The sequence below is a fragment of the Oncorhynchus mykiss genome, chromosome 8, assembly GCF_057628025.1.
Source record: "Oncorhynchus mykiss isolate SJ-2025 chromosome 8, ASM5762802v1, whole genome shotgun sequence".
Taxonomy (NCBI): domain Eukaryota; kingdom Metazoa; phylum Chordata; class Actinopteri; order Salmoniformes; family Salmonidae; genus Oncorhynchus; species Oncorhynchus mykiss.
This window is the reverse complement of record NC_143029.1, coordinates 1,490,251-1,634,429: the sequence shown is the minus strand read 5'-3', so window position 1 is coordinate 1,634,429 and position 144,179 is coordinate 1,490,251. Positions and strand designations below refer to the sequence as shown.

The following is a 144,179-nucleotide window of genomic DNA, read 5'->3' as shown; positions in this document are numbered from 1 at the left end:
AGCTAACTTAGGGCCAGGAAACCTGTTTATGATGTAGAGCTAACTTAGGGCCAGGAAACCTGTTTATGATGTAGAGCTAACTTAGGGCCAGGAAACCTGTTTATGATGTAGGGCTAACTTAGGGCTAGGGAATTTATTTATGATGTAGAGCTAACTTAGGGCCAGGAAACCTGTTTATAATGTAGAGCTAACTTAGGGCCAGGAAACCTGTTTATGATGTAGGGCTAGCTTAGGGCCAGGAAACCTGTTTATGATGTAGAGCTAACTTAGGGCCAGGGAACCTGTTTATGATGTAGGGCTAACTTAGGGCCAGGAAACCTGTTTATGATGTAGAGCTAACTTAGGGCCAGGAAACCTGTTTATGATGTAGAGCTAACTTAGGGCCAGGGAACCTGTTTATGATGTAGAGCTAACTTACGGCCAGGGAAATGTTTATGATGTAGAGCTAACTTACGGCCAGGGAAATGTTTATGATGTAGAGCTAACTTACGGCCAGGGAAATGTTTATGATGTAGAGCTAACTTAGGGCCAGGAAACCTGTTTATGATGTAGAGCTAACTTAGGGCCAGGAAAACTGTTTATGATGTAGAGCTAACTTAGGGCCAGGAAACCTGTTTATGATGTAGGGCTAACTTAGGGCCAGGAAACCTGTTTATGATGTAGGGCTAACTTAGGGCCAGGGAACCTGTTTATGATGTAGGGCTAACTTAGGGCCAGGAAACCTGTTGATGATGTAGGGCTAACTTAGGGCCAGGAAACCTGTTTATGATGTAGAGCTAACTTAGGGCCAGGAAACCTGTTGATGATGTAGGGCTAACTTAGGGCTAGGGAATTTATTTATGATGTAGAGCTAACTTAGGGCCAGGAAACCTGTTTATGATGTAGGGCTAACTTAGGGCCAGGAAACCTGTTTATGATGTAGGGCTAACTTAGGGCCAGGGAACCTGTTGATGATGTAGAGCTAACTTAGGGCCAGGAAACCTGTTTATGATGTAGGGCTAACTTAGGGCCAGGAAACCTGTTTATGATGTAGAGCTAACTTAGGGCCAGGGAACCTGTTTATGATGTAGGGCTAACTTAGGGCCAGGAAACCTGTTTATGATGTAGAGCTAACTTAGGGCCAGGGAACCTGTTTATGATGTAGGGCTAACTTAGGGCCAGGAAACCTGTTTATGATGTAGGGCTAACTTAGGGCCAGGAAACCTGTTTATGATGTAGAGCTAACTTAGGGCCAGGAAACCTGTTTATGATGTAGGGCTAACTTAGGGCCAGGAAACCTGTTTATGATGTAGAGCTAACTTAGGGCCAGGAAACCTGTTTATAATGTAGGGCTAGCTTAGGGCCAGGAAACCTGTTGATGATGTAGAGCTAACTTAGGGCCAGGAAACCTGTTTATGATGTAGGGCTAACTTAGGGCCAGGACACCTGTTTATGATGTAGAGCTAACTTAGGGCCAGGGAACCTGTTTATGATGTAGGGCTAACTTAGGGCCAGGAAACCTGTTTATGATGTAGGGCTAACTTAGGGCCAGGAAACCTGTTTATAATGTAGGGCTAGCTTAGGGCCAGGAAACCTGTTTATGATGTAGGGCTAACTTAGGGCCAGGAAACCTGTTGATGATGTAGAGCTAACTTAGGGCCAGGGAACCTGTTTATGATGTAGGGCTAACTTAGGGCCAGGGAACCTGTTTATGATGTAGGGCTAACTTAGGGCCAGGAAACCTGTTTATGATGTAGGGCTAACTTAGGGCCAGGGAACCTGTTTATGATGTAGGGCTAACTTAGGGCCAGGAAACCTGTTTATGATGTAGGGCTAACTTAGGGCCAGGAAACCTGTTTATGATGTAGGGCTAACTTAGGGCCAGGGAACCTGTTGATGATGTAGAGCTAACTTAGGGCCAGGAAACCTGTTTATGATGTAGGGCTAACTTAGGGCCAGGGAACCTGTTTATGATGTAGAGCTAACTTAGGGCCAGGAAACCTGTTTATAATGTAGGGCTAGCTTAGGGCCAGGGAACCTGTTTATAATGTAGGGCTAACTTAGGGCCAGGAAACCTGTTTATAATGTAGGGCTAGCTTAGGGCCAGGGAACCTGTTTATGATGTAGAGCTAACTTAGGGCCAGGAAACCTGTTTATGATGTAGAGCTAACTTAGGGCCAGGAAACCTGTTTATGATGTAGAGCTAACTTAGGGCCAGGAAACCTGTTTATGATGTAGGGCTAACTTAGGGCCAGGAAACCTGTTTATGATGTAGGGCTAACTTAGGGCCAGGGAACCTGTTTATGATCTAGGGCTAACTTAGGATCAGGAAACCTGTTTATGATGTAGGGCTAACTTAGGGCCAGGAAACCTGTTTATTATTTCTAGGTGCTCAACTTTGAGAATTTAAAGAAGGCGCCAAAACTGAATGAACTAAGGTTAGCTAGTGTCCAGGCAAAAACATAATTATGTTACGGGGTTATATGCCAATAAATTACTTTCCAGCAGCTATCGTAAAAAAAGTTTTGACATTTTAATTTCAAGGCACACCTGTATTAAACGAACGTTAGCTAGCTACCGTAGCTAGCTATATCATATAAATATATCATATAAATATACTGTAGGCACATCATTACTATACTTGCGAGCCACGACCAGCAGCATATCTGCAACCTTGTCTTTGCAGAGGATAGCTACAATTTAAAATAACTCGAAAGAAAGGTTTATGACACAAGACAACATGTTGTTCAGCAAACAGCCATAGTAAAATATTAATTGTAATGTTGTTGATGTTTCCCGCCTTAACAGCAGAGGTTGTTACATTTAAGTCATTTAGCATTTAGCATTGAGTCATTAATGCTCTTTTGCAGAGTGACTTATATTAACAATAATAGTTAAGTGCCTTGCTCAAGCGCACATCGACAGATGTTTAACCTGTCGCCCATCGTCTGTTGTTAATGCATTTACTTTGGGCATTGAAAAACAGGAAGTTAGTTCCACTCGTGAGAGTGCAGGAAGCACAACATGTATGCTTTAACTGAGTTTTAATAAAGAAGTTAATTAAGTAATAATCACAATTATTTCACAGCTAACCATTGCATTCATGACAGTGAATACGAATCCTTGACGTAAAATGCCCATATGGATATGGTTGACTATTGTCCATGAATAGCCTCCAGAAAATATGTGTAAATAAGCATTTAAGATAATTCAGACCAGACCTTATGGCTACATTTCTTATATTATATATCAACGTGGAATGACGGCTAACCACAGCTCTCTTCTCCTGGGGGTAAACATGGAGCAAATATCGCAGCAAAATTAAACTCTAGCCTGGGATCAGAGATTTGAAATACGTCTGAATAGTAGACAGCGCCAGGTCGTTGGTTGAGGAAGCAGCGAGGGGGGCCCGGTTGGAGGCGGTGGAGGTGGCCACAGCGTGGAGGCAGAAGGACAAGTCTGGTCAGAGATGCTCATACTGTAGTTTCGTGTCTTGGAATTCCCCTTTGCTGGTGAAGCTGATTTCTTGAGTCTTTTCTTCTCTCTGGGAGAAACAAACTCTTTTCCCGAAGAAAGGAACGCCATCGTCTAAGATGCGGAGATAAACTGAGTATGCTACATTCGTCACTGGTTGAGAGGTGCTTACAGCTGAAAATGCCTGGAAACACTGTGTTGCAATTTTTGGCCGAAATTACAAGAAGTTGAGCATCAGATAATGAGCCCACTTTCAAATGGCGATTCTCTTAACTTCTCCTCTGGGAAATTTTGGTTGTGTGTAATTGCCTGAGAGTGGGTGTAGATCGATTCTCAAAATCCTGAAGTATCCCTTTAAACAGACTCTAGACCCAGACTTTTTGGGTTCCAGCTGTCATTTCAATGAAACAAACAGATATCAGTCCTGGTAAAGCCCATAAGAACATAACTGATCACCTACAGCAGCAGAGGTCAGGCCACCGACTATCTGGGTGGTAACAGCCCTGAACAAGAGGGTTTAGCTGGTCTCTGATGTTAACAGCCCTGAACCAGAGGGTTTAACTGGTCTCTGATGGAAACAGCCCTGAACCAGAGGGTTTAACAGCCCTGAACCAGAGGGTTTAACAGCCCTGAACCAGAGGGTTTAGCTGGTCTCTGATGGAAACAGCCCTGAACCAGAGGGTTTAACAGCCCTGAACAAGAGGATTTAGCTGGTCTCTGATGTAAACAGCCCCGAACCAGAGGTTTTAACTGGTCTCTGATGGAAACAGCACTGAACCAGAGGGTTTAACTGGTCTCTGATGGAGACAGCCCTGAACCAGAGGGTTTAGCTGGTCTCTGATGGAAACAGCCCTGAACCAGAGGGTTTAGCTGGTCTCTGATGTAAACAGCCCTGAACCAGAGGGTTTAGCTGGTCTCTGATGTAAACAGCCCTGAACCAGAGGGTTTAACAGCCCTGAACCAGAGGGTTTAACAGCCCTGAACCAGAGGGTTTAACAGCCCTGAACCAGAGGGTTTAACAGCCCTGAACCAGAGGGTTTAACAGCCCTGAACCAGAGGGTTTAACAGCCCTGAACCAGAGGGTTTAACAGCCCTGAACCAGAGGGTTTAACAGCCCTGAACCAGAGGGTTTAACAGCCCTGAACCAGAGGGTTTAACAGCCCTGAACCAGAGGGTTTAACCGCCCTGAACCAGAGGGTTTAACAGCCCTGAACCAGAGGGTTTAACAGCCCTGAACCAGAGGGTTTAACAGCCCTGAACCAGAGGGTTTAACCGCCCTGAACCAGAGGGTTTAACAGCCCTGAACCAGAGGGTTTAACAGCCCTGAACCAGAGGGTTTAACAGCCCTGAACCAGAGGGTTTAACAGCCCTGAACCAGAGGGTTTAACAGCCCTGAACCAGAGGGTTTAACAGCCCTGAACCAGAGGGTTTAACCGCTCTTTATCAGAGGGTTTAACTGGTCTCTGATGGAAACAGCCCTGAACCAGAGGGTTTAATAACATCAACATCCACCATATTTACACAGTGTTGTAAATCCTAGAATACAGGAAGTCAACATCCACCATATTTACACAGTGGTGTAAATCCTAGAATACAGGAAGTCAACATCCACCATATTTACAAAGTGTTGTAAATCCTAGAATACAGGAAGTCAACATCCACCATATTTACACAGTGGTGTAAATCCTAGAATACAGGAAGTCAACATCCACCATATTTACAAAGTGTTGTAAATCCTAGAATACAGGAAGTCAACAGCCACCATATTTACACAGTGTTGTAAATCCTAGAATACAGGAAGTCAACAGCCACCATATTTACACAGTGTTGTAAATCCTAGAATACAGGAAGTCAACAGCCACCATATTTACAAAGTGTTGTAAATCCTAGAATACAGGAAGTCAACATCCACCATATTTACACAGTGTTGTAAATCCTAGAATACAGGAAGTCAACAGCCACCATATTTACACAGTGGTGTAAATGCTAGAATACAGGAAGTCAACAGCCACCATATTTACAAAGTGTTGTAAATCCTAGAATACAGGAAGTCAACATCCACCATATTTACACAGTGTTGTAAATCCTAGAATACAGGAAGTCAACAGCCACCATATTTACACAGTGGTGTAAATGCTAGAATACAGGAAGTCAACAGCCACCATATTTACAAAGTGTTGTAAATCCTAGAATACAGGAAGTCAACAGCCACCATATTTACAAAGTGATGTAAATCCTAGAATACAGGAAGTCAACATCCACCATAATTACACAGTGTGGTAAATAATAGATGACAGGAAGTCAACAGCCACCATATTCAGACAGTGTGGAAAATCCTAGAATACAGGAAGTCAACAGCCACCATATTCAGACAGTGTTGTAAATAACAGAAAACAGGAAATCAATAGCCCCCAACAGTAGTAACAGAAGAGGTCTGGTTAGGGTCTACAACAGTAGTAACAGAAGAGGTCTGGTTAGGGGGGTCTACAACAGTAGTAACAGAAGAGGTCTGGTTAGGGTCTACAACAGTAGTAACAGAAGAGGTCTGGTTAGGGGGGTCTACAACAGTAGTAACAGAACCCACCCAGAAAGCAAGGTCAATACAGGTGCATCAAAGCAGGGACCGAGAGACTGAAAAACAGCTTCTATCTCAAGGCCATCAAACTGTTAATTAGCCATCACTAATTCCATTCCTTTACTTAGATTTTTGTGTATTGGATTGGGTATATGTTGTGTAATTTGTTAGATATTAATTGTTAGATTGTTGTTTGTTATATTGTTATATATATTATATACTGTGATATTACTGCACTGTCAGAGCTAGAAACACAAGCATTTCGCTACACCCACAATAACATCTGCTAAACTCGTGTATGTGACCAATAAAATGTGATTTGACACACACACACACACACACACACACACACACACACACACACACACACACACACACACACACACACACACACACACACACACACACAAACCAGAGGCGAAGCCCTGGCAGGACCAGGCTGTGCCAGATTGAACCAGCAAAAATAGGCCATTCATTGATAGGCCTTTTGTTAATCTTCCTTTCGTTGATCTGCCTTTCATTGATCTGCATGTCCAGCCCGAATACTGGATTTAGGCTCACAAGTGTTTTACCATGTTATTTTCTATACAAAAAGGGATACAAGTAGAACACAATACAATGTGACAAACAGTTTCATTCATGAGAAACATCAATAGAAACCTAATGTCACCCATATCAGAAGCCTGTTAATAAATAATTGATATCGACTTGGAGACTGGGAGACTTGGAGACTGGGGGACTGAGGGACTGAGGGACTTGGAGACTGGGGGCCTGGAAGACTGGGGGACTGAGGGACTTGGAGACTGGGGGACTTGGAGTCTGGGGGACTGAGGGACTGAGGGACTGGGAGATTGAGAGACTGGGAGACTGGGAGACTGAGAGCCTGAGAAGTGTACTGGATGGGATTTTAAAATGTCCTCTCTATTTACGTTGAATAAAAAACCATATTACTGCATTCCTGTCAGACGTCTCTCTCTGTACTCATTGTGTGCCAGGCCAGAAAGGCAACAGACAATTTGCTGCATTTTGCAGATTTTCTGAGACTCCCAATCTACTGTTCAAACAAATGACCTCACAGCGAATCAGAGTGGAGAGAAGACAACAACATCACAACAGATGGCATTCTGGTTAATCACCAATAGTTTACACCCTTCTTCAACAGTTTAAATATTTACTGGACTTACACAAACAGTCAGAGAATTCCCCTAAACCCCTAATCCTCTCACTGTATCATGGAGTGATAGTCTTCAGACAATATTCTCCGGCTAGGTCTGGGGTGGAGGAGAAGGAGGAGACGGAGGAGTATTTTTATTTTCAATTTTTTTTAACCTTTATTTAACTAGGCAAGTCAGTTAAGAACAAATTCTTATTTATAATGACGGCCTACCCAGGCCAAACCCGGATGACGCTGGCCAATTGTGCGCCGCCCTATGGGACTCCCATAGGAGGAGGAAGAGGAGATAGAAATCTCTTTATACATAAACTGTCCGTTGAGTCAGTCTTCCTGTCGGAAGCAGAGATTACAACGATCTCAGAGACAACGATCTCAGACATGTCCAGCGACTCTAGATAAATAAATGTACAGCTGAGGTACTGACTGGCTTTAGTTTCTGAGGCCTGTGTGTTTGAGTTTATTTTATTTTTACAGGGACAGTGCACATGAATCAACGTTTCAGTAAAAGTGCCGGTTTTAGCCAGCCGCAGTCCCTGGGCAGGTTATTAAAAACAATTACAATATAGACAATAGCAACATAGGACAAGCAAGACATAGCATACAGACAGAGCAACATAGAACAAGCAAGACGTAGCATACAGACAGAGCAACATAGGACAAAAAGCAGCAAGACAAAATTCATAAAAGCAACAAAGTGTTTCCACACCTCACAAGCTACAGACAACAGACAACATGGAAAGCAGCAACACACAGCTAGGGATTATATTCACAAATCTGATTGACCTTTAGCCATGTCTTCAAGCATTTTGTGAAAGTGTAATATGTGGTGTGTCTATGAGGTTATGTGTGTTCCTGCCCAGATAAAAAACAAACGTTCCCACAACATTAGAGAACGTTCCTATTAACATTTTCATAGGAATGTTTCTAAGTGACCATTCCCTTAAAGTCTTCAGTAGAATGTGGTTACCTTGTTCTCAAAATGTAAGATATTAATGTTCTAGACACGTTTCATGGGAACGCTGCAAGAACAGTCGTGTGCCCATTGTTCTGTGGGTTCGGAGAACGTTCCCTGAAAGTCACACAAAACATACACAGAACATGATGTTCTCAGAATGTACACTGCGTGGACAAAACATTAAGAACACCTTCTCTTTCCATGACACAACCAGACCAGGTGAATCCAGGTGAAGGAAGAGGAGGAGTTATTCTACACCTAGTAGAAGAAAGGGGAGGAGTTATTCTACACCTTTTAGAATGAAAGGGAGGAGTTATTCCATATCCTTTAGAAGGAAGAGGAGGAGTTAATCTACATCTATTATAAGGAATTGGAGGAGTTATTCTACACCTATAAGAATGAAGGGGAGTAGTTATTCTATATTTATGAGAATGAAGGGGAGGAGTTATTCTATATCTGTGAGAAGAGGGGAGGAGTTATTCTATATCTGTGAGAAGAGGGGAGGAGTAATTCTATATCTATGAGATGGAAGGGGAGGAGTTATTCGACACCTTTTAGAATGAAGGGGAGGAGTTATTCCATATTCTTAAGAAGGAAGGGGAGGGGTTAACCTGCATCTATTAGAAGGAAGGGGAGGAGTTATTATATATATATTAGAGGAAGGGGAGGAGTTATAATGTATATATTAGAGGAAGGGAGGAGTTATTCTGTATATATTAGAGGAAGGGTAGGAGTGTTGAAATCAACCAGTCCCAGCTCCATAACCACAGAGAAATCAACCAGTCCCAGCTCCAGAACCACAGAGAAATCAATGGGTCCCAGCTCCAGAACCACAGAGAAATCAATGGGTCCCAGCTCCAGAACCACAGAGACATCAAAGGGTCCCGGCTCCAGAACCACATTCCAACTGTAGAATTCCAAACAATAAGTTGTATTTTCAGACCAGTGTTGAGTTTTTCAGTACTCCCTCTTCAGTTCTAGACGATGGTAGACATGAGGTATCACAACCCAGACTGATACTGTTATTGAAATGGATGAGTTCAGATAACCAAACAGACAGACAGAAAGAGAGAGCGAGACAGGAACCAGGTAAGAGAGAGAGAACAGACACACACAGATTCAGATTCTCTCTCTCCATGAACTCTGTCTGTCATCCTCTGTCAGCACCCCACCTCTCTCTCTCTCTCTCTCTCTCTCCTATATGTATTGTAATTCTATATGTATTGTGATTCTATATGTAGTATGATTCTATATATGTAGTGTTATTCTATATGTATTGTGATTCGATATGTATTGTAAATTCTATATATGTGAATCTATATGTATTGTGATTCTATATGTATTGTAAATCTATATGTATTGTGACTCTATATGTATTGTAATTCTATATATGTGATTCTATATATGTGATTCTATATGTAGTGAGATTCTAAATATATTGTGATTCTATACGTATAGTTATTCTATATGTATGTATTGTGATTCTATATGTAGTATGGTTCTAGATATGTGATTCTATATGTATTGTGATTCTATATGTAGTATGAGTCTATATGTAGTGTCGTGTCTTTGGCTATGCCAGATTAAGTGATATGACATGCTTTTCTATAAAATAGTTTCTCCGTAATTAATATTACCTGATTTAGCAAATCATTTAAATGTAATTAACTAGAGAGTCGGGGCACCACTAAATAATATTTATAGAGCTGTTATCTTCCGAATAAACTCTTAAAGACCTAGTAATACTTTACATCAATAGCAGTCAATATTAATCGTCACCTTAATTCAGTCTAATCTGAAAGTTGTAAATTCTTGGTTATCTGCACGAACCCTGGCTAACAAGTTGAATCAGCAATACAAAATTGGGTTTCATTATTTATTTACTAAATACCTAACTAATCACACAGAGTTACACATACACATAATCAATCATAACTTGATTACAAATTACGTCATAAAGGTAAACTTCCCTAGCGGGAGGAACAGATATGGTTGCTTGTTACACAAAAGAAAAGGGGCTGTGTTTGAGTGAAAGAGCGGGAAGACTGAGGAACAAAGGGCGAAGCTGTGCTATCGTAAATACAGTATCTTATGCATTCTAAATTACCGCCCATTTGAAAAAGGAAAATGCAATAAATATTTACTCTGAGCTGCGCTTCGGTAGGTTGGTGGTAGATGTGAAGCCATGTTGCCCAACCAAGTCCTTTGTCCTTTGAAGAATGTCTCTGCTGGTAAATTGGATACGTTGTAGTAACGTCGTTTTGTGATAGACGGGGAACTCTGTCTGTTCCTTTCTAACCTCCGTTTGCAGCTGCTGTTGCTAACTCAACGGCTAGGCGGTATCACTTCTGTAGTGAATAAGAGTTCAAAGTTCATACCGAAGCCAAAGCTCACGCTGATGTTGGCTTCGTTCTGTAGTTATTACCCAAATCTCACATTTTAGAAGCTAAAATCACATTTCATCCCATCACGAATAATTTCATATTCAAACATTTAAATTGAACAACAATTCCACGTGAATCCGATAACTCTGATGTGTAGACTTTCCACTGTAGAGTTTATGTAATCTTATCATTGATGAGAATGTCACAGATGACAACCGAACTGACATCATATTCATTAAGTACCACCTCAAATGTTTAATTGGTCGGATTACCAGAATATAGTTACAGTTCCTTGCGAAAGTATTCGGCCCCCTTGAACTTTGCGACCTTTTGCCACATTTCAGGCTTCAAACATAAAGATATAAACTGTATTTTTTTGTGAAGAATCAACAACAAGTGGGACACAATCATGAAGTGGAACGACATTTATTGGATATTTCAAACTTTTTTAACAAATCAAAAACTGAAAAATTGGGCGTGCAAAATTATTCAGCCCCCTTAAGTTAATACTTTGTAGTGCCACCATTTGCTGCGATTACAGCTGTAAGTCGCTTGGGGTATGTCTCTATCAGTTTTGCACATCGAGAGACTGACATTTTTTCCCATTCCTCCTTGCAAAACAGCTCGAGCTCAGTGAGGTTGGATGGAGAGCATTTGTGAACAGCAGTTTTCAGTTCTTTCCACAGATTCTCGATTGGATTCAGGTCTGGACTTTGACTTGGCCATTCTAACACCTGGATATGTTTATTTTTGAACCATTCCATTGTAGATTTTGCTTTATGTTTTGGATCATTGTCTTGTTGGAAGACAAATCTCCGTCCCAGTCTCAGGTCTTTTGCAGACTCCATCAGGTTTTCTTCCAGAATGGTCCTGTATTTGGCTCCATCCATCTTCCCATCAATTTTAACCATCTTCCCTGTCCCTGCTGAAGAAAAGCAGGCCCAAACCATGATGCTGCCACCACCATGTTTGACAGTGTTCAGGGTGATGAGCTGTGTTGCTTTTACGCCAAACATGTTTTGCATTGTTGCCAAAAAGTTCAATTTTGGTTTCATCTGACCAGAGCACCTTCTTCCACATGTTTGGTGTGTCTCCCAGGTGGCTTGTGGCAAACTTTAAACAACACTTTTTATGGATATCTTTAAGAAATGGCTTTCTTCTTGCCACTCTTCCATAAAGGCCAGATTTGTGCAATATACGACTGATTGTTGTCCTATGGACAGAGTCTCCCACCTCAGCTGTAGATCTCTGCAGTTCATCCAGAGTGATCATGGGCCTCTTGGCTGCATCTCTGATCAGTCTTCTCCTTGTATGAGCTGAAAGTTTAGAGGGACGGCCAGGTCTTGGTAGATTTGCAGTGGTCTGATACTCCTTCCATTTCAATATTATCGCTTGCACAGTGCTCCTTGGGATGTTTAAAGCTTGGGAAATCTTTTTGTATCCATATCCGGCTTTAAACTTCTTCACAACAGTATCTCGGACCTGCCTGGTGTGTTCCTTGTTCTTCATGATGCTCTCTGCGCTTTTAACGGACCTCTGAGACTATCACAGTGCAGGTGCATTTATACGGAGACTTGATTACACACAGGTGGATTGTATTTATCATCATTAGTCATTTAGGTCAACATTGGATCATTCAGAGATCCTCACTGAACTTCTGGAGAGAGTTTGCTGCACTGAAAGTAAAGGGGCTGAATTTTGCACGCCCAATTTTTCAGTTTTTGATTTCTTAAAAAAGTTTGAAATATCCAATAAATGTCGTTCCACTTCATGATTGTGTCCCACTTGTTGTTGATTCTTCACAAAAAAATACAGTTTTATATCTTTATGTTTGAAGCCTGAAATGTGGCAAAAGGTCGCAAAGTTCAAGGGGGCCGAATACTTTCGCAAGGCACTGTAATTCCCCCCCAACCAGAATCTCTATGTTAGCCTAAGTGTTGCAAATGTAACAGTAGTATGGTTCTATACATGTGATTCTATATAAATGTCATTCTATATGTTTTGTGATTCTATATTATTGATTATTTATGTATTGTGATTCTATATGTAGTGTGAATTTATACGTATTGTGGTTCTATATGTAGTGTGATTCTATATGTATAGTGATTCTATATTTGTGATTCTATATATTGTATTTCTATATGTATTGTGATTCTATGTATGGTATGATTCTATATATTTGATTCTATATGTAGTATGATTATTTATGTCGAATGATTCTATATATGTGATTCTATATATGTGATTCTATATATATATTGTGATTCTATTTATGTGATTCTATATGTTTTGTGATTCTATATGTATAGTGATTCTATATGTGTTGTGATTCTATATGTAGTATGATTCTATATATGTGATTCTATATGTATTGTAATTCTATGTATGTGGTTCTATATATGTGAATCTATATATGTGATTCTATATGTAGTGTGATTCTATATATGTGATTCTATATGTATTGTGATTCTATATGTATTGTAATTCTATATGTAGTATGATTCTATATGTGTGATTCTATATGTATTGTGATTCTATATGTAGTATGGTTCTATATATGTGATTATATATGTAATATGATTCTATATGTTGTAACGGTTTTCTTGATGAGAAGGAGAGTCGGACCAAAATGCGGCGTGTCTATTGCAATCCATGTTTAATGAAGTAACACACTAAACACAAACACTATCAAAACAATAAACTTAACGAAAACCGAAACAGCCTATACTTGTGTAACCTAACACAGAACAATGACATCAGGACACTAAGGACAATCACCCACGACAAACTCAAAGAATATGGCTGCCTAAATATGGTTCCCAATCAGAGACAACGATAAACACCTGCCTCTGATTGAGAACCACTTCAGACAGCCATAGACTTAGCTAGAACACCCCACTAGCTACAATCCCCATACATACACACCACATACAAAAACCCATGCCACACCCTGGCCTGACCAAATAAATAAAGATAAACATAAAATACTTTGACCAGGGTGTGACAGAACCCCCCCCCCTAAGGTGCGGACTCCCGAACGCACCTCAAAACAATAGGGAGGGTCCGGGTGGGCGTCTGTCCATGGTGGCGGCTCCGGCGCGGGACGTGGACCCCACTCAATCAATGTCTTAGTCCCTTCTCCTCGCGTCCCTGGATAGTCCACCCTCGCCGCCGACCATGGCCTAGTAGTCCTCACCCAGAACCCCACTGGACTGAGGAGCAGATCGGGACTGAGGGGCAGCTCGGGACTGAGGCAGCTCGGAACTGAGGGGAAGCTCAGGAGTGAGAGGAAGCTCAGGAGTGAGAGGAAGCTCAGGAGTGAGAGGAAGCTCAGGCAGGTTGATGAATCTACCAGAACCTGGCTGACTGGCAGATCTGGAAGAGTCTGGTCGACTGGCAGATCTGGAAGAGTCTGGTCGACTGGCAGATCTGGAAGAGTCTGGTCGACTGGCAGATCTGGAAGAGTCTGGTCGACTGGCAGATCTGGAAGAGTCTGGTCGACTGGCAGATCTGGAAGAGTCTGGTCGACTGGCAGCTCCATGCTGACTGGCTGCTCCATGCTGACTGGCAGCTCTGGCTGCTCCATGCTGACTGGCTGCTCCATGCTGACTGGCAGCTCTGGCTGCTCCATGCTGACTGGCTGCTCCATGCTGACTGGCAGCTCCATGATGACTGGCAGCTCTGGCTGCTCCATGCTGACTGGCTGCTCCATGCTGACTGGCAGCTCTGGCTGCTCCATGCTGACTGGCTGCTCCATGCTGACTGGCAGCTCTGGCTGCTCCATGCTGACTGGCTGCTCTGGCTGCTCCATGCTGACTGGTTGCTCCATGCTGACTGGCGGCCCTGGCTGCTCCATGCTGACTGGCGGCCCTGGCTGCTCCATGCTGACTGGCGGCCCTGGCTGCTCCATACTGACTGGCGGCCCTGGCTGCTCCATGCTGACTGGCGGCCCTGGCTGCTCCATGCTGACTGGCGGCCCTGGCTGCTCCATGCTAACTGGCAGCTCTGGCGGCTCCTTGCAGACTGGCAGCTCTGGCGGCTCCTTGCAGACTGGCAGCTTTGGCGGCATCCTGCAGACAGGCAGCTCTGGCGGCTCCTTGCAGACTGGCAGCTCCTTGCAGACTGGCAGCTCTATGCAGACTGGCAGCTCCTTGCAGACTGGCAGCTCCTTGCAGACTGGCAGCTCTATGCAGACTGGCAGCTCTATGCAAACTGGCAGCTCCTTGCAAACTGGCAGCTCTATGCAGACTGGCAGTTCTGAACAGGCGGGAGACTCCGGCAGCGCTGTAGAGAAGGAAGGCTCTAACAGCGCTAAACAGGCGGGAGACTCCGACAGCGCTGGAGAGGAGGAGGGCTCCGACAGCGCTGGACAGGCGAGGCGCACTGTAGGCCTGATGCGTGGTGCTGGCACTGGTGGTACTGGGCCGAGGACACGCACAGGAAGCCTGGTGCGGGGAGCTGCTACCGGAGGGCTGGGGTGTGGAGGTGGCACAGGATGGGTTAGACCGTGAAGGCGTACTGGAGATCTTGAGAGCGGTGCTGGCACAGGACGTGCAAGGCTAGGGAGGTGCACAGGAGGCCTGGTACGTGAGACTGGCACCATCTTCACCAGCCGACTAACACGCACCTCAGGACGAGTATGGAGCGCTGACCCAGGTGCCATCAAATCCCCGACACGCTCCGTCGGGCGAATTCCATGTTTAAAACACCAACACAGCAACTCCCTCATTTCTCTCTCCTCCAATTTCCCCATTAACTCCTTCACAGTCTCTGTTTCGCTCACCTCCAACACCGGCTCTGGTTCTGGTCTCCTCATTGGCTCCTCACGATAAACAGGGAGAGTTGGCTCAGGTCTGGCTCCTGACTCTGCCACACTCTCCCTGAGCCCCCCCCCAAGAAATTTTTGGGGCTGACTATGGGGCCTCCGTCCGCGCCGCCTTGCTTGCTTCGCAAACTCCATTCTCCTATATCCTTCCGCGCACTGCTCCATCGAATCCCAGGCGGGCTCCGGCACTCTCCCTGGGTCGACCGCCCACCTGTCTATCTCCTCCCAAGAAGTATAGTCCATACTGTACTCCACTTTGGGCTGTTCCTGCCTGTTGACACGCTGCTTGGTCACTTTGTGGTGGGTGATTCTGTAACGGTTTTCTTGATGAGAAGGAGAGTCGGACCAAAATGCGGCGTGTCTATTGCAATCCATGTTTAATGAAGTAACACACTAAACACAAACACTATCAAAACAATAAACTTAACGAAAACCGAAACAGCCTATACTTGTGTAACCTAACACAGAACAATGACATCAGGACACTAAGGACAATCACCCACGACAAACTCAAAGAATATGGCTGCCTAAATATGGTTCCCAATCAGAGACAACGATAAACACCTGCCTCTGATTGAGAACCACTTCAGACAGCCATAGACTTAGCTAGAACACCCCACTAGCTACAATCCCCATACATACACACCACATACAAAAACCCATGCCACACCCTGGCCTGACCAAATAAATAAAGATAAACATAAAATACTTTGACCAGGGTGTGACATATGTATTGTGATTCTATGTATATTGTTATTCTATTTGTATAGTGATTCATTATTTATTAATCTACAGTTAATTTCGGTAGTTTACATACACTTAGGTTGGAGTCATTAAATCTAGTTTTTCAACCACTCCACAAATGTATTGTTAGCAAACTATAGTTGTGGCAAGTCGGTTAGGACATCTAAGTAATTTATCCAACAATTGTTTACGCATAGATTTTTTCACTTATAATTCACTGTATCACAATTCCAGTGGGTCAGAAGTTTACATACACTAAGTTGACTGTGCCTTTAAACAGCTTGGAAAATTCCAGACAATTATGTCATGGCTTTAGAAGCGTCTGATAGGCTAATTGACATAATTTGATTCAATTGGAGATGGAACTGTGGATGTATTTCAAGGCCTACCTTCAAACTCAGTGCCTCTTTGCTTGACATTATGGGAAAATCAAATGAAATCAGCCAAGGTCTCAGAAAATAAATTGTATACCTCCACAAGTCTAGTTCATCCTTGGGAGCAATTTCCAAATGCCTGAAGGTACCACGTTCATCTGTACCAACAATAGTATGCAAGTATAAACACCATGGGACCACGCAGCCGTCATACCGCTCAGGAAGGAGACGCGTTCTGTCTCCTAGAGATGAATGTACTTTGGTACGAAAAGTGAAAATCAATCCCAGAACAACAGCAAAGGACCTTGTGAAGATGCTGGAGGAAACAGGCACAAAAGTATCTATATCCACAGTAAAGTGAGTCCTATATCGATATAACCTGAAAGGGCACACAGCAAGGAAGAAGCCACTAACATAGTGGCTGCTGCCAACACACTGACACTGACACTGACTCAACTCCAGCCACTTTAATAATGGGAATTGATGGGAAATGATGTAAAATATATCACTAGCCACTTTAAACAATGCTACCTTATATAATGTTACCTACTCTACATTATTCATCTCATATGCATACGTATATACTGTACTCTATATCATTGACTGCATCCTTATGTAACACATGTATCACTAGCCACTTTAACTATGCCACTTTGTTTACATACTCACCTCATGTATATACTTTACTCGATACCATCTACTGTATCCTGCCTATGCTGCTCTGTACCATCACTCATTCATATATCCTTATGTACATATTCTTTATCCCCTTACACTGTGTATAAGACAGTAGTTTTGGAATTGTTAGTTAGATTACTTGTTGGTTATTACTGCATTGTCGGAACTAGAAGCACAAGCATTTCGCTACACTCGCATTAACATCTGCTAACCATGTGTATGTGACAAATAAAATTTGATTTGATTTGACACTACTACAAAACCGCCATAAAAAAAAACAGACTACGGTTTGCATCTGCACATGGGGACAAAGATCGTAGTTTTTGGAGAAATGTCTTCTGGTCTGATGAAACCAAAATAGAGCTGTTTGGCCATAATGACCATATGTTTGGAGGAAAAAGGGGGAGGTTTGCAAGCCGAAGAACACCATCCCAACCGTGAAGCACGGGGGTGGCAGCATCATATTGTGGGGGTGCTTTGCTGCAGGAGGGACTGGTGCACTTCACAAAATAGATGGCTTCATGAGGCATGAAAATTATGTGGATATATTGAAGCAACATCTGATGTCTCAAGACATCAGTCAGGAAGTTAAAGCTTGGTTGCAAATGGGTCTTCCAAATGGACAATGACCCAAGCATACTTCCAAAGTTGTGGCAAAATGGCTTAAGGACAACAAAGTCAAGGTATTGGAGTGGCCATTACAAAGCCCTGACCACAATCCTATAGAAAATGTGTGGGCACAACTGAAAAAGTGCGAGCAAGGAGGACTACAAACCTGACTCAGTTACACCAGCTCTGTCAGGAGGAATGGGCCAAAATTCACCCAACTTATTGTGGGAAGCTTGTGGAAGGCTACCCAAAATGTTTGACCCAAGTTAAACAATTTAAAGGCAATGCTACCAAATACTAATTGAGTGTGTGTAAACTTCTGACCCACTGGGAATGTGATGAAAGTATTGAAAGCTGAAATAAATTATTCTCTCTACTGTTTTTCTGATATTTTCACATTTTTAAAATAAAATGGTGATCCTAATTGACCTAAGACAGGGAATCTTTACTAGGATAAAATATCAGGAATTAAGTTTAAATGTATTTGGCTAATGTGTATGTCTTTATTATTTTGGAACTTCTGTGAGTGTAATGTTTACTGTTCATTTTTATTGTTTTTTTCTCACTTTTTTATATTATCTACTTCACTTGCTTTGGCAATGTTAACATATATTTTCCATGCCAATAAAGCCCCTTGGATGGATAGATAGATAGATAGATAGATAGATAGATAGATAGATAGATAGATAGATAGATAGATAGATAGATAGATAGATAGATAGATAGATAGATAGATAGATAGATAGATAGATGAGACTGTGTGAATCAGGCCTTCATGGTCAAATTTGTTCCAACCCCTGTGTCTTTGTGAGACACAGAGTAGGTTAACGGATGATCTCCACATGTGTGGTTCCCACCGTGAAGCAGGGAGGAAGAGGTGTGATGGTGTGGGGGTGTTTTGCTGGGGACACTTAACCAGTAAGGAACATTTAACCAGCATGGCTATCCACAGCATTCTGCAGCGATACGCCATCCCCTCTGGAACTGAGATGCACCACTGGGGAGACCTTGATGTCAAAGTGGAATTATGAATTATGTTTTTCAATTATTTTACAAATGAACAAAAAAATGAAATGCTGAAATGTGAGTCAATAAGTATTCAACCCCTTTGTTTTGGCTAGCCTAAATAAGTTCAGGAGTACACGTCACATAATAAGTTGCATAGAATCACTCTGTGTGCAATAATAGTGTAACATGATTTTTGAATAACTAGCTCATCTCTGTACCCCACACATACAATTATATGTAAAGTCCCTCAGTCAAGAACTGAATTTCAAAAACAGAGTCAACCACAATGACCAGGGAGGTTTTCCTATTGGTAGATAGTACTGAGTACCACTCTTCATGTTTCCAAGCATAGTGGAGGCTGCATCATGTTATGGGTATGCTTGTAATCGTTAAAGACTGGGGAGATTTTCAGCACTTTAAAAAATGTACGTAATGGAGCTAAGCACAGGACAAATCCTAGATGAAAACCTGGTTCAGTCTGCTTTCCACCAGACACTGAGATATTAAACTTTCAGCAGTACAATAACCTAAAACACAAGGCCAAATCTACACAAGGCCAAAGCTTACCAAGAAGACAGTAACTGTTCCTGAGTGGCTGAGTTACATAGTTCATTTAAATATGCTTGAACATCTATGGCTAAACCTGTAGATGGTTGTCTAGCAACGATCAACAACCAATTTGACGTATTGTAGCATCGAGAATGTTGAAAAGAATAATGGGCAAATGTTGCACAATTCAGGTATGGAAAGCTCTCAGAGACTTGCCCAGGAAGACTCACAGCTGTAATCACTACAGAAAGTTAATTCTAACATGTAGTGAATCAAGGAGATTAATATTTACGTAATCAAGATATACTATTCTGTGTAAATCATTGACACACAAAAAAAAGACAATTCCATTCCTTTTAAATCTGCTTTGTAACAGCAAAATGTGTAAAAAGCCAAGGGGTGTGGATACTTTCTGAAGGTATATAATGGTATGTAGTCCATGTGGTATTCATTCACATCAGTAGCTGTGCCATACTCCTACAGGAAATATACATCAAACTCCAAGACAAAACATCTCCCCTTTGATAAGATCACGTTAGAAAATATGCAGAAGGAAAACGAATACGTTTAGCTAATAAGGTCTTTCAAAACAATCTGGACAATTAAATCTGTAGTTTGATATGTTTTGATGTTGGTCAGTACTCTCCAGGGCAGGTCTATAACTCTATATAACTATCTGGCCTGTCTGTCCTATCTGGCCTGTCTGTCCTTTCCTCTGTGTGACGTCAGGGCAGGTCTATAACTCTATATAACTATCTGGCCTGTCTGTCCTGTCTGGCCTGTCTGTCCTTTCCTCTGTGTGACGTCAGGACAGGTCTATAACTCTATATAACTATCTGGCCTGTCTGTCCTATCTGGCCTGTCTGTCCTTTCCTCTGTGTGACGTCAGGGCTGGTTTATAACTCTATATAACTATCTGGCCTGTCTGTCCTGTCTGGCCTGTCTGTCCTGTCTGGCCTGTCTGTCCTTTCCTCTGTGTGACGTCAGGGCAGGTCTATAACTCTATATAACTATCTGGCCTGTCTGTCCTGTCTGGCCTGTCTGTCCTTTCCTCTGTGTGACGTCAGGACAGGTCTATAACTCTATATAACTATCTGGCCTGTCTGTCCTATCTGGCCTGTCTGTCCTTTCCTCTGTGTGACGTCAGGGCTGGTTTATAACTCTATATAACTATCTGGCCTGTCTGTCCTGTCTGGCCTGTCTGTCCTGTCTGGCCTGTCTGTCCTTTCCTCTGTGTGACGTCAGGGCAGGTCTATAACTCTATATAACTATCTGGCCTGTCTGTCCTATCTGGTCTGTCTGTCCTTTCCTCTGTGTGACGTCAGGGCTGGTTTATAACTCTATATAACTATCTGGCCTGTCTGTCCTATCTGGCCTGTCTGTCCTTTCCTCTGTGTGACGTCAGGGCTGGTTTATAACTCTATATAACTATCTGGCCTGTCTGTCCTGTCTGGCCTGTCTGTCCTTTCCTCTGTGTGACGTCTGTGCTGGTTTATAACTCTGCATAACTATCTGGCCTGTGTCTGTTCTTTTGTTCTTGTGGTCTTTCATATAAAGCACATTTTTTTGGAGAACAGCAGCCTTCTATGAATAATAACGAGGGCAGAGTTCTGAGCAGAGAGATATCCAATGAGAGCAGAGTTCTGAGGCATAATCAGAGAGATATCCAATGAGAGCAGAGTAGAAACAGAGAGATATCCAATGAGAGCAGAGTAGAAACAGAGAGATATCCAATGAGAGCAGAGTTCTGAGGCATAATCAGAGAGATATCCAATGAGAGCAGAGTAAAAACAGAGAGATGTCCAATGAGAGCAGAGTTCTGAGGCATAATCAGAGAGATATCCAATGAGAGCAGAGTAGAAACAGAGAGATGTCCAATAAGAGCAGATTGCTGAGGCAGAATCGGAAAGTTATCCAATGAGAGCCGAGTTCTGAGGCAGAATGCAACACATTGTGACCAGACCAGGCCAAACAAATCTCATGTCCATTCATAAATATACATATTATCTAGTTGTTATATCTTAACTGAATATAGATACTTACGTGTCTCTGTGTGTGTGTGTGTGTGTGTGTGTGTGTGTGTGTGTGTGTGTGTGTGTGTGTGTGTGTGTGTGTGTGTGTGTGTGTGTGTGTGTGTGTCAGTACAGTGGTTACACAGTGTAGTTCTGGAACAGTTTATCAGCCACTGAGCTGTATTCTGATGCTGATGATAAATACAGTGTGTTTTGATCCGCACTCAGAACGCAGGGATGGAATGACTCCCCAGTGTTGTTCTAGAATGATAAATGTAGTGTTCTGGAACACACAGTGTTCCTAAAGCCTGCCATACAGGGCTGCTTCTGCAAGCTCTGCAACTCTGGTACGCTTGAACCTGAACTGGAGTGGGGTTTTACAGTAGTCGTGGGTTTGTATTGTAGTCCTGTGTCGTGAGTTTTTACAGTAGTCGTGGGTTTGTATTGTAGTCCTGTGTCATGGGTTTTTACAGTAGTCATGGGTTTGTATTGTAGTCCTGTGTCGTGGGTTTTTACAGTAGTCGCGGGTTTGTATTGTAGTCCTGTGTCGTGGGTTTTTACAGTAGTCGTGGGTTTGTAATGTAGTCCTGTGTCGTGGGTTTTTACAGTAGTCGTGGGTTTATAATGTAGTCCTGTGTCGTGGGTTTTTACAGTAGTCGTGGGTTTGTATTGTAGTCCTGTGTCGTGGGTTTTTACAGTAGTCGTGGGTTTGTATTGTAGTCCTGTGTCGTGGGTTTTTACAGTAGTCGTGGGTTTGTATTGTAGTCCTGTGTCGTGGGTTTTTACAGTAGTCGTGGGTTTGTAATGTAGTCCTGTGTCGTGGGTTTTTACAGTAGTCGTGGGTTTGTATTGTAGTCCTGTGTTGTGGGTTTTTACAGTAGTCGTGGGTTTGTATTGTAGTCCTGTGTCGTGGGTTTTTACAGTAGTCGTGGGTTTGTAATGTAGTCCTGTGTCGTGGGTTTTTACAGTAGTCGTGGGTTTGTATTGTAGTCCTGTGTCGTGGGTTTTTACAGTAGTCGTGGGTTTGTAATGTAGTCCTGTGTCGTGGGTTTTTACAGTAGTCGTGGGTTTGTATTGTAGTCCTGTGTCGTGGGTTTTTACAGTAGTCGTGGGTTTGTATTGTAGTCCTGTGTCGTGGGTTTTTACAGTAGTCGTGGGTTTGTAATGTAGTCCTGTGTCGTGGGTTTTTACAGTAGTCGTGGGTTTGTAATGTAGTCCTGTGTCGTGAGTTCCTAAAGTAGAAGGGTGTTTTTAAAGTAGCTGTGTGTTTTTAAAGGAGTTGTGTGTTTCAAAGTAGTTGGTTCCATCTCCATCTCTCTGTCTTGTGTGATGATAAACTTTGTCTGAGACTGAGCAAAGCAAGCAAATGTCCTTTATAGGGTTTAAAGATGTTATTTACGCAAAATCATTCTTCACCACATTATGGTTTAGGAGCAAGAACTTCTAAATAAACCCAAACTAAAGTCAGAGTTTCATTCAAATGCAATAAGCAAATGAACATTTGATCTGAGGGGATGTTTAGAAACAGTTGTTTACGCCGGTGGAAATTATAGACTAGAAGGTTAATTTTAGGCTTGTTAATCTCATTGTTTACTGATGCTGCTCTGCACTGTGTTCAGAGCCCAGACTGCGTATAGTGCACTATGTAGGGAATAGGGTGGTTATGGGCCCTGGTCTAAAGTAGTGCCCTATGTAGGGAATAGGGTGGTTATGGGCCCTGGTCTAAAGTAGTGCCCTATGTAGGGAATAGGGTGGTTATGGGCCCTGGTCTAAAGTAGTGCCCTATATAGGGAATGGGGTGCCATTTGGTGTGCATCCTGTCTTCAGAGTGTGTGATGTGTGGAGCCAGACCCACAACCATTTAGCTGGAGACGACTTTCATCTTCCTGTTGTTCTTTCCCTCTTTCTTTCTCTTCATCTCTCCCTTCATCTCTCCCTCTTTCTCTCCCTTCGTCTCTCCCTCCATCTCTCCCTCCTCTCTCTTCATCTCTCCCTCCATCTCTCCCTCTTTCTCTCCCTTCGTCTCTCCCTCCATCTCTCCCTCTTTCTCTCTCTTCATCTCTCCCTCCATCTCTCCCTCTTTCTCTCCCTTCGTCTCTCCCTCCATCTCTCCCTCTTTCTCTCTCTTCATCTCTCCCTCCATCTCTCCCTCTTTCTCTCCCTTCGTCTCTCCCTCCATCTCTCCCTCCTCTCTCTTCATCTCTTCCTCCATCTCTCCCTCTTTCTCTCCCTTCGTCTCTCCCTACATCTCTCCCTCTTTCTCTCTCTTCATCTCTCCCTCCATCTCTCCCTCTTTCTCTCCCTTCGTCTCTCCCTCCATCTCTCCCTCCTCTCTCTTCATCTCTTCCCCCATCTCTCCCTCTTTCTCTCTCTTCCTCTCTCCCTCCATCTCTCCCTCCTCTCTCTTCGTCTCTCCCTCCGTCTCTCCCTATTTCTCTCTCTTCCTCTCTCCCTCCATCTCTCCCTCCTCTCTCTTCGTCTCTCCCTCCGTCTCTCCCTTCGTCTCTCCCTCCATCTCCCCCTGAAGGAGTGGTGCTCACACATGCCACTGTAATAAATCCATTTTGATATTCAAATGAGTTGGAAAACAATATTCCTACATGTCTAGTTGACGACCAGAATACATCTGACAGCTGGAATGAACATGGCCCCTTATGGTCTCCTTCTATTTATGGTGGAGGAGAAATGGATAGGATGAAGGCAGAGAGGAGAGAGAGAGAAAGGGAAGGGTAGTGGGAAGGAGGGAGGGAAGGAGAAAGGGAAGAAGGGAGGGAAGGAGAGAGAGAAGGAGAGAGGGAAGGAGAGAGGGAAGGGGACACTATGGCCCCAATCACACACCCACCCAACCACCCACTCACAAACCCACTCTCTCACCCCCCCACCCACTCATCCACTCACCCACCCACCGGCCCCCATTAACCCCCCACCCACCCACCCACCCACCCACCCACCCACGCGCCCACCCACCCACCCACCGACTACACACCCACCAACCCACCACCCACCCACCGACTCACCCACCCACCAAACCACTGACCCCCCCAACACCCACCCACCAACCCACCACCCACCCACTGGTCTCTCTAAACACTACAGGTATTAATGAACACACTGGTCTCTCTGAACACTACAGGTATTAATGAACACACTGGTCTCTCTGAACACTACAGGTATTAATGAACACACTGGTCTCTCTGAACACTACAGGTCTCTCTATCTAGGCCCTCCACAAGGTGCTCATCTTGGTCTGGCCTGAGGATACCTACCTGTTTGTGTGTGTATGTGTGTGTGTGTGTGTGTGTGTGTGTGTGTGTGTGTGTGTGTGTGTGTGTGTGTGTGTGTGTGTGTGCGTGTGTGTGTGTATGTGAGTGTGTGTGTGTGTGTGTGTGTGTGTGTGTGTGTGTGTGTGTGTGTGTGTGTGTGTGTGTGTGTGTGTGTGTGTGTGTGTGTGTGTGTGTGTGTTATACATCCCTGTGTAGCTTCAGTATTTATAGCTCACAGAAGGAATTTGTGGTAAGTGCGTGGGGGCCGCCATCTTGCACCTCCACTATTCTAGCTAGCAACATTGCATCATTTTCCAAATTCTGGAGGCAGTGGAAACACATTTCAAGCCCACCAAAGGCCAGGGCACCGCAGGCCAACCCAACAAGGCCACCCCACCAAGGCCAGCCAACCAAGGCCAGGGCACCGCAGGCCAACCCAACAAGGCCACCCCACCAAGGCCAGCCAACCAAGGCCAGCCTACCACAGGTTTACTTCAAAGTGTCAAAAGAAATGAGGCTACAGTGATTTTACAAAGACATAAGAGCTGATCTTTCACTACACCCCCCCCCCAACAGACAGTCCCCCCCCCAACAGACAGTCCCACCCCCCAACAGACAGCCCCCCCCAACAGACAGTCCCACCCCCCAACAGACAGTCCCCCACCCCAACAGACAGTCCCACCCTCCAATAGACAGTCCCCCCCAACAGACAGTCCCCCCCAACAGACAGTCCCCCCCAACAGACAGTCCCCCCCCAACAGACAGTCCCCCCCAACAGACAGTCCCCCCCAACAGAGAGTTCCCCCCCAACAGACATCCCCCCCCAATGGACAGTCTCCCCCCAACAGACAGTCCACCCCCAACAGACATTCCCCCCCCTAACAGACAGTCCCCCCCCAACAGACAGCCCCCCCCCCAACAGACAGTCCCCCCCCCAACAGACAGTCCCCCCCTCAACAGACAGTCCCCCCCAACAGACAGTCCCCCCCAACAGACAGTCCCCCCCCAACAGACAGTCCCCCCCTCCAACAGACATTCTCCCCCCCCTCAACAGACTGTCACTACACCGATTGATATAATGATTCCAAGCTGCACAGCGAAGAATTCATCACTCTGACAGAAATTATTCCTTCCATTAGGAACTATACTGTAGACTCAGGTAGAGGTCTGATCTCCTTTCATTAGGAACTATACTGTAGACTCAGGTAGAGGTCTGATCTCCTTCCATTAGGAACTATACTGTGTGTGGAGCCTCTCACTGCTCCATAAAGCCACTGAATATGTACCAAATGGCACCCTATTCTCTATATAGTGCACTCATTTTGATTAAAACCGTATGGGTAGTGCTCCATTTATGAGTGAGGCGATATAAATCACCCAGAGATCCTCTGAGCTGCTCCATCTCTCTCTCCCTCCCTCTCTCTCTGTCTCTCTCTCTCTCTCGCACTCTCTCTCTGTCTCTCTCTCTCTCTCTCTCTCTCTCCCTCTCTCTCTGTCTCTCTCTCTCTCTCTCTCTCTCTCTGCTTCTCTCTCTCTCTCTCTCTCCGTCTCTCTCTCTCTCTCTCTCTCTCTCTCTCTCTCTCCCTCTCTCCCTCTCTCTCCCTCTCTCACAATCTCTCTGCTGAAGTACCTATTTCCCCTGCTCTGTGTGTCTGTGTTCTGATTTGTAGGCCAGAGCATACAAGCCAACACACACAGGAAGCTCACAGATACTTCCTACAGGCCTAATAGGAAGTGACATTATTCACAGGTCACTGGGGCTAATATGTGACATTTTGACTCCTTAGCGTTTTTATAAAGAGGATATTTTTTCAACACTGTCATATCCGTGTCTGGGGAGCGATGCTTCACTGTGCTCGTGCTGTGCTACTGTTGTGCTACTGCTTATCTACTATTGTGCTATCAATCAATCAATGTATTTATAAAGCCCAGATGTCGCAAAGTGCTGTACAGAAACTCAGCCTAAAACCCCAAACAGCAAGCAATGCAGATGTAGGAGCACAGTGGCTAGGTAAAACTCCCTAGAAAGGCTCTGAACCTAGGAACCTAGGAAGAAACCTAGAGAGGAACCAGGCTCTGAGGGGTGACGAGTCTTCTGGCTGTGCCGGGTGGAGATTATAACAGAACATGGCCAAGATGTTCAAACGTTCATAGATAAATGTCAGTAGGCTTTTCATAGCCGAGCATTCAGAGGATGAGACAGCAGGTACTGTTGTTGTACTAGGTTAGGTCAGCCCCTTGTTACTGTTGAAGTACTAGGGTGTGGAGCTACTCTCTCTCTCTCTCTCTCTCTCTCTCTGTGGGAGCTTCTCTGTCCTGGAGCCATGAGAGGAACCCCACGTAGAGAGAGGAGCTTCATGCCAGGGACAAGGGATAAGAATGAGACTCACCGGAGGTTCCCTGTCACAGACCATGAGTTTTCATGGCTGGCCCAGGGCTCAGGGTATATGACTGGAGAAGAGAGAACTGGGGCCTGGGGATGGGGGTAGGAGGTAGGGGTTCAGGGCCAAGTACAGCCAGACTGAGTTATAGCCTAGGGAGGGGCTGATGGTTGCCTGAACACTGATGCACTTTCCAGGTCACAGCAGGGTAATAACACACTACTATATTGTGACGAGAGTAACACTCTGATACTAGTCTTGGACATAGAATTAGACTAGAGTAACACTCTGATACTAGTCTTCGACATAGAGTTAGACTAGAGTAACACTCTATGATACTAGTCTTGGACATAGAGTTAGACTAGAGTAACACTCTATTAAACTAGTCTGGAACATAGAGTTAGACTAGAGTAACACTCTATTAAACTAGTCTGGAACATAGAGTTAGACTAGAGTAACACTCTATGATACTAGTCTTGGACATAGAGTTAGACTAGAGTAACACTCTATTAAACTAGTCTGGAACATAGAGTTAGACTAGAGTAACACTCTATGATACTAGTCTGGAACATAGAGTTAGACTAGAGTAACAATCCATGTAACTAGTCTGGAACATAGAGTTAGACTAGAGTAACACTCCATGTAACTAGTCTGGAACATAGAGTTAAAGTTTTGACATTAACTGTAGTAAATGCAAAATGTGAAACTTGACGTCGACCAGGATTGAGAGTTCTCATGAGGTCCCATTTGCTATAGAAACATTGTACTGTTTTCTGAAATAACTGAATGAAAGGTCCTGCTTTGACTAGTGGCAGATGGGTTTCCTCTAGCTCTACACCTCTCCAACTAAACTACGGACTGCAGGCTTACGGACCTCGTAGGGCCAGAGCTGAATACCCCTGTTCTGCAGGCTTACGGACCTCGTAGGGCCAGAGCTGAATACCCCTGTTCTGCAGGCTTACGGACCTCGTAGGGCCAGAGCTGAATACCCCTGTTCTGCAGGCTTACGGACCTCGTAGGGCCAGAGCTGAATAACCCTGTTCTGCAGGCTTACGGACCTCGTAGGGCCAGAGCTGAATAACCCTGTTCTGCAGGCTTACGGACCTCGTAGGGCCAGAGCTGAATAACCCTGTTCTGCAGGCTTACGGACCTCGTAGGGCCAGAGCTGAATACCCCTGTTCTGCAGGCTTACGGACCTCGTAGGGCCAGCAACTGTTCTTGCTGTGTGGTGTTTTGGATGTCATGTTACATATTTGGCCATTGTAGGAAAGCTGCGTCGTTTAAAAAACTGGTAAACCTAAGTTCCATCGCTGTCGGGAAACTGGGCCCTGAATGTTAATCCTTCCACAGAATGTGGCGATTGTTTCAGTTAGGTTACTGACGCATCCATGCACCCATAAACCCGTGCCTCAATCTAATTAACATAATCAAATCCCTGTCAAAATCTGTCTGTTTAAGATAGATATTTCTTGTTTTAGTTGAATGGACTGTGTCTCAATCCACCCAATAACCACACTATGTCACATCTGCAGAGGAAGGTGGCCGAGCTACAGTGGTGTTTGTCAGACCATGACACTTCCGGAAAATCGGTCTTCTCACGAAAACTTATTTAGCTCTGAACAAATGCAAACTAACACAATACAGTACAGTCAACAGGCTATATATCCACCAGGTAACAGTACAGTACAGTACAATAGAGTACAGTACAGTACAGCACAGTACAGCACAGTACAGTACAGCACAGTTCAGCACAGTACAGTACAGTCAGCAGGCTATATATCCACCAGGTAGCAGTACAGTACAGTACAGTACAGTACAGTACAGTACAGCACAGTATAGTACAGCACAGTACAGCACAGTACAGTACAGCACAGCACAGTACACTACAGTACAGCACAGTACAGTACAGCACAGTACAGTACAGTACAGTCAGCAGGCTATATATCCACCAGGAAACAGTACAGTACAGTACAGTCAGCAGGCCATATATCCACCAGGTAACAGTACAGTACAGTACAGTACAGTCAGCAGGCTATATATCCACCAGGTAGCAGTACAGTACAGTACAGTACAGTCAGCAGGCTATATATCCACCAGGTAACAGTACAGCACAGTACAGTAGAATACAGTCAACAGGCTATATATCCACCAGGTAGCAGTACAGTACAGTACAGTACAGTACAGTACAGTACAGTCAGCAGGCTATATATCCACCAGGTAAACAGTACAGTACAGTACTGTCCAGTCAACAGGCTATATATCCACCCGGTAACAGTACAGTACAGTACAGTACAGTCAGCAGGCTATATATCCACCAGGTAACAGTACAGCACAGTACAGTACAGTCAGCAGGCTATATATCCACCAGGTAACAGTACAGTCAGACACAGCAGGCTCCAGCCAGGTTCCATCCATACAATTGGTTTGACTCTGCTATCATCTAGTGGCTGTTAACTGCGGGAGATTTCTCTGATTTACACATGGCTCTATGGAAATCTGTCTTTCATTTGTTAAGAACATTACAGGACTAAATGTAAGTCTTATTTTCAGTTAACCGGGTCAAATTATAAATCAAATCAAACTTTGAGCCGAATACATCAAGTTTAGACCTTAACGTGAAATGCTTACTTACAAGCCCTTAACCTGCAGTGCAGTTCAAGAAGAGTTAAGAAAATATTTACCAAACATTAAGAGTTAGGATAGAGGTTACATTATAAAATGACTGGTTTAGGAGTTAGGATAGAGGTTACATTATAAAATGACTGGTTTAGGAGTTAGGATAGAGGTTACATTATAAAATGACTGGTTTAGGAGTTAGGATAGAGGTTAAATTATAAAGTGACTGGTTTAGGAGTTAGGATAGAGGTTACATTATAAAGTGACTGGTTTAGGAGTTATTAGTTAGGATACAGGTTACATTATAAAGTGACTGGTTTAGAAGTTAGGATAGAGGTTACATTATAAAGTGACTGGTTTAGGAGTTATTAGTTAGGATAGAGGTCACATTATAAAATGACTGGTTTAGGAGTTAGGATAGAGGTTACATTATAAAGTGACTGGTTTAGGAGTTAGGATAGAGGTTACATTATAAAGTGACTGGTTTAGGGAGTTAGGATAGAGGTTAAATTATAAAGTGACTTGTTTAGGAGTTAGGATAGAGGTTAAATTATAAAGTGACTGGTTTAGGAGTTATTAGTTAGGATAGAGGTCACATTATAAAATGACTGGTTTAGGAGTTATTAGTTAGGATAGAGGTTAATATTATAAAGTGACTGGTTTAGGAGTTAGGATAGAGATTACATTATAAAATTACTAGTTTAGGAGTTAGGATAGTGGTTAAATTATAAAGTGACTGGTTTAGGAGTTAGGATAGAGGTTAAATTATAAAGTGACTGGTTTAGGAGTTATTAGTTAGGATACAGGTTAAATTATAAAGTGACTGGTTTAGGAGTTAGGATACAGGTTAAATTATAAAGTGACTGGTTTAGGAGTTAGGATAGAGGTTAAATTATAAAGTGACTGGTTTAGGAGTTAGGATAGAGGTTACATTATAAAATGACTGGTTTAGGAGTTAGGATAGAGGTTAAATTATAAAGTGACTGGTTTAGGAGTTATTAGTTAGGATAGAGGTTACATTATAAAATGACTGGTTTAGGAGTTTTTGTTAGGAGATGTTTTTTCCTGCCGAGTTGGACTATCTTTGCTTGCCGGCAAGATTGGTGTACCTGGCGGAAAACAGTACAACGCCGGACACAGAGACAGAGATACACATCTGGGTCAACTATTGAACACATCAACTATTGAATACTATACTGAAACATCTGGGTCAACTATTGAACTGCAGTGCTATACTGAAACACCTGGGTCAACTATTGAACTCCAGTACGATACTGAAACATCTGCGTCAACTATTGAACTGCAGCACTATACTGAAACATCTGGGTCAACTATTGAACTGCAGTGCTATACTGAAACACCTGGGTCAACTATTGAACTGCAGTGCTATACTGAAACACCTGGGTCAACTATTGAACTAGAGTACTATACTGAAACATCTGGGTCAACTATTGAACTGCAGTGCTATACTGAAACACCTGGGTCAACTATTGAACTAGAGTACTATACTGAAACATCTGGGTCAACTATTGAACTGCAGCACTATACTGAAACATCTGGGTCAACTATTGAACTGCAGCACTATACTGAAACACCTGGGTCAACTATTGAACTGCAGTGCTATACTGAAACATCTGGGTCAACTATTGAACTGCAGTACTATACTGAAACATCTGGGTCAACTATTGAACTGCAGTACGATACTGAAACACCTGGGTCAACTATTGAACTGCAGTGCTATACTGAAACATCTGGGTCAACTATTGAACTGCAGTACTATACTGAAATATCTGGGTCAACTATTGAACTGCAGTACGATACTGAAACATCTGCGTCAACTATTGAACTGCAGTACTATACTGAAACATCTGGGTCAACTATTGAACTGCAGTACGATACTGAAACATCTGGGTCAACTATTGAACTGCAGCACTATACTGAAACATCTGGGTCAACTATTGAACTGCAGCACTATACTGAAACACCTGGGTCAACTATTGAACTGCAGTACTATACTGAAACATCTGGGTCAACTATTGAACTGCAGTACGATACTGAAACATCTGGGTCAACTATTGAACTGCAGCACTATACTGAAACATCTGGGTCAACTATTGAACTGCAGTGCTATACTGAAACACCTGGGTCAACTATTGAACTACAGTACTATACTGAAACATCTGGGTCAACTATTGAACTGCAGTACTATTCTGAAACATCTGGGTCAACTATTGAACTGCAGTACTATACTGAAACATCTGCGTCAACTATTGAACTGCAGCACTATATTGAAACATCTGGGTCAACTATTGAACTGCAGCACTGTACTGAAACATCTGGGTCAACTATTGAACTGCAGTACTATTCTGAAACATCTGGGTCAACTATTGAACTACAGTACTATACTGAAACATCTGGGTCAACTATTGAACTGCAGTACTATTCTGAAACATCTGGGTCAACTATTGAACTACAGTACTATACTGAAACATCTGGGTCAACTATTGAATACTACACTGAAACATCTGGGTCAACTATTGAACACATCAACTATTGAATACTATACTGAAACATCTGGGTCAACTATTGAACTGCAGTGCTATACTGAAACACCTGGGTCAACTATTGAACTCCAGTACGATACTGAAACATCTGCGTCAACTATTGAACTGCAGCACTATACTGAAACACCTGGGTCAACTATTGAACTGCAGTGCTATACTGAAACACCTGGGTCAACTATTGAACTGCAGTGCTATACTGAAACACCTGGGTCAACTATTGAACTAGAGTACTATACTGAAACATCTGGGTCAACTATTGAACTGCAGTGCTATACTGAAACACCTGGGTCAACTATTGAACTAGAGTACTATACTGAAACATCTGGGTCAACTATTGAACTGCAGCACTATACTGAAACATCTGGGTCAACTATTGAACTGCAGTGCTATACTGAAACACCTGGGTCAACTATTGAACTAGAGTACTATACTGAAACATCTGGGTCAACTATTGAACTGCAGCACTATACTGAAACATCTGGGTCAACTATTGAACTGCAGCACTATACTGAAACACCTGGGTCAACTATTGAACTGCAGTGCTATACTGAAACATCTGGGTCAACTATTGAACTGCAGTACTATACTGAAACATCTGGGTCAACTATTGAACTGCAGTACGATACTGAAACACCTGGGTCAACTATTGAACTGCAGTGCTATACTGAAACATCTGGGTCAACTATTGAACTGCAGTACTATACTGAAACATCTGGGTCAACTATTGAACTGCAGTACGATACTGAAACATCTGCGTCAACTATTGAACTGCAGTACTATACTGAAACATCTGGGTCAACTATTGAACTGCAGTACGATACTGAAACATCTGGGTCAACTATTGAACTGCAGCACTATACTGAAACATCTGGGTCAACTATTGAACTGCAGCACTATACTGAAACACCTGGGTCAACTATTGAACTGCAGTACTATACTGAAACATCTGGGTCAACTATTGAACTGCAGTACGATACTGAAACATCTGGGTCAACTATTGAACTGCAGCACTATACTGAAACATCTGGGTCAACTATTGAACTGCAGTGCTATACTGAAACACCTGGGTCAACTATTGAACTACAGTACTATACTGAAACATCTGGGTCAACTATTGAACTGCAGTACTATTCTGAAACATCTGGGTCAACTATTGAACTGCAGTACTATACTGAAACATCTGCGTCAACTATTGAACTGCAGCACTATACTGAAACATCTGGGTCAACTATTGAACTGCAGCACTGTACTGAAACATCTGGGTCAACTATTGAACTGCAGTACTATTCTGAAACATCTGGGTCAACTATTGAACTACAGTACTATACTGAAACATCTGGGTCAACTATTGAACTGCAGTACTATTCTGAAACATCTGGGTCAACTATTGAACTACAGTACTATACTGAAACATCTGGGTCAACTATTGAATACTACACTGAAACATCTGGGTCAACTATTGAACACATCAACTATTGAATACTATACTGAAACATCTGGGTCAACTATTGAACTGCAGTGCTATACTGAAACACCTGGGTCAACTATTGAACTCCAGTACGATACTGAAACATCTGCGTCAACTATTGAACTGCAGCACTATACTGAAACACCTGGGTCAACTATTGAACTGCAGTGCTATACTGAAACACCTGGGTCAACTATTGAACTGCAGTGCTATACTGAAACACCTGGGTCAACTATTGAACTAGAGTACTATACTGAAACATCTGGGTCAACTATTGAACTGCAGTGCTATACTGAAACACCTGGGTCAACTATTGAACTAGAGTACTATACTGAAACATCTGGGTCAACTATTGAACTGCAGCACTATACTGAAACATCTGGGTCAACTATTGAACTGCAGCACTATACTGAAACACCTGGGTCAACTATTGAACTGCAGTGCTATACTGAAACATCTGGGTCAACTATTGAACTGCAGTACTATACTGAAACATCTGGGTCAACTATTGAACTGCAGTACTATACTGAAACATCTGGGTCAACTATTGAACTGCAGTACGATACTGAAACATCTGGGTCAACTATTGAACTGCAGCACTATACTGAAACATCTGGGTCAACTATTGAACTGCAGCACTATACTGAAACACCTGGGTCAACTATTGAACTGCAGTACTATACTGAAACATCTGGGTCAACTATTGAACTGCAGTACGATACTGAAACATCTGGGTCAACTATTGAACTGCAGCACTATACTGAAACATCTGGGTCAACTATTGAACTGCAGTGCTATACTGAAACACCTGGGTCAACTATTGAACTACAGTACTATACTGAAACATCTGGGTCAACTATTGAACTGCAGTACTATTCTGAAAAATCTGGGTCAACTATTGAACTGCAGTACTATACTGAAACATCTGCGTCAACTATTGAACTGCAGCACTATACTGAAACATCTGGGTCAACTATTGAACTGCAGCACTGTACTGAAACATCTGGGTCAACTATTGAACTGCAGTACTATTCTGAAACATCTGGGTCAACTATTGAACTACAGTACTATACTGAAACATCTGGGTCAACTATTGAACTGCAGTACTATTCTGAAACATCGGGGTCAACTATTGAACTACAGTACTATACTGAAACATCTGGGTCAACTATTGAATACTACACTGAAACATCTGGGTCAACTATTGAACTTCATTGCAATACTGAAACATCTGGGTCAACTATTGAACTGCAGTACTACACTGAAAAATCTGGGTCAACTATTGAACTGCAGTACTATACTGAACATCTGGGTCAACTATTGAACTGCAGCACTATACTGAAACAAATGGGTCAACTATTTAACTGCAGTGCTTTCCTGAAACATCTGGGTCAACTATTGAACTACAGTGCTATACTGAAACACCTGGGTCAACTATTATACTGCAGTACTATACTGAAACATCGGGGTCAACGATTGAACTGCAGTACTATACTGAAACATCTGGGTCAACTATTGAAATCCAGTACGATACTGAAACATCTGGGTCAGCTATTGAACAGCAGTACTATACTGAAACATCTGGGTCAAGTATTGAACTCCAGTACGATACTGAAACATCTGGGTAAACTATTGAACTGCAGTACTGTACTGAAACATCTGGGTCAACTATTGAACTCCAGTACGATACTGAAACATCTGGGTCAACTATTGAATTGCAGTACTATACTGAAACATCTGGGTCAACTATTGTACTGCAGTACGATACTGAAATATCTGGGTCAACTTTTGAACTGCAGTACAATACTGAAACACCTGGGTCAACTATTGAACTGCAGTGCTATACTGAAACACCTGGGTCAACTATTGAACTACAGTACTATACTAAAACATCTGGGTGAACTATTGAACTGCAGTACTATACTGAAACACCTGGGTCAACTATTGAACTGCAGTGCTATACTGAAACACCTGGGTCAACTATTGAACTGCAGTGCTATACTGAAATATCTGGGTCAACTATTGAACTGCAGTGCTATACTGAAACACATGGGTCAACTATTGAACTACAGTACTATACTGAAACATCTGGGTCAACTATTGAACTGCAGTGCTATACTGAAACACCTGGGTCAACTATTGAACTGCAGTACTATTCTGAAACATCTGGGTCAACTATTGAACTGCAGTGCTATACTGAAACACCTGGGTCAACTATTGAACTGCAGTACTATTCTGAAACATCTGGGTCAACTATTGAACTGCAGTGCTATACTGAAACATCTGGGTCAACTATTGAACTGCAGTACTATTCTGAAACATCTGGGTCAACTATTGAACTGCAGTACTATACTGAAACATCGGGGTCAACTATTGAACTACAGTACTATACTGAAACATCTGGGTCAACTATTGAACTACAGTACTATACTGAAACATCTGGGTCAACTATTGAACTACAGTACTATACTGAAACATCGGGGTCAACTATTGAACTACAGTACTATACTGAAACATCTGGGTCAACTATTGAACTACAGTACTATACTGAAACATCTGGGTCAACTATTGAACTGCAGTGCTATACTGAAACACCTGGGTCAACTATTGAACTGCAGTGCTATACTGAAACATCTGGGTCAACTATTGAACTGCAGTGCTATACTGAAACACCTGGGTCAACTATTGAACTGCAGTGCTATACTGAAACATCTGGGTCAACTATTGAACTGCAGCACTATACTGAAACATCTGGGTCAACTATTGAACTGCAGCACGATACTGAAACACCTGGGTAAACTATTGAACTACAGTACTATACTGAAACATCTGGGTCAACTATTGAACTACAGTACTATACTGAAACATCTGGGTCAACTATTGAACTGCAGTGCTATACTGAAACACCTGGGTCAACTATTGAACTGCAGTGCTATACTGAAACATCTGGGTCAACTATTGAACTGCAGCACTATACTGAAACATCTGGGTCAACTATTGAACTGCAGCACGATACTGAAACACCTGGGTCAACTATTGAACTGCAGCACTATACTGAAACATCTGGGTCAACTATTGAATTGCAGCACGATACTGAAACATCTGGGTCAACTATTGAACTGCAGTACTATTCTGAAACACCTGGGTCTTCTCTAAAATGTATGTATGGGTTGAAGTTGAACGTTTGCTTGACCGTCCAAACCTGTGTTTCAATCCCTCCCCTGAATCAGTCTTTGTTTTCGGAAGTAGTATGATGTCATAGTCGGTCTTAATACTGTTTTACCTGTCCTGACCTATCCTTTCCTGTCCTGTCCTGACCTATCCTTTCCTATCCTGTCCTGACCTGTCCTTTCCGTTCCTGTCCTGACGTGTCCTTTTCTGTCCTTTCCTGTACCTTCCTGTCCTGACCTGTCCTTTCCTATCCTGTCCTTTCCTGTCCTTTCCTTTCCTTTCCTTTCCTGTCCTTTCCTGTCCTTTCCTTTCCTATCCTGTCCTTTCCTGTCCTGTCCTGACCTGTCCTTTCCTGTCCTGTCCTGACGTGTCCTTTTCTGTCCTTTCCTGTACCTTCCTGTCCTGACCTGTCCTTTCCTATCCTGTCCTTTCCTGTCCTTTCCTTTCCTTTCCTTTCCTGTCCTTTCCTGTCCTTTCCTTTCCTATCCTGTCCTTTCCTGTCCTGTCCTGACCTGTCCTTTCCTGTCCTGTCCTGACGTGTCCTTTTCTGTCCTTTCCTGTACCTTCCTGTCCTGACCTGTCCTTTCCTATCCTGTCCTGTCCTGACCTGTCCTTTCCTGTCCTTTCCTTTCCTGTCCTGACCTGTCCTTTCCTGTCCTGACCTGTCCTGTCCTTTCCTGTCCTTTCATTTCCTTTCCTATCCTGTCCTTTCCTGTCCTGTCCTGTCCTGACCAGTCCTTTCCTGTCCTGACTTGCCCTGACCTGTCTTTTCCTGTCCTGACCTGTCCTGACCTGTCCTTTCCTGTCCTGTCCTTTCCTGTTCTGACCTGTCCTGACCTGTCTTTTCCTGTCCAGACCTGTCCTGTCCTGACTTTTCCATCTCTTCATTCATCAGTAGGTCAGACACCTTGGAGTTCAAGATTACATTTGAAATGAGCCAAAGCTTGAAACCCTAAGCCTACATATGTGTTGTTATGTTTAGTTGAACCCTGGGTTGAATTGAAACGATATCTGTTGATAACTTCCCTAATGCTACATACCGTAGTTCTAAATAGTATCACTGATGATACTGTATATGGCTTATAAAGTAAGGTTACATTTCATTCTCCCTTTTAAACCGACCTTTTTGGAATGATTTCAATAGCAACATTGAATATTTTTTGTTATTAATCTCAATAATCATTCTCACCATAGGACATTGGTAGCAGTGAGTGGTAAATATTAAAGCAGGGCTTGGGAGACCATATGTAGATACATCAACTTTCCAGTAGGAGGTGTTGCCTAGCCCGTTTCTTTTTTCTGATAGAAGATATAACGTTGAAGATCTGACATTGTTTAAAAAGGAACAAATTCAACATACAGTATTTCATACAAGGTTAGTGTGTGTCGAACATTTGTTAGAATGATGATAATATTGTGGTTGAAATTCCACCCTCAAAACAACAGCTGAGGTTTGATTACTTTTCTCAAATACAATCTAGACTCCACATCACAATATGTTCACAAATTATATTGAAGAAAAGTTTGTTCAACTAGTTTGTGCCCAGACATACCTCTTTATCCCCTACTCCTAACCCTGACCTCTAACCAGACATACCTCTTTAACCACGACCCCTAACCCTGACCTCTGACCCTGACGTATCTCTTGAGATCAACGGTGGTGACATTGAAGACCACTTCCTTCAGCCACAGGGCCATGAAGAGACGTTGGGAGAAAGGACGGTTACCGATGCTCTCTCCATCACTATCTGCCTGTAGAGAGAGAGAGAGAGAGAGAGAGAGAGAGAGAGAGAGAGAGAGACAGAGAGAGAGAGACAGAGAGACAGAGAGAGAGAGAGAGATTTTTTCCCTGAGTTCCCAGTTGTTTTGAAGACTGAAGACAGAAGTCTGAAATTTACCAGCTACGACTTCCCAGTTGATTTGAACGTGGAGTTAAAAAAGATTATGCCAAAGTCTCCAGTCATGTAAAATGACTAGTATTGCATGACATGCGTTTATGAAAGGCCCAAAATGTCCCGGACCCCAGGCCCATGTGCTTCCCGTCTGTGCAGCTTCTGGAAGTACCTCTACTCTACTGCTCTATGCCACTACGCAAATGTGATGATATGCAATGATTGTTTTTCTCAAGCGCTCCGGTACCTCAAAGCTCCCCAGGTCACCCAACTCTCAAGCTCACTTTTTGTTCCGGCACCTCACAATTTACAAATTAAGCACTGCCAAGTAGTATTTTACTGGGTGACTTTACTCATTTTCTATCAAAGTATCTTTTCTTTTACTCAAGTATGACAATTTAGTACTTTATCAAAAGTGGTACCAATATCTATGCATCAAACCAGGAAGAGGGGAACAATCGGAGAGGTCTCCCGACCCCTCCTGTTTCAGCCTCCAGTATTTATGCTGCAATAGTTCATGTGTTGGAGGGGCTAGGGTCAGTCTGTTATATCTGGAGTATTTCTCCTGTCTTATTTAAGTATGCTCCCTCGAATTCTCGCTCTCTCTCTTTTTCTCTCTCTTCTCTCGGAGGACCTGAGCCATAGGACCATGCCTCAGGACTTTCTGGCCTGATGACTCCTTGCTGTCCCCAGTCCACCTGGCCGTGCTGCTGCTCCAGTTTCAACTGTTCTGCCTGCGGCTATGGAACCCTGACCTGTTCACCGGACGTGCTACCTGTCCCAGACCTGCTATTTTGGACACTCTTTCTACCACACCTGCTGTCTCTAACTCTGAATGATCGGCTATAAAAAGCCAACTGACATTTACTCCTGAGGTGCTGACCTGTTGCACCCTCTACAACCACTGTGATAATTATTATTTGACCCTGCTGGTCATCTATGAATGTTTGAACATCTTGGCTATGTACTGTTATAATCTCCACCTGGCACAGCCAGAAGAGGACTGGCCACCCCTCATAGCCTGGTTCCTCTCTAGGTTTCTTCCTAGGTTCTGGCCTTTCTAGGGAGTTTTTCCTAGCCACCGTGCTTCTACATCTGCATTGCTTGCTGTTTGGGGTTTCAGGCTGGGTTTCTGTACAGCACTTTGAGATATCAGCTGATGTAAAAAAGGGCTTTATAAATACATCTGATTGATTGATTCCAGGGCGCGTTCTCAGAGAATGCGGAGAACATATTCACAGTAATTTTCAATCTCTCCTTGTAATCCCCATATGTTTTAAAATGACCACAATCATCCCTGTTCCTAAGAACTCTGAGGCTAAATGCCACAATGACTACTGCCCTGTAGCACTCACATGCTCACATTAACTCCACCATCCCAGACACCCTGGACCCTAATCTGCATACCGCCCAAACAGATCCATAAATGTCACAATCACTATTGCACTCTGCACCGCCCTCACTCACTCACTCCACAAGAGGAACCCCTACGTGAGAATACTGTGCATTGACTACAGCTCAGCGTTCAAAACCATTATCCACTCCAAGCTCGTCACCAAGCTTCGGACTCTGGGTCTGAACACCACCCTCTGCAACTGGATCCTGGACTTTCTGACGGGCCCAGGTGATAAGGGTAGGCAACATCACTCCCACGCCCGACAGGGGTGCATGCTGAGTCCCCTACTGTTCTCTCTGTTCACCCACGACTGTGTGGCCACGCACGACTCCAATACCATCATCAAGTTTGCTTGATGAGTTTGCCACAACAGTGGTAGGCCTGATCACTCCATTGGAGATGAGACAGCCTTACATGGAGGAGGTCAGAAACTTGGCAGTGCAGTGCCAGGTCAAGAATCTGTCCATGGCCTCCGGGGTGGCGCAGTGGTTAAGGGCGCTGTACTGCAGCGCCAGCTGTGCCATCAGAGTCCCTGGGGTCGCGCCCAGTCTCTGTCGTAACCGGCCGTGACCGGGAGGTCCGGGGGGCGATGCACAATTGGCCTAGCGTCGTCCGGGTTAGGGAGGGATTGGGCGGTAGGGAGGCATGGCTTTGTATCCCCTGGGTTAGGGTTAGATATGGCTTTGTATCCTCAGGGTTAGGGATAGATACGGCTTTGTATCCCCTGGGTTAGGGTTAGACATGGCTTTGTATCCCCTGGGTTAGGGCTAGGGTTAGGCATGGCTTTGTATCCCCTGGGTTAGGGTTAGACATGGCTTTGTATCCTCTGGGTCAGGGTCAGGGTTAGACATGGCTTTGTGTCCCCTGGGTTAGGGTTAGACATGGCTTTGTATCCCATGGGTTAGGGTTAGGGTTAGACATGGCTTTGTATACCCTGGGTTAGGGTTAGACATGGCTTTGTATCCCCTGGGTTAGGGTTAGACATGGCTTTGTAGCCCCTGGGCTAGGGTTATGGTTAGACATGGCTTTGTATCCCCTGGGTTAGGGTTAGGGTTAGACATGGCTTTGTATCCCCTGGGTTAGGGTTAGATATGGCTTTGTATCCTCAGGGTTAGGGTTAGACATGGCTTTGTATCCCCTGGGTTAGGGTTAGATATGGCTTTGTATCCCCTGGGTTAGGGTTAGACATGGATTTGTGTCCCCTGGGTTAGGGTTAGATATGGCTTTGTATCCTCAGGATTAGGGTTAAATATGACTTTGTATCCCCTGGGTTAGGGTTAGATATGGCTTTGTATCCCCTGGGTTAGGGTTAGATATGGCTCTGTATCCCCTGGGTTAGGGTTAGGGTTAGACCTGGCTTTCTATCCCCTGGGTTAGGGTTAGGGTTAGACATGGCTTTGTTTCCCCTGGGTTAGGGTTAGATATGGCTTTGTATCCTCAGGATTAGGGTTAGATATGGATTTGTATCCCAAAGGTTAGGGTTAGATATTGCTTTGTATCCTCAGGGTTAGGGTTAGACATGGCTTTGTATCCTCAGGGTTAGGGTTAGACATGGCTTTGTATCCCCTGGGTTAGGGTTAGGGTTAGACATGGCTTTGTATCCCCTGGGTTAGGGTTCGACATGGCTTTGTATCCCCTGGGTTAGGGCTAGGGTGAGGCATGGCTTTGTATCCCCTGGGTTATTGTTAGATATGGCTTTGTATCCTCAGAGTTAGGGTTAGATATGGCTTTATATCCCCTAGGGTTAGTGCTAGGGTTAGGCATGGCTTTGTATCCCCTGGGTTAGGGTTAGATATGGCTCTGAATCCCCTGGGTTAGGGTTAGGGTTAGACATGGCTTTGTATCCCCTGGGTCAGGGTTAGGGTTAGACATGGCTTTGTGTCCCCTGGGTTAGGGTTAGACATGGCTTTGTATCCCCTGGGTTAGGGTTAGACATGGCTTTGTATCCCCTGGGCTAGGGTTATGGTTAGACATGGCTTTGTATCCCCTGGGTTAGGGTTAGGGTTAGACATGGCTTTGTATCCCCTGGGTTAGGGTTAGATATGGCTTTGTATCCTCAGGATTAGGGTTAAATATGGCTTTGTATCCCCTGGGTTAGGGTTAGATATGGCTTTGTATCCTCAGGGTTAGGGTTAGACATGGCTTTGTATCCTCAGGGTTAGGGTTAGACATGGCTTTGTATCCCCAGGGTTAGGGTTAGGGTTAGACATGGCTTTGTATCCCCTGGGTCAGGGTTAGACATGGCTTTGTAACCCCTGGGTTAGGTTTAGATATGGCTTTGTATCCCCTGGGTTAGGGTTAAGGATAGGCATGGCTTTGTATCCCCTAGGTTAGGTTTAGAAATGGCTTTGTATCCCCTGGGTTAGGGTTAGACATGGCTTTGTATCCCCTGGGTTAGGGTTAGACATGGCTTTGTATCCCCTGGTTTAGGGCTAGGGTGAGGCATGGCTTTCTATCCCCTGGGTTAGGATTAGATATGGCTTTGTATCCTCAGGGTTAGGGTTAGATATGGCTTTGTATCCCCTGGGTTAGGGTTAGACATGGCTTTGTATCCCCTGGGTTAGGGCTAGGGTTAGGCATGGCTTTGTATTCCCTGGGTTAGGGTTAGATATGGTTCTGTATCCCCTGTGTTAGGGTTAGGGTTAGACCTGGCTTTGTATCCCCTGGGTTAGGGTTAGGGTTAGACATGGCTTTGTATCCCCTGGGTTAGGGTTAGGGTTGGACATGGCTTTGTATCCCCTGGGTTAGGGTTAGGGTTAGACATGGCTTTGTATCCCCTGGGTTAGGGTTAGATATGGCTTTGTATCCCAAAGGTTAGGGTTAGATATTGATTTGTATCCTCAGGGTTAGGGTTAGACATGGCTTTGTATCCTCAGGGTAAGGGTTAGACATGGCTTTGTATCCCCTGGGTTAGGGTTAGGGTTAGACATGGCTTTGTATCCCCTGGGTCAGGGTTAGACATGGCTTTGTAACCACTGGGTTAGGTTTAGATATGGCTTTGTATCCCCTGGGTTAGGGTTAGGGATAGGCATGGCTTTGTATCCCTTAGGTTAGGGTTAGATATGGCTTTGTATCCCCTGGGTTAGGGTTAGACATGGCTTTGTATCCCCTGGGTTAGGGTTCGACATGGCTTTGTATCCCCTGAGTTAGGGCTAGGGTGAGGCATGGCTTTGTATCCCCTGGGTTAGTGTTAGATATGGCTTTGTATCCTCAGGGTTAGGGTTAGATATGGCTTTGTATCCCCTAGGGTTAGGGCTAGGGTTAGGCATGGCTTTGTATCCCCTGGGTTAGGGTTAGATATGGCTCTGTATCCCCTGTGATGGGGTTAGGGTTAGACATGGCTTTGTATCCCCTGGGTCAGGGTTAGGATTAGACATGGCTTTGTATCCCCTGGGTTAGGGTTAGATATGGCTTTGTATCCCCTGGGTCAGGGTTAGGATTAGACATGGCTTTGTATCCCCTTGGTTAGGTTTAGACATGGCTTTGTATCCCCTGGGTCAGGATTAGACATGGCTTTGTATCCCCTAGGTTAGGGTTAGACATGGCTTTGTATCCACTGGGTTAGGGTTAGATATGGCTTTGTATCCCATGGGACAGGGTTAGATGGGGCGGCAGGGTAGCCTAGTGGTTAGAGCGTTGGACTAGTAACCGGAAGGTTGCGAGTTCAAACCCCCGAGCTGACAAGGTACAAATCTGTCGTTCTGCCCCTGAACAGGCAGTTAACCCACTGTTCCCAGGCCGTCATTGAAAATAAGAATTTGTTCTTAACTGACTTGCCTGGTTAAATAAAGGTAAAATAAAATAAAAAAAGATAAGGCTTTGTATCCCCTGGGTCAGGTTTAGGGGTAGACATGGCTTTGTATCCCCTAGTTCAGGGTTAGACATTTCTTTGTATTCCCTGGGTTAGGGTTAGAAATGGCTTTGTATCCCCTGGGTTAGGGTTAGGGTTAGGGTTAGACATGGCTTTGTAACCCCTGGGTTAGGGTTAGACATGGCTTTGTATCCCCTGGGTTAGGGTTAGGGTTAGACATGGCTTTGTATCCTCTGGGTTAGATATGGCTTTGTAACCCCTGGGTCAGGGTTAGACATGGCTTTGTATTCCCTGGGTTAGGGTTAGACATGGCTTTGTATCCCCTGGGTTAGGGTCAGATATGGCTTTGTAACCCCTGGGTCAGGGTTAGACATGGCTTTGTATCCCCTGGGTTATGTTTAGATATGGCTTTGTATCCCCTGGGTTAGGGTTAGGGATAGGCATGGCTTTGAAACCCCTGGGTTAGGGTTAGGGTTAGGGTTACATATGGCTTTGTATCCCCTGGGTTAGGGTTAGACATGGCTTTGTATCCCCTGGGTTAGGTTAAGACATGGCTTTGTATCCCCTGGGTCAGGGTTAGACATGGCTGTTTATTCCCCTGGGTCAGGGTTAGACATGGCTGTTTATTCCCCTGGGTTAGGGTTAGATATGGCTTTGTATGCCCTTTGTTAGGGTTAGACATGGCTTTGTATCCTCTTGGTTAGGGTTAGGGTTAGACATGGCTTTATATCCCCTGGGTTAGGGTTAGGGTTAGACATAGCTTTGTATCCCCTGGGTTAGGGTTAGACATGGCTTTGTATCCCCTGGGTTAGGGTTAGACATGGCTTTGTAACCCCTGGGTTAGGGTTAGACATGGCTTTGTATCCCCTGGGTTAGGGTTAGGGTTACATATGGCTTTGTATCCTCTGGGTTAGGGTTAGATATGGCTTTGTAACCCCTGGGTCAGGGTTAGACATGGCTTTGTATTCCCGGGGTTAGGGTTAGACATGGCTTTGTATCCCCTGGGTTAGGGTTAGACATTTCTTTGTATTCCCTGGGTTAGGGTTAGAAATGGCTTTGTATCCCCTGGGTTAGGGTTAGACATGGCTTTGTATCCCCTGGGTTAGGGTTAGACAGGGCTTTGTATCCCCTGGGTTAGGGTTTAGGGTTAGATATGGTTTTGTATCCCCTGGGTTAGGGTTAGACATGGCTTTGTATCCTCTGGGTTAGGGTTAGGGTTAGACGTGGCTTTATATCCCCTGGGTTAGGGTTAGGGTTAGACATGGCTTTGTATTCAATGGGTTAGGGTTAGACATGGCTTTGTATCCCCTGGGTTAGGGTTAGATATGGCTTTGTAACCCCTGGGTCAGGGTTAGACATGGCTTTGTATCCCCTGGGTTAGGGTTAGGGTTACATATGGCTTTGTATCCCCTGGGTTAGGGTTAGACATGGCTTTGTATCCCCTGGGTTAGGGTAAGACATGGCTTTGTATCCCCTGGGTCAGGGTTAGACATCACTGTTTATTCCCCTGGGTCAGGGTTAGACATGGCTTTGTATCCCCTGGGTTAGGGTTAGGGTTAGACATGGCTTTGTAACCCCTGGGTTAGGGTTAGACATGGCTTTGTATCCCCTGGGTTAGGGTTAGGGTTAGACATGGCTTTGTATCCTCTGGGTTAGGGTTAGATATGGCTTTGTAACCCCTGGGTCAGGGTTAGACATGGCTTTGTATTCCCTGGGTTAGGGTTAGACATGGCTTTGTATCCCCTGGGTTAGGGTCAGATATGGCTTTGTAACCCCTGGGTCAGGGTTAGACATGGCTTTGTATCCCCTGGGTTAGGGTTAGGGTTAGATATGGCTTTGTATCCCCTGGGTTAGGGTTAGACATGGCTTTGTATCCCCTGGGTTAGGGTTAGGGTTAGACATGGCTTTGTATCCCCTGGGTCAGGGTTAGACATACCTTTGTAACCACTGGGTTATGTTTAGATATGGCTTTGTATCCCCTGGGTTAGGGTTAGGGATAGGGATGGCTTTGTATCCCCTGGGTTAGGGTTAGACATGGCTTTGTATCCCCTGGGTTAGGTTAAGACATGGCTTTGTATCCCCTGGGTCAGGGTTAGACATGGCTGTTTATTCCCCTGGGTCAGGGTTAGACATGGCTGTTTATTCCCCTGGGTTAGGGTTAGATATGGCTTTGTATGCCCTTTGTTAGGGTTAGACATGGCTTTGTATCCTCTTGGTTAGGGTTAGGGTTAGACATGGCTTTATATCCCCTGGGTTAGGGTTAGGGTTAGACATAGCTTTGTATCCCCTGGGTTAGGGTTAGACATGGCTTTGTATCCCCTGGGTTAGGGTTAGACATGGCTTTGTAACCCCTGGGTCAGGGTTAGACATGGCTTTGTATCCCCTGGGTTAGGGTTAGGGTTACATATGGCTTTGTATCCTCTGGGTTAGGGTTAGATATGGCTTTGTAACCCCTGGGTCAGGGTTAGACATGGCTTTGTATTCCCGGGGTTAGGGTTAGACATGGCTTTGTATCCCCTGGGTTAGGGTTAGACATTTCTTTGTATTCCCTGGGTTAGGGTTAGAAATGGCTTTGTATCCCCTGGGTTAGGGTTAGACATGGCTTTGTATCCCCTGGGTTAGGGTTAGACAGGGCTTTGTATCCCCTGGGTTAGGGTTTAGGGTTAGATATGGTTTTGTATCCCCTGGGTTAGGGTTAGACATGGCTTTGTATCCTCTGGGTTAGGGTTAGGGTTAGACATGGCTTTATATCCCCTGGGTTAGGGTTAGGGTTAGACATGGCTTTGTATTCAATGGGTTAGGGTTAGACATGGCTTTGTATCCCCTGGGTTAGGGTTAGATATGGCTTTGTAACCCCTGGGTCAGGGTTAGACATGGCTTTGTATCCCCTGGGTTAGGGTTAGGGTTACATATGGCTTTGTATCCCCTGGGTTAGGGTTAGACATGGCTTTGTATCCCCTGGGTTAGGGTAAGACATGGCTTTGTATCCCCTGGGTCAGGGTTAGACATGACTGTTTATTCCCCTGGGTCAGGGTTAGACATGGCTTTGTATCCCCTGGGTTAGGTTTAGACATGGCTTTGTATCCCATGGGTTAGGGTTACGGTTACATATGGCTTTGTATCCTCTGGGTTAGGGTTAGATATGGCTTTGTAACCCCTGGGTCAGTGTTAGACATGGCTTTGTATTCCCTGGGTTAGGGTTAGACATGGCTTTGTATCCTCTTGGTTAGGGTTAGGGTTAGACATGGCTTTATATCCCCTGGGTTAGGGTTAGGGTTAGACATAGCTTTGTATCCCCTGGGTTAGGGTTAGACATGGCTTTGTATCCCCTGGGTTAGGGTTAGACATGGCTTTGTAACCCCTGGGTCAGGGTTAGACATGGCTTTGTATCCCCTGGGTTAGGGTTACGGTTACATATGGCTTTGTATCCTCTGGGTTAGGGTTAGATATGGCTTTGTAACCCCTGGGTCAGGGTTAGACATGGCTTTGTATTCCCTGGTTTAGGGTTAGACATGGCTTTGTATCCCCTGGGTTAGGGTCAGATATGGCTTTGTAACCCCTGGGTCAGGGTTAGACATGGCTTTGTATCCCCTGGGTTAGGGTTAGGGTTAGATATGGCTTTGTATCCCCTGGGTTAGGGTTAGACATGGCTTTGTATCCCCTGGGTTAGGGTTAGACAGGGCTTTGTATCCCCTGGGTTAGGGTTTAGGGTTAGATATGGTTTTGTATCCCCTGGGTTAGGGTTAGACATGGCTTTGTATCCTCTGGGTTAGGGTTAGGGTTAGACATGGCTTTATATCCCCTGGGTTAGGGTTAGGGTTAGACATGGCTTTGTATTCAATGGGTTAGGGTTAGACATGGCTTTGTATCCCCTGGGTTAGGGTTAGATATGGCTTTGTAACCCCTGGGTCAGGGTTAGACATGGCTTTGTATCCCCTGGGTTAGGGTTAGGGTTACATATGGCTTTGTATCCCCTGGGTTAGAGTTAGACATGGCTTTGTATCCCCTGGGTTAGGGTAAGACATGGCTTTGTATCCCCTGGGTCAGGGTTAGACATGACTGTTTATTCCCCTGGGTCAGGGTTAGACATGGCTTTGTATCCCCTGGGTTAGGTTTAGACATGGCTTTGTATCCCATGGGTTAGGGTTACGGTTACATATGGCTTTGTATCCTCTGGGTTAGGGTTAGATATGGCTTTGTAACCCCTGGGTCAGTGTTAGACATGGCTTTGTATTCCCTGGGTTAGGGTTAGACATGGCTTTGTATCCTCTTGGTTAGGGTTAGGGTTAGACATGGCTTCATATCCCCTCGGTTAGGGTTAGGGTTAGACATAGCTTTGTATCCCCTGGGTTAGGGTTAGACATGGCTTTGTATCCCCTGGGTTAGGGTTAGACATGGCTTTGTAACCCCTGGGTCAGGGTTAGACATGGCTTTGTATCCCCTGGGTTAGGGTTACGGTTACATATGGCTTTGTATCCTCTGGGTTAGGGTTAGATATGGCTTTGTAACCCCTGGGTCAGGGTTAGACATGGCTTTGTATTCCCTGGGTTAGGGTTAGACATGGCTTTGTATCCCCTGGGTTAGGGTCAGATATGGCTTTGTAACCCCTGGGTCAGGGTTAGACATGGCTTTGTATCCCCTGGGTTAGGGTTAGGGTTAGATATGGCTTTGTATCCCCTGGGTTAGGGTTAGACATGGCTTTGTATCCCCTGGGTTAGGGTTAGACAGGGCTTTGTATCCCCTGGGTTAGGGTTTAGGGTTAGATATGGTTTTGTATCCCCTGGGTTAGGGTTAGACATGGCTTTGTATCCTCTGGGTTAGGGTTAGGGTTAGACATGGCTTTATATCCCCTGGGTTAGGGTTAGGGTTAGACATGGCTTTGTATTCAATGGGTTAGGGTTAGACATGGCTTTGTATCCCCTGGGTTAGGGTTAGATATGGCTTTGTAACCCCTGGGTCAGGGTTAGACATGGCTTTGTATCCCCTGGGTTAGGGTTAGGGTTACATATGGCTTTGTATCCCCTGGGTTAGGGTTAGACATGGCTTTGTATCCCCTGGGTTAGGGTAAGACATGGCTTTGTATCCCATGGGTCAGGGTTAGACATGACTGTTTATTCCCCTGGGTCAGGGTTAGACATGGCTTTGTATCCCCTGGGTTAGGTTTAGACATGGCTTTGTATCCCATGGGTTAGGGTTACGGTTACATATGGCTTTGTATCCTCTGGGTTAGGGTTAGATATGGCTTTGTAACCCCTGGGTCAGGGTTAGACATGGCTTTGTATTCCCTGGGTTAGGGTTAGACATGGCTTTGTATCCTCTTGTTTAGGGTTAGGGTTAGACATGGCTTTATATCCCCTGGGTTAGGGTTAGGGTTAGACATAGCTTTGTATCCCCTGGGTTAGGGTTAGACATGGCTTTGTATCCCCTGGGTTAGGGTTAGACATGGCTTTGTAACCCCTGGGTCAGGGTCAGATATGGCTTTGTAACCCCTGGGTCAGGGTTAGACATGGCTTTGTATCCCCTGGGTTAGGGTTAGGGTTAGATATGGCTTTGTATCCCCTGGGTTAGGGTTAGACATGGCTTTGTATCCCCTGGGTTAGGGTTAGGGTTAGACATGGCTTTGTATCCCCTGGGTCAGGGTTAGACATGGCTTTGTAACCACTGGGTTATGTTTAGATATGGCTTTGTATCCCCTGGGTTAGGGTTAGGGATAGGCATGGCTTTGAAACCCCTGGGTTAGGGTTAGGGTTACATATGGCTTTGTATTCCCTGGGTTAGGGTTAGACATGGCTTTGTATCCCCTGGGTTAGGTTAAGACATGGCTTTGTATCCCCTGGGTCAGGGTTAGACATGGCTGTTTATTCCCCTGGGTCAGGGTTAGACATGGCTGTTTATTCCCCTGGGTTAGGGTTAGATATGGCTTTGCATGCCCTTTGTTAGGGTTAGACATGGCTTTGTATCCTCTTGGTTAGGGTTAGGGTTAGACATGGCTTTATATCCCCTGGGTTAGGGTTAGGGTTAGACATAGCTTTATATCCCCTGGGTTAGGGTTAGGGTTAGACATGGCTTTGTATTCAATGGGTTAGGGTTAGACATGGCTTTGTATCCCCTGGGTTAGGGTTAGACATGGCTTTATATCCCCTGGGTTAGGGTTAGGGTTAGACATGGCTTTGTATTCAATGGGTTAGGGTTAGACATGGCTTTGTATCCCCTGGGTTAGGGTTAGATATGGCTTTGTAACCCCTGGGTCAGGGTTAGACATGGCTTTGTAACCCCTGGGTTAGGGTTAGGGTTACATATGGCTTTGTATCCCCTGGGTTAGGGTTAGACATGGCTTTGTATCCCCTGGGTTAGGGTAAGACATGGCTTTGTATCCCCTGGGTCAGGGTTAGACATGACTGTTTATTCCCCTGGGTCAGGGTTAGACATGGCTTTGTATCCCCTGGGTTAGGTTTAGACATGGCTTTGTATCCCATGGGTTAGGGTTACGGTTACATATGGCTTTGTATCCTCTGGGTTAGGGTTAGATATGGCTTTGTAACCCCTGGGTCAGGGTTAGACATGGCTTTGTATTCCCTGGGTTAGGGTTAGACATGGCTTTGTATCCTCTTGTTTAGGGTTAGGGTTAGACATGGCTTTATATCCCCTGGGTTAGGGTTAGGGTTAGACATAGCTTTGTATCCCCTGGGTTAGGGTTAGACATGGCTTTGTATCCCCTGGGTTAGGGTTAGACATGGCTTTGTAACCCCTGGGTCAGGGTCAGATATGGCTTTGTAACCCCTGGGTCAGGGTTAGACATGGCTTTGTATCCCCTGGGTTAGGGTTAGGGTTAGATATGGCTTTGTATCCCCTGGGTTAGGGTTAGACATGGCTTTGTATCCCCTGGGTTAGGGTTAGGGTTAGACATGGCTTTGTATCCCCTGGGTCAGGGTTAGACATGGCTTTGTAACCACTGGGTTATGTTTAGATATGGCTTTGTATCCCCTGGGTTAGGGTTAGGGATAGGCATGGCTTTGAAACCCCTGGGTTAGGGTTAGGGTTACATATGGCTTTGTATTCCCTGGGTTAGGGTTAGACATGGCTTTGTATCCCCTGGGTTAGGTTAAGACATGGCTTTGTATCCCCTGGGTCAGGGTTAGACATGGCTGTTTATTCCCCTGGGTCAGGGTTAGACATGGCTGTTTATTCCCCTGGGTTAGGGTTAGATATGGCTTTGCATGCCCTTTGTTAGGGTTAGACATGGCTTTGTATCCTCTTGGTTAGGGTTAGGGTTAGACATGGCTTTATATCCCCTGGGTTAGGGTTAGGGTTAGACATAGCTTTGTATCCCCTGGGTTAGGGTTAGACATGGCTTTGTATCCCCTGGGTTAGGGTTAGACATGGCTTTGTAACCCCTGGGTCAGGGTTAGACATGGCTTTGTATCCCCTGGGTTAGGGTTAGGGTTACATATGGCTTTGTATCCTCTGGGTTAGGGTTAGATATGGCTTTGTAACCCCTGGGTCAGGGTTAGACATGGCTTTGTATTCCCTGGGTTAGGGTTAGACATGGCTTTGTATCCCCTGGGTTAGTGTCAGATATGGCTTTGTAACCCCTGGGTCAGGGTTAGACATGGCTTTGTATCCCCTGGGTTAGGGTTAGGGTTAGATATGGCTTTGTATCCCCTGGGTTAGGGTTAGACATGGCTTTGTATCCCCTGGGTTAGGGTTAGGGTTAGACATGGCTTTGTATCCCCTGGGTCAGGGTTAGACATTGCTTTGTAACCACTGGGTTAGGTTTAGATATGGCTTTGTATCCCCTGGGTTAGGGTTAGGGATAGGCATGGCTTTGTATCCCCTAGGTTAGGGTTAGATATGGCTTTGTATCCACTGGGTTAGGGTTAGAAATGGCTTTGTATCCCCTGGGTTAGGGTTAGACATGGCTTTGTATCCCCTGGGTTAGGGTTAGGGTTAGATATGGCTTTGTATCCCCTGGGTTAGTGTTAGACATGGCTTTGTATCCCCTGGGTTAGGGTTAGGGTTAGACATGGCTTTGTATCCCCTGGGTCAGGGTTAGACATGGCTTTGTATCCCCTGGGTTAGGGTAAGACATGGCTTTGTATCCCCTGGGTTAGGTTTAGACATGGCTTTGTATCCCATGGGTTAGGGTTACGGTTACATATGGCTTTGTATCCTCTGGGTTAGGGTTAGATATGGCTTTGTAACCCCTGGGTCAGGGTTAGACATGGCTTTGTATTCCCTGGGTTAGGGTTAGACATGGCTTTGTATCCTCTTGGTTAGGGTTAGGGTTAGACATGGCTTTATATCCCCTGGGTTAGGGTTAGGGTTAGACATAGCTTTGTATCCCCTGGGTTAGGGTTAGACATGGCTTTGTATCCCCTGGGTTAGGGTTAGACATGGCTTTGTAACCCCTGGGTCAGGGTTAGACATGGCTTTGTATCCCCTGGGTTAGGGTTACGGTTACATATGGCTTTGTATCCTCTGGGTTAGGGTTAGATATGGCTTTGTAACCCCTGGGTCAGGGTTAGACATGGCTTTGTATTCCCTGGGTTAGGGTTAGACATGGCTTTGTATCCCCTGGGTTAGGGTCAGATATGGCTTTGTAACCCCTGGGTCAGGGTTATACATGGCTTTGTATCCCCTGGGTAAGGGTTAGGGTTAGATATGGCTTTGTATCCCCTGGGTTAGGGTTAGACATGGCTTTGTATCCCCTGGGTTAGGGTTAGGGTTAGACATGGCTTTGTATCCCCTGGGTCAGGGTTAGACATGGCTTTGTAACCACTGGGTTATGTTTAGATATGGCTTTGTATCCCCTGGGTTAGGGTTAGGGATAGGCATGGCTTTGAAACCCCTGGGTTAGGGTTAGGGTTACATATGGCTTTGTATCCCCTGGGTTAGGGTTAGACATGGCTTTGTATCCCCTGGGTTAGGTTAAGACATGGCTTTGTATCCCCTGGGTCAGGGTTAGACATGGCTGTTTATTCCCCTGGGTCAGGGTTAGACATGGCTGTTTATTCCCCTGGGTTAGGGTTAGATATGGCTTTGTATGCCCTTTGTTAGGGTTAGACATGGCTTTGTATCCTCTTGGTTAGGGTTAGGGTTAGACATGGCTTTATATCCCCTGGGTTAGGGTTAGGGTTAGACATAGCTTTGTATCCCCTGGGTTAGGGTTAGACATGGCTTTGTATCCCCTGGGTTAGGGTTAGACATGGCTTTGTAACCCCTGGGTCAGGGTTAGACATGGCTTTGTATCCCCTGGGTTAGGGTTAGGGTTACATATGGCTTTGTATCCTCTGGGTTAGGGTTAGATATGGCTTTGTAACCCCTGGGTCAGGGTTAGACATGGCTTTGTATTCCCTGGTTTAGGGTTAGACATGGCTTTGTATCCCCTGGGTTAGGGTCAGATATGGCTTTGTAACCCCTGGGTCAGGGTTAGACATGGCTTTGTATCCCCTGGGTTAGGGTTAGGGTTAGATATGGCTTTGTGTCCCCTGGGTTAGGGTTAGACATGGCTTTGTATCCCCTGGGTTAGGGTTAGGGTTAGACATGGCTTTGTATCCCCTGGGTCAGGGTTAGACATGGCTTTGTAACCACTGGGTTAGGTTTAGATATGGCTTTGTATCCCCTGGGTTAGGGTTAGGGATAGGCATGGCTTTGTATCCCCTAGGTTAGGGTTAGATATGGCTTTGTATCCACTGGGTTAGGGTTAGAAATGGCTTTGTATCCCCTGGGTTAGGGTTAGACATGGCTTTGTATCCCCTGGGTTAGGGTTAGGGTTAGATATGGCTTTGTATCCCCTGGGTTAGGGTTAGACATGGCTTTGTATCCCCTGGGTTAGGGTTAGGGTTAGACATGGCTTTGTATCCCCTGGGTCAGGGTTAGACATGGCTTTGTAACCACTGGGTTAGGGTTCGACGTGTCTTTGTATCCCCTGGGTTAGGGCTAGGGTGAGGCATGGCTTTGTATGCCCTGGGTTAGTGTTAGATATGGCTTTGTATCCCCTGGCTTAGGGTTAGGGTTAGACATGGCTTTGTATCCCCTGGGTCAGGGTTAGGGTTAGACATGGCTTTGTATCCCCCGGGTTAGGGTAAGGATTAGACATGGCTTTGTATACCCTGGGTTAGGGTTAGATATGGCTTTGTATCCCCTGGGTCATTGTTAGATATGACTTTGTATCCCCTGGGTTAGGGTTAGGGTTAGATATGGCTTTGTATCCTCTGTGTTAGGGTTAGGGTTAGACATGGCTTTGTATCCTCTGGGTTAGGGTTAGAGATGGCTTTGTATCCTCTGGGTTAGGGTTAGGGTTAGACATGGCTTTGTATCCTCTGGGTTAGGGTTGGGGTTAGACATGGCTTTGAATCCTCTGGGTTAGGGTTAGGGTTAGACATGGCTTTGTATCCTCTGGGTTAGGGTTAGGGTTAGACATGGCTTTGTATCCCCTGGGTCAGGATTAGACATGGCTTTGTATCCCCTGGGTTAGGGTTAGGGTTAGATATGGTTTTGTCTCCCCTGGGTAAGGGTAAGACATGGCTTTGTATCCCCTGTGTTAGGGTTAGGGTTAGACATGGCTTTGTATCCTCTGTGTTAGGGTTGGGGTTAGACAAGGTTTTGAATCCTCTGGGTTAGGGTTAGGGTTAGACATGGCTTTGTATCCTCTGGGTTAGGGTTAGGGTTAGACATGGCTTTGTATCCCCTGGGTCAGGATTAGACATGGCTTTGTATCCCCTGGGTTAGGGTTAGACATGGCTTTGTATCCCCTGGGTCAGGATTAGACATGGTTTTGTATCCCCTGGGTAAGGGTAAGACATGGCTTTGTATCCCCTGTGTTAGGGTTAGACATGGCTTTGTATCCCCTGGGTCAGGGTTAGACATGGCTTTGTATCCTCTGGGTTAGGGTTAGGGTTAGACATGGCTTTGTATCCCCTGCGTTAGGGTTAGACATGGCTTTGTATCCTCTGGGTTAGGGTTAGACATGGCGTTGTATCCTCTGGGTTAGGGTTAGAGTTAGACATGGCTTTGTATCCCCTGGGTTAGGCTTAGACATGGCTTTGTATCCCCAGGGTTAGGGTTAGACATGGCTTTGAATCCCCTGGGTTAGGGTTAGACATGGCTTTGTATTCCCTGGGTCAGAGATAGACATGGCTTTGTATCCTCTGGGTTAGGGTTAGGGTTAGACATGGCTTTGTATCCCCAGGGTTAGGGTTAGATATGGCTTTGTATCCCCTGGTTCAGGGTTAGATATGGCTTTGTATCCCCTGGGTCAGGGTTAGATATGGCTTTGTATCCCCTGGGTCAGGGTTAGATATGGCTTTGTATCCCCTGGGTTAGGGTTAGATATGGATTTGTATCCCCTTGGTTAGGGTTAGACATGGCTTTGTATCCCCTGGGTTAGGGTTAGGGTTAGACATGGCTTTGTATCCCCTGGGTTAGGGTTTAGGGTTAGATATGGCTTTGTATCCCCTGGGTTAGGGTTATTCATGGCTTTGTATCCCCTGGGTCAGGGTTAGAAATGGCTTTTTATCCCCTGGGTCAGGTTTAGACATGGCTTCGTATCCCCTGGGTCAGGGTTAGACATGGCTTTGTATCCCCTGGGTTAGGGTTAGATATGGCTTTGTATCCCCTTGGCCAGGGTTAGACATGGCTTTGTATCCCCTGGGTTAGGGTTAGATATGGTTTTGTATCCCCTGGGTTTGGTTTAGACATGGCTTTGTATCCTCTGGGTTAGGGTTAGGGTTAGATATGGCCTCGTTTCCTCTGTGTTAGGGTTAGGGTTAGACATGGCTTTGTATCCTCTGGGTTAGGGTTAGACATGGCATTGTATCCTCTGGGTTAGGGTTAAGGTTAGACATGGCTTTGTATCCCCTGGGTCAGGATTAGACATGGCTTTGTATCCCCTGGGTTAGGGTTAGGGTTAGATATGGTTTTGTATCCCCTGGGTAAGGGTAAGACATGGATTTGTATCCCCTGTGTTAGGGTTAGACATGGCTTTGTATCCCCTGGGTCAGGGTTAGACATGGCTTTCTATCCTCTGGGTTAGGGTTAAGGTTAGACATGGCTTTGTCTACCCTGGGTTAGGGTTAGACATGGCTTTGTATCCCCTGGGTTAGGCTTAGACATGGCTTTGTATCCCCAGGGTTAGGGTTAGACATGGCTTTGTATCCCCTGGGTTAGGGTTAGACATGGCTTTGTATCCCCTGGGTCAGAGATAGACATGGCTTTGTATCCTCTGTGTTAGGGTTAGGGTTAGACATGGCTTTGTATCCCCAGGGTTAGGGTTAGATATGGCTTTGTATCCCCTGGTTTAGGGTTAGATATGGCTTTGTATCCCCTGGGTCAGGGTTAGATATGGCAATGTATCCCCTGGGTTAGGGTTAGATATGGATTTGTATCCCATTGATTAGGGTTAGACATGGCTTTGTATCCCCTGGGTTACGGTTTAGGGTTAGATATGGCTTTGTATCCCCTGGGTCAGGGTTAGACATGGCTTTTTATCCCCTGGGTCAGGGTTAGACATGGCTTGTATCCCCTGGGTCAGGGTTAGATATGGCTTTGTATCCCCTGGGTTAGGGTTAGGGTTAGATATGGCTTTGTATCCTCTGTGTTAGGGTTAGAGTTAGACATGGCTTTGTATCCTCTGGGTTAGGGTTAGACATGGCTTTGTATCCTCTGGGTTAGGGTTAGGGTTAGACATGGCTTTGTATCCTCTGGGTTAGGGTTGGGGTTAGACATGGCTTTGTATCCCCAGGGTTAGGGTTAGATATGGCTTTGTATCCCCTGGTTCAGGGTTAGATATGGCTTTGTATCCCCTGGGTCAGGGTTAGATATGGCTTTGTATCCCCTGGGTCAGGGTTAGATATGGCTTTGTATCCCCTGGGTTAGGGTTAGATATGGATTTGTATCCCCTTGGTTAGGGTTAGACATGGCTTTGTATCCCCTGGGTTAGGGTTAGGGTTAGACATGGCTTTGTATCCCCTGGGTTAGGGTTTAGGGTTAGATATGGCTTTGTATCCCCTGGGTTAGGGTTATTCATGGCTTTGTATCCCCTGGGTCAGGGTTAGAAATGGCTTTTTATCCCCTGGGTCAGGTTTAGACATGGCTTCGTATCCCCTGGGTCAGGGTTAGACATGGCTTTGTATCCCCTGGGTTAGGGTTAGATATGGCTTTGTATCCCCTTGGCCAGGGTTAGACATGGCTTTGTATCCCCTGGGTTAGGGTTAGATATGGTTTTGTATCCCCTGGGTTTGGTTTAGACATGGCTTTGTATCCTCTGGGTTAGGGTTAGGGTTAGATATGGCCTCGTTTCCTCTGTGTTAGGGTTAGGGTTAGACATGGCTTTGTATCCTCTGGGTTAGGGTTAGACATGGCATTGTATCCTCTGGGTTAGGGTTAAGGTTAGACATGGCTTTGTATCCCCTGGGTCAGGATTAGACATGGCTTTGTATCCCCTGGGTTAGGGTTAGGGTTAGATATGGTTTTGTATCCCCTGGGTAAGGGTAAGACATGGATTTGTATCCCCTGTGTTAGGGTTAGACATGGCTTTGTATCCCCTGGGTCAGGGTTAGACATGGCTTTCTATCCTCTGGGTTAGGGTTAAGGTTAGACATGGCTTTGTCTACCCTGGGTTAGGGTTAGACATGGCTTTGTATCCCCTGGGTTAGGCTTAGACATGGCTTTGTATCCCCAGGGTTAGGGTTAGACATGGCTTTGTATCCCCTGGGTTAGGGTTAGACATGGCTTTGTATCCCCTGGGTCAGAGATAGACATGGCTTTGTATCCTCTGTGTTAGGGTTAGGGTTAGACATGGCTTTGTATCCCCAGGGTTAGGGTTAGATATGGCTTTGTATCCCCTGGTTTAGGGTTAGATATGGCTTTGTATCCCCTGGGTCAGGGTTAGATATGGCAATGTATCCCCTGGGTTAGGGTTAGATATGGATTTGTATCCCATTGATTAGGGTTAGACATGGCTTTGTATCCCCTGGGTTACGGTTTAGGGTTAGATATGGCTTTGTATCCCCTGGGTCAGGGTTAGACATGGCTTTTTATCCCCTGGGTCAGGGTTAGACATGGCTTGTATCCCCTGGGTCAGGGTTAGATATGGCTTTGTATCCCCTGGGTTAGGGTTAGGGTTAGATATGGCTTTGTATCCTCTGTGTTAGGGTTAGAGTTAGACATGGCTTTGTATCCTCTGGGTTAGGGTTAGACATGGCTTTGTATCCTCTGGGTTAGGGTTAGGGTTAGACATGGCTTTGTATCCTCTGGGTTAGGGTTGGGGTTAGACATGGCTTTGAATCCTCTGGGTTAGGGTTAGGGTTAGACATGGCTTTGTATCCTCTGGGTTAGGGTTAGGGTTAGACATGGCTTTGTATCCACTGGGTCTGGATTAGACATGGCTTTGTATCCCCTGGGTTAGGGTTAGGGTTAGATATGGTTTTGTATCCCCTGGGTTAGGGTTTAGGGTTAGATATGGCTTTGTATCCCCTGGGTTAGGGTTATTCATGGCTTTGTATCCCCTCGGTCAGGGTATTCATGGCCTTTTATCCCCTGGGTCAGGGTTAGACATGGCTTTGTATCCCGTGGGTCAGGGTTAGACATGGCTTTGTATCCCCTGGGTTAGGGTTAGATATGGCTTTGTATCCCCTTGGCCAGGGTTAGACATGGCTTTGTATCCCCTGGGTTAGGGTTAGATATGGTTTTGTATCCTCTGGGTTTGGTTTAGACATGGCTTTATATCCCCTGGGTTAGGGTTAGACATGGCTTTGTATCCCCTGGGTCAAGATTAGACATGGCTTTGTATCCCCTGGGTTAGGGTTCGACATGGCTTTGTAACCCCTGGGTCAGGGTTAGACATGGCTTTGTAACCTCTGGGTCAGGGTTTAGGGTTAGATATGGCTTTGTATCCCCTGGGTTAGGGTTAGATATGGCTTTGTATCCCCTGGGTTAGGGTTAGACTTGGCTTTGTATCCTCTGGTTTAGGGTTAGGGTTAGATATGGCTTTGTATCCTCTGTGTTAGGGTTAGGGTTAGACATGGCTTTGTATCCTCTGGGTTAGAGTTAGACATGGCTTTGTATCCTCTGGGTTAGGGTTAGGGTTAGACATGGCTTTGTATCCTCTGGGTTAGGGTTGGGGATAGACATGGCTTTGTCTACCCTGGGTTAGGGTTAGACATGGCTTTGTATCCCCTGCGTTAGGGTTAGACATGGCGTTGTATCCTCTGGGTTAGGATTAGAGTTAGACATGGCTTTGTATCCCCAGGGTTAGGGTTAGACATGGCTTTGTATCCCCTGGGTTAGGGTTAGACATGGCTTTGTATCCCCTGGGTCAGAGATAGACATGGCTTTGTTTCCTCTGGGTTAGGGTTAGGGTTAGACATGGCTTTGTATCCCCAGGGTTAGGGTTAGATATGGCTTTGTATCCCCTGGTTCAGGGTTAGATATGGCTTTGTATCCCCTGGGTCACGGTTAGATATGGCTTTGTATCCCCTGGGTTAGGGTTAGATATGGATTTGTATCCTCTGGGTTAGGGTTAGGGTTAGATATGGCTTTGTATCCCCTGGGTTAGGGTTATTCATGGCTTTGTATCCCCTGGGTCAGGGTTAGACATGGCTTTTTATCCCCTGGGTCAGGATTAGACATGGCTTGTATCCCCTGGGTCAGGGTTAGATATGGCTTTGTATCCCCTGGGTTAGGGTTAGGGTTAGATATGGCTTTGTATCCTCTGTGTTAGGGTTAGGGTTATACATGGCTTTGTATCCTCTGGGTTAGGGTTAGACATGGCTTTGTATCCTCTGGGTTAGGGTTAGGGTTAGACATGGCTTTGTATCCTCTGGGTTAGGGTTGGGGTTAGACATGGCTTTGAATCCTCTGGGTTAGGGTTTGGGTTAGACATGGCTTTGTCTACCCTGGGTTAGGGTTAGATATGGTTTTGTATCCCCTGGGTTAGGGTTTAGGGTTAGATATGGCTTTGTATCCCCTGGGTTAGGGTTATTCATGGCTTTGTATCCCCTCGGTCAGGGTATTCATGGCCTTTTATCCCCTGGGTCAGGGTTAGACATGGCTTTGTATCCCGTGGGTCAGGGTTAGACATGGCTTTGTATCCCCTGGGTTAGGGTTAGATATGGCTTTGTATCCCCTTGGCCAGGGTTAGACATGGCTTTGTATCCCCTGGGTTAGGGTTAGATATGGTTTTGTATCCTCTGGGTTTGGTTTAGACATGGCTTTATATCCCTTGGGTTAGGGTTAGACATGGGTTTGTATCCCCTGGGTTAGGGTTAGACATGGCTTTGTATCCCCTGGGTTAGGGTTCGACATGGCTTTGTAACCCCTGGGTCAGGGTTAGACATGGCTTTGTAACCTCTGGGTCAGGGTTTAGGGTTAGATATGGCTTTGTATCCCCTGGGTTAGGGTTAGATATGGCTTTGTATCCCCTGGGTTAGGGTTAGACTTGGCTTTGTATCCTCTGGTTTAGGGTTAGGGTTAGATATGGCTTTGTATCCTCTGTGTTAGGGTTAGGGTTAGACATGGCTTTGTATCCTCTGGGTTAGAGTTAGACATGGCTTTGTATCCTCTGGGTTAGGGTTAGGGTTAGACATGGCTTTGTATCCTCTGGGTTAGGGTTGGGGATAGACATGGCTTTGAATCCTCTGGGTTAGGGTTAGGGTTAGACACGGCTTTGTATCCTCTGGGTTAGGGTTAGGGTTAGACATGGCTTTGTATCCCCTGGGTCAGGATTAGACATGGCTTTGTATCCCCTGGGTCAGAGATAGACATGGCTTTGTTTCCTCTGGGTTAGGGTTAGGGTTAGACATGGCTTTGTATCCCCAGGGTTAGGGTTAGATATGGCTTTGTATCCCCTGGTTCAGGGTTAGATATGGCTTTGTATCCCCTGGGTCACGGTTAGATATGGCTTTGTATCCCCTGGGTTAGGGTTAGATATGGATTTGTATCCCCTTGATTAGGGTTAGACATGGCTTTGTATCCCCTGGGTTACGGTTTAGGGTTAGATATGGCTTTGTATCCCCTGGGTTAGGGTTATTCATGGCTTTGTATCCCCTGGGTCAGGGTTAGACATGGCTTTTTATCCCCTGGGTCAGGATTAGACATGGCTTGTATCCCCTGGGTCAGGGTTAGATATGGCTTTGTATCCCCTGGGTTAGGGTTAGGGTTAGATATGGCTTTGTATCCTCTGTGTTAGGGTTAGGGTTATACATGGCTTTGTATCCTCTGGGTTAGGGTTAGACATGGCTTTGTATCCTCTGGGTTAGGGTTAGGGTTAGACATGGCTTTGTATCCTCTGGGTTAGGGTTGGGGTTAGACATGGCTTTGAATCCTCTGGGTTAGGGTTAGGGTTAGACATGGCTTTGTATCCTCTGGGTTAGGGTTAGGGTTAGACATGGCTTTGTATCCACTGGGTCAGGATTAGACATGGCTTTGTATCCCCTGGGTTAGGGTTAGGGTTAGATATGGTTTTGTATCCCCTGGGTTAGGGTTTAGGGTTAGATATGGCTTTGTATCCCCTGGGTTAGGGTTATTCATGGCTTTGTATCCCCTCGGTCAGGGTTATTCATGGCCTTTTATCCCCTGGGTCAGGGTTAGACATGGCTTTGTATCCACTGGGTCAGGGTTAGACATGGCTTTGTATCCCCTGGGTTAGGGTTAGATATGGCTTTGTATCCCCTTGGCCAGGGTTAGACATGGCTTTGTATCCCCTGGGTTAGGGTTAGATATGGTTTTGTATCCCCTGGGTTTGGTTTAGACATGGCTTTATATCCCCTGGGTTAGGGTTAGACATGGCTTTGTATCCCCTGGGTTAGGGTTAGATATGTCTTTGTATCCCCTGGGTTAGGGTTAGACATGGCTTTGTATCCCCTGGGTTAGGGTTAGACATGGCTTTGTATCCCCTGGGTTAGGGTTCGACATGGCTTTTTTTAACCCCTGGGTCAGGGTTAGACATGGCTTTGTAACCTCTTGGTCAGGGTTTAGGGTTAGATATGGCTTTGTATCCCCTGGGTTAGGGTTAGACATGGCTTTGTATCCTCTGGGTTAGGGTTAGACATGGCATTGTATCCTCTGGGTTAGGGTTAGAGTTAGACATGGCTTTGTATCCCCTGGGTTAGGGTTAGACATGGCTTTGTATCCTCTGGGTTAGAGTTAGACATGGCTTTGTATCCTCTGGGTTAGGGTTAGGGTTAGACATGGCTTTGTATCCTCTGGGTTAGGGTTGGGGTTAGACATGGCTTTGAATCCTCTGGGTTAGGGTTAGGGTTAGACATGGCTTTGTATCCTCTGGGTTAGGGTTAGACATTGCTTTGTATCCTCTGGGTTAGGGTTAGGATTAGACATGGCTTTGTATCCTCTGGGTTAGGGTTGGGGTTAGACATGGCTTTGAATCCTCTTTGTTAGGGTTAGGGTTAGACATGGCTTTGTATCCTCTGGGTTAGGGTTAGGGTTAGACATGGCTTTGTATCAACTGGGTCAGGATTAGACATGGCTTTGTATCCCCTGGGTTAGGGTTAGGGTTAGATATGGTTTTGTATCCCCTGGGTAAGGGTAAGACTTGACTTTGTATCCCCTGTGTTAGGGTTAGGGTTAGACATGGCTTTGTATCCTCTGGGTTAGGGTTGGGGTTAGACAAGGTTTTGAATCCTCTGGGTTAGGGTTAGGGTTAGACATGGCTTTGTATCCTCTGGGTTAGGGTTAGGGTTAGACATGGCTTTGTATCCCCTGGGTCAGGATTAGACATGGCTTTGTATCCCCTGGGTTAGGGTTAGGGTTAGATATGGTTTTGTATCCCCTGTGTTAGGGTTAGACATGGCTTTGTATCCCCTGGGTCAGGGTTAGACATGGCTTTGTATCCTCTGGTTTAGGGTTAGACATGGCTTTGTATCCCCTGCGTTAGGGTTAGACATGGCGTTGTATCCTCTGGGTTAGGGTTAGAGTTAGACATGGCTTTGTATCCCCTGGGTTAGGCTTAGACATGGCTTTGTATCCCCAGGGTTAGGGTTAGACATGGCTTTGTATCCCCTGGGTTAGGGTTAGACATGGCTTTGTATCCCCTGGGTCAGAGATAGACATGGCTTTGTATCCTCTTGGTTAGGGTTAGGGTTAGACATGGCTTTGTATCCCCAGGGTTAGGGTTAGATATGGCTTTGTATCCCCTGGTTCAGGGTTAGATATGGCTTTGTATCCTCTGGGTAAGGGTTGGGGTTAGACATGGCTTTGAATCCTCTGGGTTAGGGTTAGGGTTAGACATGGCTTTGTATCCCCTGGGTTAGGCTTAGACATGGCTTTGTATCCCCTGGGTTAGGGTTTAGGGTTTGATATGGCTTTGTATCCCCTGGGTTAGGGTTATTCATGGCTTTGTATCCCCTGGGTCAGGGTTAGACATGGCTTTTTATCCCCTGGGTTAGGGTTAGACATGGCTTTGTATCCCCTGGGTCAGGGTTCGACATGGCTTTGTATCCCCTGGGTTAGGGTTAGATATGGCTCTGTATCCCCTTGGCCAGGGTTAGACATGGCTTTGTATCCCCTGGGTTAGGGTTAGATATGGTTTTGTATCCCCTGGGTTTGGTTTAGACATGGCTTTGTATCCTCTGGCTTAGGGTTAGGGTTAGATATGGCCTTGTTTCCTCTGTGTTAGGGTTAGGGTTAGACATGGCTTTGTATCCTCTGGGTTAGGATTAGACATGGCATTGTATCCTCTGGGTTAGGGTTAGGGTTAGACATGGCTCTGTATCCTCTGGGTTAGGGTTAGGGTTAGATATGGCTTTGTATCCTCTGGGTTAGGGTTAGATCTGTTTTTGTATCCCCTGGGTAAGGGTTAGACATGGCTTTGTATCCCCTGTGTTAGGGTTAGACATGGCTTTGTATCCCCTGGGTTAGGGTTAGACATGGCTTTGTATCCTCTGGTTTAGGGTTAGGATTAGACATGGCTTTGTATCCCCAGGGTTAGGTTTAGACATGGCTTTGTATCCCCTGTGTTAGGGTTAGACATGGCTTTGTATCCTCTGGGTTAGGGTTAGAGTTAGACATGGCTTTGTAACCCCTGGGTTAGGCTTAGACATGGCTTTGTATCCTCTGGGTTAGGGTTAGATCTGTTTTTGTATCCCCTGGGTAAGGGTAAGACATGGCTTTGTATCCCCTGTGTTAGGGTTAGACATGGCTTTGTATCCCCTGGGTTAGGGTTAGACATGGCTTTGTATCCTCTGGTTTAGGGTTAGGGTTAGACATGGCTTTGTCTACCCTGGGTTAGGGTTAGACATGGCTTTGTATCCTCTGGGTTAGGGTTAGACATGGCTTTGTATCCTCTGGGTTAGGGTTAGAGTTAGACATGGCTTTGTATCCCCTGGGTTAGGCTTAGACATGGCTTTGTATCCCCAGGGTTAGGGTTAGACATGGCTTTGTATCCCCTGGGTTAGGGTTAGACATGGCTTTGTATCCCCTGGGTCAGAGATAGACATGGCTTTTTATCCTCTGGGTTAGGGTTAGGGTTAGACATGGCTTTGTATCCCCAGGGTTAGGGTTAGATATGGCTTTGTATCCCCTGGGTCAGGGTTAGATATGGCTTTGTATCCCCTGGGTCAGGGTTAGATATGGCTTTGTATCCCCTGGGTTAGGGTTAGATATGGTTTTGTATCCCCTGGGTTTGGTTTAGACATGGCTCTGTATCCCCTTGGCCAGGGTTAGACATGGCTTTGTATCCCCTGGGTTAGGGTTAGATATGGTTTTGTATCGCCTGGGTTTGGTTTAGACATGGCTTTGTATCCTCTGGGTTAGGGTTAGACATGGCTTTGTATCCTCTGGTTTAGGGTTAGGGTTAGACATGGCTTTGTCTACTCTGGGTTAGGGTTAGACATGGCTTTGTATCCCCTGTGTTACGGTTAGACATGGCTTTGTATCCTCTGGGTTAGGGTTAGACATGGCTTTGTATCCTCTGGGTTAGGGTTAGAGTTAGACATGGCTTTGTATCCCCTGGGTTAGGCTTAGACATGGCTTTGTATCCTCTGGGTTAGGGTAAGATCTGTTTTTGTATCCCCTGGGTAAGGGTAAGACATGGCTTTGTATCCCCTGTGTTAGGGTTAGACATGGCTTTGTATCCCCTGGGTTAGGGTTAGACATGGCTTTGTATCCTCTGGTTTAGGGTTAGGGTTAGACATGGCTTTGTCTACCCTGGGTTAGGGTTAGACATGGCTTTGTATCCTCTGGGTTAGGGTTAGACATGGCTTTGTATCCTCTGGGTTAGGGTTAGAGTTAGACATGGCTTTGTATCCCCTGGGTTAGGCTTAGACATGGCTTTGTATCCCCTGGGTCAGAGATAGACATGGCTTTGTATCCTCTGGGTTACGGTTAGGGTTAGACATGGCTTTGTATCCCCAGGGTTAGGGTTAGATATGGCTTTGTATCCCCTGGGTCAGGGTTAGATATGGCTTTGTATCCCCTGGGTCAGGGTTAGATATGGCTTTGTATCCCCTGGGTTAGGGTTAGATATGGATTTGTATCCCCTTGGTTAGGGTTAGACATGGCTTTGTATCCCCTGGGTTAGGGTTAGACATGGCTTTGTATCCCCAGGGTTAGGGTTAGATATGGCTTTGTATCCCCTGGGTCAAGGTTAGATATGGCTTTGTATCCCCTGGGTTAGTGTTAGATATGGCTTTGTATCCCCTGGGTCAGGGTTAGATATGGCTTTGTATCCCCTGGGTTAGGGTTAGATATGGCTTTGTATCCCCTGGGTTAGGGTTAGATATGTCTTTGTATCCCCTTGGCCAGGGTTAGACATGGCTTTGTATCCCCTGGGTTAGGGTTAGATATGGTTTTGTATCCCCTCGGTTTGGTTTAGACATGGCTTTGTATCCTCTGGGTTAGGGTTAGGGTTAGACATGGCTTTGTATCCCCAGGGTTAGGGTTAGATATGGCTTTGTATCCCCTGGGTCAGGGTTAGATATGGTTTTGTATCCCCTGGGTTTGGTTTAGACATGGCTTTGTATCCTCTGGCTTAGGGTTAGGGTTAGATATGGCCTTGTTTCCTCTGTGTTAGGGTTAGGGTTAGACATGGCTTTGTATCCTCTGGGTTAGGATTAGACATGGCATTGTATCCTCTGGGTTAGGGTTAGGGTTAGACATGGCTCTGTATCCTCTGGGTTAGGGTTAGGGTTAGATATGGCTTTGTATCCTCTGGGTTAGGGTTAGATCTGTTTTTGTATCCCCTGGGTAAGGGTTAGACATGGCTTTGTATCCCCTGTGTTAGGGTTAGACATGGCTTTGTATCCCCTGGGTTAGGGTTAGACATGGCTTTGTATCCTCTGGTTTAGGGTTAGGGTTAGACATGGCTTTGTCTACCCTGGGTTAGGGTTAGACATGGCTTTGTATCCCCTGTGTTACGGTTAGACATGGCTTTGTATCCTCTGGGTTAGGGTTAGACATGGCTTTGTATCCTCTGGGTTAGGGTTAGAGTTAGACATGGCTTTGTATCCCCTGGGTTAGGCTTAGACATGGCTTTGTATCCTCTGGGTTAGGGTTAGATCTGTTTTTGTATCCCCTGGGTAAGGGTAAGACATGGCTTTGTATCCCCTGTGTTAGGGTTAGACATGGCTTTGTATCCCCTGGGTTAGGGTTAGACATGGCTTTGTATCCTCTGGTTTAGGGTTAGGGTTAGACATGGCTTTGTTTAACCTGGGTTAGGGTTAGACATGGCTTTGTATCCTCTGGGTTAGTGTTAGACATGGCTGTGTATCCTCTGGGTTAGGGTTAGAGTTAGACATGGCTTTGTATCCCCTGGGTTAGGCTTAGACATGGCTTTGTATCCCCAGGGTTAGGGCTAGACATGGCTTTGTATCCCCTGGGTTAGGGTTAGACATGGCTTTGTATCCCCTGGGTCAGAGATAGACATGGCTTTGTATCCTCTGGGTTACGGTTAGGGTTAGACATGGCTTTGTATCCCCAGGGTTAGGGTTAGATATGGCTTTGTATCCCCTGGGTCAGGGTTAGATCTGGCTTTGTATCCCCTGGGTCAGGGTTAGATATGGCTTTGTATCCCCTGGGTTAGGGTTAGATATGGATTTGTATCCCCTTGGTTAGGGTTAGACATGGCTTTGTATCCCCTGGGTTAGGGTTAGACATGGCTTTTTATCCCCAGGGTTAGGGTTAGATATGGCTTTGTATCCCCTGGGTCAAGGTTAGATATGGCTTTGTATCCCCTGAGTTAGTGTTAGATATGGCTTTGTATCCCCTGGGTCAGGGTTAGATATGGCTTTGTATCCCCTGGGTTAGGGTTAGATATGGCTTTGTATCCCCTGGGTTAGGGTTAGATATGTCTTTGTATCCCCTGGGCCAGGGTTAGACATGGCTTTGTATCCCCTGGGTTAGGGTTAGATATGGTTTTGTATCCCCTGGGTTAGGGTAAGACATGGCTTTGTATCCCCTGTGTTAGGGTTAGACATGGCTTTGTATCCCCTGGGTTAGGGTTAGACACGGCTTTGTATCCTCTGGGTTAGGGTTAGAGTTAGACATGGCTTTGTATCCCCTGGGTTAGGCTTAGACATGGCTTTGTATCCCCAGGGTTAGGGTTAGACATGGCTTTGTATCCCCTGGGTTAGGGTTAGACATGGCTTTGTATCCCCTGGGTCAGAGATAGACATGGCTTTGTATCCTCTGGGTTAGGGTTAGGGTTAGACATGGCTTTGTATCCCCAGGGTTAGGGTTAGATATGGCTTTGTATCCCCTTGGCCAGGGTTAGACATGGCTTTGTATCCCCTGGGTTAGGGTTAGATATGGTTTTGTATCCCCTGGGTTTGGTTTAGACATGGCTTTGTATCCTCTGAGTTAGGGTTAGGGTTAGATATGGCCTTGTTTCCTCTGTGTTAGGGTTAGGGTTAGACATGGCTTTGTATCCTCTGGGTTAGGGTTAGACATGGCTTTGTATCCTCTGGGTTAGGGTTAGGGTTAGACATGGCTCTGTATCCTCTGGGTTAGGGTTAGGGTTAGACATGGCTTTGTATCCTCTGGGTTAGGGTTAGGGTTAGATATGGCTTTGTATCCTCTGGGTTAGGGTTAGATATGGTTTTGTATCCCCTGGGTAAGGGTAAGACATGGCTTTGTATCCCCTGTGTTAGGGTTAGACATGGCTTTGTATCCCCTGGGTTAGGGTTAGACATGGCTTTGTATCCTCTGGGTTAGGGTTAGAGTTAGACATGGCTTTGTATCCCCTGGGTTAGGCTTAGACATGGCTTTGTATCCCCAGGGTTAGGGTTAGACATGGCTTTGTATCCCCTGGGTTAGGGTTAGATATGGCTTTGTATCCCCTGGGTCAGAGATAGACATGGCTTTGTATCCTCTGGGTTAGGGTTAGGGTTAGACATGGCTTTGTATCCCCAGGGTTAGGGTAAGATATGGCTTTGTATCCCCTGTGTCAGGGTTAGATATGGCTTTGTATCCCCTGGGTCAGGGTTAGATATGGCTTTGTATCCCCTGGGTTAGTGTTAGATATGGCTTTGTATCCCCTGGGTCAGGGTTAGATATGGCTTTGTATCCCCTGGGTTAGGGTTAGATATGGCTTTGTATCCCCTGGGTTAGGGTTAGATATGGCTTTGTATCCCCTGGGTCAGGGTTAGATATGGCTTTGTATCCCCTGGGTCAGGGTTAGATATGGCTTTGTATCCCCTGGATCAAGGTTAGACATGGCTTTGTATCCCCTGGGTTAGGGTTAGATATGGTTTTGTATCCCCTGGGTTTGGTTTAGACATGGCTTTGTATCCTCTGGGTTAGGGTTAGGGTTAGATATGGCCTTGTTTCCTCTGTGTTAGGGTTAGGGTTAGACATGGCTTTGTATCCTCTGGGTTAGGGTTAGACATGGCTTTGTATCCTCTGGGTTAGGGTTAGGGTTAGACATGGCTCTGTATCCTCTGGGTTAGGGTTAGGGTTAGATATGGCTTTGTATCCTCTGGGTTAGGGTTAGATATGGTTTTGTATCCCCTGGGTAAGGGTAAGACATGGCTTTGTATCCCCTGTGTTAGGGTTAGACATGGCTTTGTATCCCCTGGGTTAGGGTTAGACACGGCTTTGTATCCTCTGGGTTAGGGTTAGAGTTAGACATGGCTTTGTATCCCCTGGGTTAGGCTTAGACATGGCTTTGTATCCCCAGGGTTAGGGTTAGACATGGCTTTGTATCCCCTGGGTTAGGGTTAGACATGGCTTTGTATCCCCTGGGTCAGAGATAGACATGGCTTTGTATCCTCTGGGTTAGGGTTAGGGTTAGACATGGCTTTGTATCCCCAGGGTTAGGGTTAGATATGGCTTTGTATCCCCTGGGTCAGGGTTAGATATGGCTTTGTATCCCCTGGGTCAGGGTTAGATATGGCTTTGTATCCCCTGGGTTAGGGTTAGATATGGATTTGTATCCCCTTGGTTAGGGTTAGACATGGCTTTTTATCCCCTGGGTTAGGGTTAGACATGGCTTTGTATCCCCAGGGTTAGGGTTAGATATGGCTTTGTATCCCCTGGGTTAGTGTTAGATATGGCTTTGTATCCCCTGGGTCAGGGTTAGATATGGCTTTGTATCCCCTGGGTTAGGGTTAGATATGGCTTTGTATCCCCTGGGTTAGGGTTAGATATGGCTTTGTATCCCCTGGGTCAGGGTTAGATATGGCTTTGTATCCCCTGGGTCAGGGTTAGATATGGCTTTGTATCCCCTGGGTCAAGGTTAGATATGGCTTTGTATCCCCTGGGTCAGGGTTAGATATGGCTTTGTAACCCCTGAATGCTGGTGTGTGGTTTAAGGTGAGTGTCAGGGCTGGTAAAAACAAAACAACTACCATTTCACCTGTCTTCTCCAAATTGTCCAGCAGATGGAGACAGAGGCGTCTAATTAGCCTTTCTCTAATGCTTTTCATTCAGGCTCAATTGGACACATCTACAAAAACAAAATCGGTCCTTAGTCTGTCTATGTGTTAGCGACCACCCCTGGTTAGATTCCAACCCTGCCATTCTTAACTGAGCTACTGGATGAGATCTATAGTGGGTGTATAGTGTGGTTTTAACCACTATTATATGATATAGATATTTGAGTCTGGCTTCCAAAGAGTTCTTGGTTTCTCCCATATGCAGTTTTCTATATTGTAGACATTCAATATATCATACAATGTTGGTGGTCTTCAGTTGAAAAACCTCCCATACTGGAACATCCCATACTGGAACCTCCCATGCTGGAACCTCCCATACTGGAACCTCCCATACTGGAACCTCCCATACTGGAGCCTCCCATACTGGATCCTCCCATACTGGAGCCTCCCATACTGGAACCTCCTATACTGGAGCCTCCCATACTGGAGCCTCCCATACTGGAGCTTCCCATACTGGAACCTCCCATACTGGAGCCTCCCACACTGGAGCCTCCCATACTGGAGCCTCCCATACTGGAGCCTCCCATACTGGAACCTCCCATACTGGAGCCTCCCATACTGGAACCTCCCATACTGGAACCTCCCATACTGGAGCCTCCCACACTGGAACCTCCCATACTGGAGCCTCCCACACTGGAGCCTCCCATACTGGAGCCTCCCATACTGGAACCTCCCATACTGGAGCCTCCCACACTGGAGCCTCCCATACTGGAGCCTCCCATACTGGAACCTCCCATACTGGAGCCTCCCATACTGGAACCTCCCATACTGGAACCTCCCATACTGGAGCCTCCCATACTGGATCCTCCCATACTGGAGCCTCCCATACTGGAACCTCCTATACTGGAGCCTCCCATACTGGAGCCTCCCATACTGGAGCTTCCCATACTGGAACCTCCCATACTGGAGCCTCCCACACTGGAGCCTCCCATACTGGAGCCTCCCATACTGGAGCCTCCCATACTGGAACCTCCCATACTGGAGCCTCCCATACTGGAACCTCCCATACTGGAACCTCCCATACTGGAGCCTCCCACACTGGAACCTCCCATACTGGAGCCTCCCACACTGGAGCCTCCCATACTGGAGCCTCCCATACTGGAACCTCCCATACTGGAGCCTCCCATACTGGAACCTCCCATACTGGAGCCTCCCATACTGGAACCTCCCATACTGGAGCCTCCCATACTGGAACCTCCCATACTGGAACCTCCCATACTGGAGCCCCTGAAACCTGACAGTTTATGAATATATTTTTCTTGTCTAAAATGTGATCCACTTCGCACTGGTTTATCCTTATATCCAGAGTGTACCAGCATATCTATCAAATGTTTGTTTCGCCGATATGCTGAAATTACTCAGAATTGTTGGAAAATCTGCAGGAAATTATCCTTCACTAGTTAAACTTCAGACTTCATACTAGTATGTGGTGACAAAAGGGAATAACACTGACATCATTACTGGTCACTCATATATTAATTTAATTTATTTTTATTTCACCTTTATTTAACCAGGTATTTATATATATAACCCTAACCCTTTATTTAACCAGGTAGGCTAGTTGAGAACAAGTTCTCATTTACAACTGTGACCTGGCCAAGATAAAGCAAAGCAGTGTGACACAGACAACAACACAGAGTTACACATGGAATAAACAAGCGTACAGTCAATAACACAATAGAAACAAAAATAAAGTCTATATACTGTACAGTGTGTGTAAATGGCGTGAGGAGGTAAGGCAATAAATAGGCCATAGTAGCGAAGTAATTACAATTTAGCAGATTAACACTGGAGTGATACATGTGCAGATGATGATGTGCAAGTATAAATACTGGTGTGCAAAGGAGCAGAAAAGTACATTTAAAAAAACAATATTGGAGTGAGGCAGGTAGATTGGATGGTCTATTTACAGATGGGCTGTGTACAGCTGCAGCGATCGGTTAGCTGCTCAGATAGTTGATTTTTAAAGTTAGTGAGGGAAATATAAGTCGCCAACTTCATCGATTTTTGCAATTCGTTCCAGTCATTGGCAGCAGAGAACTGGAAGGAAAGGCGGCCAAAGGAGGTTTTGGCTTTGGGGATGACCAGTGAGATATACCTGCTGGAGAGCGTGCTACGGGTGGGTGTTGCTATCGTGACAAGTGAGCTGAGATAAGGTGGAGCTTTACCTGGCAAAAACTTACAGATGACCTGGAGCCTGGGTCTGGCGCTGAATATGTAGCGAGGGCCAGCCGACAAGAGCATACAGGTCGCAATAGTGGGTAGTACATGGGGCGTTGGGGACAAAACGGATGGCACTGTGATAGACTGCATCCAGTTTGCTGAGTAGAGTGTTGGAGGCTATTTTGTAAATAACATCGCAGAAGTCGAGGATCAATAGGATAGTCAGTTTTACGAGGGTATGTTTGGCAGCATGAGTGAAGGAGGCTTTGTTGCGAAATAGGAAGCCAATTCTATATTTAATTTGGGATTGGAGATGTTTAATATGAGTCTGGAAAGAGAGTTTACAGTCTAACCAGACACCTAGGTATTTATAGTTGTCCACATATTCTAAGTCAGAACCGTCCACAGTAGGGATGCATGTCGGGCGGGCAGGTGCGGGCAGTGAATGGTTAAAGAGCATGCATTTATTTTTGCTAGCGTGTAAGAGCAGTTGGAGGCCACGGAAGGAGAGTTGAATGGCATTGAAGCTAATTTTGAGGTTTGGTAACACAGTGTCCAAAGAAGGGCCAGATGTATACAGAATGGTGTTGTCTGCGTAGAGGTGGATCAGGGAATCACCCGCAGCAAGAGCGACATCGCTTATATATACAGAGGAAAGAGTCGGCCCGAGAATTTAAGCCTGTGGTACCCCCATAGAGACTGCCAGAGGTCCGGACAACAGGCCCTACGATTGGAGAATCTGAGAATCTGCAGACAAGAATATGGTGATTGACAGAGTCGAAAGCCTTGGCCAGGTCGATGAAGACGGATGCACAGTACTGTCTTTTATCGATGTCGGTTAGGATATCGTTTAGGACCTTGAGCGTGGCTGAGGTGCACCCATGACCAGCTCGGAAACCAGATTGCATAGTGGAGAAGGTATGGTGGGATTCGAAACGGTGATCTGTTTAATAACTTGGCTTTTGAAGACTTTAGAAAGACCTATATCCATCCTGCCCCGGCCTAACAGTTTGGTTCTAAGGGGTCACCCCCTTTGAAGAGGGGTATGACCGCGGCAGCTTTCCAATCTTCTCAGACGATACGAAAGAGAGGTTGAATAGGCTAGTAATAGGGGTTGCAACAATTTCGCCAGATAATTTCAGAAAGATAGGGTCCAGATTGTCTAGCCCGGCTGATTTGTAGGGGTCCAGATTTTGCAGCTCTTTCAGAACATCGCTGTTTGGATTTGGGTGAAGGAGAAATTAGGGGGGGGGGGGGGGGGCTTGGGCAAGTTGCTTCGGGGGGTGCTGAGGTGTTGGCCGGGGTAGGGGTAGCCAGGTGGAAAGCATGGCCAGTCGTGAAGAATTTCATGCTTATTGAAATTCTCGATTATCGTAGATTCATCGGTGTTTCCTATCCTCAGTGTAGTGGGCAGCTGGGAGGAGGTGCTCTTGTTCTCCATAGACTTTACAGTGTCCCAGAACTTTTTGGAATTAGTGTTACAGGAAGCAAATTTCTGTTTGAAAAAGCCTTAGCTTTCCTGACTGACTACATTGGTTCCTGACTTACCTTATATGTATAGCCACTGTACCGTATAGCCAGTGTACTGTATAACAGGTGAGGCTCCAGGTTAATCACAGATATGTCAGCATTCGACATCCAGGAACACACACACACCGGTTTCACAGCTGGAAGTACCAAGTTTCTCAAGGATGAACCTGTCTGGGAAACCTGCCTCTAGACTGGAGCAGATAGCTTCTTGACTAACAGGCTGACTACACCACTCGCGTTGTGTGTGTGCGAGCGTTGCAAAATAAATTTAAAAATCTATATTATTCAATTATTGCACCCACACTGCTCGCACACGCTAACGAGCATCTGTGTTGTAAATAGAAGTCAGTTCTATTTGTGATGCAGATTGCGTTGCAGGTCCTGCCACTCCCATCTCCTCATTGGTTTATAGAAGCAGGTACCTACGTGCCATCTCCTCATTGGTTATACCCATGTGGGTGACTGAAAGACGAACGAGGTCAGTGGCGGTAATGTACCTAATTTATGAAAGTTGTCAATTGCAATATAAAGTCAATAGAAGAAAAAGCCTAGAAGGAGGGGAGATGACTTGAAACAATTCGGTTAACTGTTTTATGTGTGGATTAATTGTCAGAGTGGAGGACCTTGTGCATTTCAGGTAAAATAACAACTCAATGTTTATATCCCAGGACAAATTAGCTAGCAAGTGCAAGCTAGCTAAATTGACATAAATGTTTAATGCTTTTCGACCTGTCCCCAAATTAATGTAATTGGTTCAGAGTTTGTTTTGATATTTTGACCTGCATGTTGTGATCGTGTTTGGTGTCGGGGGACAAAATAAATGTATGCACGATGGCGCACGCTCGCAGCTGGTTTGGGTTCCGTGTTAGAGATAAAGATTATTACTGAAGAGGAGAGTAGAGAGTGAAGAAGAGAGAGGGCATAGAACTAGAGATCATGAATCCCAGCAGAAACAATCTCTCTGCCTCAGGGGCAGTGGAGATGAGAACGTTACAATAACATAGATGAGGTCATACAGTGACCCTGGACATCACAGATCATGCCAGTATTGTATAAATGAGAGGAATTGTGTTTACTATGGTCTGTCATTGATAAGGAGGAATTTAGAACCTGTCACACACACACCTAGGCAGATGTGTAGACAGTAGGGCTGGGCGATTTGGCCTTAATATCATCACAGTAGTGGTGAAATGGTTCACAAAACACACAGTTCGGTTTCAATACATCGACAAAATAAATGCCCGAGAAATATGTCATTTGTATTTAGATTTTCCATTTATTATAATAGTAAGCATGCGTAGCTTGAATTCCCTGGAGCATACGAAAACAAAGGGACAACAAAAAACCGCAGTGCCTTTGTCACGCCCTGGCCTTAGTAACATAACATAAAGCAAAATCTACAATGGAATGGTTCAAAAATAAACATATCCAGGTGTTAGAATGGCCAAGTCAAAGTCCAGACCTGAATCCAATCGAGAATCTGTGAAAAGAACTGAAAACTGCTGTTCACAAATGCTCTCCATCCAACCTCACTGAGCTCGAGCTGTTTTGTGAAACCGCAGGTTCAATGGAGAGCCAACGTGTGGCACACACCTTGGTTATCTGTAAAGGTTTCTCCCCACAGCTGATGGTCTCATATATGGCATTGTAGGCTTCCCTGGACTTTGGAGACACTGAAAACCAGTTATAAGTCTCTCATACCAAGTTCTCCACACTACGGTTGATGGTGTCATTGGAGGCCTGACTTACAGCAAGCTGCAGAGAGTGTCACACAGCAAATAAGATATTTGAGGCCATACTCCTCCTTCGGTTGCTTCTCCATGCTTCTCCATGTGATCACATGCCAGCATGGAACAGTGTTCAGCTAATGCCATGGTGGCCTCAGCCTTTTTTTGCAGAGTAAATTTTTTTTAAACATAAATGGCAGCTTGTTTTGGGTGGAACTGTTATAAGGCTTTGCCTCTTGAGTATGTTTTTGAGTTGTCAGGTTTTTTTTACATCACTAAGTTTAGCGTAGAAATCTGCCTTACAATACAGGCAGTACGCCCGTGTATCATCTCCAATAAACGACTTCAACCAGCCTTTGAATTCAGGGTTTGATTCCCACTCCTTTCTGTATTTTTGAGTGTACAGTTTAGACTGAGACATGATGAGCTAGCCAGCTAGATGTTTAGTTATGTCACAGAGAGGTACACACACAGTGAACAAGGTGAGTAAGTGACTGAGCCTGTGTGAGTCAAATCCAGTGATTTAGTTTTTGTGCAGTGATTTATTTTAGACAAAGAACATTTTAAATGTACATCCCGCCCCGAATGTAAGCCAGGGCGGGATCAGCCAGCGGCGACTTCCTGCATGCGAGATTCATTTGCAGTCTGGACGAGGAGGGGTGAACATCTCCTGCTCTGACTGCAGCTGGGAGGGACTGCTGCGCGAGGACTGGGCCGCATGTGAGTGCTTTGGGACGTTGGTGGGGCCCACGGCAGCACCTGCTGCTCATTGAGAAGAGTAACAACAATACATGCTTTCACGTCAAAGTCGTCAATAACACCAGAAAAAGTCGCTAGATTTGTCGGCAGTCGATTTTTTAAAAAATGTGTCGCTAGAGGGGCCTGAATACTCGCTAAATATAAGTCGCTAAGTTGGCAACACTGGCTGAGACTGAGGAGATGCCATTATTTTATATTGGGAAGAGGAGTGGTCTAATAGGTGTCAAGGATTCCTATTGGTTCATGATGCATGCATGCACTGTGCATGTGAGGGGTATGGTCGATTCATCCAATCAGATTGCAGCATTCATAGTGGCTAGTTTGGGATGTCAGGAGATCAGGTGATTTGGGGGATCATGGGGTCTTTTAGGATGGAGAATCTGTTCCATTGATTACAATGGTATAGGCCTGTAACGTTTGTTCAAAATGGGGAATTGCATTGGAGCGGATGTCTTTACCTTTTGGGATGCTGTTTCTCTTGTGGGTTGGTGATCGGTCCAGGAGGTGTTGGAGGCAAGAGTCCCAGTCCTTAGGGTTACAGGAAGCCCTTGGTGGGGTTCCTGGGAGGTGGAGAAAATTCTCACCATGTCCTCTAAGATGGTAGTCTTGACCTCTGGTATGTCATTGACCTGTGTGTTAGTGTTGGGGAGCGGTGTGCTCGTAGTTGGTTCTCCTTGCTCCAGTGAAGTGTTTAAGCTGTTCCCCAGTTTCATGGGTGTTGGTTGCAGAGGTCGATAATGGTAGGGTTTTAACTAGCCCATTGTTTTATGGTCTCGCTGCGTCTCCTAAATTGGGTGCCTTGACCACCGTATTCCTTTTGACTAACAAATTCTAATCAGTAATGAGGAGAGACAAGGTCAATCACCAATTAGGATATTACTTTATTCATAACTTATTAATTATAATAACAAGATAAGAGCCATTTGCAGACACCAGAGGCAGATGGTTGAGCTCCGATGTTTATTAGACCAAAAGGCAGGGTACAAGTGAGAGTTCATAAACCAGGTCAGAGTCCAAACAGTACCAGGGGACAGGCAGGCTCGAGGTCAGAACAGGCAGAGTAGTTAGGCAGGGGGATTCGGTTTTAGGACAGGCAAGGGTCAAAACCAGGAGGGCAAAAACAGAGACTGGGAAAAAAAAATGAGCTAGGAGAAACGTTGGTTGACTTGGCAAGACAAGATGAACTGATAGACAGGTAACACAGGGATAAATACACCAGGGACTAATGAGGAAAAAAAATACGAACTGGCACAGAGAGACAGGAAACACAGGGATAAATACACCGGGGACTAATGGGGAAAACAAGACGAACTGGCACAGAGAGACAGGAAACACAGGGATAAATACACTGGGGACTAATGGGGAAAACTGGAGACACCTGGAGAGGGGTGGAGACAATCACCAAGACAGGTGAAACAGATCAGGGCGTGACACCTGGAGGGGGGTGGAGACAATCACCAAGACAGGTGAAACAGATCAGCGCGTGACACCTGGAGGGGGGTGGAGACAATCACCAAGACAGGTGAAACAGATCAGGGTGTGACACCTGAAGGTGGGTGGAGACAATCACCAAGACAGGTGAAACAGATCAGGGCGTGACACCTGAAGGTGGGTGGAGACAATCACCAAGACAGGTGAAACAGATCAGGGCGTGACATTAATAAGGCAACCGGTGAGGCTGGCCGAGCAGCTCTGACAAAGAAAGAACACAAATATATTTTATAGCAAAGATACAGCCTCTTAGTCCACGTGACGAACAGCAGATGTGTGAAATGGGTCACAAGGTGAGACTTGAAATATGAGAAAGGAGTATCCCCCAGCCAGATAGCATTTGCTGTAAAGATTGTTATTGTACAGAAACCAGACTTTGGCCCCTAAGACAAGGTTCCCCTCATCATTATCCATACCCTAAAACAACCCCTGATCATTATCCATGCCCTACGACAACCCCTCATCATTATCCATACCCTAAGACAACCCCTCATCATTATCCATACCCTAAGACAACCCCTCATTACTATCCATACCCTGAGACAAGGTTCCCCTCATCATGATCCATACCCTAAGACAACCCCTCATCATTATCCATACCCTAACACAACCCCTCATCATTATCCATGCACTAAGACAAGGTTCCCCTCATCATTATCCATACCCTAAGACAACCCCTCATCATTATCCATACACTAAGACAACCCCTCATCATTATTCATACTCTAAGACAACCCCTCATCCTTATCCATACCCTAAGACAACCCCTCATCATTATCCATACCCTAAGACAAGGTTCCTCTCATCATTATCCATACCCTAAGACAACCCCTCATCATTATCCATACCCTAAGACAACCCCTCATCATTATCCATACCCTAAGACAAGGTTCCCCTCATCATTATCCATACCCTAAGACAAGGTTCCCCTCATCATTATCCATACACTAAGACAACCCCTCATCATTATCCATACCCTAACACAACCCCTCATCATTATCCATACACTAAGACAACCCCTCATCATTATCCATACACTAAGACAAGGTTCCTCTCATCATTATCCATACCCTAAGACAAGGTTCCCCTCATCATTATCCATACACTAAGACAACCCCTCATCATTATCCATACACTAAGACAAGGTTCCTCTCACCATTAAGACAAGGTGCTCATTGTGGAAGTGGGCTGTTCATGTTGTTGTGGGGGGAGGTCAGGGGGAGGTGCTCATTGTGGAAGTGGGCTGCTCATTGGACAGCTACACGGAGCAGGCCTTTCCAGACAAGCTGTACCAACCCCTCAGGAAGGCTAGGACAGCCGCAGATAGTGGTTGGCCTGACTAGGGCAAAGCAATTGGCTAGGTACTGCTCTGTTTCAGCTATCGTGGGCAGCCTAGCTGCTTGGAGAAGCAGGTACTTTCTGTACCCTTGAGTGCCTTGCAGACAGGAACCTTTTATAGCACATTTGATTGGTGGATTCAGATAAAGTATTTAAAGTGTGTGTGTGTGTGTGTGTGTGTGTGTGTGTGTGTGTGTGTGTGTGTGTGTGTGTGTGTGTGTGTGTGTGTGTGTGTGTGTGTGTGTGGTTAATGCCAGTGTATTGTCGTGCCTGAGCTGAGTTCAATGGTCCCCGTGGTAACACAAAACACTGCTGATGATAATAGTCAAAACATCTAGAACACTGGGGACAATAGAAGTCACAAGCCACAGTGGCACAGGGACAGTAGCAGGGAACAGAGGCAGAGGACTGATTTACTAGACTGACTTGTACTGTACTATGCAAACACTAGTGTAGCTTCCCAACAGTATGTCCTTTCTCCTGACGTGTGCAATTCATGGATTTGAAAGGAAATGACTGGTATGTGGAAACACCCTCTATCCCATTTCTACACCAATCCAATGTTTTTGCATTTATGGGGAGTAATAAACAAGTCCACACTTACGGAGGAAGGAGAGATTATTGGGCCTAGGGTTAAACTTTACTAGGCTGAAAACAATTAGACTTGATGGACTGAACTGCACCAGGCAAGCAGACATTAGGGTACAGTAGTGCTGAGTGATTAGTGCTTTTTGAAGTCTGTTCGCTTTCCGGTTAGATTATTCCCCTTGAATGCTGTAATACAGAATCATTTACTTCTCTGGGAGAGGGTCTAGTTTCCCGCCTGACTGACGTGCCCAAAGTGAACTGCCTGTTACTCAGGTTCCAGAAGCCAGGATATGCATATAATTGGTAGATTTGGATAGGAAACACTTCCATGTTTCTAAAACTATTAAAATAATGTCTGAGAATATAACAGAATTATGGAAAAAATCTGAAGAAATCCAACCAGAAATGTGTTTGTTTTTTTTAGCTCCCAGGCTCTTATATTAGAACCTATGGTTTCTATGTAAATCTGTCTCCCAGATTGCAATTCCTATGGCTTCCACTAGATGTCAACAGTCTTTAATCAGGCTTGTTTTTTGAAGTATTTGGAGTTTTGGTGAGAAGAGCACTATCAGTCTTTCGGCGTGCGCTTACTAATTTTCCTTTTCTATTGAACATTCTACTTTCCATATGAATTATTATAGTTTATTTACATTTTAGAGTAACTGAGTAACCTTCCCCAGTCGTCACTGTTCTTGTATCATGTTGGTGTGCTGTTTGTGTTTCTTGGTTTGTTCATTTATTTATTGATTAAAAGTATTCACTCCCTGAACTTCCCGACTCTCAGCGTACATCATCGCAGTCTATATATTATATATTATATATATATATTATATATTATAGTCAGTTCAGCCTGGTTCTGATTTATCTCTAGAGAAACTGTGCAATGTTCGCATTGAGCTCACAAAAAAATTGTCGGAAATTTACATACACTTAGATTGGAGTCATTAAAACTTGTTTATCAACCCTTCCACACATTTCTTGTTAACAAACTATAGTTTTTGCAAGTAGTTTAGGACATCTATTTTGTACATAACACAATAATTTTTCCAACAGTTGTACAGATAGATTATTTCACTTTTAATTCACTGTATCACAATTCCAGTGGGTGAGAAGTTTACATACACTAAGTTGACTGTGCCTTTAAACAGCTTGGAAAATTCCAGAAAATTATGTAATGGCTTTTGAAGCTTCTGATAGGATAATTGACATTTTAGTCAATTGGAGGTGTACCTGTGGATGTATTTCAAGGCCTACCTTCAAACTCAATGCCTCTTGGCTTGACATCATGGGAAAATCAATAGAAATCAGCCAAGACCTCAGAAAAAAAATTGTAGACTTACACAAGTCTGGTTCATCATTGGGAGTAATTTCTAAACACCTGAAGGTACCACGTTCATCTGTACAAACAAGAGTACGCAAGTATAAACACCATGAGACCACGCAGCCATCATACCGCTCAGGAAGGAGACGAGTTCTGTCTCCTAGAGATGAATGTACTTTGGTGTGAAAAGTGCAAATCAATCCCAGAACAACAACAAAGGACCTTGTGAAGATACTGGAGCAAACCACCACAAAAGTATTTATATCCACAGTAAAGCGAGTCCTATATCTACATAACCTGAAAGGCCGCTCAGCAGGAAGAAGCCACTGCTACAAAACAGCCATAAAAAAGCCAGACTATGGTTTGCAACTGCACATGGGGACAAAGATCGTACTTTTTGGAGAATGTCCTCTGTTCTGATGAAACAAAAATAGAGCTGTTTGGCCATAATGACCATCGTTATGTTTGGAGGTAAAAGGGGGAGGCTTGCAAGCTGAAGAACACCATCCCAACCGTGAAGCACGGGGGTAGCAGCATCATGTTGTGGGGGTGTTTTGCTGCAGGAGGGACTGGTGCTCTTCACAAAATAGATGGCATCATGAGGAAGAAAAGTATGTGGATATATTGAAGCAACATCTCAAGACATCAGTCAGGAAGTTAAAGCTTGGTCGTAAATGGGTCTTCCAAATGGACAAATACCCCAAGCATACTTCCAAAGTTGTGGCAAAATGGCTGAAGGGCAATAAAGTCAAGGTATTAGAGTCACAAAGCCCTGACCTCAATCCTATAGAACATTTTGTGGGCAGAACTGAAAAAGCATGTACGAGAAAGGAGGCCAACAAACCTGACTCAGTCACACCAGCTCTGTCAGGAGGAATTGGCCAAATTTCAACCAATTTATTGTGGGACGCTTGTGGAAGGCTACCCTAAACGTTTGACCCAAGTTAAACAATTTAAAGGCAAATGCTACCAAATGATAATTGAGTTTATGTAAACTTCTGAACCACTGGGAATGTGATGAAAGAAATAAAAACTGAAATAAATCATTCTCTCTACTATTATTCTGACATTTCACATTCTTAAAATAAAATGGTGATCCTACCTGACCTAAGACAGGGAATTTTTACTAGGATTAAATTTCAGGAATTGTGAAACTGAGTTTAAATGTATTTGGCTAAAGTGTATGTAAACTTCTGACTGCAACTATATATATGGAATTCAAATAATTGAACTGATAATTGGTGAATTAGTTTAAAAAATGAAGAAAAAAAAACATTTTTGGGTAATCGCTCAGCACTAGGGTACAGGAACTAAATAAAACCCATATCTCTTTAACAGGAAGAATCCTTGGCAAACATAATCAACCTCTCCTCTCGACCCATCACAACAAAAACATCCGGCATCGTCTCAGACAAACTCAACAGATGTGTTTAATATGAGGCCTTTTAAATCATACATACTGTAAAACATTTCCATTCGCAACTAAGAGGTTACCTAGTAAACAACCAGGGCTGCAGCGCAACATAATTGCCAGCTAGCTAGTTCGCACGACAAGTTCGTATTTCTTGGCCTCCGGAGTGGAACAGCGGTCTAAGGCACTGGATTGTAGTGCTTGAGGTGTCACTACAGCCCTGGGTTCGATCCCAGGCTGTGTCACAGCTGGCTTTGACCATGAGGCAGCACACAATTGGCCCATTGTTGTCCGGATTAAGGGAGGGTTTGACGGGCCGTGATTTCCTTGTCCCATCGTGCTCTAGCGACTCCTTGTGGCAGGCCGGGTGCCTGCAAGCTGACTTCGGTAGGCAGCTGTACAGTTTTTCCTCCACACATTGGCGCGGCTGGCTTCCAGGTTAAGTGAGCAGTGTCAAGAAGCAGTGCGACTTGGCAGCGTTGTTTCAGAGGACTCAAGGCTCTCGACCTTCGCCTCTCCCAAGTCCATATGGAAGTTGCAGCTATGGGCCAAGACTGCGAATTGGATATCACGACATTGGGGAGCAAAAGGGGTAAAAAGTAGCAAAAAAAAGAATAATACAAAAATCATATTTCTTGAACCAAAAAACTGAACAAATGACTTATACTTATGTCTCTGCCCAGAGAGGACGCACTTTGATGATGAAATTTCACTTCATTGTATTTTAAAATACATTTTAACAAGACAAATATGATTATTTATATCATCATGTTCTGAATCATTCAGTTTCTAACATATCATTAACATCATATCAAAAAGTTAGATTTCGTAACCTAATACATCCTATAATAAACATTGAGCTCTGTTGATTTCGTAACCTAATACATCCTATAATAAGCATTGAGCTCTGTTGACTTCGTAACCTAATGCATCCTATAATAAGCATTGAGCTCTGTTGATTTCGTAACCTAATACATCCAATAATAAACATTGATGTTGACATAGCGATGCAGGTTTTTCATAAAAGCTTTTGATGATTTTACATTTTGTGGTCATCACTTTCAAAGTTGTTTCTGTGGGTGACATTTTAAATTAGCATGACACGAGCTGAATTACATTCAAAAGGCTTTGAAAATAAAAGTTTGGTATATATATATATATATATATCAACTATATATATATAGTTCTCCGTTGACATTTTACCCAAAAGATGCTTTGACTGGAAACTCTAATAACACATTGACTAGTTGATATCCACTAAACAAAATCATCAGACAATTTTTATTGATGTGGCTTGTGACAGCAGCACACTTTAGATATTGTACAAATTATTTCATACTTCTGACTTATTTTTTAACTTCTTATGGCTTAGATCCCGTTAACGGGATAGATATGACAACAGCCAGGGAAAGTGCTAGGCGCCAAATTCAAAACAACAGAAATCTCATAATTAAAATTCCTCAAACATAGAAGTATTTTACACCATTTTAAACTTGTTGTTAATCCCACCAGAGTGTCCGATTTCAAAAAGGCTTTACGACGAAAGCACACCAAACGATTATGTTTGCACACCAAACAGGCAGAACATAACACCACCCACTTTGCCAAAGCACAGACCCCACACCATTAGAGGGATATCTTCAACCACCAACTTACCATCCTGAGACAAGGCTGAGTATAGCCCACAAAGATCTCCGCCACGCCACAACCCAAGGGGGGGCGCCAACCCAGACAGGAAGACCACGTCAGTGACTCAACCCACTCAAGTGACGCATTCCTCCTAGGGACGGCATGGAAGAGCACCAGTAAGCCAGTGACTCAGCCCCTGTAATAGGGTTAGAGGCAGATAATCCCAGTGGAAAGAGGGGAACTGGCCAGGCAGAGACAGCAAGGGCGGTTCGTTGCTCCAGTCCCTTTCCGTTCACCTTCACACTCCTGGGCCAGACTACACTCAATCATAGGACCTACTGAAGAGATGAGTCTTCAATAAAGACTTAAAGGTTGAGACCAAGTCTGCGTCGCTCACATGGGTAGGCAAACCATTCCATAAAAAATTGAGCTCTATAAGGAGAAAGCCCTGCCTCCAGCTGTTTACTTAGAAATTCTAGGGACAATTAGGAGGCCTGCATCTTGTGACCGTAGCGTACGTGTAGGTATGTACGGCAGGACCAAATCAGAAAGATAGGTAGGAGCAAGCCCATGTAATGCTTTGTAGGTTAGCAGTAAAACCTTGAAATCAGCCCTTGCCTTGCCCGAGGGCCCACACCTCATCCCTGTAAGCCGTCTCGTCGTTGTTGGTAATCAAGCCTACCACTGTTGTGTCCTCCGCAAACTTGATGATTGAGTTGGAGGCGTGCGTGGCCACGCAGTCGTGGGTGACCAGGGAGTACAGGAGAGGGCTCAGAACGCACCCTTGTGGGGCCCCAGTGTTGAGGATCAGCGGGGTGGAGATGTTGTTGCCTACCCTCACCACCTGGGGGCGGCCCGTCAGGAAGTCCAGTACCCAGTTGCACAGGGCGGGGTCGAGACCCAGGGTCTCGAGCTTGACGACGAGCTTGCAGGGTACTATGGTGTTGAATGCCGAGCTGTAGTCGACGAACAGCATTCTCACATAGGTATTCCTCTTGTCCAGATGGGTTAGGGCAGTGTGCAGTGTGGTTGAGATTGCATCGTCTGTGGACCTATTTGGGCAGTAAGCAAATTGGAGTGGGTCTAGGGTGTCGGGTAGGGTGGAGGTGATATGGTCCTTGACTAGTCTCTCAAAGCACTTCATGATGACGGAAGTGAGTGCTACGGGGCGGTAGTCGTTTAGCTCAGTTACCTTAGCTTTCTTGGGAACAGGAACAATGGTGGCCCTCTTGAAGCATGTGGGAACAGCAGACTGGTATAGGCATTGATTGAATATGTCCGTAAACACACCGGCCAGCTGGTCTGCGCATGCTCTGAGGGCGCGGCTGGGGATGCCGTCTGGGCCTGCAGCCTTGCGAGGGTTAACACGTTTAAATGTCTTACTCACCTCGGCTGCAGTGAAGGAGAGTCCGCATGTTTTTGTTGCAGGCCGTGTCAGTGGCACTGTATTGTCCTCAAAGCGGGCAAAAAAGTTATTTAGTCTGCCTGGGAGCAGGACATCCTGGTCCGTGACTGTGCTGGATTTCTTCTTGTAGTCCGTGATTGACTGTAGACCCTGACACATGCCTCTTGTGTCTGAGCCGTTGAATTGAGATTCTACTTTGTCTCTGTACTGACGCTTAGCTTGTTTGATAGCCTTGCGGAGGGAATAGCTGCACTGTTTGTATTCGGTCATGTTACCAGTCACCTTGCCCTGATTAAAAGCAGTGGTTCGCACTTTCAGTTTCACGCGAATGCTGCCATCAATCCACGGTTTCTGGTTAGGGAATGTTTTAATCGTTGCTATGGGAACGACATCTTCAACGCACGTTCTAATGAACTCGCTCACCGAATCAGCGTATTGGTCAATATTGTTATCTGACGCAATACGAAACATGTCCCAGTCCACGTGATGGAAGCAGTCTTGGAGTGTGGAGTCAGCTTGGTCGGACCAGCGTTGAACAGACCTCAGCGCGGGAGCCTCTTGTTTTAGTTTCTGTCTGTAGGCAGGGATCAACAAAATGGAGTCGTGGTCAGCTTTTCCGAAAGGAGGGCGGGGCAGTGCCTTATATGCATCGCGGAAGTTAGAGTAACAATGATCCAAGGTTTTTCCACCCCTGGTTGCGCAATCGATATGCTGATAAAATTTGGGGAGTCTTGTTTTCAGATTAGCTTTGTTAAAATCCCCAGCTACAATGAATGCAGCCTCCGGATAAATGGATTCCAGTTTGCAAAGTCAAATAAAGTTTGTTCAGAGCCATCGATGTGTCTGCTTGTGGGGGGATATATACGGCTGTGATTATAATCGAAGAGAATTCTCTTGGTAGATAATGTGGTCTACATTTGATTGTGAGGAATTCTAAATCAGGTGAACAGAAGGATTTGAGTTCCTGTATGTTTCTTTCATCACACCGTGTCTCGTTAGCCATAAGGCATACGCCCCCGCCCCTCTTCTTACCAGAAAGATGTTTGTTTCTGTCGGCGCGATGCGTGGAGAAACCCGCTGGCTGCACCGCCTCGGATAGCGTCTCTCCAGTGAGCCATGTTTCCCTGAAGCAAAGAACGTTACAGTCTCTGATGTCCCTCTGGAATGCTACCCTTGCTCGGATTTCATCAACCTTGTTGTCAAGAGACTGGACATTGGCGAGAAGAATGCTAGGGAGTGGTGCACGATGTGCCCGTCTCCGGAGTCTGACCAGAAGACCGCCTCGTTTCCCTCTTTTTCGGAGTCGTTTTTTTGGGTCGCTGCATGGGATCCATTCCGTTGTCCTGGGTGAAAGGCAGAACACAGGATCCGCGTCGCGAAAAACATATTCTTGGTCGTACTGATGGTGAGTTGACGCTGATCTTATATTCAGTAGTTCTTCTCGACTGTATGTAATGAAACCTAAGATGACCTGGGGTACTAATGTAAGAAATAACACGTAAAAAAACAAAACACTGCATAGTTTCCTAGGAACGCGAAGCGAGGCGGCCATCTCTGTCGGCGCCAGTATGGTAAACATGTAGATATGGTTAAAGTGACTATGCATATATGATGAACAGAGAGTAGTAGCAGTGTAAAAGAGGGGTTGGGGGGGAACACAATGCAAATAGCCCAGTTAGCCAATGTGCGGGAGCACTGGTTGGTCGGGCCAATTGAGGTAGTATGTACATGAATGTATAGTTAAAGTGACTATGCATATATGATAAACAGAGAGTAGCAGCAGCATAAAAAGAGGGTTTTGGGGGGGTATTGGGGGCACACAATGCAAATAGTCTGGGTAGCCATTTGATTACCTGTTCAAGAGTCTTATGGCTTAGGAGTAAAAACTGTTGAGAAGCCTTTTTGTCATAGACTTGGCACTCCGGTACCGCTTGCCATGTGGTAGTAGATAGAACAGTCTATGACTGGGGTGGCTGGGGTCTTTGGCAATTCTTAGGGCCTTCCTCTGATACCGCCTGGTGTAGAGGTCCTGGATGTCAGGCAGCTTAGCCCCAGTGATGTACTGGGCTGTACGCACTACCCTCTGTAGTGCCTTGCGGTCAGAGGCCGAGCAATTACCGTACCAGGCAGTGATGCTGTCCTACCATGCTCACGATGTTGCAGCTGTAGAACCTTTTGAGGATCTCAGGACCATTGCCAAATCTTTTTAGTTTCCTGAGGGGGAATAGGCTTTGTTGTGCCCTCTTCACGACTGTCTTGGTGTGTTTGGACCATTCTAGTTTGGTGATGTGGACACCAAGGATCTTGAAGCTCTCAACCTGCTCCACTACGTCCCCGTCGATGAGAATGGGGGTGTGCTCGGTGCTCCTTTTTCTGTAGTCCACAATCACCTCCTTAGTCTTGGCTACTAACATGGACAACCCACCAAACTCACACCCTGACCATACTAAAACAAAGACATAACAAAAGAACTAAGGTCAGAACGTGACAACGTCCGCATTATTAATTTCTCTTGTGAATCACGGGGATTCGGGCCTTGTCGGTGTCTGGAATGAATCCTTCGTGTCCGACTCGTTGGAAGAAACATGAATCCTCCAGTACCGGGTGAATCGCTGTCCTGATAACTAGAAGCTCTTTCTGGTCATAAGACACGGTGGCAGCAACATTATGTACAAAATAAGTTACAAATAATGTGGAAAAACACACACAATAGCACGATTGGTTACTGGACGACCGTAAAGCGTTAGCCATCTCCTCTGGCGCCATTATAGCCAGCTCAAGGGCACACAACGACAGATTTTTCACCTAGTCGGCTTGGGGTTTCTAACCAGAGACCTTTTGGTTACTGGGCCAATGGGAAAAGGGATACCTAGTCAGCTGTACAACTGAATGTCTTCTACATTTAACCCCCTCTGAATCAGAGAGGTGCGGGTGGCTGCCTAATCAACATCCACTTCATCAGTGCCTGGGAAAGAGTTGTTTGAGGTTAACTGCCTTGCTCAAGGGTTGAACGGTAGATTTTTCACCTTGCCGGATCGGAATACTGGCCCAACACTGGCCCAACACTATTAACTGCTAGGCCACCACCACAAACCAGTGCTCTTAACCTCTATGCTTGATATACTATATATTATATAGTGTAATGTTAGGCCTTGACATCTGTATATTATATAGTGTAAAGTTAGGCCTTGACATACTATATATTATATAGTGTAAAGTTAGGCCTTGACATCTGTATATTATATAGTGTAAAGTTAGGCCTTGACATCTGTATATTATATAGTGTAAAGTTAGGCCTTGACATCTGTATATTATATAGTGTAAAGTTAGGCCTTGACATACTATATATTATATAGTGTAAAGTTAGGCCTTGACATCTGTATATTATATAGTGTAAAGTTAGGCCTTGACATCTGTATATTATATAGTGTAAAGTTAGGCCTTGACATACTGTATATTATATAGTGTAAAGTTAGGCCTTGACATACTATATATTATATAGTGTAAAGTTAGGCCTTGACATCTGTATATTATATAGTGTAAAGTTAGGCCTTGACATCTGTATATTATATAGTGTAAAGTTAGGCCTTGACATACTGTATATTATATTGTGTAAAGTTAGGCCTTGACATACTGTATATTATATTGTGTAAAGTTAGGCCTTGACATCTGTATATTATATAGTGTAAAGTTAGGCCTTGACATCTGTATATTATATAGTGTAAAGTTAGGCCTTGACATACTGTATATTATATTGTGTAAAGTTAGGCCTTGACATCTGTATATTATATTGTGTAAAGTTGGGCCTTGACATACTGTATATTATATAGTGTAAAGTTAGGCCTTGACATCTGTATATTATATAGTGTAAAGTTAGGCCTTGACATACTGTATATTATATTGTGTAAAGTTGGGCCTTGACATACTGTATATTATATTGTGTAAAGTTAGGCCTTGACATACTGTATATTATATAGTGTAAAGTTAGGCCTTGACATCTGTATATTATATAGTGTAAAGTTAGGCCTTGACATACTGTATATTATATTGTGTAAAGTTAGGCCTTGACATCTGTATATTATATAGTGTAAAGTTGGGCCTTGACATCTGTATATTATATAGTGTCAAGTTGGGCCTTGAAATACTATATATTATATAGTGTAAAGTTAGGCCTTCATATACTGTATATTATATAGTGTAAAGTTACACACGCGACACGAGCGGTGTGGTCAGGGTATTAGGCTACCAACTACTTAGCCAGTTGTGGCTCAATCTTGTGTGCAATGATCACGTTCCCGCACTGACTAACTGTGCGGAGGCTCATCGATTTAACGTTACGTTAGCCTACTCACACCACAGACAGCCCATCACACTCACACCACAGACAGCCCATCACACTCATACCACAGACAGCCCATCACACTCACACCACAGACAGCCCATCACACTCACACCACAGACAGACCATCACACTCACACCACAGACAGCCCATCACACTCACACCACAGACAGACCATCACACTCACACCACAGACAGACCATCACACTCACACCACAGACAGCCCATCACACTCACACCACAGACAGACCATCACACTCACACCACAGACAGCCCATCACACTCACACCACAGACAGACCATCACACTCACACCACAGACAGCCCATCACACTCACACCACAGACAGACCATCACACTCACACCACAGACAGCCCATCACACTCACACCACAGACAGACCATCACACTCACACCACAGACAGCCCATCACACTCACACCACAGACAGCCCATCACACTCACACCACAGACAGCCCATCACACTCACACCACAGACAGCCCATCACACTCACACCACAGACAGCCCATCACACTCACACCACAGACAGACCATCACACTCACACCACAGACAGCCCATCACACTCACACCACAGACAGACCATCACACTCACACCACAGACAGACCATCACACTCACACCACAGACAGCCCATCACACTCACACCACAGACAGACCATCACACTCACACCACAGACAGCCCATCACACTCACACCACAGACAGACCATCACACTCACACCACAGACAGCCCATCACACTCACACCACAGACAGCCCATCACACTCACACCACAGACAGCCCATCACACTCACACCACAGACAGCCCATCACACTCACACCACAGACAGCCCATCACACTCACACCACAGACAGACCATCACACTCACACCACAGACAGCCCATCACACTCACACCACAGACAGACCATCACACTCACACCACAGACAGCCCATCACACTCACACCACAGACAGCCCATCACACTCACACCACAGACAGCCCATCACACTCACACCACAGACAGCCCATCACACTCACACCACAGACAGCCCATCACACTCACACCACAGACAGCCCATCACACTCACACCACAGACAGCCCATCACACTCATACCACAGACAGCCCATCACACTCACACCACAGACAGCCCATCACACTCACACCACAGACAGACCATCACACTCACACCACAGACAGCCCATCACACTCACACCACAGACAGCCCATCACACGAACAGCTCTGGAAATGCACGTCTATTGTCACACCAACACAAATGATCCATTCTGTCCCTTTCTTTTTGTCTTGTTGTATTTTCTTTCCATTTAGCTGACTGGGTGATCCATGTGTAGACGGGGGAAGGGGGTGGAGAGTGGGGGGATTCCGTGTTCCCTGGCAGCTCCCTGAGTGTTCTGCATTAGCTTTTGAAACATTACAGTATGGTTCTGGTACATGTGTGTAGCTAGCGTGGATGGCTGGGGGATTTTGTTGTGTGTTCTATTGTAGCCTATTGTGAAGCTCTGCCGTGTGGTAAGGCGGGGTTAACCTCATTGTGATGTCACTGTAGAATGTTGAGATGGATGGACGGTGGCTTGTTGGTGGGAGGTTTCTTGATGTAGAATGTTGAGATGGATGGACGGTGGCCATTGTTGTTGGGAGATTTCTTGATGTAGAATGTTGAGATGGATGGACGGTGGCTTGTTGGTGGGAGGTTTCTTGATGTAGAATGTTGAGATGGATGGACGGTGGCCATTGTTGTTGGGAGATTTCTTGATGTAGAATGCTGAGATGGATGGACGGTGGCCATTGTTGTTGGGTGGTTTCTTGATGTAGAATGTTGAGATGGATGGACGGTGGCCATTGTTGGTGGGAGGTTTCTTGATGTAGAATGCTGAGATGGATGGACGGTGGCCATTGTTGGTGGGAGGTTTCTTGATGTAGAATGCTGAGATGGATGGACGGTGGCCATTGTTGTTGGGAGATTTCTTGATGTAGAATGTTGAGATGGATGGACGGTGGCTTGTTGGTGGGAGGTTTCTTGATGTAGAATGCTGAGATGGATGGACGGTGGCCATTGTTGTTGGGAGATTTCTTGATGTAGAATGTTGAGATGGATGGACGGTGGCTTGTTGGTGGGAGGTTTCTTGATGTAGAATGTTGAGATGGATGGACGGTGGCCATTGTTGTTGGGAGATTTCTTGATGTAGAATGCTGAGATGGATGGACGGTGGCTTGTTGGTGGGAGGTTTCTTGATGTAGAATGTTGAGATGGATGGACGGTGGCCATTGTTGTTGGGAGATTTCTTGATGTAGAATGCTGAGATGGATGGACGGTGGCCATTGTTGTTGGGTGGTTTCTTGATGTAGAATGTTGAGATGGATGGACGGTGGCCATTGTTGGTGGGAGGTTTCTTGATGTAGAATGCTGAGATGGATGGACGGTGGCCATTGTTGTTGGGCGGTTTCTTGATGTAGAATGCTGAGATGGATGGACGGTGGCCATTGTTGGTGGGAGGTTTCTTGATGTAGAATGTTGAGATGGATGGACGGTGGCCATTGTTGGTGGGAGGTTTCTTGATGTAGAATGCTGAGATGGATGGACGGTGGCCATTGTTGGTGGGAGGTTTCTTGATGTAGAATGCTGATATGGATGGACGGTGGCCATTGTTGTTGGGCGGTTTCTTGATGTAGAATGTTGAGATGGATGGACGGTGGCTTGTTGTTGGGAGGTTTCTTGATGTAGAATGTTGAGATGGATGGACGGTGGCCATTGTTGTTGGGCGGTTTCTTGATGTAGAATGCTGAGATGGATGGACGGTGGCCATTGTTGGTGGGAGATTTCTTGATGTAGAATGTTGAGATGGATGGACGGTGGCCATTGTTGGTGGGAGGTTTCTTGATGTAGAATGCTGAGATGGATGGACGGTGGCCATTGTTGTTGGGCGGTTTCTTGATGTAGAATGTTGTGTGAAGTAAGCTCCATTGTGATGCGTATGTGAAATGTTGTGTGAGATCCGTCCACGATGATGTCATGGTAGAATAGTTGTTTGAGCTGAGTGCTGTGTGTCTCCTCTCATGTCCATCACGTGTCACTGGGCTGGTATCTAGTACGGTAGGTAGCCTTACTACTGGGCTACAGCGATAGCTGCTCTGGAAATATCATCAGGGATGTGATTTGGGAGTCATTCATTTATTCACTCTAGGTTTTCCAGGGACTTTTGTCCTGTGAATGTGTGTTGATGCTGCAATTATGGATTTAATAAATGAATCCATTAAACTATAAAAACACTAATATTCAGTCTTTGCATTGATTGAATATTCTTGTCATACTTGATCTAGTGTGGGAGTATGAACTAGTTGTTAACCTCAGAGTTTCTGAAGCAGAAATATAGAACTATTCTGTATCAACCTAATCAAAGTGTCGCAGGACAATCCAGGTGAATCAGTGAGGAATATAGCTCCTCTAGCAATGTGTTTTGTTTTATTGATTGTTCTTGGTTGTTAGTGTGTTTAAACAGCTCTTCCCTTCAGACTGTTTTAGTGTCATCGTTCTGGCTCGTTCCCTTCCAGCCTACACTACCCAGAGACACCTAGAATACCTTTCTTCTGGTCTTTCTTCTCTTCTGTTCATTACCATGAAGAAGCTGTGATTTGCTTACCAAGAGCTTGTATCCTATTCTCAACCAATGATGGCTGTTGTAATATTTGCATACAGGGGGCTCGACCAATCCCGTGGCATATACAGGAGCAATGTTTGCGTGTCTGGCCTATAGGCAGAGATAACGGTATACATATGATTAGCATGTGGTTATGGAAGGTGTTTCGTATTGATCCAGTATGTGGTGACAGTTCTCAGCTTGCGCCGTGGACCTGCTGGTTGAACTCTTCGATCCTCTGGAGGGAATAATATTTCTGTAGCACAACATGCCTAAAAGGAAGGTGAGTCTGGCTGTTTTTAAACCGATACTACTTGTGAATGTAGTTTATGTTGTATTCGAGAGAGGATCGCACTGTGTCGCTGCCTCCCATTGGTTCTATTTAGCGACGCCGAGCCGGAACATTGCCGGTTAGAACGGTTCAGTTGTGACCGTTTGATCGGGAGGGGAGTCTAGAGGGGATGCGCTAGACATGTCAGCATTCCTCCGTGTTATTCGGTGTGTTTTATGTCTAAGCCCCTGCTCTCCGTGGCCGGTGTGGTGGCCGGTGTGTTGGCCGCTGTCCCCTTCCTGCCTGTCCACCCACACCAGAAAGTCTGTCACCACTCCGTGCACTTCTCGCGCTCCGGAATGTCACCCATCCAGCCGGTAGGGATGAGTGCCACACTGTCGCAGCTTAATTTTAAAGTGACCGCTTTATCCCTTAGTGACTGCGTGTTAGTGTGTCCGTTTCACCGATGGGCTTAATCTGTGTATGAAGGACAGATGTCTGCCTTTACTTATTTTGTTGTATTATAAAACAATTTTACAGCTACACCCTCTTCCTCCTTCACCCTCCCTCTCTCTGTCGCCTTTCAGACCCATATATAACCACACTGACAGTCAAAACCTACAGAGCGAGAGGAGAGGAGGGGGAGAGGAGGGGGAGAGGGATGGGGGCTGGTTATAGACTGTTGTTATAGAGAGCAGCAATAGCCTATCAAAACAGCCATTTGTTTGTGGCTGTGGTGCATTGTATTAGGGAACACACAGGGTCGGGGTATTGTTATAAGAAGTGGGCTGTTTTACAACCTTTCCCTCTGAGGACAGAGCGAGAAAGAGAGGGTTGGAGGTCATCAATACATTTTACTGAGAGGAAGACCATAGATGGGCTGCTGCCTACCTGTCTCCACACCTGCCGAGCTGCCTACCTACCTACCTGCCGAGCTACCTACCTGCCAAGCTGCCTGCCGAGCTGCCTACCTACCTACCTACCGAGCTGCCTACCTACCCGTCTTCCTGCCTACACACCAGCCTACCTGCCTACACACCTGCCTGCCAAGCTGTCTGTACCTACCTACCTGCCGAGCTTTCTACCTACCTGCCGAGCTTTCTACCTACCTGCCGAGCTTTCTACCTACCTGCCGAGCTTTCTACCTACCTGCCGAGCTGCCTACCTACCTGCCGAGCTGCCTACCTACCTGCCGAGCTGCCTACCTAGCTGTCTACACACCTGCCTAGCTGTCTACACACCCGCCTAGCTGTTTACCTACCGACCTACTTGCCTGCCTACACACCAGCCTACCTGCCTACACACCTGCCTGCCAAGCTGTCTGTCTACCTACCTACCTGTCGAGCTGTCTACCTGCCTAGCTGCCTAAACACCTGCCTAGCTGGCTACCCACCTGCCTAGCTGTCTGTCTAGACACCTGCCTAGCTGTCTGTCTGCTTCGCTGTCTACCGATCTACCTCAACACCTGCCTACCTGTTTACACACCTGCCTAGCGGTCTACTTGCCTGCCTGCCGAGCTGCCTACCTACCTGTCTACACACCTGCCTAGCTGTCTACACACCTGCCTAGCTGTTTACCTACCTACCTGTCTAGCTGCCTACACACCTGCCTAGCTGTCTGTCTAGACATATGCCTAGCTGTCTGCCTAGCTGTCTACCTGCCTAGCTCGCTACTTGCCTACCTTTCTACACACCTGCCTAGCTGTCTGCCTGCCTACACACTGGACTAGCTGTCTACCTAGCTACCTGTCTACACACCCGCCTGCCAAGCTGTCTAGCAGCCTACACACCTGCCTAGCAGTCTGCCTATCTACCGCCACACCTTCCCGCATAGCTGCTTACACATGTGCCTACCTACCTGCCTGCCGAGCTGCCTACCTTCCTACACACCTGCCTACCTTCCTACACACCTGCCTAGCTGGCTACACACCTGCCTACACACCCGCCTACCTGGCTACACACCAGCCTACACACCCGCCTACCTGGCTACACACCAGCCTACCTGCCTACCCGTCTGCCTACCCGTCTGCCTAGCTGCTTACCTACCTGCCTAGCTGTCTGCCTACCTGCCGAGCTTCCTAGCTGTCTGCCTAGCTGCTTACCTACCTGCTGTCTGCTTAGCTGCCTAGCTGTCTGCCTAGCTGCTTACCTAGCTGCTTGCCTAGCTGTCTGCCTACCTGCCGAGCTTCCTAGCTGGCTACACACCTGCCTACCTGCCTAGCTGTCTTCATACCTTCCAGCCTACCTGTCTAGTTCTCTACACACTAGCCTACCTGCCTACACACTAGCCTACCTGCCTACACACTAGCCTACCTGCCTACACACCAGCCTAGCTGGCGACACACCAGCCTACCTACCTAGCTGTTTGCCTAGCTGGCTATACACCTGCCTAGCTGGCTGCATAGCTGTCTACACACCTGCCTAGCTGTCTACTAGAGCTGGGTGGTCTACTGTATTTTAAAATATACCTGTATTCATGCACGGACCAGTTTGGGTTTTTACTTTACCTTCTAAAATGGCATTTCAATGTTTGGTTTGTTAAATGTGATACGGTATGTATAACTTCCATTTTTATAGTTTACTTTGCGACTTGAGTCATCTCTCTCCATGCTGCGTTCCACACAGATATAGCCCCGCCCCCTGTCACTCAAGAAGCTAATTTGTTGTTCCTCGACCAGGAGACCGCTGTGTTCAGTCTGCACGGTCAATATCGCAACGGTGTTGATGACGGCTGTTTTCACATTGCGTTGGGAAAGTTTTCAGACCCGTTGACTCTGTCCACATTTTGAATACAGCCTTATTCTAAACTGGATTCAATTGGTTCATCAATTGAATCCAATCAATCTCCACACAATACCCCATAATGACAAAACAAAAACATTTTTACACAGTGTTCAGACCCTTTAAGTACTTTGAATCGAATCAAATGTATTTATAAAGCCCTTCGTACATCAGCTGATGTCTCAAAGTGCTGTACAGAAACTCCGCCTAAAACCCCAAACAGCAAGCAATGCAGGTGTAGAAGCACAATGGCTAGGAAAAACTCACTAGAAAGGTCAAAACCTAGGAAGAAACCTAGAGAGGAACCAGGCTATGTGGGGTGGCCAGTCCTCTTCTGGCTGTGTCAGGTGGAGATTATAAACCTAGAGAGGAACCAGGCTATGAGGGGTGGCCAGTCCTCTTCTGGCTGTGCCGGGTGGAGATTGTAACAGAACATGGCCAAGATGTTCAAATGTTCATAAATGACCAGCATGGTCAAATAATAATAATCACAGGCAGAACAGTTGAAACTGGAGCAGCAGCACGGCCAGGTGGACTGGGGACAGCAAGGAGTCATGTCAGGTAGTCCTGAGGCAGGGTCCGAGAGAGAATTAGAGAAAGCACACTTAAATTCACACAGGACACCGAATAGGACAGGAGAAGTACTCCAGATATAACAAACTGACCCTAGCCCCCTGACACATAAACTACTGCAGCATAAATACTGGAGGCTGAGACAGGAGGGGTCAGGAGACGCTGTGGCCCCATCCGAGGACACCCCCTTGAAGCACCTTTGGCAGCGATTACAGCCTTTGGCAGCGAGTCTTCTTGGGTATGATGCTACAAGTTTGGCACACCTGTATTTGGGGAGTTTCTCCCATTCTTCTCTGCAGATCCTCTCATGCTCTGTCAGGTTGGATGGGCAGTGTTGCTGCACAGCTATTTTCAGGTTTCTCCAGAGATGTTTGATTGGGTTCATGTCCAGGCTCTGGCTGGGCCACTCGAAGACATTCAGAAACTTGTCCCGAAGCCACTCCTGCATTGTCTTAGCTGTGTGCTTTGGGTTGTTGTCCTGTATGAAGGTGAACCTTCGCCCCAGTCTGAGGTTTTAATCAAGGATCTCTCTCTGTACTTTGCTCTGTTCATCTTTCCCTTGATCCTGACTAGTCTCCCAGTCCCTACCTCTGAAAAACATCTCCACAGCATGATGATGCCACCACCATGCTTCACCGTAGGGATGGTACCAGGTTTCCTCTAGACGTGACACTTGGCATTCAGGCCAAAGAGTTCAACTTGGTTTCATCAGACCAGAAAGTCTTGTTTCTCATGGTCTGAGAGTGCCTTTGGTGCCTTTTGGTAAACTCCAGGTGGGCTGTCATGTGCCTTTTTACTGAGGAGTGGCCTCCGTCTAGCCTCTCTACCATAAAGGCATGATTGGTGGATTGCTGCAGAGTTGGTTGTCCTTCTGGAACAACTCTTCCCCTGAGGAACTGTAGAGCTCTGCCAGTGTGACGATCAGGATCTTGGTCACCACCCTGACCAAGGCCCTTCTCCCCCTGATTGCTCAGTCTGGCCCTGTGGCCAGCTCTAGGAAGAGTCTTGGTGGTTCCAAACTTCTTCCATTTAAGAATGACTGAGGCCACTGTGTTCTTGTGGACCTTCAATGCTACAGCCATTTTTTTGATACCCTTCCCCAGATCTGTGCCTCGACACAATCCTGTCTCGGAGCTCTACGGACCTCATGGCTTGGTTTCCAAATCATGTCAAATCAATTGGATTTACCACAGGTGGGCTCCGATCAAGTAGTAGAAACATCTCAAGGATAATCAATGGAGACAGGATGCACCTGAGCTAAATTTAGAGTCTCATAGCAAAGGGGCTGAATACTTTTTAAAATAAGATATTTCTGTTTTTTTTATTTGTAATACATTTGCAAAAATGTCTAAACCTGTTTTCACTTTGTCATAATGAGGTATTCTGTAGATTGCTTAGGAAAATGTGTATTTAACCTCTACAGGTGACTGCGGGATGGTTCTGCTAACGTAGCCTAATGTGTTTAGAGGTTGTAACAAGAACTGCCCAGGACATATCTGATATGGACAGAAAGCTTCAATTCTTTTTAATCTAACTGCACTGTCCAATTTACAGTGAAATAATACCATGTTGTTTGAGGAGGGTGCACAATTATGAATCTATTAATAAACCAAATAGGCACATTTGGGAAATCTTGATACAACATTTTGAACTGAAATACAATGGTTCATTGAATCAGTCTAAAACTTGTGGAAGAAGAGAAGGGGTCTGAATACTTTCTGAATGCACTGAATCCACTAGCTTTATATAATTACATTATTCGTTTGTTTCTTACATCTGCAAAAAGCTAGTTCGTCCTTTTTCTTAGCAAGTTGGGCCTAAATCTTGTTAGCTGCTAATTGCTCATTTCTAATTGCTAATCTCTACCTGGCTAATAAATGCATAGCTAACATAACTAGCTATACTGCCTGATAATACCAATGATGGTGTAGACCTACATCTGCATGTTTTTTGTGCAACAGTATTTTCCAAATGAAATATGCAAAGCAAGAATATGTTAGCTACTTCATGTAGCTAGGAGAACATTCAATGTAGCCAAAGATTATAGGGTTTATAGCTCCTACCCTGTCCCAGTCAAATCAAATCAAATCAAAACCTAGATTTGATTTATAGCTCCTACCCTGTCCCAGTAACTCCTCTCTGGCATTTTAATTTGTTGCTATGTCAAACTGTATTCAAAGTTCCCACTATTATATTCTAACTATAGAATGACAATAATTCCAGTAGTTCAGCCAATTGTTTTGCTCTAAATCGCAAGTCAAATCGCAATTGCAACATTTGGTTAAAAATAAATGATCTCAAATCGGTGCAGGATAAAAAATTATTTTAGGTTGAATTGAACAGTAAAAGACAATCAGAATGGAGAAAGACCCATTGACATCACTCAGAATGTATGTGTTGCCACCCTAGGGTCACAACTCATAAAGCACATTTCGAACTTTCATTATTCAAAAATATAAATTGGCATCATTCCGTCCATTTTTTTGTAATAAAAAAATAAATAAAATACTGTGACATAAGGGTGAAACGGTATATTTATTCATATTGAACCGTTCGGTACAGGGTACACGGTACATTTATTCATATTGAACCGTTCGGTACACGGTACATTTATTCATATTGAACCGTTCGGTACCGGGTCCACAGTACATTTATTCATATTGAACCGTTCGGTACCGGGTCCACAGTACATTTATTCATATTGAACCGTTCGGTGCAGGGTCCACGGTACATTTATTCATATTGAACCGTTCGGTACAGGGTCCACGGTACATTTATTCATATTGAACCGTTCGGTGCAGGGTCCACGGTACATTTATTCATATTGAACCGTTCGGTACCGGGTCCACGGTATATTTATTCATATTGAACCGTTCGGTACAGGGTCCACGGTAGGTGTGTGTGACGGGTTCTAAATTCCTCCTTATCAATGACAGACCATAGTAAACACAATTCCTCTCATTTATACAATACTGGCATGATCTGTGATGTCCAGGGTCACTGTATGACCTCATCTATGTTATTGTAACGTTCTCATCTCCACTGCCCCTGAGGCTGAGAGATTGTATCTGCTGGGATTCATGATCTCTAGTTCTATGCCCTCTCTCTTCTTCACTCTCTACTCTCCTCTTCAGTAATAATCTTTATCTCTAACACGGAACCCAAACCAGCTGCGAGCGTGCGCCATCGTGCATAAATTTATTTTGTCCCCCGACACCAAACACGATCACAACATGCAGGTCAAAATATCAAAACAAACTCTGAACCAATTACATTAATTTGGGGACAGGTCGAAAAGCATTAAACATTTATGTCAATTTAGCTAGCTTGCACTTGCTAGCTAATTTGTCCTGGGATATAAACATTGAGTTGTTATTTTACCTGAAATGCACAAGGTCCTCCACTCTGACAATTAATCCACACATAAAACAGTTAACCAAATTGTTTCTAGTCATCTCCCCTCCTTCTAGGCTTTTTCTTCTATTGACTTCATATTGCAATTGACAACTTTCATAATTTAGGTACATTACCGCCACTGACCTTGTTCGTCTTTCAGTCACATGGGTATAACCAATGAGGAGATGGCACCTGCTTCTATAAACCAATGAGGAGATGGGAGTGGCAGGACCTGCCACGCGATCTGCATCACAAATAGAACTGACTTATATTTACAACACAGATGCTCGTTAGCGTGTGCGAGCAGTGTTGGTGCAATAATTGAATAATATAGATTTCTAAATTTATTTTGCAACGCTCGCACACACACGACGCGAGTGGTGTAGTCAGCCTGTTAGTCAAGAAGCTATCTGCTCCAGTCTAGAGGCAGGTTTCCCAGACAGGTTCATCCTTGAGAAACTTGGTACTTCCAGCTGTGAAACCGGTGTGTGTGTGTGTGTGTGTGTGTGTGTGTTCCTGGATGTCGAATGCTGACATATCTGTGATTGACCTGGAGCCTCACCTGTTATACAGTACAGTGGCTATACATATAAGGTAAGTCAGGAACCAATGTAGTCAGTCAGGAAAGCTAAGGCTTTTTCAAACAGAAATTTGCTTCCTGTAACACTAATTCCAAAAAGTTCTGGGACACTGTAAAGTCCATGGAGAACAAGAGCACCTCCTCCCAGCTGCCCACTACACTGAGGATAGGAAACACTGATGAATCTACGATAATCGAGAATTTCAATAAGCATGAAATTCTTCACGACTGGCCATGCTTTCCACCTGGCTACCCCTACCCCGGCCAACACCTCAGCACCCCCCGAAGCAACTTGCCCAAGCCCCCCCCCCCTCATTTCTCCTTCACCCAAATCCAAACAGCGATGTTCTGAAAGAGCTGCAAAATCTGGACCCCTACAAATCAGCCGGGCTAGACAATCTGGACCCTATCTTTCTGAAATGATCTGGCGAAATTGTTGCAACCCCTATTACTAGCCTATTCAACCTCTCTTTCGTATCGTCTGAGAAGATTGGAAAGCTGCCGCGGTCATACCCCTCTTCAAAGGGGGTGACCCCTTAGAACCAAACTGTTAGGCCGGGGCAGGATGGATATAGGTCTTTCTAAAGTCTTCAAAAGCCAAGTTATTAAACAGATCACCGTTTCGAATCCCACCATACCTTCTCCACTATGCAATCTGGTTTCCGAGCTGGTCATGGGTGCACCTCAGCCACGCTCAAGGTCCTAAACGATATCCTAACCGACATCGATAAAAGACAGTACTGTGCATCCGTCTTCATTGACCTGGCCAAGGCTTTCGACTCTGTCAATCACCGCATTCTTATCGGCAGACTCGACAGCCTTGACTTCTCAAATGACTGCCTCGCCTGGTTCACCAACTACTTCTCAGACAGAGTTCAGTATGTCAAATCGGAGGGCCTGTTGTCCAGACCTCTGGCAGTCTCTATGGGGGCGCCACAGGGTTCAATCCTCGGGCCGACTCCTTTCTCTGTATATATCAATGATGTCGCTCTTTCTGCTGGTGAGTCTCTGATCCACCTCTACGCAGATGACACCATTCTGTGTACTTCTGGCCCTTCTTTGGACACTGTGTTAACTAACCTCCAGACGAGCTTCAATGCCATACAACACTACTTCCGTGGCTTCCAACTGCTTTTAAATGCAAGTAAAACTAAGTGCATGCTCTGATTGCTGCCTGCACCTGCCCGCCCGACTAGCATCACTACTCTGGACAGTTTCAACTTACAATATGTGGACAACTACAAATACCTAGGTGTCTGGTTAGACTGTAAACTCTCCTTCCAGAATCACATTAAACATCTCCAATCCAAAATGAAATCTAGAATCAACTTCCTATTTCGCAACAAAGACTCCTTCGCTCATGCTGCGAAAAACATACCCTCCTAAAACTGACTATTCTGCCGAACCTTGACTTCGGCGATGTCATTTCCAAAATAGCCCCCGACACTCTACTCAGACTGCATCCAGTTTGCTATCACAGTGCCATCTGTTTTGTCACCAAAGCCCCATATACTACCTACCACTGCGACCTCTATGCTCTCGCTGGCTGGCGCTCACTATATATCCGTCGCCAAACCCACTGGCTCCAGGTCATCTATAAGGTAAAGCCCCGCCTTATCTCAGCTCACTGGTCACCATAGCAACACCCACCCGTAGCACCTGCTCCAGCAGGTACATTGCACTGGTCATCCCCAAAGCCAACACTTACTTTGGCCACATTTCCTTCCAGTTCTCTGCTGCCAATAACTGGAAGGAATTACAAAAATCACTGAAGCTGGAGTCTTATAGCTCCCTCACTAGCTTTTAGCATCAGCTGTCAGAGCAGCTTACCGATCACTGTACCTGTACACATCCAATCTGTAAATTGCACAACCAACTACCTCATCCCCATATTGTTATTTATCCTCTTGCTCTTTTTCACCCCAGTATATCTACTTGCACATCATCATCTGCACATCTATCACTCCAGTGTTAATTCTAAATTGTAATTATTTTTTGCCTCTATGGCCTATTTATTGCCTGTACATGGATCTATTTACACACTGTACATGGATCTATATTTTTATTTTCTATTATCTTATTGACGATTATTGTACGTTTGCTTGTGTAACTGTGTTTGTTTGCTTTTATCTTGGTCGCAGTTGTAAATGAGAACTGGTCTACCTGGTTAAATAAAGGTGAAGAAATAAGACACTCAAAAGAAAATAAATTCCATGTCACTTTTTAGTTAGCTGTCGTTACGCGGTGTGGATGAAGTGTGTTGAAATCTAACTCTCCTGTCTGCGTTTCTTTTAGTCTCCTGAAGGGGCCCATGCCAAGGATGCCTCCAAGGTCACCAAGCAGAAGGTCACCAAGCAGGAGGTAGGAGCTCCGTGTCGTGTTTGTGTGTTTTTAAACAGCAGCAAACGCACTTCTAATGGACCACACACAGTCCATTCAGCAAACACTCACTGATACATGAAGAGATATCTTACATACACACTCTATCCAATCCCACACACTACAGGCCCCTCAACACATAACTGATATGCCCCCTGTCCCCTTTCCCCCTCTCGCTCCCTGTGTGTGTGTCTGTGTGTGTCTCTGTCTCTCTCTCTCTGTGTTTCTCTGTGTGTCTCTCTCTCTGTGTTTCTCTGTGTCTCTCTCTCTGTGTCTCTATCTCTCTGTTTCTCTGTGTGTCTCTCTCTGTCTCTCCTTCTGTAGCCCACCAGGCGATCAGAGAGGTTGTCATCGGTAAGTTGAATAATTCCCTCTTCCTCCATCCCTCTCTCATTCTTCCTACCTCCCTCCTCTCCTCTCTGCTGTCTCTCAGGTTGTTGCTCAACTCTAGGGCCAGGCGTAATCTGTGAGGTCACAGTTTCTCACAGCCACCAGGAGTGATGTTAGGAGCTCTACAATATTAACAATCTGTTGGATTCATTCTGATCTAACATTTATATACAGTGGGGCAAAAAAGTATTCAGTCAGCCACCAATTGTGCAAGTTCTCCCACTTAAGATGAGAGAGGCCTGTAATTTTCATCATAGGTACACTTCAACTATGACAGACAAAATTAGAAAAAAATCCAGAAAATCACATTGTAGGGTTTTTAATGAATTTATTTTCAAATTATGGTGGAAAATAAGTATTTGGTCACAAACAAGCAAGATTTCTGGCTCTCACAGACCTGTAACTTCTTCTTTAAGAGGCTCCTCTGTCCTCCACTCATTACCTGTATTAATGGCACCTGTTTGAACTTGTTATCAGTATAAAAGACACCTGTCCACAACCTCAAACAGTCACACTCCAAACTCCACTATGGCCAAGACCAAAGAGCTGTCAAAGGACACCAGAAACAAAATTGTAGACCAGACTGGGAAGACTGAATTTGCAATATGCAAGCAGCTTGGTTTGAAGAAATCAACTGTGGGTGCAATTATTAGGAAATGGAAGACATACAAGACCACTGATAATCTCCCTCGATCTGGGGCTCCATGCAAGATCTCACCCCGTGGGGTCAAAATGATCACAAGAACGGTGAGCAAAAATCCCAGACCCACACGGGGGGACCTAGTGAATGACCTGCAGAGAGCTGGGACCAAAGTAACAAAGCCTACCATCAGTAACACACTATGCCGCCAGGGACTCAAATCCTGCAGTGCCAGACGTGTCCCCCTGCTTAAGCCAGTACATGTCCAGGCCCGTCTGAAGTTTGCTAGAGAGTATTTGGATGATCCAGAAGAAGATTGGGAGAATGTCATATGGTCAGATGAAAACAAAATAGTAAAAACTCAACTCGTCATGTTTGGAGGACAAAAAATGCTGAGTTGCATCCAAAGAACACCATACCTACTGTGAAGCAAGGGGGTTGAAACATCATGCTTTGGGGCTGTTTTTCTGCAAAGGGACCAGGACGACTGATCCGTGTAAAGGAAAGAATGAATGGGGCCATGTATCGTGAGATTTTGAGTGAAAACCTCCTGCAAGGGCATTGAAGATGAAACGTGGCTGGGTCTTTCAGCATGACAATGATCCCAAACACACGGGCAACGAAGGAGAGGCTTCGTAAGAAGCATTTCAAGGTCCTGGAGTGGCCTAGCCATTCTCCAGATCTCAACCCCATAGAAAATCTTTGGAGGGTGTTGAAGGTCCGTGTTGCCCAGCAACAGCCCCAAAACAACATCACTGCTCTAGAGGAGATCTGCATGGAGCAATGGGCCAAAATACCAGCAACAGTGTGTGAAAACCTTGTGAAGACTTACAGAAAACTTTTGACCTCTGTCATTGCCAACAAAGTGTATATATCAAAGTATTGAGAAACTTTCCAAAGACTGGAGCGTTGGAAAGGAGTGTTCTAATGGGGGCTTTGGAAAGGAGCGTTCTAATCGAGCGTTGGAAAGGAGCTTTGGAAAGGAGCGTTCTGATGGAGATGTTGGAAAGGAGCGTTCTAGTGGAGCATTGGAAATGAGCGTTCTAATGGAGTGTTGGAAAGGAGCGTTCTAATCGAGCGTTGGAAAGGAGCGTTCTAATGGAGCGTTGGAAAGGAGCGTTCTAATGGAGCGTTCTAATCGAGCGTTGGAAGGGAGCGTTCTAGTTGAGCGTTCTAATGGGGCATTGGAAAGGAGCGTTCTCATGGAGCGTTGGAAATGAGCGTTCCCGTGGAGCGTTCTAATGGAGAGCGTTGGAAAGGAGCGTTCTAATGGAGCGTTGGAAGGGAGCGTTCTAGTTGAGCGTTCTAATGGGGCATTGGAAAGGAGCGTTCTTATGGAGCGTTGGAAAGGAGTGTTCTAATTGTGCGTTCTAATGGGGCGTTGGAATGGAGCGTTCTAATGGGGGCTTTGGAAAGGAGCGTTCTAATGGAGTGTTGGAAAGGAGCGTTCTAATTGTGCGTTCTAATGGGGCGTTGGAATGGAGCGTTCTAATGGAGCGTTGGAAAGGAGCGTTCTAATGGGAGGTTCTAATGGAGCGTAGGAAAGCAGCGTTCTAATGGAGCGTTGGAAAGGAGCGTTCTGATGGAGTTTTCTAATGGAGCGTTCTAATTGTGCGTTCTAAAGAGCGTTGGAAAGGAGCGTTCTAATGGAGCGTTCTAATGGGGGCTTTGGAAAGCAGCGTTCTAATGGAGCGTTCTAATGGAGCTTTGGAAAGGAGCGTTCTAATCGAGCGTTGGAAAGGAGCATTCTAATCGAGCGTTGGAAAGGAGCGTTCTAATGGAGCGTTGGAAAGGAGCGTTCTAATGGAGCGTTGGAAAGGAGCGTTCTAATGGAGCGTTTTAATGGAGGCGTTGGAAAGGAGCGTTCTAATAGAGCTTTGGAAAGGTGCATTCTAATGAAGCGTTGGAATGGAGCGTTCTAATGGAGGCGTTGGAAAGTAGTTCTGATTTGAGCGTTCTAATTGAGCGTTGGAAGGGAGCGTTCTAGTGGAGCGTTCTAATGGGGTCTTTGGAAAGGAGCGTTCTAATGGGGTCTTTGGAAAGGAGCGTTCTAATGGAGCGTTCTAATGGGGTCTTTGGAAAGGAGCATTCTAATGGAGCGTTGGAAAGGAGCATTCTAATGGAGCGTTCTAATAGAGCTTTGAAAGGAGCTTTGGAAAGGAGCTTTGGAAAGGAGCGTTCTAATGGAGCATTGGAAAGGAGCGTTCTAATGGAGCGTTGGAAAGGAGTGTTCTAATGGAGCGTTGGAAAGGAGCGTTCTAATGGGGGCTTTGGAAAGGAGCGTTCTAATGGAGCGTTGGAAAGGTGCCTTCTAATGGGGGCTTTGGAAAGGAGCGTTCTAATGGGGGCTTTGGAAAGGAGTGTTCTAATGGAGGCGTTGGAGAGGAGCGTTCTAATGGAGTGTTCTAATGGTGGCGTTGGAGAGGAGCGTTCTAATGGAGTGTTCTAATGGGGGCGTTGGAGAGGAGCGTTCTAATGGAGTGTTCTAATTGTGGCTTTGGAAAGGAGTGTTCTAATGGAGCATTGGAAAGGAGCGTTCTAATGGAGCGTTGGAAAGGAGCGTTCTAATGGAGCTTTGGAAAGGAGCGTTCTAATCGAGCGTTGGAAAGGAGCGTTCTAATGGGGGCTTTGGAAAGGAGCGTTCTAATGGGTGCTTTGGAAAGTAGCGTTTTAATGGGTGCTTTGGAAAGTAGCGTTTTAATGGGGGCTTTGGAAAGGAGCTTTGGAAAGGAGCGTTCTAATGGAGCGTTGGAAAGGAGTGTTCTAATGGGGTCTTTGGAAAGGAGCGTTCTAATGGGGGCTTTGGAAAGGAGTGTTCTAATGGAGTGTTTGGAAAGGAGCGTTCTAATGGAGCGTTCTAATGGAGCGCTGGAAAGGAGCGTTCTAATGGGGGCTTTGGAAAGGAGCGTTCTAATGGAGCGTTGTAAAGGAGCGTTGGAAAGGAGCGTTCTAATGGAGCGTTCTAATAGACCTTTGGAAAGGAGCGTTGGAAAGGAGCGTTCTAATGGAGCATTGGAAAGGAGTGTTCTAATGGAGTCTTTGGAAAGGAGCGTTCTAATGGAGTGTTCTAATGGAGCGCTGGAAAGGAGCGTTCTAATGGGGGCTTTGGAAAGGAGCGTTCTAATGGAGCGTTGTAAAGGAGCGTTCTAATGGAGCGTTGGAAAGGAGCGTTCTAATGGAGCGTTCTAATGGAGCGTTCTAATAGACCTTTGGAAAGGAGCTTTGGAAAGGAGCGTTCTAATGGAGTGTTGGAAAGGAGCGTTCTAATGGAGCGTTCTAATGGAGTGTTCTAATGGGGGCTTTGGAAAGGAGCATTCTAATGGAGCATTGGAAGGGAGCGTTCTAGTGGAGCGTTCTAATGGAGTGTTCTAATGGAGCGTTGGAAAGGACCGTTCTAATAGAGCTTTGGAAAGGTGCAATCTAATGAAACGTTGGAAAGGAGCGTTCTAATGGAGCGTTGGAAAGGAGTGTTCTAATGGGGTCTTTGGAAAGGAGCGTTCTAATAGAGCGCTGGAAAGGAGCGTTCTAATGGGGGCTTTGGAAAGGAGCGTTCTAATGGAGCGTTGGAAAGGAGCGTTCTAATGGAGCGTTCTAATAGAGCTTTGGAAAGGAGCTTTGGAAAGGAGCGTTCTAATGGCGTGTTGGAAAGGCGCGTTCTAATAGAGCTTTGGAATGGAGCGTTCTAATGGAGCGTTGGAATGGAGCGTTCTAATGGAGTGTTCTAATGGGGGCTTTGGAAAGGAGCATTCTAATGGAGCATTGGAAGGGAGCGTTCTAGTGAAGCGTTCTAATGGAGTGTTCTAATGGAGCGTTGGAAAGGAGCGTTCTAATAGAGCTTTGGAAAGGTGCAATCTAATGAAGCGTTGGAAAGGAGCATTCTAATGGAGGCGTTGGAAAGGAGCGTTCTAATGGAGGCGTTGGAAAGGAGCGTTCTAATGGAGGCGTTGGAAAGGAGCGTTCTAATGGAGCGTTGGAAAGGAGCGTTCTAGTGGAGCGTTTGAAAGGAGCGTTCTAATAGAGCTTTGGAAAGGTGCGTTCTAATGAAGCGTTGGAAAGGAACGTTGGAAAGGAGCGTTCTAATGGAGCGTTGGAAAGGAGCGTTCTAATAGAGCTTTGGAAAGGTGCGTTCTAATGAAGCGTTGGAAAGGAGCGTTGGAAAGGAGCGTTCTAATGGAGCGTTGGAAAGGAGGGTTCTAATGGGGGCTTTGGAAAGGAGCGTTCTAATGGAGCGTTCTAATGGAGCGTTGGAAGGAAGCGTTCTAGTGGAGCGTTCTAATGGGGCGTTGGAAATGAGCGTTCTAGTGGAGCGTTCTAATGGGGCGTTGGAAAGGAGCGTTCTAATAGAGCTTTGGAAAGGTGCTTTCTAATGAAGCGTTGGAAAGGAGCGTTCTAATGGAGCGTTGGAAAGGAGCGCTCTAATGGAGTGTTGGAATGGAGCGTTCTAAAGGAGCGTTCTAATGGAGTGTTGGAATGGAGCGTTCTAATGGAGCGTTCTAATGGAGTGTTGGAATGGAGCGTTCTAATGGAGCGTTCTAAAGGAGCGTTCTAATGGAGTGTTGGAAAGGAGCATTCTAATGGAGCATTGGAAGGGAGCGTTCTAGTGGAGCGTTCTAATGGAGTGTTCTAATGGAGCGTTGGAAAGGACCGTTCTAATAGAGCTTTGGAAAGGTGCAATCTAATGAAACGTTGGAAAGGAGCGTTCTAATGGAGCGTTGGAAAGGAGTGTTCTAATGGGGTCTTTGGAAAGGAGCGTTCTAATAGAGCGCTGGAAAGGAGCTTTCTAATGGGGGCTTTGGAAAGGAGCGTTCTAATGGAGCGTTGGAAAGGAGCGTTCTAATGGAGCGTTCTAATAGAGCTTTGGAAAGGAGCTTTGGAAAGGAGCGTTCTAATGGCGTGTTGGAAAGGCGCGTTCTAATAGAGCTTTGGAATGGAGCGTTCTAATGGAGCGTTGGAATGGAGCGTTCTAATGGAGTGTTCTAATGGGGGCTTTGGAAAGGAGCATTCTAATGGAGCATTGGAAGGGAGCGTTCTAGTGAAGCGTTCTAATGGAGTGTTCTAATGGAGCGTTGGAAAGGAGCGTTCTAATAGAGCTTTGGAAAGGTGCAATCTAATGAAGCGTTGGAAAGGAGCGTTCTAATGGAGGCGTTGGAAAGGAGCGTTCTAATGGAGGCGTTGGAAAGGAGCGTTCTAATGGAGCGTTGGAAAGGAGCGTTCTAGTGGAGCGTTTGAAAGGAGCGTTCTAATAGAGCTTTGGAAAGGTGCGTTCTAATGAAGCGTTGGAAAGGAACGTTGGAAAGGAGCGTTCTAATGGAGCGTTCTAATAGAGCTTTGGAAAGGTGCGTTCTAATGAAGCGTTGGAAAGGAGCGTTGGAAAGGAGCGTTCTAATGGAGCGTTGGAAAGGAGGGTTCTAATGGGGGCTTTGGAAAGGAGCGTTCTAATGGAGCGTTCTAATGGAGCGTTGGAAGGAAGCGTTCTAGTGGAGCGTTCTAATGGGGCGTTGGAAATGAGCGTTCTAGTGGAGCGTTCTAATGGGGCGTTGGAAAGGAGCGTTCTAATAGAGCTTTGGAAAGGTGCTTTCTAATGAAGCGTTGGAAAGGAGCGTTGGAAAGGAGCGTTCTAATGGAGCGTTGGAAAGGAGCGCTCTAATGGAGTGTTGGAATGGAGCGTTCTAAAGGAGCGTTCTAATGGAGTGTTGGAATGGAGCGTTCTAATGGAGCGTTCTAATGGAGTGTTGGAATGGAGCGTTCTAATGGAGCGTTCTAAAGGAGCGTTCTAATGGAGTGTTGGAATGGAGCGTTCTAATGGAGTGTTGGAATGGAGCGTTCTAATGGAGCGTTCTAATGGAGCGTTGGAAAGGAGCGTTCTAATGGAGTGTTGGAATGGAGCGTTCTAATGGAGTGTTGGAATGGAGCGTTCTAATGGAGCGTTCTAATGGAGTGTTGGAATGGAGCGTTCTAATGGAGCGTTCTAAAGGAGCGTTCTAATGGAGTGTTGGAAAGGAGCATTCTAATGGAGCATTGGAAGGGAGCGTTCTAGTGGAGCGTTCTAATGGAGTGTTCTAATGGAGCGTTGGAAAGGACCGTTCTAATAGAGCTTTGGAAAGGTGCAATCTAATGAAACGTTGGAAAGGAGCGTTCTAATGGAGCGTTGGAAAGGAGTGTTCTAATGGGGTCTTTGGAAAGGAGCGTTCTAATAGAGCGCTGGAAAGGAGCTTTCTAATGGGGGCTTTGGAAAGGAGCGTTCTAATGGAGCGTTGGAAAGGAGCGTTCTAATGGAGCGTTCTAATAGAGCTTTGGAAAGGAGCTTTGGAAAGGAGCGTTCTAATGGCGTGTTGGAAAGGCGCGTTCTAATAGAGCTTTGGAATGGAGCGTTCTAATGGAGCGTTGGAATGGAGCGTTCTAATGGAGTGTTCTAATGGGGGCTTTGGAAAGGAGCATTCTAATGGAGCATTGGAAGGGAGCGTTCTAGTGAAGCGTTCTAATGGAGTGTTCTAATGGAGCGTTGGAAAGGAGCGTTCTAATAGAGCTTTGGAAAGGTGCAATCTAATGAAGCGTTGGAAAGGAGCGTTCTAATGGAGGCGTTGGAAAGGAGCGTTCTAATGGAGGCGTTGGAAAGGAGCGTTCTAATGGAGCGTTGGAAAGGAGCGTTCTAGTGGAGCGTTTGAAAGGAGCGTTCTAATAGAGCTTTGGAAAGGTGCGTTCTAATGAAGCGTTGGAAAGGAACGTTGGAAAGGAGCGTTCTAATGGAGCGTTCTAATAGAGCTTTGGAAAGGTGCGTTCTAATGAAGCGTTGGAAAGGAGCGTTGGAAAGGAGCGTTCTAATGGAGCGTTGGAAAGGAGGGTTCTAATGGGGGCTTTGGAAAGGAGCGTTCTAATGGAGCGTTCTAATGGAGCGTTGGAAGGAAGCGTTCTAGTGGAGCGTTCTAATGGGGCGTTGGAAATGAGCGTTCTAGTGGAGCGTTCTAATGGGGCGTTGGAAAGGAGCGTTCTAATAGAGCTTTGGAAAGGTGCTTTCTAATGAAGCGTTGGAAAGGAGCGTTGGAAAGGAGCGTTCTAATGGAGCGTTGGAAAGGAGCGCTCTAATGGAGTGTTGGAATGGAGCGTTCTAAAGGAGCGTTCTAATGGAGTGTTGGAATGGAGCGTTCTAATGGAGCGTTCTAATGGAGTGTTGGAATGGAGCGTTCTAATGGAGCGTTCTAAAGGAGCGTTCTAATGGAGTGTTGGAATGGAGCGTTCTAATGGAGTGTTGGAATGGAGCGTTCTAATGGAGCGTTCTAATGGAGCGTTGGAAAGGAGCGTTCTAATGGAGTGTTGGAATGGAGCGTTCTAATGGAGTGTTGGAATGGAGCGTTCTAATGGAGCGTTCTAATGGAGTGTTGGAATGGAGCGTTCTAAAGGAGCGTTCTAATGGAGTGTTGGAATGGAGCGTTCTAAAGGAGCGTTCTAATGGAGTGTTGGAATGGAGCGTTCTAATGGAGCGTTCTAATGGAGCGTTGGAAAGGAGCGTTCTAATGGAGTGTTGGAATGGAGCGTTCTAAAGGAGCGTTCTAATGGAGTGTTGGAATGGAGCGTTCTAATGGAGCGTTCTAATGGAGTGTTGGAATGGAGCGTTCTAATGGAGCGTTCTAATCGAGTGTTGGAATGGAGCGTTCTAACATATTTTTGCTTCTAAAAAATACAAGTTTAAATACAAACATTTTGTAAAATATAGAATATTATTTATTTGCAAATCCCCAATAAAAACGTAACCGCTCTCAGACCTTTCAGCACTCTGACGAAGTTGACGTTAGACATAAATCTGACGAAGTTGATGTTAGACATAAATCTGACGAAGTTGACGTTAGACATAAACCTGACGAAGTTGACGTTAGACATAAATCTGACGAAGTTGACGTTAGACAAAAATCTGACGAAGTTGACGTTAGACATAAACCTGACGAAGTTGACGTTAGACATAAATCTGACGAAGTTGACATTAGACATAAACCGGACGAAGTTGACGTTAGACATAAATCTGACGAAGTTGACGTTAGACATAAACCTGACGAAGTTGACGTTAGACATAAATCTGACGAAGTTGACGTTAGACATAAATCTGACGAAGTTGACGTTAGACATAAATCTGACGAAGTTGACGTTAGACATAAATCAGACCTTTTTTTTCTTAGCGTTCTAATGGAGCTTTGGAAAGGAGCGTTCTAATGGAGCGTTGGAAAGGAGCGTTCTAGTGAAGCGTTCTAATGGAGTGTTCTAATGGAGCGTTGGAAAGGAGCGTTCTAATAGAGCTTTGGAAAGGTGCAATCTAATGAAGCGTTGGAAAGGAGCGTTCTAATGGAGGCGTTGGAAAGGAGCGTTCTAATGGAGGCGTTGGAAAGGAGCGTTCTAATGGAGCGTTGGAAAGGAGCGTTCTAGTGGAGCGTTTGAAAGGAGCGTTCTAATAGAGCTTTGGAAAGGTGCGTTCTAATGAAGCGTTGGAAAGGAACGTTGGAAAGGAGCGTTCTAATGGAGCGTTCTAATAGAGCTTTGGAAAGGTGCGTTCTAATGAAGCGTTGGAAAGGAGCGTTGGAAAGGAGCGTTCTAATGGAGCGTTGGAAAGGAGGGTTCTAATGGGGGCTTTGGAAAGGAGCGTTCTAATGGAGCGTTCTAATGGAGCGTTGGAAGGAAGCGTTCTAGTGGAGCGTTCTAATGGGGCGTTGGAAATGAGCGTTCTAGTGGAGCGTTCTAATGGGGCGTTGGAAAGGAGCGTTCTAATAGAGCTTTGGAAAGGTGCTTTCTAATGAAGCGTTGGAAAGGAGCGTTGGAAAGGAGCGTTCTAATGGAGCGTTGGAAAGGAGCGCTCTAATGGAGTGTTGGAATGGAGCGTTCTAAAGGAGCGTTCTAATGGAGTGTTGGAATGGAGCGTTCTAATGGAGCGTTCTAATGGAGTGTTGGAATGGAGCGTTCTAATGGAGCGTTCTAAAGGAGCGTTCTAATGGAGTGTTGGAATGGAGCGTTCTAATGGAGTGTTGGAATGGAGCGTTCTAATGGAGCGTTCTAATGGAGCGTTGGAAAGGAGCGTTCTAATGGAGTGTTGGAATGGAGCGTTCTAAAGGAGCGTTCTAATGGAGTGTTGGAATGGAGCGTTCTAATGGAGCGTTCTAATGGAGTGTTGGAATGGAGCGTTCTAAAGGAGCGTTCTAATGGAGTGTTGGAATGGAGCGTTCTAAAGGAGCGTTCTAATGGAGTGTTGGAATGGAGCGTTCTAATGGAGCGTTCTAATGGAGCGTTGGAAAGGAGCGTTCTAATGGAGTGTTGGAATGGAGCGTTCTAAAGGAGCGTTCTAATGGAGTGTTGGAATGGAGCGTTCTAATGGAGCGTTCTAATGGAGTGTTGGAATGGAGCGTTCTAATGGAGCGTTCTAATCGAGTGTTGGAATGGAGCGTTCTAACATATTTTTGCTTCTAAAAAATACAAGTTTAAATACAAACATTTTGTAAAATATAGAATATTATTTATTTGCAAATCCCCAATAAAAACGTAACCGCTCTCAGACCTTTCAGCACTCTGACGAAGTTGACGTTAGACATAAATCTGACGAAGTTGATGTTAGACATAAATCTGACGAAGTTGACGTTAGACATAAACCTGACGAAGTTGACGTTAGACATAAATCTGACGAAGTTGACGTTAGACAAAAATCTGACGAAGTTGACGTTAGACATAAACCTGACGAAGTTGACGTTAGACATAAATCTGACGAAGTTGACATTAGACATAAACCGGACGAAGTTGACGTTAGACATAAATCTGACGAAGTTGACGTTAGACATAAACCTGACGAAGTTGACGTTAGACATAAATCTGACGAAGTTGACGTTAGACATAAATCTGACGAAGTTGACGTTAGACATAAATCAGACCTTTTTTTTCTTAGCGTTCTAATGGAGCTTTGGAAAGGAGCGTTCTAATGGAGCGTTGGAAAGGAGCGTTCTAATGGAGCGTTGGAAAGGAGCGTTCTAATGGAGCGTTCTAATAGAGCTTTGGAAAGGAGCGTTCTAATGGGGGCTTTGGAAAGGAGCGTTCTAATGGAGCGTTGGAAAGGAGCGTTCTAATGGGGGCTTTGGAAAGGAGCGTTCTAATGGAGCGTTGGATTGTAGTGTTCTAATTGGGGCTTTGGAAAGGAGTGTTCTATTGGAGCGTTGGAAAGGAGCATTATAATAGAGCTTTGGAAAGGAGCTTTGGAAAGGAGCTTTGGAAAGGAGCGTTCTAATGGAGCGTTGGAATGGAGCGTTCTAATGGAGCGTTGAAAAGGAGTTCTGATTTGAGCGTTCTAGTGGAACGTTCTAATGGGGCGTTGGAAATGAGCGTTCTAGTGGAGCGTTCTAATGGGGCGTTGGAAAGGAGCGTTCTAATTTAGCGTTCTAAAGGAGCGTTCTAATGGAGCGTTGGAAAGGAGCGTTCTAATGGAGTGTTGGAATGGAGCTTTGAAATGGAGCATTCTAATGGAGCGTTCTAAAGGAGCGTTCTAATGGAGTGTTGGAATGGAGCGTTCTAATGGAACGTTGGAAAGGAGCGTTCTAATGGAGTGTTGGAATGGAGCGTTCTAATGGAGCGTTCTAATGGAGTGTTAGAATGGAGCGTTCTAATGGAGCGTTCTAATGGAGCGTTCTATTGGAGTGTTGAAATGGAGCGTTCTAATGGAGCGTTCTAATGGAGTGTTGGAATGGAGCGTTCTAATGGAGCGTTCTAATGGAGCGTTCTAAAGGAGCGTTCTAATGGAGTGTTGGAATGGAGCGTTCTAATGGAGTGTTGGAATGGAGCGTTCTAATGGAGCGTTCTAATGGAGCGTTGGAAAGGAGCGCTCTAATGGAGTGTTGGAATGGAGCGTTCTAAAGGAGCGTTCTAATGGAGTGTTGGAATGGAGCGTTCTAATGGAGTGTTGGAATGGAGCGTTCTAATGGAGCGTTCTAATGGAGCGTTGGAAAGGAGCGTTCTAATGGAGTGTTGGAATGGAGCGTTCTAATGGAGTGTTGGAATGGAGCGTTCTAATGGAGCGTTCTAATGGAGTGTTGGAATGGAGCGTTCTAAAGGAGCGTTCTAATGGAGTGTTGGAATGGAGCGTTCTAAAGGAGCGTTCTAATGGAGTGTTGGAATGGAGCGTTCTAATGGAGCGTTCTAATGGAGCGTTGGAAAGGAGCGTTCTAATGGAGTGTTGGAATGGAGCGTTCTAAAGGAGCGTTCTAATGGAGTGTTGGAATGGAGCGTTCTAATGGAGCGTTCTAATCGAGTGTTGGAATGGAGCGTTCTAATGGAGCGTTCTAATCGAGTGTTGGAATGGAGCGTTCTAACATATTTTTGCTTCTAAAAAATACAAGTTTAAATACAAACATTTTGTAAAATATAGAATATTATTTATTTGCAAATCCCCAATAAAAACGTAACCGCTCTCAGACCTTTCAGCACTCTGACGAAGTTGACGTTAGACATAAATCTGACGAAGTTGATGTTAGACATAAATCTGACGAAGTTGACGTTAGACATAAACCTGACGAAGTTGACGTTAGACATAAATCTGACGAAGTTGACGTTAGACATAAATCAGACCTTTTTTTTCTTAGCGTTCTAATGGAGCTTTGGAAAGGAGCGTTCTAATGGAGCGTTGGAAAGGAGCGTTCTAATGGAGCGTTCTAATAGAGCTTTGGAAAGGAGCGTTCTAATGGGGGCTTTGGAAAGGAGCGTTCTAATGGAGCGTTGGAAAGGAGCGTTCTAATGGAGTGTTGGAATGGAGCTTTGAAATGGAGCATTCTAATGGAGCGTTCTAAAGGAGCGTTCTAATGGAGTGTTGGAATGGAGCGTTCTAATGGAACGTTGGAAAGGAGCGTTCTAATGGAGTGTTGGAATGGAGCGTTCTAATGGAGCGTTCTAATGGAGTGTTAGAATGGAGCGTTCTAATGGAGCGTTCTAATGGAGCGTTCTATTGGAGTGTTGAAATGGAGCGTTCTAATGGAGCGTTCTAATGGAGTTTTGGAATGGAGCGTTCTAATGGAGCGTTCTAATGGAGCGTTCTAAAGGAGCGTTCTAATGGAGTGTTGGAATGGAGCGTTCTAATGGAGTGTTGGAATGGAGCGTTCTAATGGAGCGTTCTAATGGAGCGTTGGAAAGGAGCGCTCTAATGGAGTGTTGGAATGGAGCGTTCTAAAGGAGCGTTCTAATGGAGTGTTGGAATGGAGCGTTCTAATAGAGCGTTCTAATGGAGTGTTGGAATGGAGCGTTCTAATGGAGCGTTCTAATGGAGCGTTCTAAAGGAGCGTTCTAATGGAGTGTTGGAATGGAGCGTTCTAATGGAGTGTTGGAATGGAGCGTTCTAATGGAGCGTTCTAATGGAGCGTTGGAAAGGAGCGTTCTAATGGAGTGTTGGAATGGAGCGTTCTAAAGGAGCGTTCTAATGGAGTGTTGGAATGGAGCGTTCTAATGGAGTGTTGGAATGGAGCGTTCTAATGGAGCGTTCTAATGGAGCGTTGGAAAGGAGCGTTCTAATGGAGTGTTGGAATGGAGCGTTCTAAAGGAGCGTTCTAATGGAGTGTTGGAATGGAGCGTTCTAATGGAGCGTTCTAATCGAGTGTTGGAATGGAGCGTTCTAATGGAGTGTTGGAATGGAGCGTTCTAAAGGAGCGTTCTAATGGAGTGTTGGAATGGAGCGTTCTAATGGAGCGTTCTAATCGAGTGTTGGAATGGAGCGTTCTAACATATTTTTGCTTCTAAAAAATACAAGTTTAAATACAAACATTTTGTAAAATATAGAATATTATTTATTTGCAAATCCCCAATAAAAACGTAACCGCTCTCAGACCTTTCAGCACTCTGACGAAGTTGACGTTAGACATAAATCTGACGAAGTTGATGTTAGACATAAATCTGACGAAGTTGACGTTAGACATAAACCTGACGAAGTTGACGTTAGACATAAATCTGACGAAGTTGACGTTAGACATAAATCTGACGAAGTTGACGTTAGACATAAATCTGACGAAGTTGACGTTAGACATAAATCTGACGAAGTTGATGTTAGACATAAATCTGACGAAGTTGACGTTAGACATAAACCTGACGAAGTTGACGTTAGACATAAATCTGACGAAGTTGACGTTAGACAAAAATCTGACGAAGTTGACGTTAGACATAAATCTGACGAAGTTGACGTTAGACATAAATCTGACGAAGTTGACGTTAGACATAAACCTGACGAAGTTGACGTTAGACATAAATCTGACGAAGTTGACATTAGACATAAACCTGACGAAGTTGACGTTAGACATAAATCTGACGAAGTTGACGTTAGACATAAATCAGACCTTTTTTTTCTTTCTTTTTACAGAGTTGACATTCCATATTTTTCTACTTTATTCAATAGGTATACTTAGTAGCGATTTAGTTTTTTCTCAGTTGCATATGCCTCAAAAAAACTCATTTTAAAATGAACATATTTGAACCATAACTCATATTCTATCTTAATCTTTAAGGGAAATGGAATTGACAGGTTCTGGTTGTATATTGTTTAACTCTATGAAAGTAGAGGACTTTCAGGACGATGTGTTGCCTTGTTGCACGATATGTTGACCAATCCCAGTTTAGAGAGACATATTATTTAAATTGAAATGTGGCAATAAACTACATGAGACACTTTTTAGAATTTGAAACACTTTTTGGAAAGGAGCGTTCTAATGGAGCGTTCTAATGGAGCTTTGGAAAGGAGCGTTCTAATGGGGGCTTTGGAAAGGACCGTTCTAATGGAGCGTTGGAAAGGAGCGTTCTAATGGAGCGTTGGAAAGGAGTGTTCTAATGGAGAGTTGGAAAGGAGCGTTCTAATTGAGCGTTCTAATGGAGCATTGGAAAGGAGCGTTCTAGTGGAGCGTTGGAAAGGAGCGTTCTAATGGAGCGTTGGAAAGGAGCGTTCTAATGGAGCGTTCTAATAGACCTTTGGAAAGGAGCGTTGGAAAGGAGCGTTCTAATGGAGCATTGGAAAGGAGTGTTCTAATGGAGTCTTTGGAAAGGAGCGTTCTAATGGAGCGTTCTAATGGAGCGCTGGAAAGGAGCGTTCTAATGGGGGCTTTGGAAAGGAGCGTTCTAATGGAGCGTTGTAAAGGAGCGTTCTAATGGAGCGTTGGAAAGGAGCGTTCTAATGGAGCGTTCTAATGGAGCGTTCTAATAGACCTTTGGAAAGGAGCTTTGGAAAGGAGCGTTCTAATGGAGTGTTGGAAAGGCGCGTTCTAATGGAGCGTTCTAATGGAGTGTTCTAATGGGGGCTTTGGAAAGGAGCATTCTAATGGAGCATTGGAAGGGAGCGTTCTAGTGGAGCGTTCTAATGGAGTGTTCTAATGGAGCGTTGGAAAGGACCGTTCTAATAGAGCTTTGGAAAGGTGCAATCTAATGAAACGTTGGAAAGGAGCGTTCTACTGGAGCGTTGGAAAGGAGTGTTCTAATGGGGTCTTTGGAAAGGAGCGTTCTAATAGAGCGCTGGAAAGGAGCGTTCTAATGGGGGCTTTGGAAAGGAGCGTTCTAATGGAGCGTTGGAAAGGAGCGTTCTAATGGAGCGTTCTAATAGAGCTTTGGAAAGGAGCTTTGGAAAGGAGCGTTCTAATGGCGTGTTGGAAAGGCGCGTTCTAATAGAGCTTTGGAATGGAGCGTTCTAATGGAGCGTTGGAATGGAGCGTTCTAATGGAGTGTTCTAATGGGGGCTTTGGAAAGGAGCATTCTAATGGAGCATTGGAAGGGAGCGTTCTAGTGAAGCGTTCTAATGGAGTGTTCTAATGGAGCGTTGGAAAGGAGCGTTCTAATAGAGCTTTGGAAAGGTGCAATCTAATGAAGCGTTGGAAAGGAGCATTCTAATGGAGGCGTTGGAAAGGAGCGTTCTAATGGAGGCGTTGGAAAGGAGCGTTCTAATGGAGGCGTTGGAAAGGAGCGTTCTAATGGAGCGTTGGAAAGGAGCGTTCTAGTGGAGCGTTTGAAAGGAGCGTTCTAATAGAGCTTTGGAAAGGTGCGTTCTAATGAAGCGTTGGAAAGGAACGTTGGAAAGGAGCGTTCTAATGGAGCGTTGGAAAGGAGCGTTCTAATAGAGCTTTGGAAAGGTGCGTTCTAATGAAGCGTTGGAAAGGAACGTTGGAAAGGAGCGTTGGAAAGGAGCGTTCTAATGGAGCGTTGGAAAGGAGCGTTCTAATGGAGCGTTCTAATAGACCTTTGGAAAGGAGCGTTGGAAAGGAGCGTTCTAATGGAGCATTGGAAAGGAGTGTTCTAATGGAGTCTTTGGAAAGGAGCGTTCTAATGGAGCGTTCTAATGGAGCGCTGGAAAGGAGCGTTCTAATGGGGGCTTTGGAAAGGAGCGTTCTAATGGAGCGTTGTAAAGGAGCGTTCTAATGGAGCGTTGGAAAGGAGCGTTCTAATGGAGCGTTCTAATGGAGCGTTCTAATAGACCTTTGGAAAGGAGCTTTGGAAAGGAGCGTTCTAATGGAGTGTTGGAAAGGCGCGTTCCAATGGAGCGTTCTAATGGAGTGTTCTAATGGGGGCTTTGGAAAGGAGCATTCTAATGGAGCATTGGAAGGGAGCGTTCTAGTGGAGCGTTCTAATGGAGTGTTCTAATGGAGCGTTGGAAAGGACCGTTCTAATAGAGCTTTGGAAAGGTGCAATCTAATGAAACGTTGGAAAGGAGCGTTCTACTGGAGCGTTGGAAAGGAGTGTTCTAATGGGGTCTTTGGAAAGGAGCGTTCTAATAGAGCGCTGGAAAGGAGCGTTCTAATGGGGGCTTTGGAAAGGAGCGTTCTAATGGAGCGTTGGAAAGGAGCGTTCTAATGGAGCGTTCTAATAGAGCTTTGGAAAGGAGCTTTGGAAAGGAGCGTTCTAATGGCGTGTTGGAAAGGCGCGTTCTAATAGAGCTTTGGAATGGAGCGTTCTAATGGAGCGTTGGAATGGAGCGTTCTAATGGAGTGTTCTAATGGGGGCTTTGGAAAGGAGCATTCTAATGGAGCATTGGAAGGGAGCGTTCTAGTGAAGCGTTCTAATGGAGTGTTCTAATGGAGCGTTGGAAAGGAGCGTTCTAATAGAGCTTTGGAAAGGTGCAATCTAATGAAGCGTTGGAAAGGAGCATTCTAATGGAGGCGTTGGAAAGGAGCGTTCTAATGGAGGCGTTGGAAAGGAGCGTTCTAATGGAGGCGTTGGAAAGGAGCGTTCTAATGGAGCGTTGGAAAGGAGCGTTCTAGTGGAGCGTTTGAAAGGAGCGTTCTAATAGAGCTTTGGAAAGGTGCGTTCTAATGAAGCGTTGGAAAGGAGCGTTCTAATGGAGCGTTGGAAAGGAGCGTTCTAATAGAGCTTTGGAAAGGTGCGTTCTAATGAAGCGTTGGAAAGGAGCGTTGGAAAGGAGCGTTCTAATGGAGCGTTGGAAAGGAGGGTTCTAATGGGGGCTTTGGAAAGGAGCGTTCTAATGGAGCGTTCTAATGGAGCGTTGGAAGGAAGCGTTCTAGTGGAGCGTTCTAATGGGGCGTTGGAAATGAGCGTTCTAGTGGAGCGTTCTAATGGGGCGTTGGAAAGGAGCGTTCTAATAGAGCTTTGGAAAGGTGCTTTCTAATGAAGCGTTGGAAAGGAGCGTTGGAAAGGAGCGTTCTAATGGAGCGTTGGAAAGGAACGCTCTAATGGAGTGTTGGAATGGAGCGTTCTAAAGGAGCGTTCTAATGGAGTGTTGGAATGGAGCGTTCTAATGGAGTGTTGGAATGGAGCGTTCTAATGGAGCGTTCTAAAGGAGCGTTCTAATGGAGTGTTGGAATGGAGCGTTGGAAAGGAGCGTTCTAATGGAGTGTTGGAATGGAGCGTTCTAAAGGAGCGTTCTAATGGAGTGTTGGAATGGAGCGTTCTAATGGAGCGTTCTAATGGAGTGTTGGAATGGAGCGTTCTAAAGGAGCGTTCTAATGGAGTGTTGGAATGGAGCGTTCTAAAGGAGCGTTCTAATGGAGTGTTGGAATGGAGCGTTCTAATGGAGCGTTCTAATGGAGCGTTGGAAAGGAGCGTTCTAATGGAGTGTTGGAATGGAGCGTTCTAAAGGAGCGTTCTAATGGAGCGTTCTAATCGAGTGTTGGAATGGAGCGTTCTAACATATTTTTGCTTCTAAAAAATACAAGTTTAAATACAAACATTTTGTAAAATATAGAATATTATTTATTTGCAAATCCCCAATAAAAACGTAACCGCTCTCAGACCTTTCAGCACTCTGACGAAGTTGACGTTAGACATAAATCTGACGAAGTTGACGTTAGACATAAATCTGACGAAGTTGACGCTAATGGGGCGTTGGAAAGGAGCGTTCTAATTTAGCGTTCTAAAGGAGCGTTCTAATGGAGCGTTGGAAAGGAGCGTTCTAATGGAGTGTTGGAATGGAGCGTTGAAATGGAGCATTCTAATGGAGCGTTCTAAAGGAGCGTTCTAATGGAGTGTTGGAATGGAGCGTTCTAATGGAACGTTGGAAAGGAGCGTACTAATGGAGTGTTGGAATGGAGCGTTCTAATGGAGCGTTCTAATGGAGTGTTAGAATGGAGCGTTCTAATGGAGCGTTCTAATGGAGCGTTCTAATGGAGTGTTGAAATGGAGCGTTCTAATGGAGCGTTCTAATGGAGTGTTGGAATGGAGCGTTCTAATGGAGCGTTCTAATGGAGCGTTCTAAAGGAGCGTTCTAATGGAGTGTTGGAATGGAGCGTTCTAATGGAGTGTTGGAATGGAGCGTTCTAATGGAGCGTTCTAATGGAGCGTTGGAAAGGAGCGCTCTAATGGAGTGTTGGAATGGAGCGTTCTAAAGGAGCGTTCTAATGGAGTGTTGGAATGGAGCGTTCTAATAGAGCGTTCTAATGGAGTGTTGGAATGGAGCGTTCTAATGGAGCGTTCTAATGGAGCGTTCTAAAGGAGCGTTCTAATGGAGTGTTGGAATGGAGCGTTCTAATGGAGTGTTGGAATGGAGCGTTCTAAAGGAGCGTTCTAATGGAGCGTTGGAAAGGAGCGTTCTAATGGAGTGTTGGAATGGAGCGTTCTAAAGGAGCGTTCTAATGGAGTGTTGGAATGGAGCGTTCTAATGGAGCGTTCTAATGGAGTGTTGGAATGGAGCGTTCTAATGGAGCGTTCTAATCGAGTGTTGGAATGGAGCGTTCTAACATATTTTTGCTTCTAAAAAATACAAGTTTAAATACAAACATTTTGTAAAATATAGAATATTATTTATTTGCAAATCCCCAATAAAAACGTAACCGCTCTCAGACCTTTCAGCACTCTGACGAAGTTGACGTTAGACATAAATCTGACGAAGTTGATGTTAGACATAAATCTGACGAAGTTGACGTTAGACATAAACCTGACGAAGTTGATGTTAGACATAAATCTGACGAAGTTGACGTTAGACATAAACCTGACGAAGTTGACGTTAGACATAAATCTGACGAAGTTGACGTTAGACAAAAATCTGACGAAGTTGACGTTAGACATAAACCTGACGAAGTTGACGTTAGACATAAATCTGACGAAGTTGACGTTAGACATAAATCAGACCTTTTTTTTCTTAGCGTTCTAATGGAGCTTTGGAAAGGAGCGTTCTAATGGAGCGTTGGAAAGGAGCGTTCTAATGGAAAGGAGCGTTCTAATGGAGCGTTCTAAAGGAGTGTTCTAAAGGAGCGTTGGAAAGGAGCGTTCTAATGGAGCGTTCTAATAGAGCTTTGGAAAGGAGCGTTCTAATGGGGGCTTTGGAAAGGAGCGTTCTAATGGAGCGTTGGAAAGGAGCGTTCTAATGGGGGCTTTGGAAAGGAGCGTTGGATTGTAGTGTTCTAATTGGGGCTTTGGAAAGGAGTGTTCTATTGGAGCGTTGGAAAGGAGCATTCTAATAGAGCTTTGGAAAGGAGCTTTGGAAAGGAGCTTTGGAAAGGAGCGTTCTAATGGAGCGTTGGAATGGAGCGTTCTAATGGAGCGTTGGAAAGGAGTTCTGATTTGAGCGTTCTAGTGGAGCGTTCTAATGGGGCGTTGGAAATGAGCGTTCTAGTGGAGCGTTCTAATGGGGCGTTGGAAAGGAGCGTTCTAATTTAGCGTTCTAAAGGAGCGTTCTAATGGAGCGTTGGAAAGGAGCGTTCTAATGGAGTGTTGGAATGGAGCGTTGAAATGGAGCATTCTAATGGAGCGTTCTAAAGGAGCGTTCTAATGGAGTGTTGGAATGGAGCGTTCTAATGGAACGTTGGAAAGGAGCGTTCTAATGGAGTGTTGGAATGGAGCGTTCTAATGGAGCGTTCTAATGGAGTGTTAGAATGGAGCGTTCTAATGGAGCGTTCTAATGGAGCGTTCTAATGGAGTGTTGAAATGGAGCGTTCTAATGGAGCGTTCTAATGGAGTGTTGGAATGGAGCGTTCTAAGTTGACGTTAGACATAAATCTGACGAAGTTGACGTCAGACAAAAATCTGACGAAGTTGACGTTAGACATAAACCTGACGAAGTTGACGTTAGACATCAATCTGACGAAGTTGACGTTAGATATAAACCGGACGAAGTTGACGTTAGACATAAATCTGACGAAGTTGACGTTAGACATAAACCTGACGAAGTTGACGTTAGACATAAATCTGACGAAGTTGACGTTAGACAAAAATCTGACGAAGTTGACGTTAGACATAAACCTGACGAAGTTGACGTTAGACATAAATCTGACGAAGTTGACGTTAGACATAAATCTGACGAAGTTGACATTAGACATAAACCGGACGAAGTTGACGTTAGACATAAATCTGACGAAGTTGACGTTAGACATAAATCAGACCTTTTTTTTCTTTCTTTTTACAGAGTTGACATTCCATATTTTTCTACTTTATTCAATAGGTATACTTAGTAGCGATTTAGTTTTTTCTCAGTTGCATATGACTCAAAAAAACTCATTTTAAAATGAACATATTTGAACCATAACTCATATTCTATCTTAATCTTTAAGGGAAATGGAATTGACAGGTTCTGGTTGTATATTGTTTAACTCTATGAAAGTAGAGGACTTTCAGGACGATGTGTTGCCTTGTTGCACGATATGTTGACCAATCCCAGTTTAGAGAGACATATTATTTAAATTGAAATGTGGCAATAAACTACATGAGACACTTTTTAGAATTTGAAACACTTTTTGGAAAGGAGCGTTCTAATGGAGCGTTCTAATGGAGCTTTGGAAAGGAGCGTTCTAATGGGGGCTTTGGAAAGGACCGTTCTAATGGAGCGTTGGAAAGGAGCGTTCTAATGGAGCGTTGGAAAGGAGTGTTCTAATGGAGAGTTGGAAAGGAGCGTTCTAATTGAGCGTTCTAATGGAGCATTGGAAAGGAGCGTTCTAATGGAGCGTTGGAAAGGAGCGTTCTAATGGAGCGTTGGAAAGGAGCGTTCTAAAAGAGCGTTGGAAAGGAGCGTTCTAATGGAGCGTTGGAAAGGAACGTTCGAATGGGGGCTTTGGAAAGGAGCGTTCTAATAGAGCGTTGGAAAGGAGTGTTCTAATGGGGGCTTTGGAAAGGAGCGTTCTAATGGAGGCGTTGGAAAGGAGCGTTGGAATGGAGCGTTCCAATGGAGCGTTGGAAAGGAGTGTTCTAATGGGGGCTTTGGAAAGGAGCGTTCAAATGGGCGTTGGAAAGGAGCGTTCTAATCGAGCGTTGGGAATGCGCGTTCTAATAGCTTTGGAAAGGAGCGTTCTAATGGAGCATTGGAAAGGAGCGTTCTAATGGAGGCGTTGGAAAGGAGTGTTCTAATGGAGAGTTGGAAAGGAGCGTTCTAATTGAGCGTTCTAATGGAGCATTGGAAAGGAGCGTTCTAATGGAGCGTTGGAAAGGAGCGTTCTAATGGAGCGTTGGAAAGGAGCGTTCTAAAGGAGCGTTGGAAAGGAGCGTTCTAATGGAGCGTTCTAATGGAGCTTTGGAAAGGAGCGTTCTAATGGGGGCTTTGGAAAGGACCGTTCTAATGGAGCGTTGGAAAGGAGCGTTCTAATGGAGCGTTGGAAAGGAGTGTTCTAATGGAGAGTTGGAAAGGAGCGTTCTAATTGAGCGTTCTAATGGAGCATTGGAAAGGAGCGTTCTAATGGAGCGTTGGAAAGGAGCGTTCTAAAGGAGCGTTGGAAAGGAGCGTTCTAATGGAGCGTTCTAATGGAGCTTTGGAAAGGAGCGTTCTAATGGGGGCTTTGGAAAGGACCGTTCTAATGGAGCGTTGGAAAGGAGCGTTCTAATGGAGCGTTGGAAAGGAGTGTTCTAATGGAGAGTTGGAAAGGAGCGTTCTAATTGAGCGTTCTAATGGAGCATTGGAAAGGAGCGTTCTAATGGAGCGTTGGAAAGGAGCGTTCTAATGGAGCGTTGGAAAGGAGCGTTCTAAAGGAGCGTTGGAAAGGAGCGTTCTAATGGAGCGTTGGAAAGGAACGTTCGAATGGGGGCTTTGGAAAGGAGCGTTCTAATAGAGTGTTGGAAAGGAGTGTTCTAATGGGGGCTTTGGAAAGGAGCGTTCTAATGGAGGCGTTGGAAAGGAGCGTTGGAATGGAGCGTTCCAATGGAGCGTTGGAAAGGAGTGTTCTAATGGGGGCTTTGGAAAGGAGCGTTCAAATGGGCGTTGGAAAGGAGCGTTCTAATGGAGCGTTGGAAAGGAGCGTTCTAATGGAGGCGTTGGAAAGGAGTTCTGATTTGAGCGTTCTAATGGAGCGTTGGAATGGAGCGTTGGAAAGGAGCGTTGGAAAGGAACGTTCTAATAGAGCTTTGGAAAGGAGTTTTGGAAAGGAGCGTTCTAATGGAGCGTTAGAAAGGAGTGTTCTAATGGAGCGTTGGAAAGGAGTGTTCTAATGGAGCGTTCTAATGGGGCGTTGGAAAGGAGCGTTCTAATGGAGCGTCGGAAAGGAGCGTTCTAATGGAGCGTGCTAATGGAGCGTTGGAAATGAGTTCTGATTTGAGCGTTCTAATGGAGCGTTGGAAGGGAGCGTTCTAGTGGAGCGTTCTAATGGGGCGTTGGATATGAGCGTTTTAGTGGAGCGTTCTAATGGGGCGTTGGAAAGGAGCGTTCTAATGGAGCGTTGGAAAGAAGCGTTCTAGTGGAGCGTTCTAATAGTGCTTTGGAAAGGAGCGTTCTAATGGAGCTTTGGAAAGGAGCGTTCTAATAGAGCTTTGGAGTGGCGCGTTCTAATAGAGCTTTGGAATGGAGCGTTCTAATGGAGCGTTGGAAAGGAGTGTTCTAATGGGGGCTTTGGAAAGGAGCGTTCAAATGGGCGTTGGAAAGGAGCGTTCTAATCGAGCGTTGGAAAGGAGTGTTCTAATGGGGGCGTTGGAAAGGAGCGTTGGAATGGAGCGTTCCAATGGAGCGTTGGAAAGGAGTGTTCTAATGGGGGCTTTGGAAAGGAGCGTTCAAATGGGCGTTGGAAAGGAGCGTTCTAATCGAGCGTTGGGAATGCGCGTTCTAATAGCTTTGGAAAGGAGCGTTCTAATGAAGCGTTGGAAAGGAGCGTTCTAATGGAGGCGTTGGAAAGGAGTTCTGATTTGAGCGTTCTAATGGAGCGTTCTAATGGGGCGTTGGAAAGGAGTTCTGATTTGAGCGTTCTAATGGAGCGTTGGAATGGAGCGTTGGAAAGGAGCGTTGGAAAGGAACGTTCTAATAGAGCTTTGGAAAGGAGTTTTGGAAAGGAGCGTTCTAATGGAGCGTTAGAAAGGAGTGTTCTAATGGAGCGTTGGAAAGGAGTGTTCTAATGGAGCGTTCTAATGGGGCGTTGGAAAGGAGCGTTCTAATGGAGCGTCGGAAAGGAGCGTTCTAATGGAGGCGTTGGAAAGGAGCGTTCTAATGGAGCGTGCTAATGGAGCGTTGGAAATGAGTTCTGATTTGAGCGTTCTAATGGAGCGTTGGAAGGGAGCGTTCTAGTGGAGCGTTCTAATGGGGCGTTGGATATGAGCGTTTTAGTGGAGCGTTCTAATGGGGCGTTGGAAAGGAGCGTTCTAATGGAGCATTGGAAAGAAGCGTTCTAGTGGAGCGTTCTAATAGTGCTTTGGAAAGGAGCGTTCTAATGGAGCTTTGGAAAGGAGCGTTCTAATAGAGCTTTGGAGTGGCGCGTTCTAATAGAGCTTTGGAATGGAGCGTTCTAATGGAGCGTTGGAAAGGAGCGTTCTAATGGGGGCTTTGGAAAGGAGCGTTCTAATGGAGCGTTCTAATGGAGTGTTGGAACGGCGCGTTCTAATGGAGGCTTTGGAATGGAGCGTTCTAATGGAGCGTTGGAAAGGAGCGTTCTAATGGGGGCTTTGTCAAGGCGCGTTCTAATAGAGCGTTGGAAAGGAGTGTTCTAATGGGGGTTTGGAAAGGAGCGTTCTAATGGGGTCTTTTGAAAGGAGTGTTGGAAAGGAGTGTTGGAATGGAGCGTTGGAAAGGAGTGTTCGAAAGGAGCGTTCTAATGGGGGCTTTTGAAAGGAGTGTTGGAATGGAGCGTTCTAATGGAGCGTTGGAAAGGAGTGTTCTAATGGGGCTTTGGAAATGAGCGTTCTAATGGAGCGTTGGAAAGGAGCGTTCTAATGGAGCGTTGGAAAGGAGCGTTCTAATGGAGCGTTGGAAAGGAGTGTTCGAAAGGAGCGTTCTAATGGGGGCTTTGGAAAGTAGTGTTCTAATGGAGCGTTGGAAAGGAGTGTTCGAAAGGAGCGTTCTAATGGAGCGTTGGAAAGGAGCGTTGGAAAGGAGCGTTCGAAAGGAGCGTTGGAAAGGAGCGTTCTAATGGAGCGTTCGAAAGTAGCGTTCGAAAGGAGCGTTGGAAAGGAGCGTTCTAATGGAGCGTTGGAAAGTAGCGTTCTAATGGAGCGTTGGAAAGGAGTGTTCGAAAGGAGCGTTCTAATGGAGCGTTGGAAAGGAGCGTTCTAATGGAGCTTTGGAAAGGAGCGTTCTAATAGAGCTTTGGAGTGGCGCGTTCTAATAGAGCTTTGGAATGGAGCGTTCTAATGGAGCGTTGGAAAGGAGTGTTCTAATGGGGGCTTTGGAAAGGAGCGTTCAAATGGGCGTTGGAAAGGAGCGTTCTAATCGAGCGTTGGAAAGGAGCGTTCTAATGGAGCGTTGGAAAGAAGCGTTCTAGTGGAGCGTTCTAATAGTGCTTTGGAAAGGAGCGTTCTAATGGAGCTTTGGAAAGGAGCGTTCTAATAGAGCTTTGGAGTGGCGCGTTCTAATAGAGCTTTGGAATGGAGCGTTCTAATGGAGCGTTGGAAAGGAGTGTTCTAATGGGGGCTTTGGAAAGGAGCGTTCAAATGGGCGTTGGAAAGGAGCGTTCTAATCGAGCGTTGGAAAGGAGTGTTCTAATGGGGGCGTTGGAAAGGAGCGTTGGAATGGAGCGTTCCAATGGAGCGTTGGAAAGGAGTGTTCTAATGGGGGCTTTGGAAAGGAGCGTTCAAATGGGCGTTGGAAAGGAGCGTTCTAATCGAGCGTTGGGAATGCGCGTTCTAATAGCTTTGGAAAGGAGCGTTCTAATGAAGCGTTGGAAAGGAGCGTTCTAATGGAGGCGTTGGAAAGGAGTTCTGATTTGAGCGTTCTAATGGAGCGTTCTAATGGGGCGTTGGAAAGGAGTTCTGATTTGAGCGTTCTAATGGAGCGTTGGAATGGAGCGTTGGAAAGGAGCGTTGGAAAGGAACGTTCTAATAGAGCTTTGGAAAGGAGTTTTGGAAAGGAGCGTTCTAATGGAGCGTTAGAAAGGAGTGTTCTAATGGAGCGTTGGAAAGGAGTGTTCTAATGGAGCGTTCTAATGGGGCGTTGGAAAGGAGCGTTCTAATGGAGCGTCGGAAAGGAGCGTTCTAATGGAGGCGTTGGAAAGGAGCGTTCTAATGGAGCGTGCTAATGGAGCGTTGGAAATGAGTTCTGATTTGAGCGTTCTAATGGAGCGTTGGAAGGGAGCGTTCTAGTGGAGCGTTCTAATGGGGCGTTGGATATGAGCGTTTTAGTGGAGCGTTCTAATGGGGCGTTGGAAAGGAGCGTTCTAATGGAGCATTGGAAAGAAGCGTTCTAGTGGAGCGTTCTAATAGTGCTTTGGAAAGGAGCGTTCTAATGGAGCTTTGGAAAGGAGCGTTCTAATAGAGCTTTGGAGTGGCGCGTTCTAATAGAGCTTTGGAATGGAGCGTTCTAATGGAGCGTTGGAAAGGAGCGTTCTAATGGGGGCTTTGGAAAGGAGCGTTCTAATGGAGTGTTGGAACGGCGCGTTCTAATGGAGGCTTTGGAATGGAGCGTTCTAATGGAGCGTTGGAAAGGAGCGTTCTAATGGGGGCTTTGTCAAGGCGCGTTCTAATAGAGCGTTGGAAAGGAGTGTTCTAATGGGGGTTTGGAAAGGAGCGTTCTAATGGGGTCTTTTGAAAGGAGTGTTGGAAAGGAGTGTTGGAATGGAGCGTTGGAAAGGAGTGTTCGAAAGGAGCGTTCTAATGGGGGCTTTTGAAAGGAGTGTTGGAATGGAGCGTTCTAATGGAGCGTTGGAAAGGAGTGTTCTAATGGGGCTTTGGAAATGAGCGTTCTAATGGAGCGTTGGAAAGGAGCGTTCTAATGGAGCGTTGGAAAGGAGCGTTCTAATGGAGCGTTGGAAAGGAGTGTTCGAAAGGAGCGTTCTAATGGGGGCTTTGGAAAGTAGTGTTCTAATGGAGCGTTGGAAAGGAGTGTTCGAAAGGAGCGTTCTAATGGAGCGTTGGAAAGGAGCGTTGGAAAGGAGCGTTCGAAAGGAGCGTTGGAAAGGAGCGTTCTAATGGAGCGTTCGAAAGTAGCGTTCGAAAGGAGCGTTGGAAAGGAGCGTTCTAATGGAGCGTTGGAAAGTAGCGTTCTAATGGAGCGTTGGAAAGGAGTGTTCGAAAGGAGCGTTCTAATGGAGCGTTGGAAAGGAGCGTTGGAAAGGAGCGTTCGAAAGGAGCGTTGGAAAGGAGCGTTCTAATGAAGCGTTGGAAAGGAGTGTTCTAATGGAGCGTTGGAAAGGAGCGTTGGAAAGGAGCGTTCTAATGGCGTGTTGGAAAGGAGCGTTCTAATAGAGCGTTGGAAAGGAGCGTTCTAATGGAGCGTTGGAAAGGTGCGTTCTAATGAAGCGTTGGAAAGGAGTGTTCTAATGGGGGCTTTGGAAAGGAGCGTTCTAATGGGGGCTTTGCAAAGGAGCGTTCTAATAGAGCTTTGGAAAGGAGCTTTGGAAAGGAGTGTTCTAATTGTGGCTTTGGAAAGGAGCGTTCTAATGGAGCGTTGGAAAGGAGTGTTCTAATGGGGTCCTTGGAAAGGAGCGTTCTAATGGAGCGTTGGAAAGGAGAGTTGGAAAGGAGCGTTCTAATGGAGCGTTGGAAAGGAGTGTTCTAATGGGGTCTTTGGAAAGGACCGTTCTAATGAGGGCTTTGGAAAGGAGCGTTGGAAAGGAGTGTTCTAATGGGGTCTTTGGAAAGGAGCGTTCTAATGGAGCGTTGGAAAGGCACTTTCTAATATAGCTTTGGAAAGGAGCGTTCTAATGGAGCTTTGGAAAGGAGCGTTCTAATGGAGCGTTGGAAAGGAGCATTCTAATGGAGCGTTGGAAAGGAGCGTTCTAATGGAGCGTTCTAAAGGAGTGTTCTAAAGGAGTGTTGGAAAGGAGCGTTCTAATGGAGCGTTCTAATAGAGCTTTGGAATGGAGCGTTCTAATGGGGGCTTTGGAAAGGAGCGTTCTAATGGAGCGTTGGATTGTAGTGGTCTAATTGGGGCTTTGGAAAGGAGTGTTCTAATGGAGTGTTGGAAAGGAGCATTCTAATGGGGGCTTTTTAAAGGAGCGTTCTAATGGAGCGTTGGAATGGAGCGTTCTAATGGAGCGTTGGAAAGGAGTTCTGATTTGAGCGTTCTAGTGGAGCGTTCTAATGGGGCGTTGGAAATGAGCGTTCTAGTGAAGCGTTCTAATGGGGCGTTGGAAAGGAGCTTTGGAAAGGAGTGTTCTAATGGAGCGTTGGAAAGGAGTGTTCTAATGGGGGCTTTTTAAAGGAGCGTTCTAATGGAGCGTTGGAATGGAGGGTTCTAATGGAGCGTTGGAAAGGAGTTCTGATTTGAGCGTTCTAGTGGAGCGTTCTAATGGGGCGTTGGAAATGAGCGTTCTAGTGAAGCGTTCTAATGGGGCGTTGGAAAGGAGCGTTCTAATTTAGCGTTCTAAAGGAGCGTTCTAATGGAGCGTTGGAAAGGAGCGTTCTAATGGAGCGTTGGAAAGGAGTTCTGATTTGAGCGTTCTAGTGGAGCGTTCTAATGGGGCGTTGGAAATGAGCGTTCTAGTGAAGCGTTCTAATGGGGCGTTGGAAAGGAGCGTTCTAATTTAGCGTTCTAAAGGAGCGTTCTAATGGAGCGTTGGAAAGGAGCGTTCTAATGGGGCGTTGGAAAGGAGCGTTCTAATTTAGCGTTCTAAAGGAGCGTTCTAATGGAGCGTTGGAAAGGAGCGTTCTAATGGAGCGTTGGAAAGGAGTTCTGATTTGAGCGTTCTAGTGGAGCGTTCTAATGGGGCGTTGGAAATGAGCGTTCTAGTGAAGCGTTCTAATGGGGCGTTGGAAAGGAGCGTTCTAATTTAGCGTTCTAAAGGAGCGTTCTAATGGAGCGTTGGAAAGGAGCGTTCTAATGGAGCGTTGGAAAGGAGTTCTGATTTGAGCGTTCTAGTGGAGCGTTCTAATGGGGCGTTGGAAATGAGCGTTCTAGTGAAGCGTTCTAATGGGGCGTTGGAAAGGAGCGTTCTAATTTAGCGTTCTAAAGGAGCGTTCTAATGGAGCGTTGGAAAGGAGCGTTCTAATGGAGTGTTGGAATGGAGCGTTCTAATGTAGTGTTCTAAAGTGCGTTCTAAGTGACTATTTCATTCAGACCGTGAATGTTCTGAACAGTGTTCTAAAGGTGGTGGTGGGAAAACATCCCTGTAGGTTCCGTCTGATCCTGCGCTTGTTTTTGTTCCTTTGCTCTCGTTTGCCAGACCTTATCTCTGTCTGTCATGTGATCTCTCTGTCAAATATTATTCCGTGGATAATGTAGTGATAATGTTATTACTGTACCTTAGTACTGATTATATTATAGATAATTAACCAACATGTTCTTGTTGCTCATATACACCTCAGCTTCATAAACAGGCTATATGATAGCCTGCCCTGTTTACTGATATTAAATCAACTGTTTAGCGAGTACTGATTTTTAAGTTGTACATAGCGCTTTATCTAAGGTGTTGCCCTCTACTGGTGGGTATTGTATGGCCTCACCTATAGCCTACTATACACTTACTGTTCAGGTTTACATTTTTTTCTAAAGATTTCCATTGTATTTTCCCATTCAATTTGCTAAGCTAATTCTATAGAAATGCCCCATTCTCTAAACTAAGCTAATTCTGTGGTGTTTCCCAACTCTATGCTAGAATAAGCTAAGCTATTCACATGGCGTTTTCCCCAATCTTTGAGTGCTAAAGCTAACGTCTCTCTCTGACCTGCAGAAACCAGCTCCTCCCAAACCTGTTGAGGTCAAGCCTAAGAAGGCTATATCCAAGGTAAAGCCAACCAACCCCCCCCCCCCCCCCCCCCCCCCCCCCCCCACACACACACACACTGCATTGGAGCGTGTATCCACAAATGCATGATGTTTGTTTTAAAGTCTCATGTACCTTTAGTCCATTTGAATGTTCTCAAAGGTACTCTCAGTCCTGTGTTTTTATTGGTCGTCTTTGTCCTCTGTTGGGATTAGTCGACTCTGTTTCTGTGTTCTGATTGGCTGGCTGTCTCTCTTCTGTGTTCTGATTGGCTTTCTCTGCCCAAAGGACATGAAGGAAAAGAAAGGTGGCGCTAAGGTGAAGGAGGATGGCCCCTCCCATAACGGACAGGCTATGACTGAGGAGGTACGCTAGGCCACACCTCCAGAGGAGAGGAGGGGGGCTGGTGGTGGGATTATAATCATCTAACATGTATTCCTTCATTGTTCTCCCTGTCTTAATATCTGTCTCACACACACAGATATGTGTGTCTCGCTCCAGTGTCAGTGTGACCTACTACAGAAGTCTTGCTCCCTACTCCATGTCTGTCAGAGGCCAGAGTGAGACAGTCAGAGTCAACGGTATGACAGACAGATGGTGTGCTGTGGGATCTTGACAGTGTGATTTTAAACAGGTTGTCTGCCAAATGGAACCCTATTCCCTCAGGAATTCTTGAAAGACGAGACAATCTCCACTTTTTTTTAATCACAAATAACACCCGCCCGCGTAACCCAGAAGACAGCTGCACTAATGTGTCGGAGGACACACCATTCAACTGACGACCTGTCAGCCTGCAGGCACCCGGCCCACCACAAGGAGTCGCTAGAGCACTGCCACATAGAGTTGGCCAGAAGGCTATACTGGAAAACCTAACCTCTATCAAAATAAAAAGATTGTGGAGCCGCAAAAGTTCTTCTGTGCTTTAGGGTGTTTATTAACATAGTGACTCCTGGAAGGAAAACAACAGTACTGCCATCAAACATATACCTTATGGGACAGCTGAACACAATGCTGCCCCATCAACAGTACTGCCATTAAACATACACCTTATGGGACAGCTAAAAACAATGGTGCCCCAACTACAGCTCAATCCAAAAATGCCTCTCCATGAACTGAAAGAGGCTCCTTTTGTAGGGCTAGCCCCTCCCCTCAGAACAATTAACACTAATTAATTAAGCAATTACCTAGTCAAACCTACATTTTCCATTAACTAAACATACTAAAGGATATACATTGCAACACGTTTTTTATGAAACAATATCCCAAAGAGTCCAAGAACACAGGATGAGATGTTACTATCCTTTGTGCAAGCACTTCCAAGAGTTCATGAACAGTGAGCCTGGTGAAATTTGGGGAGCGCATCGTCAGTAGTGTACCTTTGGTTCCTAGGGTGTTTCGGCCTTTCACACTATACACCCTCCCCAAAGGTGGCCAGCGACAGGGTAACCAATATAACATTTACAACATTACATCAATACTGAGTGTCTTTTCAATATGCCCATTTACATGAATGAACCATTCGGGACAGGCACTACAAAGTCAGGGCTGACTTTGTAGTGCCTGTCCCGAATGGTTCATTCATGTAAATGGGCATATTCCCTTAGCTCGGGTCCTTATCCAGCATACCCGGAAGCTACAGAGATAGAGAGGAACAGAACAAACACACAATGCGCTCATCCACAACATAGATAAGTATAATACATATTGCTTATATTACAAATGAACACTGACAAGTGTGAAATGTATGTACTAAGACAGAAGTTAACTTGTGTGTCGACCCACCTTGTTAATGTATCTTATAACGGAGCAGGGAGGAGTGATGAATGTGTGCGTGCTTTAAAGTACCAAATACTGCCCGCGCCAGTGACAGACTTTTACGTCACAAGCACGATGAGCCAAGTAAAGCCCTCCCCACACTTAACCCGGACGACGCTGGGCTGACGACGTGCTTAACCCGGACGACGTGCGCCGCCCAATGGGACTCCCGGTCACGACCGGTTGTGACACAGCCTGGGATTGAATCCGGGTCTGTAGTCCAACACCATGATGCCGTGCCACCTGGGAGGCCCTGATTTATTTGAGTTCTGACATTAGATTATTCAATATAATACAAATCTCCAAACTTCTTTTAGAGCGCTATGTAATACCCTGGCGGTTAATTTCATTAGCAGTTTGTTTTTCTAGGTTCAGAACACAACATGTATAAAGCTAACACAAACCGCTCAGCAAATACTTCAATAGTTGAAGCATGTGTTGCAGAACAGGGATTCAAATAGGTTTTTTTTCTGTCAATGTTATTTTAAAAAACTACCTTGACAGCGTTAGTCATCAGTGACTGAGTTGACAAGCCACTGACGACGTTAACAACAGGTACTTAAAACAGACATATTTTTGCTTCTAAAAAATACAAGTATAAATACAAACATTTCGTAAAATATAGAATATTATTTATTTGCAAATCCCCAATAAAAACGTAACCGCTCTCAGACCTTTCAGCACTCTGACGAAGTTGACGTTAGACATAAATCTGACGAAGTTGATGTTAGACATAAATCTGACGAAGTTGATGTTAGACATAAATCTGACGAAGTTGACGTTAGACATACATCTGACGAAGTTGACGTTAGACATAAACCTGACGAAGTTGACGTTAGACATAAACCTGACGAAGTTGACGTTAGACATAAATCTGACGAAGTTGATGTTAGACATAAACCTGACGAAGTTGACGTTAGACATAAACCTGACGAAGTTGACGTTAGACATAAATCTGACGAAGTTGACATTAGACATAAACCGGACGAAGTTGACGTTAGACATAAATCTGACGAAGTTGACGTTAGACATAAACCTGACGAAGTTGACGTTAGACATAAATCTGACGAAGTTGACGTTAGACATAAATCTGACGAAGTTGACGTTAGACATAAATCAGACCTTTTTTTTCTTTCTTTTTACAGAGTTGACATTCCATATTTTTCTACTTTATTCAATAGGTATACTTAGTAGCGATTTAGTTTTTTCTCAGTTGCATATGACTCAAAAAAACTCATTTTAAAATGAACATATTTGAACCATAACTCATATTCTATCTTAATCTTTAAGGGAAATAGAATTGACAGGTTCTGGTTGTATATTGTTTAACTCTATGAAAGTAGAGGACTTTCAGGACGATGTGTTGCCTTGTTGCACGATATGTTGACCAATCCCAGTTTAGAGAGAAATATTATTTAAATTGAAATGTGGCAATAAACTACATGAGACACTTTTTAGAATTTGAAACACTTTTTGGGGGAGTTTGAAATTGTGATTCTTTGCTCTGGACAAGGACATTTCCTGGCACAGAGCTGACATGAATTAATAATATTGAAAATATTTATTGAAAAATGCCTTATTAAATTACATTTTTTATTGAAACTTTTTATGTTATCGGGGAGTCATACTGAGACCAAGGTCTCTTACAGAGGAGCCCTGAAGGACATACATTACAGAAAATACATCAAAATATAAATACAAGCAGAAAGAAAGAAAAACACTGTCATAAAGAACGCATTCATCACTATTAAGGTCCTCAATCTGCTTTCTGAATGACCCAAGAGACACCAGAACAGACACATTCATCGGTATTAAGGTCCTCAATCTGCTTTCTGAATGACCCAAGAGACACCAGAACAGACACATTCATCACTATTAAGGTCCTCAATCTGCTTTCTGAATGACCCAAGAGACACCAGAACAGACACATTCATCAGTATTAAGGTCCTCAATCTGCTTTCTGAATTACCCAAGAGACACCAGAACAGACACATTCATCGGTATTAAGGTCCTCAATCTGCTTTCTGAATGACCCAAGAGACACCAGAACAGACACATTCATCGGTATTAAGGTCCTCAATCTGCTTTCTGAATGACCCAAGAGACACCAGAACAGACACATTCATCACTATTAAGGTCCTCAATCTGCTTTCTGAATGACCCAAGAGACACCAGAACAGACACATTCATCACTATTAAGGTCCTCAATCTGCTTTCTGAATGACCCAAGAGACACCAGAACAGACACATTCATCACTATTAAGGTCCTCAATCTGCTTTCTGAATGACCCAAGAGACACCAGAACAGACACATTCATCGGTATTAAGGTCCTCAATCTGCTTTCTGAATGACCCAAGAGACACCAGAACAGACACATTCATCGGTATTAAGGTCCTCAATCTGCTTTCTGAATGACCCAAGAGACACCAGAACAGACACATTCATCGGTATTAAGGTACTCAATCTGCTTTCTGAATGACCCAAGAGACACCAGAACAGACACATTCATCGGTATTAAGGTCCTCAATCTGCTTTCTGAATGACCCAAGAGACACCAGAACAGACACATTCATCGGTATTAAGGTCCTCAATCTGCTTTCTGAATGACCCAAGAGACACCAGAACAGACACATTCATCGGTATTAAGGTCCTCAATCTGCTTTCTGAATGACCCAAGAGACACCAGAACAGACACATTCATCGGTATTAAGGTCCTCAATCTGCTTTCTGAATGACCCAAGAGACACCAGAACAGACACATTCATCGGTATTAAGGTCCTCAATCTGCTTTCTGAATGACCCAAGAGACACCAGAACAGACACATTCATCGGTGTTAAGGTCCTCAATCTGCTTTCTGAATGACCCAAGAGACACCAGAACAGACACATTCATCAGTATTAAGGTCCTCAATCTGCTTTCTGAATGACCCAAGAGACACCAGAACAGACACATTCATCGGTATTAAGGTCCTCAATCTGCTTTCTGAATGACCCAAGAGACACCAGAACAGACACATTCATCGGTATTAAGGTCCTCAATCTGCTTTCTGAATGACCCAAGAGACACCAGAACAGACACATTCATCGGTATTAAGGTCCTCAATCTGCTATCTGAATTGCCCTGGAGACCAAAGGAATTTCCATAGTTAGCCATCCGTATAGAAATGAAGTTTGCCCGCTGGACAAGGATTGTCCCAACTTTCAAGAATCCCTCGAGCCCTACATAGTGCACTACTTATGACCTGGGGCCATGGGGCTCTGGTCAAAGTAGTTCACTATGTAGAGAATAGAGTGCAATTTGGGATGCAGTTTTGTGTGATACAGTGGGGCAAAAAAGTATTTAGTCAGCCACCAATTGTGCAAGTTCTCCCACTTAAAAAGATGAGAGGCCTGTAATTTTAAATCATATGTATAAATACTTATTTTCCACCATAATTTGCAAATAAATTAATAAAAAATCCTACAATGTGATTTTCTGGATTTTTTTTCTCATTTTGTCTGTCATAGTTGAAGTGTACCTATGATGACAATTACAGGCCTCTCATCTTTTTAAGTGGGAGAACTTGCACAATTGGTGGCTGACTAAATACTTTTTTGCTCCATTGTATAACCTATCGGGCGGCAGGTAGCCTAGCAGTTAAGAGAGTTGAGCCAGTAACTGAAAGGTCATTAGTTTGAATCCCCAAGCTGATTATCTGAAAAATATGTTAATGTGCCCTTGAACAAGGGAAAGTGTCTGCTGAATCAGGGGTTCCCAAGCTTCCACTCGGGGCCCCCCTTCCAGCATTGGGGAACATCCCGTGACCCCCTGCAAGCGTGCCATGTTTATTTCTGTAGGCACAAGCATTATTCATGGCACAAACTGTTCACACCTCTCTTGTTGGTGGAGCTAAAGAAGAACAATCCTGCAGTTCTATACATTTTGTCATGAGGTGCAAAGAACATGTTGCAGTTTCAAAGCTAATCTTGCAGTTCTATACATTTTGCCATGTCTGTGTGTTCATGTGATATGAGTGGCTAAAAATGACTATCTACGGGCTAAAAAAACGAAATAAAAAAATGTTAGCTGATATGTGAGTTGATAAGTTATAATTATATCTTTAAGGTCTGTAATGACTGACAAGAGGAACTGATGATGCACTAACCGATTTAGAAATGGTACCTTGTGCATTCTACTATTACAACGTTCAAGAGTACGTTTAAAGGCGGACTGAGTTCCTTCAAAAATAAAACATCTATAAAAAAAAATATATATATACATACAAATTATATATATACATAGTACCAGTCAAAAGTTTGGACACCTACTCATTCCAAGTTTTTATTTTTTTATTTTAAAACTATTTTCTACATTGTATAATAATAGTGAAGACATCACAACTATGAAATAACACATATAGAATCATGTAGTAACATGTAGAATCATGTAGTAACATGTAGAATTATATGGAATCATGTAGTAACATGTAGAATCACATATAATCATGTAGTAACATATATAATCATATGGAATCATGTAGTAACATATATAATCATATGGAATCATGTAGTAACATGTAGAATCACATATAATCATGTAGTAATATATATAATCATATGGAATCATGTAGTAACATATATAATCATATGGAATCATGTAGTAACATGTAGAATCACATATAATCATGTAGTAATATATATAATCATATGGAATCATGTAGTAACATAGGGAATCATGTAGCAACCAAAAAAAGTGTTAAATAAATCTAAATGTATTTTATATTTGTTCTCAACTGGCCTACCTGGTTAAGTAAAGGTGTTCTCAACTAGCCTACCTGGTTAAATAAAGGTGTTCTCAACTAGCCTACCTGGTTAAATAAAGGTGTTCTCAACTAGCCTACCTGGTTAAGTAAAGGTGTTCTCAACTAGCCTACCTGGTTAAATAAAGGTGTTCTCAACTAGCCTACCTGGTTAAATAAAGGTGTTCTCAACTAGCCTACCTGGTTAAATAAAGGTGTTCTCAACTGGCCTACCTGGTTAAGTAAAGGTGTTCTCAACTAGCCTACCTGGTTAAATAAAGGTGTTCTCAACTAGCCTACCTGGTTAAATAAAGGTGTTCTCAACTAGCCTACCTGGTTAAGTAAAGGTGTTCTCAACTAGCCTACCTGGTTAAATAAAGGTGTTCTCAACTAGCCTACCTGGTTAAATAAAGGTGTTCTCAACTAGCCTACCTGGTTAAATAAAGGTGTTCTCAACTAGCCTACCTGGTTAAATAAAGGTGTTCTCAACTGGCCTACCTGGTTAAATAAAGGTGTTCTCAACTAGCCTACCTGGTTAAATAAAGGTGTTCTCAACTAGCCTACCTGGTTAAATAAAGGTGTTCTCAACTAGCCTACCTGGTTAAATAAAGGTGTTCTCAACTGGCCTACCTGGTTAAATAAAGGTGTTCTCAACTAGCCTACCTGGTTAAATAAAGGTGTTCTCAACTGGCCTACCTGGTTAAATAAAGGTGTTCTCAACTAGCCTACCTGGTTAAATAAAGGTGTTCTCAACTAGCCTACCTGGTTAAATAAAGGTGTTCTCAACTAGCCTACCTGGTTAAATAAAGGTGTTCTCAACTGGCCTACCTGGTTAAATAAAGGTGTTCTCAACTAGCCTACCTGGTTAAATAAAGGTGTTCTCAACTAGCCTACCTGGTTAAATAAAGGTGTTCTCAACTGGCCTACCTGGTTAAATAAAGGTGTTCTCAACTAGCCTACCTGGTTAAATAAAGGTGTTCTCAACTAGCCTACCTGGTTAAATAAAGGTGAAATAAAATTTTTAAAAACTAAAAAAAATTCAAATAGTCACCCTTTGCCTTGATGACAGCTTTAAACACTTGGCATTCTCTCAACCAGCTTCACGTGGAACGGTTTTCCAACAGGAGTTCCCACATATGCTGAGCACTTTTTGGCTGCTTTTCCTTTACTCTGCGGTCCAACTCAACCCTAACTATCTCAATTGGGTTGAGGTCAGGTGATTGTGGACGTCAGGTCATCTGATGCGGCACTCCATCACTCTCCTTCTTTGTCAAATATCCCTTACAACGCCTCGAGGTGTGTTGGGTCATTGTCCTGTTGAAAAACAAATGATAGTCCCACTAAGCGCAAACCAGATGGGATGGCGTATTGCTGTAGTAGCCATGCTGGTTAAGTGTGCCTTGAATTCTAAATAAATCACAGTGTCACCAGCAAAGCACCCCCACACCATTACACCACCTCCTCCATGCTTCACTGTGGGAACCACACATGCAGAGATCATCCGTTCACATACTCTGCATCTCACAAAATCACGACGGTTGGAACAAGTCTCACATTTGGACTCATCAGAGCAAAGGACAGATTTCCACCTTTCTAATGTCCATTGCTCATGTTTCTTGGCCCAGCAAGTCTCTTCTTTTTATTGGTGTCCTTTAGTAGTGGTTTATTTGCAGCAATTAGACCATGATGGCCTGATTCACACAGTCTCCTGTTACTTGAACTCTTTGAAGCATTTATATGGGCTGTAATTTCTGAGGCCGGTAACTCTAATGAACTCATCCTCTGCAGCAGAGGTAACTCTGGGTCTTCCTCTCCTGTGGTGGTCTTCATGAGAGCCAGTTTCAACATCGAGCTTGATGGTTTTTGCGACTGTACTTGAAGACACTTTCAAAGTTCTTAATGTTCCGTATTGACTGACCTTCATGTCTTAAAGTAATGATGGACTGTCGTTTCTCTTTGCTTATTTGAGCTGTTCTTGGCGTAATATGGACTTGGTCTTTTACCAAATAGGGATATCTTCTGCATACTACCTCTACCTTTTCACAACACAACTGATTGGCTAAAATGCATTAAGAAAGAAAGAAATTCCACAAATTAACTTTTTTTACAAGGCACACCTGTTAATTGAAATGCATTCCAGGTGACTACCTCATGAAGCTGGTTGAGAGAACGCCAAGAGTGTGCAAAGCTATCAAGGCAAAGGGTGGCTACGTTGAAGAATCTTAAATATAAAATACATTTTGATTTATTAACTTTTTTGGTTACTACATGATTCCATATGTGTTATTTCATAGTTTTGACGTCTTCACTAGTATTCTACAATGTAGAAAATATTAAAACTAAAGAAAAACCTTTGAGTAGGTGTGTCCAAACTTTTGACTGGTGTGTGTGTGTGATATCTATCAATAAATTGTGGGGGGATTTAACCTCTGTGGGTGACTTTAACCAGTGTGTGTGCTGTAAACTAAATGTTGGAGCACTTTAAACCTTAGCTTAAATAAACCTTGATGTGGTTGTGTACACTAACATTGTGTGGTTGTGACTGCAGTATGAAATGTGTGTGTTTCCCCCATCAGTATGTACAGAATAGGAGGCTGGTGCCACCATAATTGGGGAGGACGGGCTCGTGGAGCGGAATTAGTGGAACGGTATCATTCATAATTGCATTCATAATTGCATTCCATTTACTCCATTCCTGCAATTATTATGAGCTGCCTTCCCCTCGGCAGCCTCTAACACGTCACTGTGTGTCTGTCTGCTTGGAGAACAGTGGTGTGGACTGCTGGTGATACTACTAACTCCCAGCTAGCTAGTCATCTTCTCCTTGACCATGGAACCATGGATGGAAACATCGTACTTCTCACGGCTACTTCCTGGTCCCTTTATGACATCACGTATGACATCGTGGTATATTTGTTTCTGTCTGCAGGAGACTGATGCTGTGGAGCCGGAGTCGGTCAAGGAGAAGGAATGAGGAAGTGGGGGGGTCTTTCTCTGACTCCTCCCAAACCAGTACCATGGAAACGGAGGATTATTTTTTTTCCAGGATTTTGTAAAATGCTGATTTTTTGTTTGTCCTGTGATACTAGCAAAGATAACCAGCAGCAACCCACTTCCACACTCCTTACAGTTGTCTCTCCCTCTCCTCTCCTCTCCTCTCCTCTCCTCTCCTTTCCTTTCCTTTCCTTTCCTTTCCTTCCTGGAAGACAGAATGAAGTGACATGTTTTTATAAAATGGCCTCAAGTATTCTTCCTCTGGCAGTGGGAGGAGCCTCATGGGGTCACCATGGTGATGCCTCTCAGTTCCTCTCTAAACAATGTCATGTCCTCTTGACCGTGATGGCTCTTTTGTGATGACATCGCTGTAAATTAAGTGGACCTTCCACCTCTGACATCAGAGACCCAAGGGTCAGACTAGGCTCCTATGATATAACAAGTGACCTTTGACCCTGACCTGAGGTGTTGCCATGGTGAATATTTGCAGCTTTTTAAACAGATTTAGAAGTGTTCAGAATCGCCAGCCACTCTTGTGTTGTAATTTGTGAGTCTGTGGTTGTCTGTCAGAGTAGACTGTTCTAGAACTCTGGCTTCCAGAACCTCTGGGTTCCACCATGGTTGTCTGTCAGAGCAGACTGTTCTAGAACTCTGGCTTCCAGAACCTCTGGGTTCCACCCTGGTTGTCTGTCAGAGCAGACTGTTCTAGAACTCTGGCTTCCAGAACCTCTGGGTTCCACCCTGGTTGTCTGTCAGAGCAGCATAGCAATAACAAGTGGCGCTTCTGTTCTAGAACTCTGAGGCTTCTAGAACCTCTCTGGTTCCACCCTGCCTGTGGGAAAACATTATTTTGAAATAAAAACAGAGTTGACATTTTGTGAGTACTGTGTGTTTTACTTCCTAGTATATCTAGTCACTATCTGTACCCATACAATACCCTCTTCACCTGTATTTATGCTGTGGAAAGCTCAGGCATGTGGTGTGTGTGTGTGTGTGTGTGTGTGTGTGTGTGTGTGTGTGTGTGTGTGTGTGTGTGTGTGTGTGTGTGTGTGTGTGTGTGAGAGAGAGAGAGGTCAAGGGGGGGCAAGTGGTCATGTTCAATACAACTGCTGTGTCAGGAAATGAAAGATCAGCATTTCACAGAGAGGCGGGGCAGCCGAGTCTAGAGAGGCTCCCTCATTGGCCAGCCCAGGTGTCACTCAGAGCCTTGGGCCAATGATAGGCTGTGGATGTGGAAATATTTCCCTGTAGAAGCAGCTCTAGAGCACTGAGAAAAGGTTCAGAACTCTGCTATAACTCTGTATAACCTTGTCATAACATTCTACAGTTATTATTAAGGTTCTAACAGTTATTACGGTTATACACAGTTATACCAGTTATTAGTTATAACAGTTATTATTATGTCTATTCACAGTTATAACAGTTATTATTACAGTTATACCAGTTATTATTAGTTATAACAGTTATTATTACGGTTATGCACAGTTATAACAGTTATTAAGGTTATTCACAGTTCTCGCCTGTTGTAAGAACAATACGGAACCAATAAACTATAATATGTGCCTTCCTTCAATGTGATACATCTGTCTCAGTTAACGTCACTAACCCATTAGAGTGTAAACCGGGGGGAGGTTCTACTGAACTATATGGAATTGTTTTTAAAAGGTCAAACCAAGGATCATTAAGCTATTTGATTTAGAATTTGAAGACCCCTTAAAGTATCCCAAAAATATGTCTAAAAAATATTTGATGGAAAAACAAATGTTCTGACAAACGCCACTGTCACTTTTCACCAGAGTGCGACATCGATGGATTGAGACGCATCCAACAGACATCTCTAGTTTAAACTGACAGATTTCTATGAGGATTATTTTATGGGGGCTTGGACATCAACTCTCTGGGTTTTATTCAGAATAAACCGATGATTTATTGAAGTTTTTTAAATATATATTTTTTACCTTTATTTAACCAGGCAAG

The 144,179-nt window shown here is 44.9% G+C and overlaps 1 protein-coding gene across 6 annotated transcripts; it reads left to right on the top strand.

The window, feature by feature from the left end:
* Positions 1–93,023: 93,023 nt before the first annotated feature.
* Positions 93,024–143,075, top strand: hmgn3 (high mobility group nucleosomal binding domain 3). 6 transcript variants are annotated; one of them, XM_021569966.3, is made up of 7 exons: positions 93,279–93,428; positions 103,041–103,106; positions 103,449–103,478; positions 132,582–132,635; positions 132,903–132,980; positions 133,096–133,195; positions 142,138–143,075. In XM_021569966.3, the coding sequence occupies exons 1-7, from the start codon at positions 93,414–93,416 to the stop codon at positions 142,143–142,145; spliced, it is 351 nt and encodes a 116-aa protein (XP_021425641.1). In that variant the 5' UTR covers positions 93,279–93,413; the 3' UTR covers positions 142,146–143,075. The 6 variants fall into 6 exon arrangements, with proteins under 6 accessions (XP_021425643.1, XP_021425642.1, XP_021425644.1 ...); XM_021569968.3 differs by lacking the exon at positions 133,096–133,195 and having other exon boundaries at positions 93,024–93,428; XM_021569967.3 differs by lacking the exon at positions 103,449–103,478 and having other exon boundaries at positions 93,259–93,428.
* The last annotated feature ends 1,104 nt before the right edge of the window (positions 143,076–144,179 follow it).

Coding starts and splice junctions, on each gene's coding strand:
- hmgn3 (XM_090242417.1), top strand. Junction 103,107..103,448: donor AGAAGGTCACCAAGCAGGAG/GTAGGAGCTCCG, acceptor CTCCTTCTGTAG/CCCACCAGGCGATCAGAGAG. Junction 103,479..132,581: donor GATCAGAGAGGTTGTCATCG/GTAAGTTGAATA, acceptor TCTGACCTGCAG/AAACCAGCTCCTCCCAAACC.